Genomic DNA, 119,620 nt, shown 5'->3' on the forward strand with positions numbered 1-119,620 from the left:
GCTTCATTGGACATGCAATTTGGCACGGGCTGCCTCATTGGCAATGAGCCTCTTAAATCATCTATGATGGGATAGAAGAGAATGTGTGTGGAACAGGATGTGTGTGTGCAGGTTGGTGCCAGTGTTGCATTGGAAGTTACTTCCTGTATTGTCACTGGGTCCAAATCCTCGAGCTCCCCACTGGAAATATGTTGGTGTCACGGGTTTATAACCTAAAGCATGTAGCAGTGTGTACAGACACAAGGGACTCAGCCAAAGCTGTGGTGGTTTATTCCAGGGCTCCCCAATCTTGTGTCAGGAAATAACTGCATTAGACTTCACCACTGCACTGTTTCTCTGCTTCAGGGTGGTCTCAGCATGGCACAGAGACCACATCAGACACTATTTGGTCTTCTCCTGCACATTCCCATCCTACAAGTGGGTAGATGCCAGCCAACAACTACACAGCTCCAGCAATGAGCTTGTGTCGGATGGCAGGGATTCAGAAGGTTGACAGCACCCAAATGCAGTTGGACGGGGGATATGTTGGCTAGAGCAAGCATGGATGGATCAAGGCCGCGGCGATAAACCTCACCATCTCCCAGAGCTGTGTTGCCAAGGGACACAAAGCACAAACCACTGTGCTGAAATTATGAAGAAGATATATTTTCATTCACAGCTTGTGGTTGTTGCTGGCAAGCCCAAGGTTGCTTACCATGTGCTGGTGATGGTGAGCTGCCTTGTCGAACATCTACAGTCCTTCTGGTGAAGGTGCATCACATTGCAGTTGCATAGATGTATATAAACATACAGCATTGAAACAAGCCTTTCAGCCCAACTTGTCCACGCCGACCAACATGCTCCATCTACACTAGTCCCACCTGTCTGCATTTGCCCCATGTCCCTCTAAACCTATTCTATCAGTTGCCTGATAACAGCTGGGAAGAAACTGTCCCAGAATCTGAAGATGTGTTGTTTTCACACTTCAATACCTTTTGCTCGATGGATGTATGTACACATCCAAGAATATAGCACAATGACTGAGATAATAATTATTCAACAATTAAAAAAACTGCAGAAAGTGGAAATTAAAAAAAAAAAAATTAAAATGCTTGCGAAAGTCAGCAGTTCAGGATACACCTGTGGAGAAAGGAGCAGAATTAACATTTCAGATCAATTGCCCTTCATCTGAAAAGCATTGGTTGAAGGGCTATTGATCTATAACATTACCTCTGTTTCTCTCATCTTAGGTCTTGCCTCCTCTGAGATCCTCACCATTACAGAAATAGACAATTCAATGCACTTCACTGGATAATAAGAAAAATCCATGAGACCAGACACCATCCTGGCTATAGTGATGAAGACATGTATTTAGAACTAGTTACATTTCTAGCCAAGCTGTTTCAATGTCGTTACAATATTAGTCTCTACCTGACAAGGTGAGAGATACCTCGGGTATGACTGTTCGCAGAGAGCAGGATCATTCAATGTGACTAATTACAGCCCAGTCTGTCGCACCTTCTCACCAATAACCTGTGTGCACACGATCTCCTCACAGCCCTCATCTAAACAGGGGACCAAACTGTCTGACTTCCAAGGTTGGGGTTAGAGCGCAGCATCACACCAGCTGTGGCATAAAGAAGTCAACATGCATCAGGAGATGACACTCCAATGGTTGGAGTCATTCACGCACAAACGATGATGGTCGTGGCTGTTTGACGCCAGTCATCCCAGCCTCAGCACATCCTGCAGGAGATCCTCGGGCCAGTGTTCTGGATCCATCATGGTGGTGGTGGAGGGAGATATGATAGTGGCATTTTAAGAGGCTTTTAGATAGATGTGTGCATGTGCAGTGAATGGAGGCTCAATGATCATGTGTAGGCAATGGAGATTAGTTTGGCATCATGTTCAGCATGGATATTGTGGGCCGAAAGCATGTGTTGTACTGTTCTCTGTTCTAGGTTCTCAGAACAGCTGGAAGCTGGGTGTCCTGTGGCGAGGGTATCACCTTTGGACACCATGAGAGGCATGTCAAGAATGTGATGGAACACTTTCCATTTGCCTGGATGAGTACAGCTTCAACAACTCTCAAAAAGCTCAACAGTATCTAGGACAAGGCAGCACATTGGATTGGCACCACATAAAGCAACACTGACCATTCATTCCCCTCCACCACCGGTGAACCATGGTAACATCTTCCAAAACTCACAACCTCTTGCTTTCCTCGTCCGATTTTTGGAACTCTTTGGCCTACGGTTGGGTGGGAGCAGCTTCACCAGAAATACCAAAAACCTGGCTCACCACAAAATTCTCAATGGGCATTTGGGGATAGGCAATAAATAGCGGCCTTGCCAGATGCTGAAAATGAATGAGTGATGATCGATATTTCCTGCAGACGCCTGTTCTGCTGTGTCTGGGATCGCTACTGATAGACCTGGTGGATAGGAGCTTGTGCAGAATTGCAATGAGCAATTTTGTTTATTTATAGAAATGAATCCATGCCCAAAGTGTTGTTTTAGAAACCAGCAGGGGGAGGCCAACTTTCCATAATCTGAATAGGAAGTAATTAACTAGTGATTTTATCCTGCACAAATATTGTTGCAGGTTTCTTAATGCTGCTTTCAGTAGCTCTCTCATTGGGGTTTAAGCGGACCCTATGGTGATTTCCTCGAAGGTTTCAACATATGTTATCTGTTCCCCGTGGTGTGTTGTGGTATTTTTTCCCCTGACCTCTGCAAGGTCAATAAAGTCAAGCCTTTCTACTCTCAAAGTGTGAAATATCCAACTTATCACAAAGGGTTGCACAGTAGCACAGATAGTAGAGCCACTGTCAAACAGTTCCGGAGACCTGTGTTCAATGCCGACTTATGGTCCAGTCTGTGTGTAGTTTGCACGTACTCCCTGTGACTGCCTTGGGTTCTCCCCTCCCCGGGTGTTCTGGTTTCCTTCCCACATCCCAATGACATGTGGTTTGGTACGTTAATTGGCCCAGTGTGTAGGTGAGTGATAGAATTTGGGGGGGGAGGGGGGGGGGGGGGGGAGGGGGGGGGGGGAGGGGGTGTTTGATTGGAGAGAATGTGGGAAGAATACAAAAATGTGTCATTAGTGTAAATGGGTGATGCATGGCTGGCATGAGGTCAGTGGGCCAAAGGGTCAGTTTCTGAGCTGTATTTCCCTATCTCTATGGTTTGTAGGCATTATATGACAGATATTATTATTCACTTCCAGGCTACATAAACCATTTTCATGTTTAATTTAATCATATAAACGGGCTCTCAATTTAAATCATCCATTGATATTATTGATATTTATGGCTAATCCGAACTTGGCCTTATGAATTTCCCTCTTTCTCCCCACACTCCTTGGTACACTTTTAGTTTTAATATCTGTCATTTTAGTTTTGTTTAGAGATGCAGATTAGAAACACGCACACACACCAACTGCCGCCAACTATTGATTGCCCCTTCACACCAGTTCTATGTTATCCCATTTTTTCAGCCACTCCCTTCACACCAGGAACATTTTACACAAGCCAATTACCCTACAAACCCGCACGGATTTGGGATGTGAGAGGAAACCGGAGAAACCGAAGGAAACCCACGTGGTCACAGGTAGAACATGCAAACTCAACACAGACAGCACCCAAGGTCAGGATTGAACCTGGGTCGCTGGCTGTGAGGTAGCAGTGCATGCGCCACTGTGCAGCTCTAATCAGTAGTGACCCTCTACCTTAAATATATTGAATGACTCCACCTCCATATTGCTCTGGGGCAAATAATTCCCAAGTGCCATGAGCCATCAAGGGAAGAAATTTATCTTAATCTCCATCTAAAATGGGCAATTCATTACTGTGAAACTCTGACCTCAAGTCTGGATACCCCGACAACAGTCACTCGACATGTGCTTATGTCATATGTATGATGATGTAATTATGTAGATATTCACATGACCGATTTAGATATATGTTGATTTGGAACCACAGAGTCATACAGCACGGAAACAAGCCCTTCATTCCACCGACTCTGCAGGCACCCATTTACACCAATCCTACAGGAATCTTATTTTATTCATCTTAGATGGTGGAAAATGATCTCATTATGCTCCAAGATGGCGCCCAAGTCAGGTGATTCTTTGTGTGCTGGTCACAGAAGTGGATCTGCAATCATGCACTACAATCGCACCCCTCTTTTAAATCTCTATTCCAACAGCAGATCTGTACATTGTGGACGGATCGATTGTGATCATGTATTGTCTTTCTGCTAACTGGTTAGCATGCAACAAAAGCTTTATGCTGTACCTTGGTATACATGACAATAAACTAAACTAAACTAAACTAAACTAAACTAAACTAAATTAAAATTTTCCATCATCCTCTCTAGATCTGCTGCTCAACCACCCGAGGGGTAATTTACAATGGTCAATTAACCTACGAACCTGCACGTCTTTGGGATGTGGAAGGGAGCAAAACCTTTGTGGTCACAGCGAGAACATGCAAACTCCACACCGACAGCATCAGCGGTCTTACATGAACCCACTTCAGTGAAAGATGGAAAAATGTCATTGGTTTTCTGCCAAAAAAACATGGAGTCTCTGATTTAATCACATTACACATGTCCAGGGCTGAGGTGTGAACTCAGGCAGTGCCATTATGCATTGGTGGAAAACTTTGCCAAACACATGAGGTCTTCTACATCTTCACCATACTTGGCCTGTATACAAAACTCCGGGCAATGGCTGCATGCTGACAACACCATTATGTTCTGCGTGCAATCATAGAGTGATACAGCATGGAAACAGGACCTTCATCTCAACTTGCCCACATTGACCAACGTGCCCCAGCTACACTAGTCCCACCTACCCGTGTTTGACCCATATCTCTCCAAACCTATCCTATCCAAGTACCCATCCAAATGTTTCTTAAACATTGCACTAGTACCTGCCTCAACTACCTCCTCCAGCAGCTCATTCCATACACCCACTATCCTTTGTGTGAAAAAGTTGACCCTTAGGTTCCGATTAAATCTTTCCCCCCACTCTCACCTTAAACCAATGTCTTCTGGTTCTCGATTCCCCTATATCCATTCAAAGTCTACCTTCCCTGAGCACTGGGGGATAATTACCCTTTGTCCACACTTCCTTGATCGGGGGCTAACTCCGACAGGTTGTAGAATACTTGCAGGTCTGCATTTCAGCACAGTTATCCAATCTGCTCCAGCCTCTGACGGTATGTTTGTAGACTCATTTCGGGAGCCTGCCTCGATTTGCCTCCTGAGCAATTTCTGCAGCTGTGACTGGAAAATCATCAAGCACAAGCTGTAATGGAAGAACCGTGCCTTCAGCGCCCACATGGGAATTTTCAGGTGCAGTCTGAGCACTAAGCACATTTGCCTAATCAATTTCTGGTCTCCACAGACAATCCTTGCCTAATAACAATGTTAGTTCTGTGCAGGCAGCCCCTACGATAGGGAATTCTCATTGCTGGCAGTTATAATGCACCATACAATTTATCACTTCAAAGCTTCACCTCAATCGGTCTTCAGTCTGACTGCGCTCTGTGCCAAAGGATAAATAACCAAATTTCATGTCACAGTTACCCCTTTCCCATGATGGAAAAAACGGCCATTTTGAGCCAGTTTGAGTGGAGCCCACGGCCTTTCCCCTGACACTTCCCACAGTATTCCTCGTGGGAGTGATGGCGGACCACAGACATCTCCCACCCCCCCCCCCCCCCCCCCCCCCCCATTCCCAGGCAACTTGTTGCCTGGAGCTATTCGGATGTTTTCTTGAAAGGATGAGTAAGGTGTGAAAGGTCTGTATGGAGTCTGCAGGAGGTGGTTGTCAAGGTGGAATAGTTGACTGATTGTGAGAGAGAGAGAGAGAGAGAGAGAGAGAGAGAGAGAGAGAGAGAGAGAGAGAGAGAGAGAGAGAGAGAGTGGACATGTGTGGGAGACTGAGTGTGTGTGTGTGTAAAGGATATGTGTGATTGTATGCATGAGTAAGTGTGCATATGAGTGTAAGTGTGCGTATATATGACAGTGTGTGAGAGTGCATGCAAGTGAATATGAGTGTGCACATGAGTGTGTGAGCACGTTTGTTAGATAGTGTGTGTAATGGTGTGTGTGAGCAAGGGTGTGTGTAAAAGTGCATGTTTGTGAAAATGTGTGCGTATCTGTGTATGAGCATGTGATATGTGAGAGAGTGCATGCATGTGAATACGTGTGTGAGCGCAAGTGTATGAGCATGTGAGCATGTGTGTGTGTGTGAGCCGGGGGTTAGGAGGGAGAGATAGATCAGCCATGATTGAATGGCGGAGTAGACTTGATGGGCCAAATGGCCTAATTCTACTCCTAACCCTTATGACCTTATGTGTGTGTGCATGAGCATGTGAACGTGTATGTGAGGACCTGTGTGTGTGTGAGAGAGTGTATGTGTGTGAGAGCACATGTGCGCTCGTGTATGTGTGCGCGTATGTATATGTGGTTATGTATATCCGAGTCCCTGTGAGTGAGGGTGTAAGAGTGGTGAGTGTGTGAGCATGAGGGGCAGGTGTGGTGACTGCTGGGTCAAGGTTGTGGGAGGGTGATGGTTACAGGCACCCACTGACAGTGTGGTAGGCGCTAGTACAGCAATAGCAACAGAAGGTACGATGGATGCATGAGGGTGACCTCTCACACAATGCAGCTGCATCTGTAGCATCGCTTGAGTTCTATGACTGTGAGAGAAGTCCCTGACACCAAAGAAAGCCTTGTATTCGCCACAACTTCACAATTCCCTGGCATAGCTGAATATCCTGGAGCCATCCATTCTGACTGTGGTACAGAGGGCAAGCTTGTGAAGCTGTGAAGTCTTTGCCAAGTTCTGCAGGTGTCTTTTTTGACATTTTATAAAGATAAAGGTTTAGAGAGAGAGAGAGAGGAGAGAGAGTGAGACAGAGAGAGAGAGAGAGAGAGAGAGAGGGAAAGAGAGGGAGAGAGAGAGAGAGAGAGAGAGAGAGAGAGAGAGAGAGAGAGAGAGAGAGAGAGAGAGAGAGGGACGGAGGGAGGGAGGGAGAGTGAGAGAGAGAGAGAGAGAGAGAGAGAGAGAGAGAGAGAGAGAGAGAGAGAGAGAGAGAGAGAGAGAGAGAGAGAGAGAGAGAGAGAGAGAGAGAGAGAGAGAGAGAGAGAGAGGTCAAAGATGCATTATGTTAGCATCATCTCTCTGCCTTCATGAAAGGAGCAGATTATTTAACAATCAGGTTAAAAGTCCAACGAGATGTTATGGGCAGTATTAAAAACAAAGAAACATAGAAAATAGGTGCAGGAGTAGGCCATTGGGCCCTTCGAGCCATCACCACCATTCAATATGATCATGGCCGATCATCCAAAATCAGTTCCTGCTTTCTCCCCATACCCCTTGATTTTATTAGTCCTAAGAGCTATATCCAACTCTTTCTTGAATACATGTAATAGATAGAGAAGAGAGTGGAAATATTAGACACAAGGAACTGCAGATGCTGGTATACAAAAAAAGACCCAAAGCACTGGAGGTGTCAGGCAGCATCCCTGGAGAACATGGAGAGGTAACGCTTCGGGTTGGGACCCTTCCTGCAACATCACCTATCCATGTTCTCCAGAGATGCTACCTGCCCTGTTGAGTTACTCCAGAACTTTGCATCTTTTTAAAATGGAAATATTAGCCCTACCAGGAGCAGGAAAATCACGTGGTGCAGAAGGAACGTCGCTTGGTAGTATCTCTCCCAAGAGATTGAGTCTCCTGTTCTACTCATGGTCTCTGCAAGTGGTGGGCTTGGCAAGAAACACTACTCCCAAACAGTCTGATCCAGGGTGCAGGCCTGGATTATATGCTCAGACTCAATCCCTGAAGGAATGGGAGAAGGAAAATCTCCTTGCAATACCACCGAGGCTGAACAAATCACTTCACAACGTTTTGGACATGAAAAATAAATCTACGTGGGTACATGTAATTATTCCTTGTACATGATTCGTTGTTGATCATTTATAATTATTAGACTTTATTAACAGCCTGTGTTTTTATTATTAATGTGAATGTTGAAGATCATTTGTTTATTGATGTGCATTTGTTCAATTCAATTAAATTACTCTCAGTCTGAAATGTAGGCTAAACAGCGACACATGTAGCATTTTGATTTATAAGGAGAGGTTGGGCATACTTTGATTGTTTGCTGTGGGACGTTGGAGACCATAGCGAGAGAAGTTGTGAGAGGCATAAATAGGGTGGACAGTCAGAACCCTTTTCCCAGGGTGGAAAAGTCAAATGCCAAAGGTCACAGCCTTAAGGTGAGGGGTGGAGAAGAAAGTTTAAAGGAGACGTGCAAGGCATTTTTTTTACACACAGAGCGGTTGGCAGAAATGATGGTGGAAGCAGATACTATAGTGACATTTATGGGGCATTTAGACAGGCACACAAACACGCAGTGAGTGGAGGGAGGGAATCCTCTGTCACAGAAGGCAGTGGAGGCCAATTCATTGGATGTTTTCAAGAGAGAGTTAGATTTAGCTCTTAGGGCTAAAGGAATCAAGGGATATGGGGAAAAAGCAGGAACGGGGGAACTGATTTTAGATCAGCCATGATCATAGCTGGCTCGAAGGGCCAAATGGCCTACTCCTGCATCTATTTTTCTTTTTTTGCTCTGTTTTCTATGTATCATCTGCAGGAAGATGGGATTAGTTTCATGTGGTATCGTGGTCGGCACACAGATGGTGGGCTGAAGAGCCTGCTCCTATGTTGTACTGTTCCATGATCTATGTTCTTAACCATTTGATCTATCGGCTATGCGCTGAGAAATGTGACACATCTAGAAACTCCTAACGGACTATAATATTCCATTACAGAGTACTTTCACGGCTTAAGTGCATCCACGTTCAAACATGTAGGTAAAAAAATGTAATTATGTTCCTCTCAGGCAAAATGTATGTGTTCTTAAGGTAGTTATTACATCTAGGCCAATTGAATCTGGGAATTGAGCCTAAGGGTACAATAAAGAGAATTAGCACACCATTACAATGTTAACATAACTAGGGGATTCATGTGTTAAATACAGTTTTAATATGTCTATTAACTCAGCAGGCAGCTCTGTCAAGCCACAGGAGTTAGAATAAAATACTGCCCTTCTCACCTGTCATGTTGCTAGTACATTGTTGTAATGCTGTTCAGATACAGTCCATAAGCTTTATGGGCTGGTTATACAACAGCATTCATCTGGAAGAGCAGCAGCACCAACACTGCATCAATGAAAACTTGCTATCGTGATTCAGGTACGAAACTCCTTCAAGGCCGATCCTTTGCATTCTTATACCCGGATAGTCTTGTCATAAGGTCATGTGATAGGAGCAGAATTAGGCCATTCGGCCCATCAAGTTTACTCCACCATTCAATCATGGCTGATCTATCTCTCCCTCCTAACCCATTCTCCTACCTTCTCCCCAATAGCCTCTGACATCTGTACTAATCAAGAATCTATCTATCTCTGCCTTAAAAATATCCACTGACTTGGCCTCCACAGTCTTCTGTGGCAAAGAATTCCACAGATTCACCACCTTGTCTGCTGGGACCGTACATTGGATCATCGGGGTCTTGTGATTTTCCAGCTGCTGAATTGTGGCAACTATTTACTGGTGTGTGCTCCAGGCCAGGATGCACGTTCAGAAAAGAAACATTCCGGGGAATAGGTAGCATGAGATACATTTACTTCACAAAGGAGTCTCGTATGTCAGTTGCAGTATACTTATAGCCACATGCAAAGGCAACGCCCCAAATAAATACATTTTCCATTTGTAAGTCAATGGTTGACATTGAAATTACATCACAAATCAATGTTGGTGTTATAGTCACTGCTCTGAAAACTTTTTTTTTTTAAATTACCAAAATAATATCACTTTATCGAGTCAGACACAACAACCTGGAGTAACTCAATGGGTCAGGCAGCATCTCTGGAGAACAGGAATAGGTGCCGTTTTGGGTCGAGGCCCTTCATTAGACCGATGAAGGATCTCGACCCGAGGCGTCACCAATTCCTTTTCTCCAGAGACGCTGCATGCCCTGCTGAGTTACTCTAGCTTTTTGGGTCTATCTTCGGTGTAAACCAGCATCTGCAGTTCCTTCTTACACATGTCATCGGGTCACTTGAAAACTTCTTTTGCATCATTGATTTGTGAACAAGGTTCGCTGGTTTATGAGAAAAATCACTTTAATGGAATAATTTATATAGTCGCAGGCACAAAATGCAGTGAAGTTGTTAAGCAATATCAATATCATTTGGGTTCCATAAATGGGTGGCATGGTGGCGCAGCTGGTAGAGCCACAGCCTTACAGTGCCAGAGACCCAGGTTCGATCCTGACCTCAAGTGCTGTCTATGTGGAGTTTGCACATTCTCCCTGTGACCGCGTGGGTTTCCTCCGGGCGCTCCAGTTTCCACCCACATCCCAAAGATGTGCGGGGTTGTAGGTTAATTGGCCCAGTTGTGCAAGGAGAGGATGGGAAACATAGAACTAGTGTGAAAAGGTGATCGATGGTCGGTGTGGGCTCGGTGGGCCAAAAGGCCTGTTTCCATGCTCTTTCTCTAAACTAAACTAACCGAAGCCTCAAGCACATAGTAATAAATTCAGTCAATGTATCAGTCTGAAGAAGGGTCTTGACCAGAAAGGTCACCCATTCCTTCTCTCCCGAGATGCTGCCTGACCTGCTGAGTTACTCCAGCATTTTGTGAATAAATCGATTTGTACCAGCATCTGCAGTTATTTTCTTATATATATATTTTTTAATGGATTGGAGACCAGTTTCTGTTCAAAGTTGTCGACCCAGTAGTGCAGGTGGAGTCAGATAGGCTATTGTATGTAAGTTAAGGAGATCTGACAGCGGAGGTGATTCCTTGCATTTTATTGTAAAAGGATTGGAAAGGCTCGGCCAACTCTATTGATCTCATTGAAGCGTGCAGCATTCTTACTGGGCTTGAATAAAACACAAAGTGCTGGAGTAACTACGCAGGTGAGGCAACATCTGTGGAGGGAATGAATAGATGACGTTTCAGGTTGGAACCCTTCTTCAAACTCACCTTTCTTGCCTGAAGAAGGGACCTGATCCAAAAGATTACCTATCCACTCCCTCCATAGATGTTGCCTGACCTGCTGAGCTCCTCCAGCACTTTGTATTTTACTCAAGATTCCAGCATTTGCAGTTCCTTGTATCTCCATTCTAATTCCACGAGTAGTAGTTCTACTCAATAACCAAAGTCTGTAGTCTCTTTTTTGCTCTGGTTTATTTTCACCCACATGTTTAGACTGTAATGTTGTATCCTTATTGTTTTGATGTGCTTATGCTTTATTCTTAATTGTTAACTGTATGTTTGTATTGTCATTTGTGAATGGAGCACCAAGGCACGCACATTCCTTGTTTATGCACATACTTGGCCAATAAACTTATTCATTCATTCATTTGTTCATTCATTCATTCATTCATTCATTCATTCATTCATTCATTCATTCATTCATTGTCTTTGACAGCAGAGATCCAGGCAGAATGTTTTCCCTCTTTGGGGTGTTTAGAGTCAGTGTTAACAGTCTAGAAATAAGGGGTTGGCCATTGCAAATGGAAGCGAGAACTACGGAGTGCTGGAGTAACTCAGCAGGTCAGGCAGCGTGGGGAAGAGAGTGGAAGTTTTGTTGCCTCCATCACAGTGAGGGGGTGTTTGGAGTCACTGTGATGGACGTTTGTGTTGGGGTCATGTGTCTTGTGTTCTTTTTTTTGTGTGACTGCTATGTAGTTTCGTTCGGTACCTTGGTACCGAATGACAAATAAAGCTCTGTTGAACTGTTGCTGTTGAACTGTTTCTTCACTCAGATAGTAGAGAATCTTAGGAATTCTCTATCCAAGAGAGCTGTGGCATTCAGTCATTGAGTATTTTCAAGATAGCGACAGAAGATTTTTAGAAGTGGAAGGAAATGAGGATCAGGTAGTTTTGTACAGGAAAGTGGTGTTGAGGTGCATTGGCCACCATCATTGAATGGTGAAATGGGCACGGAGGGTTTTATGTCCGGTGTTCTTACACAGAATATGAATGAAATATCCTCATAGAGTCGTAGAGCACAGAAACAGACCTTTTTGCACAACTCGTCCATGCCAATCAAGATGCCCCATCTAAGCTTATCCCATTTGCCTGCATTTGGACCATGTCCTATCCAATACAATACAATACAATACAATATATCTTTATTGTCATTGTACCCAGGGGTACAACGAGATTGGGAATGCGCCTCCCATACGATGCAATAATTTAAGTAATTTAGACAACAGCAACCCAATGAAACAATTGTAACAGTTTTAGTTTTAGACAGGGATACTTGTCTGAGTCCTGTTCTTGTCTGAGTCCTGTCCTATCCATGTTCTTGTCCGAGTCTCTTTTAAATGCTGTTATAGTACCAACCTCAACTACCTCCCCAGGCAACTTGTTTCATACACCTACCACATGCTAAGTGGCAAAATTGCCCTATTAGATCTTGCCACCCTCAACTTAAACCTATGTCCCCTAGTTCTGATTCCCCGACTCTGGGTAAAAGACTGTGCATTTAATCAATCTACCCCCTTCATGATCTTATGCACCTTTACAAGATCACCCCATCAGTCTCCTGTGCTCCAAGGAGTAATATTCTAGCCGGCCCAAACTCTCCCTATGGCTCAGTCCCCCAATTGCTGGCAGCATCAATGTAAACCTTCTTGGCAGTCTCTCCAGCTTAATGACATCCTTCCTATAGCAGGGTGACCAAAACTAAACACAGTACTCCAAATGTGGCCTCGGCAACTACTTAAACAACTGTAACATAATGTCCCAACATATGTATTCAGTACTCTGACTGATGAAGGCTAATGTACCAAAAGCCTTCTTTACCACCCTATCTACCTGGGCACCACCTGCACTCCGAGATCCCTCTGCGCTAAACCATCCCAAAGCCTGCACCATTCGCTGTGAAGGTCCTGCCATGGTTTGATTTCTCAAAATGCAATGCCTTGCACTTATCTGAAGTTCCTCTTTTTCATTTTAGCGAAACCATGCTAGCTTCCCAAAGGGTCAGTAAGAAAATAGGTTTCAACTATCGAGACCTGAGCCTCCTGTTATTATGTTAAATGGCTGCAGTAGTGAGACATTTTAGTTTAGTTTCATTTAGTTTATTATTGTCACATGTACTGAGGTACAATGAAATGCTTTTGTTTGCCTGGTATTCAGTCAAAGAAAAGAATACAATCAAGCTGTCCATAAAAGGTACAACATTTAGTGCGATATTTCAAGGATCTCCAATGAGCTATATGGGAGGTCAGGACTGGTCTCTAGCTGATGAGAGGACCGTTCAGTTGCCTGATAACAGCGGGGAAGAAACTGTTCCTGAATCTGGAGGTCCGTGTTTTCAAACTTCTGCACCACTTGCCCGATGAGAGCGGAAGGAGATGGAGTGACAGGGGTGAGTCTACCATGTCTCCTAGGTGTTCAAAACATATATTTCTACTGGTCTGGCTGGGAAGTGAGCTTATGGGGGACATCAGGTGGAAGTATCACAAGGCTTGACTGCAATCTTCTCCACTGCCACACAGCCACACTGGATCCACACTGGATCACAACTTATGTACAATGATTCATGAAAGTCCAAACCATGGATCTACACCTTCAAATGAACAGGAAAGGAAAAAAAAGCAGAGAAAAATGAAAAGAAAAGCTGAGGGCCCCTCTTCCCAATTAGGGAGTCCTGTTTCTAACCATCGAAGGTTGCTTCATTGAAGAACAAACCCCAAATGCTGAGATAATTAAATATTAAAAATGGTTGTTGTCTTTAAAAATATTGGTAAAATGTCCACATTGTTCAGATCTTAACTGCCAATGTGTACAAACTGTCTCAACAAATGGTCAGTTCATAATTTTGGTGGTCTGTGAACAAAGTATTATCTTGTGTATAACAGCAAACATTATCAAACTAGAGAGCTACTTTACTAATGCAATAAGCCAACATCAAATGAAAAGTGAAGCTATCAGTTCACAATTAACGTTACTTTTTTCATCTCATCTTATTCTTCCAACTCAGTTTTCCAACTTCATGCTCACATCCACTCTGAAAAGTTTTGTTTCTTTTCATCTTATTTTTAGTATTTATTTCCCCCGGTTAACGTTCAAGTTAAAATAAAAAGCAGCTGCCAATCAGCCAAGTAACTTTTAAAATAGCACAAGTTTCCATTGAGGAAAGCACGTTATTATGGCCTTGCAGTCAGACCCAGTGAGAATAAGCGTTGCTTTCTACTGGGAAGCTTGTGCTCTGCCATGTGTACAGTGTGTAAATAAAATTCTGCAGTGGGCTTGTAAAGCAACTGTAAATGTCCATGGGACATGTGGACAGAGAGGGAAAAAAAATAGGTGCAGGAGGAGGCCACTCGGCCCTTCGAGCCAGCACCGCCATTCAATATGATCATGGCTGATCATCTAAAATCAGTACCCCCGTTCCGGCTTTTCCCCCCATATCCCTTGATTCCTTTAGCCCTAAGAGCTAAATCTAAAGGGCCTGTCCCAGTTACGCGATTTTTAAGGCGACTGCCGGCGACTGTCAAAGTCATAGCAGATCGCCAAAATTTTCTTTTACCCTACGACAATGACCACGACAATGCCGAGTCAGGTCGATACAAGTTACTTTTTTTGTGAAACTAGCACCTGGCTAAGAGATTACATCGTCTTCGGAAACATCGCAAAATTCCCACGCTTACCTGACCGTCAAACTGTCGCCTCCAATCTACCTGTCAAATGTCCTGACGGTAAATAAATTGGTTAAACAAAACTATCTACTGCTATCTTCAAATGCCTTTTCTTAATTTAATATTACGCGCTTCTAAATGCATCTGCGACAAGCTGGCAAACCTGGGGACAGCATGCGTCAGCGCCCACAATAAGCTACGATACCTGGCGACAAGCCAGCTGTCGCCGAGAAATTTAAATCTGGATTTTTTTCCGCTATGCGCTGAGATCCGCTACGATTCATTGAAGACTCCTCACGATCATGCCCGCGACACCCCGGCGAACGTTCGGCGACAGCCTAGTCGCCGGCAGTCGTCTTAAAATCGCTTAAGTGGGACAGGCCCTTAACTCTCTCTTGAAAACATCGTAAATTGACCTCCACTGCCTTTTGTGGCAGAGAATTCCACTGATTCACAACTCTCTGGGTGAAGAATTTTTTCCTCATCTCAATCCTAAATGGCCTATCCCTTATTCTTAAACTGTGACCCCTGGTTCTGGACTCCCCCAACATCGGGAACATTTTTCCTGCATCTAGCCTGTCCAATCCTTTAAGAATTTTATATGTTTCTATAAGATCCCCTCTCATCCTTTCCAGTGAATACAAGCCCAGTCGACCCATTCTTTCATCTAGGAACATCGTTCAGTGACATAGCTGTTCTTGGTTATACTAGAACTTATTACAGCTGCCGTCACACCCATCTTGGCTTGGCAGCAAGGTTGGGAAGTTAAACTCCATGCCATTTTTAGTTAAATGGATAGATTAAAGTCAGCCTGGCAACAGCAGGTCTCCAAAATGCTTGCCACAGCCCATTAAAAGTACAGAGATAAACATTTTTAGCTTTAACAAACAGCTTTAACATGTTTAATAAAATGAAACTCTGATGTGTCTGTAAGCTCACTTAACGTTGAACAGATCAGGGACAGTTTACTAGACTGATACCTGGATTTGGGCCGAGTGTCTTTTGAGGAAAGGTTGGACAGGCTAGGATTGTATCCACTTAGAAGAGTGAGAGGAGGCTGGTTTGAAATAAATAAGATCCTGAAGGGTATTGACAGGGTGGATATGGAGAGGATGCTTCCTCTTGAAGGAGAACAGAGATCAAGAGTTGACAGATTAAAAATAAGGTACCAGCCATTTAAGACAGTGGTGAGGTTGTGGGTTCTTTGAAAACTCCTCCAAGGACAGAGGAAGCAACATTTTTGAATAATTTAAGAAGAGGAAGGCATATTCTTGATAAGCAAGGTCTGGAGATAAGCAAGGAATGAGTGTATCAATTGAGCTTACATTGAGATAAGCCATGAACGTATTGACTAGCAGAGCCAGCATTAGGAATCAAGTAGTCAGCTCATGCTGATGATTTGTATCTTGCACGTGTGATTGTGCATTCAGAGATTTCAGCATTTTTCACGCCACTGACGTCAGGAAACTTGGTGTATTCTTCTCTGCTTTCACTCTCCCTAATTTTGGAAATAATGGGATCACATTTAGGGAGGCATGGTGGTGCAGCAGGAGAGTTGCTGCCTTACAGTGCCAGAGACCTGGGTTCCATCCTGACTATGGGTGATGTCTGTACGGAGTTTGCACGTTCTCCCTTTGACCACGTGGGTTTTCTCCGGGTGCTCCGGTTTCCTCCCACACTCCAAAGACATACAGGTTTGTAGGTTAATTGGCTTCTGTAAATTGTTCCTAGTGTGTAGGATGCAACTACTGTGAGCAGGTGATCGCTGATCGGCACAGACCAGTTTCCATGGTGTATCTCTAAACTAAACCATACTAAAATTTCCTGCCTTCTATCTGTGGGTACCATTCTAGAACCTGTGGGATTTTAGAAGAGAACACCTATTTTCTCCATGCTCATGTCCTTCAAAACCTCGGATATTGGCCATCAGATCCTGGCGATTTATCATCTTTCAGCCTTATCACCTTCTCCGAGACTAATTTGATTTGTTTATGTTCATTTCTCTGAACTTATTCATTCCATATCTATATTACTGCACTTTTTGGGGGAGTTTCTGGGTCTCCCATGAAGACAATCACAAAATATTGTTTTACACTTCTTTTACATTTTTCACTAATTTTATAGTTTAGTTTCGTTTATTGTCACGTGAAAAGCTTTTGCTGCCTGCTAACCAGTCAACGGAAAGACAATACATGATTACAATCGGGCCATCCACATTTTGCAGATACAGGATAAAGGGAATAACGTTTGGGGCAAGATAAAGTCCAGCAAAGTCCGATTAAAGATAGTCCGAGGGTCTCAGTAATGAATCGGCACTGTTGTTTTCAAACAATCAACTTGAACTTCAAACAATTCAACTCTTTTTCATCTTTTCCATAACTCTCAAATTATTTTATCTTCCAAGTATTTATGCAATTTCCAATCTGAAAATTGAATCTGTATCCACCACCTTATCAGGCAGTACTTTGTAAATGTTTTGTAGATACAAAAACAAACTGCTGATGAGGTCTCTCTTCTTTTGACCTTAATTTGATGTTCACTGATCATTATCCCCTTCTTCTTTCGTATGTCAACTACAACAATCAAAAGTGGCAATTGGTGCTTCAGAGTACCATAGTTGATGCTTTGCTGCAGATTTTGTCAGTTCCGTAGAACTACCCAGGGTGGACGACGAGGACATAAAGCAGCTCCCACCCCACCATCCCCTCATTCCTTAGATATGTTAAGCAAAGAGAAACAATCTAAACCATGATTTTAAAATCTCTTTGCCTATACTTCAGACATTCCCACTACAGTTTCCCCAGACTGTCCTGTTACGTAACTGTGGTTCCTCATCCCTGCATCCATTCCAATAACTTTATTTGACGTCCTCATCAGAACCTTCACATCCTCGCTCAAGTATGGCTCTCAGACCGCATATAATATTCCTCATTCAGTTCCGCAGGAGTCAGCGCCTCAGTTTATAATGTCCAGACCACGCATGTTTTCTTCAACTGCTTTAACCTTCTATGTAGAAGATACACACAAAGTGCTGGAGTCACTCAGCGGGTCAGGCAGCATCTCTGGAGGAAAGGGATGGGTGACGTTTCGAGTTAGAACTCTTCTTCAGACTGAAGTAGATGGTGGGGAAGGGGAAAACTGGAGGTGGGAAAAGGCCAGATATTAACCTTCTATGTGTTCGGGGCGGGGGATGTGGAGAGTTATTATTCTTGATAATTGTAACTGTGGATTACGTTGAAGTAAGCTTTTACTTTTCCAGCAGCTGTGTAACTAGTTTTTTTCTATATATTTGTGTCTATTAGAAAGGCATAGTTTGGAGTTAGAAGAAAAGAGATGAAGTTTATTATTGTGATTTATAAGTTAGAAGCATTTTGTTTTGCTGGACCATTATTTCAGATTCAATGCCTGTGGCCAGAGCCATCAAGGTTCTGGTGACCACTGGGCATGTCTTGTCAATAGCCACTGCCCACCCACTAGTCCACAAGCCTGGCTCCAACACCTCTCCTGCCAGCATACAAATGGATAGACTGAAGGAAAGCATCGAGAACTGACAAAAGCAAACCCAGAACAATAAATAAATGTATTACACATCTCACTTCCATCTGCATCCAATAGATTACAAAAAAGAATAAACCTTGTTGGGTTTTGCCATCTGTTGCGTATTACTTCATCCAACCCCCCCCCCCACCAACTCTTAGAAAGTGGTTTGTCTGTCGTACAGAAGCAGGGCTTATGTTGAGACATTGAGTGAGTAGCTAGCCAGCATCAGTTCCCATGATAGGAATGCCTAAAACTGGAGGGCATTGGTTTATGGTGGAAGGGACATGGTTTAAAGGGGATCTGAGGGGTAATCATTTCAAACAAACGCTTTTGTGAGCCAGCAGTATCTGGACCGAGCTGCCAGTGGAGGTGCAGGATGCAGGAACAGGGACAACATTTAAAGGGTATCTGGACAGGTACCTGGATGAGCAAGAAATATAGAGAGGTGTGGAACTAATGAAAGTGATTGGGATTAGTATAGATAGGCATGATAGTCAGCGTAGGCATGGTGGGCCAAGGAACTTGTTTCTAAGAGAGAGTTTCAAGAGAGAGTTAGATTTAGCTCTTAGGGCTAAGGGAATCAAGAGATATGGGGAAAAAGCCAGAATGGGATACTGATTTTGGATGATCAGCCATGATCATATTGAATGGCGGTGCTGGCTCGAAGGGCCGAATGGCCTACTCCTGCACCTATTGTCGATTGTCTATTGTCTATTGTCTATTGAATGGCGGTGCTGGCTCGAAGGACCAAATGGCCTACTCCTGCATCTATTTTCTAACATGTTTGCACATATTTCTAAGCTTTACAATATGACCCTGGAATGCAAGGACTAATCAGCAGGTAGAATATAGAAATGAGGAACTGCAGATGCTGGCTTATCAAGAAAAGACACAAAATGCTGAAATAACTCAGTGGGTCAGAGTGGAGCAAAAAATGGCAAGTGATAGGTGGATTCAAGTGAGGAGCGGTGATCGGCAGATAATGTTGGCTTGGAGCCCCCTGCTGCTGGGAGGACTGAAATGAAAGCCCAGACCTCAACCAATCTGGAATGGAAAGTCAATGCCACTGGCATATGGAGCCTTGATGGACGGGAGCATTCCTCTTAGGGTGGCAAAGGCAGTGAGTGTGGCACGCAGTGGTGGGTGGTCCAGTGGGATAGAAGCACTGGGCATGGAGAGCGGACAGACCTCTCGAGGGGGCGGACATCGAGCGGATGGAGGTGGAGATGCAGGTGTAGTGAAGTAAGGTCAATGAGAGTGAACCACAGCGAGGGGGAGGGTGGAGAGGCCTCAAGTTTCACGAGGAGGCCTTATATTAACCAGATAGTTGTTCCACAATAAGCCGTGTGTGTGAATGATGTGACATTAAATTTTGATATTGACACCATTGAGTATATAGCCCCGACCTCCAGCTGTTGTTAATATTTTCCTCCTCAACTTGTCAGTCCGACAACCGCAAATTGTGCACATTAAAAAATCCCTTTTGTCCAATACTTCCAAGGTCAGAGCAGCACAGTATAACAGATGCTATGATAAGAGTTAACATTATGTTAGGGCTTCACTGACATTCATTAAGAGCTGCTCGGTTGAATTATAGCTTTGTGACTCCTACACAGTGCCTGTGTGTATACATGCCATTTTAATGTATTATAAAGTCAAACAGTTTTTCCTCTGCCACCCTTTAATACTATCATTAGCTCAATGGGAAGCACATGTGGCACTCTGTTGCAAGAACACACCATAAGTTATCCATCAGGCATCAAGTTAGCGCGGCCCTGTGAGCCTGTAGATGTTTGCACACGACACTCTTTCCTGATTTTTTTTGAAGGGAGGGCTTAAAAAGTGTGTGGTGTCATGGCAGAGTAACGCACAGAGTGACAGTGTGTTTCAGTTAATTGGAAGTAGTAATCAGTCATAGACATAGACAGTAGACAATAGGTGCAGGAGGAGGCCATTTGGCCCTTCCAGCCATTCGCTGTGACCATGGCTGATCATCCACAATCAGTACCCCATTCCTGCCTTCTCCCCATACCCCTTGATTCCGCTCGCCCCAAGAGCTCTGTCTAACTCTCTTTTGAATGCATCTAGTGAATTGGCCTACACTGCCTTCTGAGGCAGAGAATTCCACAAATTCACAACTCTCAGTTTTAAATGGCCTCTCCTTTATTGTTAGACTGTGGCCCCTGGTTCTGGACTCCCCCAACATTGGGAACATTTTTTCTGCATCTAGCTTGTCCAGTCCTTTTATAATTTTATATGTATTCTACAAGATCCCCTCTCATCCTTCTAAATTCCAGTGAATACAAGCCCAGTCTTTCTAAACTTTCCACATATGACATCGCACATGTGCTGATGGCTGGAACTGAGGAGACTATTGACATAAGATGAATGTGGAGGCCACCTAGCAGCCTCTCCCTTTGACAGGGCCGGTGACTTGCATTCCTGTGGCCTGTTGCTCTGTGTGATCTTTTCTAGCACTTCCCAGTGCTCTGCTGAGCCTGATACTATGGAGACATTCCGATCGCGCTGGACCCGACTCCCTGTCATAATCATTAATAATCAGTCGCACGGGGCTTCCGAGACTCCTGCCGCCCCTTCATGTCTTTCCATAACCACATTAAAAGAAAGGAAACATTTTTATAATTTGCTGCCGAGCCATTGGAAGTAAATGTGTTTCCAACGAGCTAAATAAGGGAGTAGTTAAAACCAACGTTTTCTTTCCCCCTCTGTGCTCCATCTTTTTAAGCATTCGACAATCTTTGCTTCAGATATAATTCGTAAGGAAAATCCACCTTCCCGCGAGGGGGGGGTTTACAACGCAATTTCATTGCTTGCTTTTGTACAAGTCATTGAATAACCAAAATAAAGCAAAGTGCTGGATATGCTCAACAAGGCAGGCAGCAAACACGAAGAAACATGGTTTCATTGACTTAGGAACAGTTATAATCCAAGTTTTGTCACAGTCCAGAATAGGAGATGCAATATTCTGCAGCATTTTTTTTTTTTAATTGTCAAAAAATGTTTTCAGTTATTTAAAAACAATATTTACAATGCCATAAAACAAAACAGAACCCACCACCAGAATACAATACAAACAAATATACCAAATGAAACTATTATACAACTATATTACAATCCCTATCCAGGATGCATCCAATCCCCCGCGGTGCCCAACGGTCCCGGAAATCCCCCAGGGTACCTGTGGACAGCGCATAGTCCCTCTCCAGCACCACCCGGGCGCGGACGTAACCCCGGGAAAGGGGCAGGCAGCTGGCTCGGGCAGAGCCCTCTTCCACCTGGTGCCGTGACTCGTGGATGGACAGCTTGGCCAGGTCCAGGAGCAACCCAAGCAGGATATCTTTGGCCCTACCCTCTCCCCTCTCCCCTACGCACAGGGTGTCCAAAGATGAGGATGGTGGGTGAGATGTGCAGCCAAAAGGCAAGGAGCAGCCCTTTTAGATATTGAAACAGGGGCTGCAACCTCACACACTCCATGTACACTCTTCTATTCTGCAACATGGAGGGCTTGAAGAATATGGAGTTGCTGTGAGGATGAATAGATAGACAATAGGTGCAGGAGTAGGCCATTCGGCCCTTCGAGCCAGCACCGCCATTCAATGTGATCATGGCTGATCATTCTCAATCAGTACCCCGTTCCTGCTTTCTCCCCATACCCCCTGACTCCGCTATCCTTAAGAGCTCTATCTAGCTCTCTCTTGAATGTATTCAGAGAATTGGCCTCCACTGCCCTCTGAGGCAGAGAATTCCACAGATTCACAACTCTCTGACTAAAAAAGTTTTTCCTCATCTCTGTTCTAAATGGCCTACCCCTTATTCTTAAACTGTGGCCCCCGGTTCTGGACTCCCCCAACATTGGGAACATGTTTCCTGCCTCTAACATGTCCAACCCCTTAATAATCTTATACGTTTCGATAAGATCCCCTCTCATCCTTCTAAATTCCAGTGTATATAAACCTAGTCGCTCCAGTCTTTCAATATATGACAGTCCCGCCATTCCGGGAATTAACCTAGTAAACCTACGCTGCACGCCCTCAATAGCAAGAATATCCTTCCTCAAATTTGGAGACCAAAACTGCACACAGTACTCCAGGTGCGGTCTCATTAGGGCCCTGTACAACTGCAGAAGGACCTCTTTGCTCCTATACTCAACTCCTCTTGTTATGAAGGCCAACATTCCATTGGCTTTCTTCACTGCCTGCTGTACCTGCATGCTTCCTTTCAGTGACTGATGCACTAAGACACCCAGATCACGTTGTACGTCCCCTTTTCCTAACTTGACACCATTCAAATAATAATCTGCCTTCCTATTCTTACCACCAAAGTGGATAACCTCACACTTATCCACATTAAACTGCATCTGCCATGCATCCGCCCACTCACACAACCTGTCCAAGTCACACTGCAACCTCGTAGCATCTTCCTCACAGTTCACACTGCCACCTAGCTTTGTATCATCGGCAAATTTGCTAATGGTACTTTTAATCCCTTCATCCAAGTCATTGATGTATATTGTAAATAGCTGCGGTCCCAACACCGAGCCTTGCGGTACCCCACTAGTCACTGCCTGCCATTCTGAAAGGGACCCATTTATCCCCACTCTTTGCTTTCTGTCTGTCAACCAACTTTCTATCCATGTCAGTACCCTACCTCCAATACCATGTGCTCTAATTTTGCCCACCAATCTCCTATGTGGGACCTTGTCGAAGGCTTTCTGAAAGTCGAGGTACACCACATCCACCGGCTCTCCCCCGTCAATTTTCCTAGTTACATCCTCAAACAATTCCAGTAGATTAGTCAAGCACGATTTCCCCTTCGTAAATCCATGCTGACTCGGAACGATCCTGTTACTGCGATCCAAATGCTCCGCAATTTCGTCTTTTATAATTGACTCCAGCATCTTCCCCACCACTGATGTCAGACTAACTGGTCTATAATTTCCCGTTTTCTCTCTCCCTCCTTTCTTGAAAAGTGGGATAACATTAGCTACCCTCCAATCCACAGGAACTGACCCGGAATCTATAGAACATTGGAAAATAATGGAGGGATTGTGAAGAAAGAGAAAATATTTATTGTCAAAATATTGCTTAACCAGTCTTGGCATGATTTACCACTTGTAAACCAGAGCAATATAAGTGCATTTTATTTTTGTTTTGCTAATTATTACTTCCCACTCTTTCTCATTCCTCAGAAATCCCTTTGTTCAATGATGTTATGATCGTCAGATTAATACTAGTGTTCTCTTGTCAGCACACTCCTCCACTCAATGACGAGAAGCAGTGGTGACAAAGGAAGTCTCATTCCCTGTGAATGTCCTATCCATCTGGAAGAACCTACCATAGGAAATGAGCAAAGGAAAATACCAACAACATGGGTTTTGGAGATGCTTCATGTAAAGAAGCCAATACAGGTATCTTCCATCCTTAATATGATGATCAGGATGAGGACTCTCATGGACAAGGGTTTTGGAAGCCCCAGGATGCTGGGTGAATGGGATGGTGCAGGTGGTTTGTGTTTGGATGAGTGGCAATGTTTCGGATGACTTGGAGTCTGTGGAAACTGGAAGATGAAGGGTTGAGAGCCTGAGGAGACTCAACTCTTGAGAGACCAATAGCATTTAATTTAGTTTAGTTTAAAGATTCAGCGTGGAAACGGAACCATTGGCCCACCGAGTCTGTGCAGATCAACGAAGCCCCGTACACCAGTTCTATCCTACACGGGACGATTTAGGGAAGCCAATTAACCTACAAACCTACATGTCTTGAACCCGGGTCTCTGACGCTGTAAGTCAACAACTCTACCGCTGTGCCACTGTGCTGCCCCCGGGCATGGACAAATGTTTTAGGAATCAGTGAGCTGAGCTGGAGTGAAAGGAGGTTGCCGTGATGATGAGGTAGATGGTAGAAGCTCATTTCGTTGTGCAAGAAGATATCAGCCTATGCACGATCTGTTTCAGCCTCTGATGCTGGGGGGGGGGGGGAGCTGGAGTTGGTGAGTACATGAACAAGACTAAAAACCATTCCTTTGGTTTTGGTTTCCAAATGGACAGCTGAAGGAAATGTCGAGCTCATCTGTGCTACAGTCTAGAGGTGGTTCGGGGGAGTGAGGAAGGTGGTGGAAGTGTGGAACTGAGTGAAAGTGATGTTATGTTTGCAGATGGTACAAGACAGTAGAAGATACAGGATGCCTGTAGCAGCGGGAGACTGAGTGATGTGAGCTGCAAGCGCGGGAGAGGATAATGCTATGGATCAATACAACACTGAATGAGGCCTTTTGGCCCATTCATGCCAGTGCTGCTCAATTCATGGAACTATCTAATCAGCAGTACTTTGCCTGCCAATTAAACTTCAATTACATATTCAGGCTTGAGCTAATGTAGGGTTGGGGAGTGTGTGATGGGAGAAATATGTTATGGGAATAAGCTGGCATTGTCTTTGTGTGACCACAGTGCATCTGTGTTGCAGCAAACCTTACGGAGCAGTGTCTTATTCTGCCCCAGCAGGGTACCTTCACATTGCTGAGTGAAAGGAACTTCCAACCAACCTCTTCACTTGTACTCTCGAAGCTACATCAAGATCCGTCTGACCTGCTTGCAATTTTAGCGTTGGCCACAATCAAACTGATTGGATCCACATTAGAAAAAAAACAATGTTCCCTGGCATTGACCCATGGACATGCAATTCAGAGTGAACAGCCTAGCTTGACTCGAATGACTAGCAGATTTGATAATGCAAGTCGGGTATATGTCAGATAGCCAGGTTTTTACGATCTTACTCACTTGTTAAAAAGCAAGATGTTGGCAACCTTCAATTGGCAACAAAAAGAGATGAATCCCTCCTTCATAATGTACTAATGGACCAGGCCACAGACTCCTGGCTGGTCTTCTTGCTACCCGGTTATAACCAGAGACTGGCAGAGCTCCCATTAAGTGGCATTTTGCCATGTCTTTACAATGGCTCCACTGGCAGCCTGTCAACACCTCTTCAAAAAACAGATCAGGATTGGCAGCAATTAATTAACAGGCATTCCAGCGGGCGACTTGATGTAGAGGTGGGGTCTCCACAGACGCAAAGCCACCTATTCCTTGGACAGGAACTGGATTCCTCCAATAAGTCCCTTCTGCACCCTCTCCAAGGTTTTGTTATACCACCAAAGGGTGGTGCCAAGAATTGGATGGAATATTCCTCTTGAATCTCATTTGTGTCTCAGTTGTTTCCTACAACTTCCTTTTTCTTGCACTTTATTTTTTTGCAATAATAAAACCAAGAATACTATTTGATTTGCTTTCATCAGTAAGATGCAACTGAATTCCAATGGTGTGGTGCATAAAACGGAAGGGTCTCCACCCGAAACCTCACCCATTCCTTTTCTCCAGAGATGTTGCCTGTCCCGCTGAGTTACTACAACAATTTGTGTCTATCTTCGGTTTAAACCAGCATCTGCAGTTCCTTCCTACATAAAACGGAGGACAGTTTTCTATCACATCTATCACAAAGTCCACTGGTCTTAAAGAAACCTGTGTATTGTGCAATTTTTACAGTCACCAACAACCTGAAAAAGAGGCAAACAGTCTGAATATCCTTGTAGGAACAATGAACTGCAGATTCTGTTTTGCAAAAAAAGATACAAGGTGCTGGAGTAACTCATCGTGTCAGGCAGCATTCCTGGAGAATGTGCATATGTGATATTTCAAGTCAGGATCCTGCTTCAGATTGAAGAAGGGTTTTGTCCCAAAATCTTACCTACCCATGTTCTTCAGGGATGCTGCCTGACCCGCTGAGTTACTCCAGCATTTTATGTCTTTTTCTGAGCATCCCTGTGTTTTCCTTGCATAACAGGCGATTGTTCGTGAACAAGGTCTGAACAGGCTTTAGACAATAGACAATAGGTGCAGGAGTAGGCCATTCGGCCCTTCAAGCCAGCATCGCCATTCAATGTATAAGAAAATAACCGCAGATGCTGGTACAAATCGAAGATATTTATTCACAAAATGCTGGAGTAACTCAGCAGGTCAGGCAGCATCTCAGGAGCGAAGGAATGGGTGACGTTTCGGGTCGAGACCCTTCTTCAGTCTGAAGAAGGGTCTCGCCCTGAAACGTCACCCATTCCTTCTCTCCTGAGATGCTGCCTGACCTGCTGAGTTACTCCAGCATTTTGTGAATAAATACCCTCGCCATTCAATGTGATCATGGCTGACCATCCACAATCAGTACCCTGTTCCTGCCCTCTCCCCATACCCCCTGACTCATTTGACAGCAGAGTCTTTTATTGTAAGAAGTTTCTTAACAGATTTTACAGCAGAACATGGAATAAGATGTGGCATGAAAAATCTGCTACAGATTGCTGTCAGTCCAGTCCATCTTCAAGTCTATGATTTAATCAAAATTAATGCAGAGGGAAATACAGCTCAATACAGCTCGCAGAAACTATTATATTCTTGCCCTGTCCTGTGCAGTTATGAAAGATTGACCTTATGTACAGGTGGGAATACTTTGCAAGAAAAACAGGTGTGCTTAGGAACTAGAAACCACTCTGTGTGGCATCACAATCCCTTGATAAACCACATGGTTGCAACATTTCTTTGTGGTCATATTTGGCTCTACAACAAACAAGTTATCTTGCAGCTGTGAAAATTGTGACCCCCACAATGTCATTCAAAGTAAAAACCCAAGGAAAATAAAAAAAATCCTTTGAAAGTAAAAACATTAATCATACTGCTTTTGTTTGTACAGTGAGGTATACAAGTCCTTCCTTTAATGTAGCAACCTTTTCATTTAATCAAATTAAAGATTGGCTTTATTTCCAGGAAGTACCAAGTTTGAGGCTTAAGTTGTTTTTTATTGATTCATTGGTGTTAAACTTGCTTTCCACCTCTCTTGCTTTGCCATTTTTGTCTTCCCTTTAAGGTAAAAATGATGTCCCATCTCCAAGTGGGAACAGCTCCTGTGCCACAGAATTATAATCTCTTATCAATAGTCAGAGCTTTTTGGTGGCTTTGGGCTACCTCAGCCTCTTACAGTTTGTAGATCACTGTGCTCAAGAGGAACTAAGACATTTGTAACATACTACAGTAGTTGCACGTGGACAGAAACAAAGACAGGTTTTCAATCAAACTGTTGACAGTGTGGGTCTTTATTTTACAAAAGTACACTGCACATACCCGCACACCTATTCACAAGAATGATAAGATAATGAATATCTCACATGACACAAAACACTCCATTTGGTACTCAGTTGTTAATGGCACAGTTACCATTATATACACTACAACAGTGGAGGAAGATTTAGGGTCACAGTATCACTCCAAAGACCTGTGTTTGATCCTGGCAGCGGGCAATGTCCATGTGGAATTTGCACATTCTCCCAGTGTCTTCCTGTTTCTCTTGGATGCTCCGGTTTCCCCCAATATGCCAAAGGTTTGGCTACTGTAAGTTGCCCCTCAGAGTGGCTAATGGCGCCAAAGAGGTAAAAGGGAGTTGATAGGAATCTATGAGAGAGCAGACATTTGCAGGTGTAAAGGGAGATAAGGAAGAAGTGATTGGGATAATGGAATTGTATCCCCAAGCGATGGTATGTATCTGATCTCCCAAGGGCACGACACATTATGCAGTAGCTATAAGTGCCATAGTCAAGAATTTCATTCCCTCAAATGCACTTTATTCATTACGCGTACAACTGGGACAGGTAATTATCTTCATGCATTCTGCGAAACAATTCAATGCATTCACTTACGATGAGTCAACGCCGCTCACATTTCCACCTTAAACACTACATTCATGCAGCCTTTGAGAGGTTGTTACACAGTGTCCAGTGACAGCAGCATCCAGACTCTGATGCCTCCCCACAGAGTCTTTGCGGTGGCACACCGAGTTTCAGGCATCCTCCAGCACGCATCCCTGCACCATAAAGTGCTCTCGGCAATATATGCCGATGTTCATCTCCTTCCACTGGAAGACCAACAAATTTCTGGGAAAAAAAAAGTCTTTGATTAGTTTAGTTTAGAGATACAGCGTGGAAACAGGCCCTTCGGCCCATCGAGTCCGCACCGACCAGCGATCCCCGCACATTAGCGCAATCCTACACACACTCGGGACAATTTTACATTTTTTACATTCATACCAAGCCAATTAGCCTACACATCTTTGGAATGTGGGAGGAAATCGAAGGTCTCTGTGAAAACCCACGCAGGTCACAGGGGGAACATACAAACTCCGTACAGACAAGCACCCATAGTCAGGATCGAACCAGGCTCTCTGGCGCTGCAAGGCAATAGCTCTACTGCTGCGCCATCGCGTTTTGCCAAACCACTGTTAGACCTCGCATGAATTATTGCATTCAGTTTTTTGTTACCACGCTTAAAGAATGTAATAGATGTTTATGACCTTGGAGAGGATAGAAAGTAAGATCTGGTCCCAGAATGCAAGATCTGGAGAAGCTAGAGACTTGTGATTGTTCTCCGAGAATGAGTATATTTTAAAGCCACAAATTGTTCCAATGTGGACAACACTAACCTGAAAGGGTAGTGGAAGCAAGTTCAGCTTGCAGTCATGTACAAATCTGAAAATAATTAAATATTTGCTATTTATCATCTTTTATAATTTTTTGTTGCATTCTCCCAGAGTTAAAGGTTCAAGATTTATGTATTAAAACATCTTGAATCAATTGTGCTTCAACAACTGTTTTCTCCAAACAATGGCAGCAGAAGCAGATTCAGTAGTAACTTTGAAAAGAGAATTGGGTAAACACTTAAAATGGAAGTGTTTGCAGGAAAATGGTGAAAAGACAGTGAATTGGAACTACAGTAATGGGACAGTTCTTTCAAAGGGCCAGCATCAGCACAATGGGCCGAATGAGCTCTTTGTGTTGCATCATTCTATGAGAAAGAGGGAGCAGAGAATACGAAAAGATGGACAGGGCAAAAGAGAAGTGAAAACAATTTCTGCAAGGAAGCCTTTTCAAAGTAGAGAGAGGTGACTGTAGTTGGCAGTAACGTTTTCATTGAGATTGATCTAACTGCAAATTGGAGTGAATATGACTGTCAGTACCTTTTTCCCAGGGTGGAAATGTCAAACACTAGAGGGCATAGCTTTAAGGTGATAGAGGCAAAGTTTAAAGGAGATGTATGAGGTAAGTCTTTTTACACAGAGAATAGTGGGTGTCTGGAACTCACTGCCAGGGAGGTACAATGGTGTAGGGAGACACAATAGTGGAATTTAAGATGCTTTAAATAGGCACATGGATATGCAGCAAATGGAGGAATACGTATCATGTGCAAGCAGAGGAGATTAGTTTAAGGTGATATCATAGGAAGGAACTGCAAATGCTGGTTTAAACCAAATGTAAACATAAAATGCTGGAGTAACTCAGCAGGACAGGCAGCATCTCTGGATAGTAGGAATGGGTGATATTTCGGGTCGAGACCCTTCTTCAGACATGTTGGCTAAAGGACCTATTCAATCAGTCTGGAGAAGGGTCCCGACCTGAAACGTCACCTATCCTTTTTCTCCAGAGATGCTGCCTGACCTGACCCACTGAGTTACTGCACATATTGTGATTCTCCTAGTGATTGAGACGCAGGCAAGTTACTAATTGCTGCCAATGGGTTGTATTCATGCTCAGCGAGCCTGCGGCTGATCGTTGGTAGTCACGCGAACAGAGGTCTGATATTGTCAATGGTTAGTACTGGTTAAAGGCAGACTGGGTCTCTTTAAATGGTTAAGGCATTAAAGCTGTAAGAAGTGGGTTGTCGATGGCATCTGTTGGAGCACTTGCTGAATGTGGCCGATGCTACGGCCTGCAAAGTGGCACTTCCTCTGAATGCCCTCTAGAGGGGGTAGAATGCGCCGCAGTCCATGAAGATGACCGAGTTCACATGAAGACCACTTGAGGTGACATGCGTGTAGTCAACAGCGCCTTGCACCATGCGGTCCAAGCAAACTTCAGTGATTACAGGTAGTATGACCATCTGGCCTCTTCGCCTCTACGTTTCCAGGCCAGATGAGGAGTCCTGACCCAAAATGTCAACTGTCCATTTCCCACCATGGCTGCTGCCTGATTGTATGCATTTCAGAATAGTTCCCTCCAGTTTCTATCACCTTTCCTAATACTTCCCACCAAAATGCAACACTTCATGGTTATTAGCATTAACTTTCATCTCTAATCTTGCTGCCCATTCATTTATAGGTTTTGGGACTGAGTGCAGGGAAAGTGCAATCATTGCACCCTTGTTCAAATTGTTTCACTGAAGCTGCTGCCAAAATAATGTCCCTGAAGATTATGTTTCTCACCCACATCTCCATTCCTTCTTCTGGCATCAGCCAAATTTCCTTCTTCCCATTATTCTCAATTCTCAGAGGCAAACCTTATGGGCTGTCCCTGCCTGCGGGCTATAAACTGCAGCACCAGCCTTCAACTCACCAGAAAAAACCTTAATCCCACTCACACTCCTTTGAGACTAGTTTTGGCTGAGCATAAAAGAGCTCAGAGCGCAGGTACAAATATATGCAACACCTGGAGCATGTAATTAATCACTACACGGAAGTAATTTGTGATGTTTTTGAATGGTTCTTGTGGAGGGCTTTTCATTCGTTTAATGTGTGTTCAGCTTTGTGAGATTTAGAGGTTTGACTGTGATAACCAAGAATAATATCGCTGCCACAAATGAAAAGCTCAACTAGTGTGCTCCTACATCTGTGGATTGTTAGTCCATGCGTCCAAACCCCATGAACAAGATGGAGCTGGCAAGGAGACCACTGGATGCCTTGTGCAGAACCTCCTTTGCCAGCAAGAGGATGTTGGCTAGTACTTGAATAAAATGCTATGTAGAGTCACAGAGCGCGGCAGCTTGGAAATAGGCCCTTCGGCCCACCGAGCACATGCCGATCATGAACCGCCCTTTCACACAATTCTTACAATAATCCCATATTTTTGTTCTCACCACCTTCCCATCAACTTCCTCAGATTCTGCCTCTCACCTACATACTCGGGGGTAACTCACAGTGACCGATTATCCTAAAAACTGGCAAGTCTTTGGGATGTGGCAGGAAACTGGAGCATCTGGGCAATTTCATGCGGCCTCAGGGGGAACGTGTAAACTCTAGATTCAAGGTCACGATTGAATATCTCCTGTGTCGTGAGGCAGCAGCTCTATTGGTGTGCCACCATGCTGCGCAATTTTTCACCACTATCCTGTCTTACTAACTTGATTGAATTTTTTGAGGAGGTGATGAAGGAGATTGATGAACGCAGGGCAGTGGGGATTGTGCACATGGATTTTATAAGGCTTTTGATAAGGTCCTTCATGGTAGGCAGATCCAGAAAATTAAGATGTAGGAGATTCACGATAACTTGGTCGTATGCATTCAGAACTGGTTTATTCATTAAAGCCAGAGTTTTGTGGTGGATGGTAGATATTCTGGCTGGAGGGCTGTGACCAGTGAAGTTCTGTAGGGATCTGTGCTGGGATCTCTGCTGTTTGTGATATATATGAATGACCTGGATATAAATATAGATTGGTTGGTGAGTAAGCTTGCTGACAACACACAAAATTGGAGGAGTTGCAGACAATGAGAAATGCTGTCAGAAGCTGTAGCGGGATATAGATCATCTGCAGAAATGGGTGGAGAAGTAGCAGATGGATTTTAACCCGAGCAGTGTGAGGTGTTGCACTTTGAGAGGTTGAATATAAGGGGAAAGTATACAGTAAATGCCAAGACCCTTAATATCCTGTGCAGAGGGAGTCCAAGTTCATTGCTCATTGAAGGTGGCAGCATGAGTAGATAGGGTGGTAAAGAAGACGTATGATATGCTTGCCTTCATTGTAGGAACATTGAATATAAGAATCAGGCATCATGGTGCAGCTCTATAGCATTTTGGTTAGGCTACATTGGGAGTATTGCATGCAGTTCTGGTCACCCCATTACAGGAAAGACGTGGAGGTTTTGAAGAGGATGCAGAGGAGGTTTTGAAGAGGATGCAGAGGAGGTTTACCAGAATGCTACCTGGATTTGATCGTTTCAGCTACAGGGAGAGACTGGATAGATTTGGATTGTTTTCTCTGGAACTTTGGAATTTTGAGGGGAGACTTAGTGTCATAGAGTGATGCAGTGTGGAAACAGGCCCTTCGGCCCAACTTGCCCACACTGGCCAACATATCCCACCCACACTGGCTCCACCCATCGCGTTTGGTCCAGTTCCCTCCAAACCTGTCCTACCCATGTACCTGTCTAACTGTTTCTTAAATGTTGGGAAAGTCCCTGCCTCAACTATCTCCTCTGGCAGCTCCTAGATCCCTCTGATCTACAACACTCCCCAGAGCCCTATCATTCACTGCATTGGTCCTGACTTGATATAAGTATATTAAATTATGAGAGGCATAGATAGGGTAGACAGTCAGAACCTTTTTTCCCCAGGGTGGAAATGTCAAATGCTAGAGACCATAGCTGTAAGGTGAGAGGCAAAGGTTTAATGGAGAAGTGCGGGACAGGTGTTTTACACAGAGAATAGCGGAGGCCTGGAAAGCACTGCCAGGAGTGGTGTTGAAGGCAGAGACGATAGTGGCATTTAAGAGGCTTTTAGATAGGCCCATGGAAGTGCTGGGAATAGAGGGATATGGATTGTGTACAAGCAGATGAGATTGGTTTAATTTGGGATTATGTTCAGCACAAACATTGTATGCCAAAAGGCCCATTCCTGTGCTGTACTAGGTTCTATGTTCTAGGTTCAATCCTGTATCCACTTAAAATTCCAGTATTCCAGGATAATATTCCAAAGTTAAATGTTATCTCATGACTTATATTTGGAACACCAGATGAGTTATTTATTAATAATGTACTTACTGCAACCTTTGCATCAGGAATTTGTCATTTGGATGGCACTATCAGAATTCTGCCCTTCATTAGTTCCCTCTTGAGCAGAGGGCAGCCTATATTCCGCTGCGATTGTGCAAGTAGAAAGTTCTACACCCTTGAAGCATATTGCAAGTTACCCAATCGATTTCTGGGGACCACAACATCTTCCTTCCTTAACATCCACAGCATCGTCTGAAGAAGGGTTCCAACCCGAAAAGTCACCCATTCTTTTTCTCCATAGATGCTGCCTGACCCACTGAGTTACTCCAGCACGCTGTGTCTCTCTTCAGTATCAACCAGCATCTGCAGTTCATTCCTTAACAATTGTTTGATTTTCCTGATGAATCAGTAAAATAATGAACAGAAGCAGGAATAGACCACTCGGCCTTTCAAGCCTGCTCCACCAAATCATAACTGATCTCCTGCCTCAGGTTCATCTTGCTGTACTCTACTCGTATCCCTTGATTCCTTTAAAGGCCAGAAATCTATTGATCTCCACTTTGATTCAACATAACAGTCGAGCCTCCCCAGGGTAGGGGATTCCTAAGATTCATTGCCGTCTAGAACTCCAAAGATCCACTGTCTTCTGGAATTCTAGAACTCCAAATATCCACCATTTTCTATGCTAGCAAAGATCCACCGCCCTCTGGAATTAGCAAAGGTTGCAATTAGATCCCCCCTCATTCTACCAAACTCTAGAGAATGCAGACCGAGCAGGACACAGAAACTCTATTATTCGTGAACCCTTCTTGTGAATTTTCTCTGCACTCACTCAATGAAAAGTATGCATTTCTTTAGCGTAGGATTTGAAAAATGGTGTACAAACACCAGGCCTATATATAATTGCACCAAGACTTCTTTATTTCTGTACTCAAGCCTTCTTGTAATAAAGACCAATATACCCTTTGCCTTCCAGATTACTAGCTTCATCTGCATGTTGACCTTTAACCTACAAGGATTCACTTGTCTCTCTGAAGATCAACACTACCCAATCCATCACCATTTAAAAAATGCTCTTGCTTTTTTGTTTGGTGCACCAAAGTAGTTCTATTGACATTTTTCCACATTATGCTGCCTCTGCCCAGTTCTAGCATGCTCACGGACTTTGTTTCCATCCCCATGAATCTCCTTTATACCCTTCTTCCTACATACAATCCCTCCTGGGATTGTGCCATCAGATTCCTTGGCTGCTTCCTTAAGCATCGTCCTTAATGGGTTCCATTTGTGACTGCAGTCTGTCAATGTGATAACCATTTAGGTGCCAGCCATGTGCCTGTCATGAATTGTATGCAGTTGTTCAGCGTAAGCACATCAAGGGAGGGCAGACTTTCCATAATCACTTTCATTTGTTGATGATTGGATTACTTTCAGGCCATGCATTACCATAGAACATAAAGACCAACACAGGAACAGGCCAATATGTTTGTGCCAAACGTGATGCCAAGCTAAACTACCCTCATCTGCCTGCAGAAGATCCATATACCACCATTCCCTGCACATCCATGTGCCCATCTGAAAACCTCTTAAATGCCACTATTGTATCTGCCAGTGTGTTCCAGGCATTCATCATCCTCCATGTAAAAAAATAGTGCCCTGCACATTTATTTGAAACTTTGCCCTCTCATTTAAAAATATGCCTTCCAGTCTTTGCCATTTATACCCTGGGGAAAAAGGTTCTATCGATGCCTCTCATAATTTGATATACTTCGGTCAGGTCTCCCCTCGGCCTCCAACACTCCAGAGAAATGTTGCTTTGTTGCAGCATTGATTTTGCTTAGTGTTATAATTTTTTTGTACCATATCTACATCACATAAGCAATATGCTGTTCTGCCACTCTTTCTTTGTGACTGGTGAGTCATTTGTCAGAATTATATGCTGTATGTTACCGGGAAATGAAACGCCAATCTTCTGTTGAAATTGTGAAGAATAACAACAGTCACCTGATATTATGTAGAAGGTCATGTTAGAATTCTTGGATTTCAATATAATTTGTGATGAAAACTTGCCTCTCAACAGTTTATTAATAAAATATCCTGGCATTTCCTCACTGAGGTGGAGTAACATGACACGAAGATTATTGTAAATTTGCTTCCACATCACATTGTTTAATGGGTCTTTGTCAACCAGTAGATTTATTAATGGATTATAAATGTTAATTTACACCCATGGCTAAATGTATTGACAAATATGATGAATAACTAAGGCACATTTAAAACGATCAGAATGATTGTTTAGACAGAAAAAGCTGGAGTAACTCATCGGGACAGGCAGCATCTCTGGAGAGAAGGAATGGATGACGTTTCGGGTCGAGACCCTTCTCCAGACTGAAAGTCACAGGAAAGGGACATGAGAGTTATAGACAATGATGTAGACATATTTATATATATATATATATATATATATATATATATAGAACAATGAATGAAAGATGTGCAAAAAAGTAACGATGATAAAGGAAACAGGCCATTGTTAGCTGCTTATTGGGTGAAAATGAGAAGCTGGTGTGACTTGGGAGGGGTGTAGAGAGAGGGAATTCAGATTTGTGCCATGATGAGCAATTGATTCTCCTGCTGCTTACCTTGTATAATGGACACAGTTGTCTCCTGTCATGCATTCAGCCGTTAGTGAAATGTTATAGTCACTGCAGGTTTTGCTTCTACATACTAAGCAGTTTAGAGTCATAGAGCATGGAAACGGGCCCTTAGCACAACTCGCCCACATTGATCAAGGTGACCAGGCAAGTTAATCCCATTTTCCACCTTTTGTCACATAACCCTGTAAACCTTTCCCATTCATGTACCTGACCAGGTAAATATTGTATTGCACCTGCCTCAACCACTTCATCTGGCAGCTCATTCCATACACCCGCCACCCCCTGTGTGAAAAAGTTGATGGATGAAAGGAAGGACCAATCACTTTAATAGGATTAGAAAGGTGCCTTCACTCAAATGGTATTATATTATAAACCAGCGGGAGATAGAGGATCAGGTATGTAGACAGATTATGGAAGGATGCAAGGACCACAGGGCTGTTGGAGTGGGTGACTTTAACATCCCCAATATTGACTGTGCTTACTCAGAGCAAGAGGATTAGACAGGGCAGAATTTGTTTTCAAGAAGGTTTCCTTAAACAGTATCTGGATAGTCCAACTCGTGGAAGGACTATACTGGAGCTTGTATTGGGGATATGAGCCAGGCCAGATGACTGGTGTTAAGGTTGAAGAGCAGTTTGGAGATAGTGACCACAACTCTAGAAGTTTGAATAGGGATAGGTCTGGGGAGGGTTGTCAGAAGATGCGTAGGAAGGAACTGTTTATACGGAAGATAGGCACAAAGTGCTGGAATAACTCAGTTTTTCTCCAGAGATGCTGCCTGGCCCGCTGAGTTACTCCAGCACTATCTTCGGTTGTTGGAAGATGCTGTGGGATATAGACCAGCTGCAGAAAAGGGTGGTAAATGGAGTTTAATGTAAGGGGAAGGTATACAGCTAATGGCAAGACCCTCAACAGCATTGATGTGCAGAGGGATTTTGGAGTCCAAATTCATAACTCACTGAAGGTGGCAGCACAAGTAGATAGGGTGGTAAAGAAGGCATATGGAATGCTTGCTTTTATTGCTCGGAGTATTGAATATATGAGTCAGGGGGTCATGGTGCTTTGGTTAGGCTGCATTTAAAATATTGCGTGCAGTTCTAGTCGCCCCATTACGGGAGGATGTGGAGGCTTGGAGAGGTGCAGTGGAGTTTACCAGAATGCTGCTTGGATTAGGGGGTTTCAGCTACAAGAAGTTGGATAAACTTGGATTGTTTCCGCTAGAATGTCGGAGATTGAGGGAGAAGTATGTAAAATGATATGAGGCATAGGTAAGGTAGACATAACCTTTTTCCCCAGGGTGGAAACGTCCAACACTAGAGGGCATAGCTATAGGGTGAGAGGGGGAAAGTTTAATAGAGATGTGCAGGGCAGGTTTTTTACACAGAGTGGTGGGGGCGTGGAATGCATTGCCAAGGGTGGTGGTGGGGGCGTGGAATGCATTGCCAAGGGTGGTGGTGGGGGCGTGGAATACATTGCCAAGGGTGGTGGTGGGGGCGTGGAATGCATTGCCAAGGGTGGTGGTGGGGGCATGGAATACATTGCCAAGGGTGGTGGTGGGGGCGTGGAATACATTGCCAAGGGTGGTGGTGGGGGCATGGAATACATTGCCAAGGGTGGTGGTGGGGGCGTGGAATGCATTGCCAAGGGTGGTGGTGGGGGCATGGAATACATTGCCAAGGGTGGTGGTGGGGGCATGGAATACATTTCCAAGGGTGGTGGTGGGGGCGTGGAATACATTGCCAAGGGTGGTGGTGGGGGCGTGGAATACATTGGCAAGGGTGGTGGTGGGGGCGTGGAATACATTGCCAAGGGTAGTGGTGGGGGCGTGGAATGCATTGCCAAGGGTGGTGGTGGGGGCAAGTACAATAGTGGTGTTTAAGAGGCTTTTAGATTACATGCAAGTGTAAGGAAATGAGGGATATGGCACAAACAATTCCTGTGCTGTACTGTTCTATGTTTTATGTTCTATAAGAGTGAACGTTTTTAGTCACCAACATTGGCAAAGCTCAGTAAGTTTCAACCCGAAGAATTATATGGAATGTAGGCAGATCATGCCGTCCCAATGATGTGAGATCGCATTTTGCATGAAGCTGCTTCATAATGACATTAATTCCTTCAAGCCACTGCTTTTGCTGTATTCTTCCTCACAATGCATCAATTCTCCCTCCACATACATCAATGCTACCACTTGGCTGCAAATTCAAAGTCATCACTGCAATCTGCTTAAACACCTCATCATTTGTGATTTTATCTCTTATATTTGTGCACCCTAGTTCAAGACTTTTCCATAAGCAGAAACAATTACTCCACATCTAAATTTAAAAACCAACAGTTAATTTCCTCTTAATTCTCTGTTTTGCACAAAGGAGCCCCAGTCTGCTTAATCTTTCCTGAATGTAACAGCCTTGTAAATCTTTACTGTGTTTCATTCAGGCAATGTGTGATTAAAAGATCAGAACTGTTAAAAGTACACTGTGCACATTTTTAGCTAGGAATCTATATTAATTTCTAGTTGAACCCCCATTTTTAGTTGAGTTTAGAAATCCAACATGGAAACAACTTACTTGGCCCACCGAGTCCATGCCGATCATCTATCACCTATTCACAATAGTTCTATGTTATCTCATTTTCTCATCTACTCCCTACACATTTGGGGCAATTTTACAGAGGCCAATTAAGCTACCAGCTTGCATGCCTTTGGGATGTGGGAGGAAACCGGAGCACCCAGAGGAGACCCACGCCATCACAGGGAAAATGTGCAAACTCCACATAAACAGCACCTGAGGTCAGGATTGAACCCAGGTCTGTGGCACTGTGAGGTAGCAGTTCTACCAGTTTTTGCACTCTTTTCCATCAGATACAGCATGGAAACTGGCCCTTCGGCCCACCGAGTCCCTGCTGACCATCGATTGACCGTTCATACTAGTTCTATGTTTTCTCACCTTCGTATGCATGCCCCCCACATTACACACTATTCATGGAAGAGTTTACAGTTCCTATGTGGCCTCAGCAGGCACTTCACAACCCATAAGATCAGAGCAGAAGAGATCACCCTTAATCTGAAGGAACTGCGTAAGAAGAAGAAGACAAAAAGCAAAACAAATTATGGTGGCACGGTGGCGCAGCGGTAGAGTTGCTGCCTTACAGCGCGTGCAGCGCCGGAGACCCGGGATCTATCCTGAGTATGGGTACTTGTCTGTACGGAATTTGTACATTCTCCCATGACCGTGTGGGTTTTCTCCGATATCTTTGGTTTCCTCCCGCACTCCAAAGGCGTACAGGTATGCAGGCTAATCGGCTTGGTGTAAGTGTAAGTTGTCCCTAGTGTATGTGGGATAGTGTTAATGTGTGGGGATCGCTGGTCGGCACGGACTCGGTGGGCCAAAGGGCCTGGTTCCGTGCTCTACCTCTAAAATTAAACTAAAACTAAAGTCACAAATCAAATCTTAAAGTTGCCTTAATCAATCATGAATGAGTCTGAAGAATGGTTCCGACTCGAAATGTCACCTATTCCTTTTCTCCAGAGATGCTGCCTGAGTTGCTCCAGCACTTTGTGTCTATCTTAAATCATTATAGTATTTTTTCCACTTTAATGGTGTTAAACTCAAATTGCGGCTGCCCAGGAGATGTGGAATATCTTTTAAAGCTGGGGGCACGTGCAAAAAAAATGAGTGGGTGAGAGAGAGGGGCAATGAGGGTGAGAGAGAGGGCTGGTAGTGGCACATGGATCCCCAGTCTCATGGAGTGAGTCGCTGTGACCGAGTGTGTCCCCAGCCCCCTGAACCAGAAGCAGCTTCTGGCCCCCGATCCTGATCCATGCCCATTCACAGAGGACTGATCTTCACAGAGTCTCCCTCTGTGCTGCAACGGCCCTATGATTCTAATTGGACATTGCCATGCTCTTGCCTCGTGTGATCACTGAAGGGCAGAAGCAGCAAATAAAAATACAGTGAAATGGCTCTGATTCCCGGAAATCTCAAACTGATCTGAAGCCATTAGCCAACGCTAGAATTCAATCCTTTACGACGTTATGATTAATAGGAAGAATGTCCTTTGCAGCCTGTAAACGAAGTGCAAGTTTTCAACCTGTAACATCTGTGAACGTAATTTAGAGGATGTTTCTTTCATTTTCTTTACTTCTTGACCTTCTCGGTCCCTCTTGCATAACATTTCATTTCCTGACCACAAGGACTGCAGGAAGCCTTGCCTCCTGGCAACAAACGCTCGGACAGCCTGCCAAGAAGTATGTGTGAGAGGTGTGGATTGATGCCCTACGCAGACCTCCGTCTTGAAGCTCTGCTTCCAATTGCTCCCTCCCTTGGCAGCTTGGCTTTGATCACCAGCTCTGCAGGTGGGGGAAACATAACTGGTAAGATTTTGCCACATCACCCCACGCTGCAGAGAGAACATGACTTCATCACCTTTGAGCACTGATGAATCCTGGCTTATATGCTATCTTTGAAGAAAACTGTCTATAATAATATCACGTTTTCTTCTTGAAAGAAGCACTGACCTTCTTTGTTGAAATCTGGATGAATTAACTGAATTCCAAAGTCTGGTTCTTTATTCAAACCGTACTCGTTGTTACTCGCGGTAGTTTTACAACCTAAAGGTTTTCTCATGAAAGATGAATGCTACCCAGAGGATAGCATTGGAAAATGCTGAAAGGGGGATAGTGGTGATGAGTATTCCTGCAGATTACACTGTGCTGAGACACCCACCTCTGCTCTTTCACTGAAGAAGAACGAAATATTAACATTTTCGGAATCTTAAGTCTGTATTCGTCCTAACTGTTGTTAAATTCTATTTAACAAAACAGTGCCTCACAGGAACAGATTCTTCAGCCCATGATGTCTGTGTCGAGCATGATGCCAATTTAAACTAATCCCATCTGCCTGCACAGGGTCTGCAACCTTCCATTCCAGTCTGTCTAAATTCCTCTTAAATTTGCTATTGTATCTGCTTCCACCACCTCCCGTGCAGTGCGTTCCAGGCAACTACCACCCTCTGTGTAAAAATGTGCCTCCGAAATCTCATTTCAACTCTCCCCCTCTCACCTTAAAGCTATGGCATCTATTATTTGACCTTTCCACTTTGAATGACTCAGACTGACGATTCACCCTGTCTTATGCCTCTCATAATTTCAAAAATGATAAATATTTTATTTAATTTCTTCCTTGATCAGAGTGAATGAAGAAGGTTAAGGACATCTTATCGAAACGTATAAGATTAATAAGGGGTTGGACACGTTAGAGGCAGGAAACATGTTCCCAATGTTGGGGGAGTCCAGAACCAGGGGCCACAGTTTAAGAATAAGGGGTAGGCCATTTAGAACAGAGATGAGGAAAAACGTTTTTAGTCAGAGAGTTGTGAATCTGTGGAATTCTCTGCCTCAGAGGGCAGTGGAGGCCAATTCTCTGAATACATTCAAGAGAGAGCTAGATAGAGCTCTTAAGGATAGCGGAGTCAGGGGGTATGGGGAGAAAGCAGGAACGGGGTACTGAATGAGAATGATCAGCCATGATCACATTGAATGGCAGTGCTGGCTCGAAGGGCCGAATGGCCTACTCCTGCACCTATTGTCTATTGTCTATTGTCTATTGACATAAAATATATTGTACAATAGAGTAGGATTACTGAATTTGCATCTGAACCTACAAATCTGCAGATTAGAACAGAGATTAGAGAAAGTTGCTGCGGTGAATATCGCTGGCTGCATAGAGGTTGCTCTGGTCTTGAGGTAAAACTACAGGTAATCTCAGACTTTGTGTGTGTTGCCGATCATGCGAGATCGGGATCAAGTGACTGTTGGCACCACATCTCACTGACACTCTGATACTATATCAAAACAAACCTGTAAGGTTTGAGATTCTATGCTTCCATATAACAGGCAACGCAGAATGATAAGTAATTAGATAATTTGGATATGGGGAGTAAGCAGAAATGGGGTACTGATTTTGGATGATCAGCCATGAACATATTGAACGGCGGTGCTGGCTCGAAGGGTCGAATGGCCTACTCTTGCACCTGTTTTCTATGTTTCTATAATTTGATTTTTTTGCCAAATTATCTTATTTTCTGTTCATAGTTTATTGAACTATTTCTAGTGTTTTTGTGTTTTTAATTAACTAAATGAGATGTTACTTCACTTGTTCACTCACGTCCTCTTTTTAAATATCTCAGGTTAAGGAGGAATCCCAAAAGCTCCATGGCATTGAACACAACGCATTGGAGTAACTCAAGGAATCAGCCAGCATTTTGGGGGACATGGACAGGCAACCTTTTATGGGTTGGGACCATTCTTCAGACCCTTCAACCCCATGGCATTGTGGACTCTGAGCACAGATTGGGTAGATTGTAGGAAAGGAGAGGTCGAGGGTGTTGTTTAGGATAAGGGGGCAAGCGTTTTAAAGGGGATCTGAGGAGGTATCTTTTCACCTAGAGAGTGGTTGAAATCTGGATCATGCTGCTGAGGGGGAAGTTAAAAAATCATACGTGTCTGGATGAGCACTTGAATGACCAAGACAAAGAGGACTACAGATCAAGTGCTGGCCTGCCGGTTGCTAAGCATTTTAACTCCCCTTTCCATTGCCATACTGACCAAAAAAGCTGCAACATGACAGCCTGTCTCTTAGACACAATGTCCCAATCGGTGAAAACAAGTATACCATACACCTTCCTTCCCATTCCATCTACCTGTGTTGCCACTTTCAGCGAGCGATAGACTTGAACTCCCAAATCCCTCTGTACATCAATCCTGTGCTTCCTCTGCTCCAGCTATTTGGTTAGCTTGTTCAAGGGGATAGCATGAGCTGATGGGCTGAATAGAACTCCTCTGTGAATCTATAAATGGCTTCGTTTAAATTTTCACCAAAGTACACAAAGTGCTGAGGTAGTAACTCAGCATCTCTGGAGAACACGGATAAATGGCATGTTGGGTCGGGGACCTTCCTTCCATCCATTCTTCTTCATTGAGATTTCCTTTTGATATCATGGTCCTACTGATTTATGTTGCCTCCTCTGGGCAAGTGCAGTCTATCAATGCACCAGGTTGTTGACATTATCCATGCTGGTATACTGGAGGCCAAGCCCAGCCAATGGGAATCTAGTGCACTTGCAGGAAGCTCAGCTAATGGGAAGATAATCTTCTCAAGTGCATCAACACAAGTGAATCAAAATGATTTAAACTCTAATGATTGGTGATGTATCACATTAGGCATGGAATTATAGAAACATGAAAAGGCAAATAGATAATAGACAATAGACAATAAGTGCAGGAGTAGGCCATTCGGCCCTTCGAGCCAGCACCACCATTCAATGTGATCATGGCTGATCATTCTCAATCAGTACCCCTGATAGATAGAGTACCCCAAATAGATAGAGGTTGATGTTGTCAACCTGGAAGGATGCAGAAAAAAGTTATGCGGATGTTGCCAGGACTAGAGGTGCTGAGTTACAGGGAGAGGTTGGGCAGACTTGGACTTCATTCCTTGGAGCATGGGAGGATGAAGGGTGATCTTCCAGAGGTATATAAGATCATGAGAGGAACAGATAGGGTGAATACACAGCCTTTTACCCAGAGTAGGGGAATCGTACTATTACAACTTTTAAGAAACATTTAGGCAGGTGCATGGATAGGATTGATTTAGAGGGATATGGGCCAAATGCAGGCAGTGGGATTAGTGTAGAAGTTAGTCAGTGTGGGCAAGTTGGGCCAAAGGGCCTGTTTCCATGCTGTATGACTCTATGACTCTAGGGATGGGGACTAGGTCACAAAGGAGAAATGTCAACTTTGAAGTAAGTGGATGGGACTGTATTAACTGGGTTGAAATAAGTGGGTAGAATTGTATTAACAGCCTCTGATGGTCATAGCATTCACAAACATTCTGGAATTACATTTTTCCCTGCTGGAAAATTCCATCATTGCATAGTAATCCCATCTATGGCCCAGATATATTCTGGTACAGCAACCTTCATAAAAACCCAGATGTTTAGTTTAGATATATGATGAACTTGCAAGCCTTGTTCGATTACCAGTTAACTTGGGGGGGGTTTTCCCTCTAGAATTTGTTATGTTTAAAAACCAGCTCATTTTTATTTAGTTTGCCAGGTAAAACGACAATGTGCTCAAATTATTTTCTGAATTGTCAAAACATTTAAAATATCTCAGATGAAACATTACCCAGTCGGACGGCAAATTCAGGGCTACTTGGTTCAATTTAAAATTTTGCAAACCTGACAACAGTTTAGTGTATTTAGGGATACAGCATGGAAACAAGCCCTTCGGCCCACCAAGTCTACCACCACGTTCACATTAGTTCTATGTTATCTCATTTTCTCATCCACTCCCTACAAACCAGGGACAATATACAGAAGCCAATTAACCTACAAACCCGCATATCTTTCGATTTGGGGGGAGGAAACCAGAGCACCCGGAAGAAACCCATACGGTCATGGGGAGAACGTGCAAACTCCACACAGACAACAACCGAGGTCAGGATCGAACTCGTGTCTTTGGCGCTGTGAGTCTGCAGCTCCATCAGTTACGTCACTGTGCCGCCACAGGTTGGTGAGGATTTGGTTAAAAAGCCCTGGAAGTCAGTAGTAAAACTTTGGTAGCAGAACAGAGCAAGAATGGAACAAGAATTAATCCCTATTGCATCTGAAGCCCCTCGCAAGTAATGGAGACTGGAAATCTGCAGGAACAATGATTGCCTTGAAAGATCCGAGTACAGGTTAATAGCTGTTTTCATAAATGCTGTTAACATTTGTAAAAATAACAAGAATACCTTGTGCAACAATGCACCTATTAAGAACCAGAAAATGGGGTCAAATGAGGTATTCGGTGAAAAATAAAAATTAACCCTGTTGCTACCAATGAGACTGAAAGCTTACTTTAATCAGAACGATATACTTGCCACTTCATTTGGATTCCATCCACGCTCACTCTTTCAAAGGGATAATATTCAGCTTTGATGCCGCTGAGCATCACAAGGTAGATGTGATTGGACACTAAAAGCAGGTGGATTCAACAGATCCCACGGACCCATTTCGAGAACCAATTGTGTCAATTCAAACACAAAGAATTGCAGATGCTCTATTACAAAAAAAGACACAAAGTGCTCAAGTAACTCCGCGGGTTAGGAGGCATCTCTGGAGGAAATGCAGAGGCGATATTTCAGATCGAGACCCTTCTTCAGACTGATAATAGTAGAATGGGGGGAGGAAAATGGTATTGGAGGAAAGTGGGGGGAGGAAGGTGGGGGGGAAAGTTGAGGAAAAGAGGTGGGGCCAGACAAGGCTTGGCAAATAACAGGTAGATATGGATGAGGAGGAGTTTTGATGAGCAGATGGATGGACAAAGGCCAGAGATGCAAAGAAGACAAAAGACTGTAAGAAGAGTGAAAGGTGAAGCCAGAGGAAGGGATAAAGATGGAAGAGGCCAGGGGGGAGAGAAGGAATGGATAATGTTTTGGGTCGAGGCCCTTCTTCAGACTACACTCTTCACTCTCCAGAGATGCTGCCTGTCCCGCTGAGTTACTCCAGCATTTTGTGTCTATCTTCGGTGTAAACCAGCATCTGCAGTTCCTTCCTGCACAGTCCCGGTTCCCAGCTCTTTCACTGTCGAGCTCCCTTTCCAAGTATCGAAATTACCGTTGAATCCGCTTCCACCACTTTCCAAATCACAGTTCAATGTGTAAAAACAATCTCCCCATTTCTCAAAGGGATGTTTCATTGCTTATTTTAAATCCGATCTTCCTGTCAGGCGGAACAGTTTGCTCTCAACTTTGCTACCAAAAGCCTTTGTAAATTTGAACATCTCTTCTAAATTTCCTCTGAATGCTCCCTGTTCCAAGTGGAACAATCCCAGCTTCTGTAGTCACTAAACTGCTTGATCGTGACCTCATTCAAGTAAATCTTTTCTTCCCCTATTTTTCCGACCAGCAGCAGTACCTAGAGATATGATGTCAGCCTATTAAGATGCACTGCATGATCTACTGCATGCAAAAAAGTCAGGGCAGCAAATTAAAATGAAAACACTCTCCACACTGGAAATCTGAAATTAAAAACCTAGACAATACTGGAAACATTCAGCATATCAGATAGCATCTCATAGACACATGTTGTACAGCATGAAAATAGAATCTTTTGCCCAACTTGTCCATGCAGCCAAGATGCCTATCGACACTCATTGCATTTTCCTGCATATTTCTCATATCCCTCAAAATTGTTCCTATCCATGTCCATATTCAAATGTCTTTTAAATCTTGTTATCATACCTACTTTTCCCATTTGTTCTGTTAGCTCGTTCCTTATACCCATCGCCCATTGTGTGAGGTTGCCCCTCGAGTCCCTTTTAAATCTTTCCACTGTCACGTTAAATCTATACCTTCTCATGTTTTATTCCCATTTTCCGGAAAAAATATTGTGTGCTTCAATATATCTATGCCCCTAATGCTTTTATTCACCTCTAGATGGTGAATTTTACATGGACTATATATAGACTGTCCATATATATTATATTGACACCCATTCCTGTGTCTCCGATGCTCTGGGGAATGAAGTCCTAGCCTGCCCAATCTCTCCCTATAATTCAGGCCCTCACGTCCTGGCAACATTCTTGTAAATCATCTTTGCACTCTTTGCAGCATAAGAACATCTTTCCTACAGCAGGGTAACAAGAACAATACATTGTACATCAAATACAATCTCACCAACATCCTTTACAACTGCAATGCAACGTCCCAACTTTTATACTGAGTACCCTGTCTGATGAAGGCCTGTAGGCCAAACACCCTCTTCATCTGTATGTCTATCAGTAATGCTGCTTTCACGGTGTATGTTCTAAGTCCCTTTATTCTCCAACGCTCCACATGGTTCTTTTGTTCACTGTGCAAGTCCTTCTCTGAATTGACATCCCAAAGAGCTACAGAGGTATCACAAAATGCTGGAGTAACGGAACAGGTCAGGCAGCATCTCAGGAGAGAAGGAATGGGTGACGTTTCGGGTCGAGACCCTTCTTCAGACTGTCTTCAGTCTGAAGAAGGGTCTCGACCCGAAACATCACCCATTCCTTCTCTCCTGAGATGCTGCCTGACCTGCTGAGTTACTCCAGCATTTTGTGATACCTTCGACGATTTGTACCAGCATCTGCAGTTATTTTCCTACACTCCCAAAGAGCTACACCTCACTCTTATCTGAATTAAACGTCACGTGCCATTCTTCGGCCCGCTTACCTGGCTGATCAAGAGTCAACTGTAATTTCTGACAACCTACTTCTCTGTCTATGATACCATCTATGTTAGTGTCATCTGCATCAATGACTTTCTGTCTCTTCACGATGTCAGAAGGGAACATGTCTGGATTGAGGTGTTGGCAGACTGGGCTGCTGGAGGCCCTGCAGCAGCCTGAGGCTGGATTGGATCAGGTGTTGCTCCAAGTGGGGAATGGATGTGGCCTGCAGCAGCATGGAGCAGTGGAGGACATCGACACGTCGCCTGGCCAGGACAATGCCTGCAACTCCAACACAGTGCCATTGCATGGACAATGGGCCTTTACGGCCAAGTTAAGACTTTAACATTTTTAACAACTCTGAACCTGAAAGGTACAAGAAGACGCTGGACTCTCACACACTGCCACAGTGTAAATTACTATTTTACCCACTTGTCCTTAAGTATGACTAGACCAAGTGGACCTGTTGGGCCCAAACCTCTCCAGCATTGGTGCAGCACCCTCTCCTCCCCACCTCCCCTCTCCCCCCTCCCCCCTCCCCTCTCCCCCCTCCCCCCTCCCCTCCCTCCTCCCCTCCCTCCCTCCCCGTCCCCTCCCCCTCCCTCCTCCCCCTCCCCTCCCCTCCCCTCCCCTCCTCCCCTCCCCCTCCTCCCCTCCCCCTCCCTTCCCCCTCCCTCCTCCCCTCCCCTCCCCCTCTCTCCTCCCCTCCCCTCCCCCTCTCTCCTCCCCTCCCCCTCTTCCTCATCCCCTTCCCCTCCCCCTCTCCCCACACTCCATCCTCCTCAACCCCCCTTATCCGCCCTCCTCCCCCCACTCCCTCCCTAAGAGACAGATTTAACTTTAAAATGTGAATAACTTTAAATATATATCACCAATTTCAATTAAACCTCTTCCATTAGCACCAAAGAGACAGCAGTGAGTACGGTGAGCCTAAAATTGTTGTGCTATCGTGTACCATTTTGGATGTAGTTCAGGAACAAACAAACAAACAAACGAGAGTTTTAGTATATAGATTGTGCTTCATGTATTGTAAGATTGTTACTGAACTGTATGCAAACAAAGAGTTTTACTGTACTTAGGTACATGTGATAATAGGGTTCCATTGAAAGTACCATTGAACTGCTTGCTGATAGTTGTATAATGTTCAGTTCTGTTTACAACTCCTGGCTTACAAAAATCCCCTTGTCCACCTGTTAGAAAAGCTCATCAGGCCACAAGGTTGACAAGTAAGAGTCACACCACATTTGGCACAGTATTACCTTTTCCCATCAGAGTGAGTTCAACCAATGATCCATGACAGTTAATTGCAATTCCCTAGCCAAGTTCTCCATCATTGACAATCTGGAAGTCATCGGACACTTAATGGAGCCAATGATGTAAATACTGTGGTATCGGGCAGTGACTAATTTATTACCTTCCCCCTAAAACATCTACAAGTGGGTGATAAAAAAGATTGGTTTGCAACTCCAAAAATTATCAACAAGCTCAGCGCCATGTAAAAACGAATAATATATAACTATGTAATAACTCCACAGCCTCCAACCTTATCATTCCCCAGCCCTGCACTGCCTGCTTCTCCCTAAAATAAAAGCAATCAGTCTAAAGAAGGATCCGTCCCAAAACGTCACCCATCCATTTTCTCCAGAAATGTTCCCTGACCCGCTGAGTTATTCCAGCACTTTGTGTCTATCTGAAGCTCAACACTACCTTGTGTGCAAAAAAAAGGCACAAAGTTCTGCAGTAACTCAACAGGTCAGCATCTCTGGAGAATATGAATAGTTCCCACTGCTCTCCCGCAGATGGGAGTTCTGTGAGACCACCCACCCCCCCTCACTGCTCCCCCTCTATGATTCCTCCTGCTGTCGAGCATCATCAGATCCTTGTTTCTACATTTTGACTGCTCCACTGCGAAATCTCGTCAAGGTATGCCTACTTTGAAGAAGGTCTCCTCCTCTCAAAGAAGAAGGTACAGGAATCTGAAAACTGTGACTTCTAGGTTCAAGAACAGCTTCTTCACAGCAACAATCAGGCTCTTGAACACCAAACAACAATGACATTCTATGGACTGTGTCTTTAGTTGCATTGTGCACTTAGGTTTTTTTGCACTATTATGGATAGTTAATAGTAAGGTGATTAAATTATATATATTATTATGTATTTATCTGCGTGTTATTGTACTTAAGCTGCAACAAGTAAGTATTTCATTGTTCCGTTGCCGGTATATTGGCAATTAAACTCACTTGATTGTCTTGATTTAATGATGCGATTTTCTATAATGCGGGGTTTCTCAGGAACGCAACTATCGCGTCTGTACCAGGGCCGATGCACTGAAAAAGAGGCAGGTTTTGCGCTGGACTCTCTGGGCCGCTGGATTGAGCAAATATTTAAATGCAATATTTAAATGCAATGGGATGTGCAGAGAATGCATAGATACCTTGCTGCTAGACGGCCCCGGGGGAAAGATGACAGTGCTCCCGGCTGCTGTTGGCGTCCACTGTTATTGCCGCACTACATCCAGACTGGGCGGCACTCTCTGTGTTCATTCAGCACCTGGGCCAGTGTGCAGGCAGACACTCGCTCCTGCAAGCGGACAGACAGATCATCGTCCCGTCAACGCGCCGTTGTCCGGCTCGGGGCGACATTTTACCCCTCCCCCCCCCCTTTTTGCATGAGTCAGTCGCATTAACGGAGGAGAAGGGGCGTGAAGCCGGGCGACCCCCCCGGTCCATGGGCAACCTACCCGCCTCCGTCAAGGAATGTCTGAGCGCCGGCCTGGACATAGACTGGATCTCCACCGGGGACCACTTGTCATTAGGACAGCAGGTAGATTGCTCTGGCCTTTGCCTGCCTCGGTTACACTGCAGCTCCGGTTAACCATCTCTTCTCCTGCAACTAATTCTTGATCGCAGCAATAGTATCTCAGACCGAAACTTCATCTAGTGATCCACCCACACGGTGTGTGATTGTGTGTGTGTGTGTGGTGGGATGGTAGTGATGGTGGAAGGGTGGGTGTTAGAGCTAGATACTAGATGAAGAAGGGTCTGAAGAAGGGTCTCGACCCGAAACGTCACCCATTCCTTCTCTCCCGAGATGCTGCCTGACCTGCTGAGTTACTCCAGCATTTTGTGAATAAATACCTTCGATTCGTACCAGCATCTGCAGTTATTTTCTTATAGATACTAGACGAACTACATTTGTCATCAGAGCTATTTTCTTGCTGCAAGGTGGATGGACCATTTTATATTGGGAACATATTGATGTTTTTTTCAAGCAGGAAGTGGTGACTCACCATAGATTCATGAGGATGGGATTATAGAAGGAAAACTAAACACGTAAGGGACCATTTGAAGCATTGGTACAATTTCCACAGGAACCAAACTGACCAAGAAGGTTGGGTTGGTTATTTTTGTTTTGTTTTGAAATACAAATGGTTGTAAATAATTACTTCTGTTTTCAGGTTAAAACAGTAACAAGGGTTTCAGGCTTGGTCATTCGGATTAATACCTGGATACTCACAGAAGGAAGATAATTGTGGTGATTAAGGTCATTATTCTGGCTGGAGGTCTAATGGCCAGTGGGCTCTACAGGGATCAGTGCTGGGACCTCTGTTGTTGGCGATGTATATTAATGACGGGCATGTAGATAGGTTAGTTGTTAAGTTTGCAGATGACAGCAAGGTTACGAGTTGCGGACAGAGAGGAAGGCTGTCAATAAAATGTCAAAATATATAATGAAATGTAATCAACTAGAGAAATGGGCAGAGTAATGGCAAGATGGAGTGTTATCCAAGCAAGTGTGAGGTGCTGCACTTTGGGAGGTTGAATGTAAGGGAAAGATAAATGGTTAATGGCAAGACCCTTATCTGTAGACGGATCTTGGGGTCCAAGTTAGGTTAGGTCCAAAACTCCCTGAAAGTAGCAACACAAATAGATAATAATAATAATAATAATGCATTACATTTATATAGCGCTTTTCAAACACTCAAAGACGCTTTACAGGGATTACTAGAACATAGAGAAGAAAATAAATAGATAAATAAGTAAACAAACAGAAAAAGGAGACAGAAGGTGAGGTGACGGTCAGTGGTTGAAGGCAGTGCTGAACAGGTGAGAGTTCAGTGATGTTTTGAATGTGGTGAGTGAGGAGGAGTCTCTGACGGTTTGGGGTAGTGAGTTCCAGAGGGTGGGAGCAGCGATGGAGAAAGCCCTGTCCCCCCAGGATCTGAGTTTGGTCCGGATGGGGGGGGACAGGAGGTTGGCAGTAGCAGAGCGGAGGGTGCAGGTGGGTGTGTGCCTGTGGAGGAGGTCAGTCAGGTAGGATGGGGCCAGGTTATGGAGGGCTTTGTAGGTCATGAGGAGGATTTTGTACTGGATTCTCTGGGGGATGGGGAGCCAGTGGAGCTTGTAAAGGACGGGGGTGATATGGTCACGGATCGGGGAGTGGGTGAGTAGACGGGCAGCGGAGTTTTGAATGTATTGAAGTTTACTGATGATTTTTGAGGGTGAGCCATGGAGGAGGCTGTTGCAGTAGTCCAGACGGGAGGTGATGAAGGCGTGGATGAGGGTTTCTGCAGCTGTGGAGGGGAGGGATGGACGGAGACGGGCGATGTTTTTGAGGTGGAAGAAGGCTGTAGTGGGCTGTAGTAAAGAGTGGTAAAGAAACCATATGGTATGCCTGTTTTCATCGATCAGGGCATTGAGTGCAAGTGTCTGGATGTTGTGATGCATCTGTACGAGACTTGGGTTAGGCCATATTTGGAGTATTGTATCCCATTACAGGAATGAAGTTAAGGAATTGTGGCGGGTAGGCCATTTCGAACTGAGATGAGGAAAAACTTTTTCAGTCAGAGAGTTGTGAATCTGTGGAATTCTCTGCCTCAGAAGGCAGTGGAGGCCAATTCTCTGAATGCATTCAAGAGAGAGCTAGATAGAGCTCTTAAGGATAGCGGAGTCAGGGGGTATGGGGAGAAGGCAGGAACGGGGTACTGATTGAGAATGATCAGCCATGATCACATTGAATGGTGGTGCTGGCTCGAAGGGCCGAATGGCCTCCTCCTGCACCTATTGTCTATTTATACCGTAGCCAGTCAGAACCTTTATCCCAGGGTGGAAATGTCAAAGACTCAAGGGCATAACTTTAAGATAAGAGGGTTAAGGTTTAAAGGTGACATGCAGGCAAGTTTTTTTACACAGGGAATGGTGGGTGGGTGGTATAGGCTGCCAGGAGACATCTATGATAGTGGCATTGAAGAGGTTTTTGAATAGGCATTTGGATTTGCAGGGAATGGAGGGATATAGATCATATGCAGGCAGAGGAGATTAATTTATCTGGCTTCATGTTTGGCATTGACTTGTGGGCCAAAGGGCCTGTTCTTGTGCTGTGCTGTTCTATGTATGTTCTAAGTATACAGTCGCTTTGTGAGGCGAAAGCAAAGTATTTCTACATAATTACAATCTTAATTGCATTTTCATTCATAGCATTAGCACCCATGCAATTGACATTACCTTCTGTCTTGAGATAATAGAACTATATTTACAATGTGTTCCAGTGGATGTCCCAGGAAAGTTGGCCCTCAATCTTTGCTCATTCACTGTAGTCCAGAAAGGTCTGAACTTTGCTTTATCCTATGTTTCCTTTAGCATCTTTTGTTTTTAAATTCCAGAACAATGTTGCACCAGCCCTTCCCCAATTTGTAAAAATTGTAGAAGTTGGACCAAGGGATGGCCTACAAAATGAAAAGGTATGTATAATTCTTCAAAATTATTGATTGCTTTGAGTTTGATCTTGGTCAACTGGCTGAGTCTGTATCAAGTTGTCTATGTGAGTTTGTATTTTATATGTCTTTACCTTCACAGTAATAATGGTGTCCTTTCAATACTGAATTTTTCTAAGATTGTCTTTGGGATGGTGAGTATTGCAGATCTGAGTACGGTAAATGGAGTGAAGATGCAGATCGAGCTAACTAACTGACTTGTGCATCAACTTCAAGCAGTTGAATGGGTCTCCCATGTTGGTTTGACCCTTCAGGTCCTTGTTAGATCAGGACTGCTTGACTGTTTTTCCAAACTAATTGGATTGGTTTTCCTTCACGGATATGACAATTGATTACATTGGAAGATTGACGATCGAAACAGGCCCATCGGCCCACTGAGTCCGTACTGACCATCCGATCGCCCATTTACAAGAGTTCTATGTTATCCCATTTTCCCTTCCATTCCCTACTCACTGGGGGTGATTTACAGAGGCCAATTAACCTACAAACCCGCACGTCATTGGGATGTGGTAGGAAACCGGAGCAGCTGGAGGAAACCCACGCGGTCACAGAGAGAACATGCAAACCCCATGCAAACAGCACCAGAGGTCAGGATTGAATCCAGGTCTCTGATGCTGTGAGGCAGCGGCTCTACCAGCTGCTCCACTATGCCACCCCTGCCTGGAATGTATCCATTTTGTAGGATTTTGGCAATAATATTACCCAGCCTCATTTGGTTATGGGAAGTGGTGTTCAGCCACCTTTCTTCGACCACTCCAGTCCTTCTGGAATAGTTGGGCAGATATGTCCAAGGGTTCAGACCAAGCTGCATCAGATGATGGAATATCTCAACTTTTGCCCGCAGAATGAGACCTGATAGAAGTATATAAAATCGTGAGCGGTGTAGATAAGGTAGACAGTCGAAGGCATAGCTTTAAGGTGAGTGGGACAAAGTTTAAAGGAGATGTGCAGGACAAGTGTTTTTTACACAGATAGTGGTGGGAGCCTGGTGCGTGTTACCAGGGCCAATGGTCTGGGCAGATACGATATTGGAGTTTAAGAGGGTTTTAGATAGGCACTTGGATATGCAGCGAATGGAGGGATATGGATCATGCAGATGAGATTAGTTTAACTGGTCATCATGTTTGACACAGACATTATGGGCTGAAGGGCCTGTTCCAGTACTGTACTCTTCTGTGTTCTATGTTCTAAGATCTGATGATGGCAGTGCAGTGCAAACACATAAAAGATTTATCAGAAAAGGAAAAAATAAACTTCAGGGCAAATTTCTGTTTGCAATCGGGAATTAGGTTAATTACGTAAATAACTTGGTCGAGTTCCTGGTAGAAAATCAGCAGACTGATTATCTCAACTGTGTCCCGTATTTTGTGCCTATTTTACATTAAAATAAGAAAAATGTTTAAAATCAGATTTTTGATGTCCGAATGGATATGGCATGCTATGATGATGATGTGGCGCCTTCACGCCCACGTTGGCTTGGCATACAGCCTGTCTCCACTGGCGACTTGCCAGCAGCCTCATGAGAAGGTCCAGCCACAAGAGCTCAATAACAACTCCAAGGTCAGATGCACTAATTGGCCTTATCTACACACTGGTTATGATTGGTGAGAATGTATATAAAACCAACGTGGGCGTGAAGGCGCCTCAATGAGACTCCGTGACCAAGAGGCTCTTGGTTTGAGGTACTTGGGTTGTTCTCGGGTGTGACCGGGGGCGATGCCTCATTGTCTCTGACAGAGTAACTGTGATAACTATGAACCTGCGGGCAAAAGTTGAGATATTCCATCATCTGATGCAGCTTGGTCTGAACCCTTGGACATATCTGCCCAACTATTCCAGAAGGACTGGAGTGGTCGAAGAAAGGTGGCTGAACACCACTTCCCATAACCAAATGAGGCTGGGTAATATTATTGCCAAAATCCTACAAAATGGATACATTCCAGGCAGGGGTGGCATAGTGGAGCAGCTGGTAGAGCCGCTGCCTCACAGCATCAGAGACCTGGATTCAATCCTGACCTCTGGTGCTGTTTGCATGGGGTTTGCATGTTCTCTCTGTGACCGCGTGGGTTTCCTCCAGCTGCTCCGGTTTCCTACCACATCCCAATGACGTGCGGGTTTGTAGGTTAATTGGCCTCTGTAAATCACCCCCAGTGAGTAGGGAATGGAAGGGAAAATGGGATAACATAGAACTCTTGTAAATGGGCGATCGGATGGTCAGTACGGACTCAGTGGGCCGATGGGCCTGTTTCGATCGTCAATCTTCCAATGTAATCAATTGTCATATCCGTGAAGGAAAACCAATCCAATTAGTTTGGAAAAACAGTCAAGCAGTCCTGATCTAATAATCTCTGGTGTGTTATTGTACAGTGTCAAGATCCCAATGGGATGTGGTATCCCTTTACCACTATTTCCATTTGATACGATCTTCTTTTGCTGCCTCCCCAATGATCAATGACCCACTATTTGTGAAATTCATAGCTGACGAACATTTGATGAGTCTCGATATTTTACAATAAGTGTATGAATTGTTTTCAGGTGATTGTACCAATGGAAATGAAAATTAAATTGATCAACCTTCTGTCAGAGACGGGATTACCGGTTATTGAAGCCACCAGCTTTGTATCTTCAAAATGGGTGCCCCAGGTATGTTGAAATATAAATCTGGCTGTGGGATAACTGTATAATGCTTTGCAAGAAAAGGTTTATACATGTTGTTACATTTTCCTCAGTTGGGAGTAGATTTGAGTCAGAAATAATTTTGCTGGAACGAAAGTTGAAATTGACTTAGTTCAACGATTTAAGAACAAACACTAAGCTAACAAACACTAAATGGAAATAGAACTCTTTCTATTCAAGTACAGCTTTATCAATGGAGAAATAAACTGATAAATGTATTAAAAAATGTAATGCCTTCTGTGTAGCTCTCAGAATTGTCTGCTATCTGGGTGTTCCCAAAACCCACACCCAGATTAAATCTAACACAGTGATTCCAGAATAAGGCTGCATTACTTTTGTGCAAATAGTGCATCGATTCCTCAGAATCTAAGGGTGGCTCAACTGAATATTGGCTAAACGTTGCGCTAAATGATGAGTCAGCAGCCTAATGGATTTTATAATTGGGAGAAATATAAAACGTATCTCCGACTTGTCACGTATTTTATGTTCACATAAAATATTGCCATTACCCTCTTGTAATGTAGGACCACAAGAGATCAGCCTATGCTGCATTTAGCCTGCTTACTTGCGTCATAAATTCAAAACAAGTTGCTCAAATTAGCATCAAATAAATTTGCACCCAGTGCACACCCTAACAGTAGCACATTAACGTGGGAGGTATTCGTATGTACACTGAAATGTCAAGTGACTCTGACCCATTTGTCTGTGGCTTTCTTCATGAGGCCTCAATGCAAAGCTCATCAATAGTACTTTATCTTCTATCTGGACATGTTACAGTCTTCTGGGTAGGAAAAAACTGCAGATGCTGGTTTAAATCGAAGGTAGACACATAATGCTGGAGTAACTCAGTGGGTCAGGCAGCATCTCAGGAGAGAAGGAATGGGTGATGTTTCGGGTTGAGACCCGAAACATCACCCATTCCTTCTCTCCCGAGATGCTGCCTGACCCACTGAGTTACTCCAGCATTATGTGTCTACCATCGATTTAAACCAGCATCTTCAGATTGAAGAAGGGTCTCGACCCGAAACGTCACCCATTCCTTCTCTCCCGAGATGCTGCCTGACCCGCTGAGTTATTCCAGCATTTTGTGTCTACCTTACAGTCTTCTGGATTCAATTTCAAATTCAATATCTTCAGGTAGCTTGCTGTTGTCTCCAAGTTTGAAACTATTCCTTTGTCCGGGAGTCCTAAGGGTAGCACAGTGGCTCAGCTGGGAAGAGCCACTGCCATGCTGTGCTAGCATCCAGGGTTCAACCCTGACCTCTGATGCCATCTATGTGGAGTTTGCATGTTCACTCTGTGATCGCATGGGTTTCCTCCAGGTTCTCCACATTCCAAAGACAGGCGGTTTGGTAGTTTAGCTGGCCATTGTAAATTGTTCCTGATATGTAGGTAAGTGTTACAATCTGGGGGAGTTGAGAGGAATATGGGGAAAATAAGTTTGTAGGTTAATTGACCTTTGTAAATTCCACGTAGTGTGTTAGAATGAATGTGAAAGTGGGAAGATATAGAACTATGGCCGGCGTGGATTTGGTTGGCCGAAGGGCCTGTTTCCATGCGCATCTTTCAATCAATTTAATACCTTACAGGGAAATTTTGTGGGGGATGGGCCCTTCTATGAACTGGTATAGACTCAGTGGGCTAAAATACTGCTTTAGGGAAAGACAACAGGGAGATGTTTATTCTAATACAGGAGTGTTGGACACGCAATGCTGGGGTAACTCGGCTGGTCAGGCACTATTCTGCAGAACAGGCCAATTCTCTGGATGCTTTCAAGAGAGAGCTAGATAGAGCTCTTAAAGATAGTGGAGTCGGGGGGTATGGGGAGAAGGCAGGAATGGGGTATTGATTGTGAATGGTCAGCCATGATCACATTGAATGGTGGAGCTGGCTCGAAGGGCCCAATGGCCTAACCCTGCACCTATTGTCTATTGAACATGCATAAGTGACATTTTGGATCGAGACCCCTCTCTGACAGAACTGTTGGTTGGTGTCAGAGCTAGAAACAGACAGAGAGGTGCCAGGGAGTGGGGATCCATTTAATAAACATCCCACACCTCTACTCCTGTTAGCTGGCAAGGAAGGAAATGGAATTAAGTGCAGTGGAGTGCAATGGCCTCCCTAACGCATTGGCCATCATCAAACTGTGATACCCGGCTTATATTAGCAGCTGCGATGGACGAGGAGTCCAGGTGTGTGGCAGGAGCTTGGCTTGGTGTCGGGAACACTAACAGTCAGGAACGTGGGTGGGTTTGTGGCAAGAAATGGGGTCCCAGGGTCCTTGTATATTTCCCACACGCTTCAAAACTGACTGAGTCCACTGGAAAATTTATTATACTATAGTGCAACGTTAAAAAGAGTAAAATAAAAGGCTGTTTGAGCATTAATGGGAGTGACATCCAATAGTTTGGAGAAACTGCCAGTTCAGCACTACCCAAGTGCTCTGGGTGCTGTGTTATCAGAGTGTTACTGTCGCCTTTATTACACCAACATGTACAAGCTCTGCAGAAAATAAAACTTAATTACAAATTAAATCCGTGGGACAATGAAGGACCTTATATTCAGGAGAGCTTCCTGTAGGTTTATAAAGTGTACGTCATTTAATGAAGACCATTTTACTCATCAATCTACCTCAGAGTCGTTTTTATATTTCTCACTCAGTTCTACCAAACTCTTTTTCCTTGCCATAATGTTTACATTTTACTGTATTTATAAATTGTACATGAAAAGGGAAATTGCATGTGAACTGATCTGTGATTTATTTTAGCCTGTGGCTTAAAAAGAAACATATTGGTGCTCACAAAAACATTTCACACGTTTTGAAAGGATTCTGAATCATCTGTTTCAGTTCACATCAAGTGTATAAGATTTCAACACCATTCAATTTTTCTTATTTATTATTTTCTAAATATTTAAGTGATTTTCTTTTTCTCGTCAGTTTGGAATCCTCGCATTGCACATAAAGGCAGACGCGTATTTTCCTCAATGAGAGGCAATGCCCTCGATACTTGCCAATGCATTTGTTTTAACATTTAACTATAAGGAAAGTTTAATGAAAATACATTTGACCTCCACACCTCATCTTAGTAATATGAGTTTAATTGCATTTAAAATCTCAAAACGTGTTAGGTTAGCAAGTTGGTGTACTTAATTATTAAGTAACAATGTCAAAATCCTACACACAAGAGTTTCGCTCCTGCACAGAAAATCCACACCAAATAATTTACTAATCATTGACTTAATTGGCTGACATATCTACAGTTCAAGAATTTAACAGTGAAGATGTGCATTAAGTACCAGCCAGCAACAAGAGGAGATCGCATGATGGAATGATCAACTTAGACTTTTTTTTTTATGACAGGCAATCGAAGCCAATAGAAAAATCTCCAATGAGCTGTGTTTCACTGCGATTAAAACCAGATGGGCTTTGTAATGGGAACTTTGGGGGGGTGGGGCGGGTGGGGAGGTGATGGCGGTTATTCACACTTAACATCGCTACCCTGTTATTGACACTGAACACGACTCCCTTGTGTGTTTAGCAGGTTGATAAAAGACTTGTAAAGAGGAAAAAGCATTATAAAGAGGAAATATACCGAGAGAGCCTACAAATAGTAAGCGCTGTGTGGATAGTGTTGATGAATAGACTATGTGAGTGCACCATATGTTTTTGTAGTGATAAAGATGTGCGTTTTTCAAGAATGGGGATGAGAGATGATTTTGCATCTTGGAAGCAAAGAGACAAATTAAAGAGCAGTGATGAAGTAGTTCAACTAAAGTCTTTAATTTAAAAATAGATGAGAAGAAATCCGAGAATTAATATTTGTAAGGTGATGAATATCTGGAATCTGTCAACATCTGGAACAATATATATATTTTTAAGCAACAAGATGACAAGCTACTTTAAATTAATTGCTGAGCCAAAGTCCGTTCACAGTGTAAAGGGGATTTTAGCTGATGGTCACTATAGACAATAGCCAATAGGTGCAGGTGTAGGCCATTCGGCCCTTCGAGCCAGCACCGCCATTCAATGTGATCATGGCTGATCATTCTCAATCAGTACCCCGTTCCTGCCTTCTCCCCATACCCCCTGACTCCGCTATCCTTAAGAGCTCTAGCTCTATAAAGTGACTGGGATGGGGTATTGTGGAGGACAGGAGTCAGTGCAGCTGACTCCTAGATCCAGGAAGCCAGGTTTGATCCTGACCTTTGCAGCTGTCTCTGTGGAGTTTGCATGTTCTTCCTGTTACTGGGTTTCCTCCCACATCTCATAGATAGCAGAGAATTAAAAATGCAAGTTGCAAGCCAAGTGAAAGTCAACAGGTTGCATGGTTACAGGGGAGTGGGTCAAGAGTCGAGAGTCAAAAGTGTTTAATTGTCATATGTACAGAAATGGAACAATGATATTCTTATTTGCAGCAGCTTAACAGGTATGTAAACACAATAGTCAATAGGTAAAATAATAAAGCAAAAATAGTTCAATAAACTGGAGGGATTGATCCATTGGGAGCTTGCAGAGACTAGATTGGCCAAATAGCCTCCTCCTTTGTCATAACATGCACGTGGGGTAACATTCATGTTTGAAAGTCGGAGAGTACACTGAACAAGAGCTTTTAAGCAAGATGTTGTTGACTTTGGAAGCTGGGTAGAAATTGATCACTGTGGCTAGACAGAATTATTAAGTGATAAAACTGCTGTGAAAAATGGCAGGTATTCAAACAATCCTTGGCAGAGTTCTCAACGTACATAGTCTTCAAGGACAAGAGTACTCTTATGTAACTAATCAACCTTGTCAATAAAAATAGGTCGTGGACAATTAAAGTTTTATATAAGAAGATGTAAAGAACAGAAAGGGATATTGAAATCAATTTAACTCATTCATAGAAATATTCTGCAGGTCTTCTAATGGTGGAAGTGAATGAAATGAGAAATATAAAGCCAGTCAATGACATAAATAAAGACAAAGAGAGTGATCAAGGACACTTTAATAACTTTAAAATAAACAGACAAGATGAATTTGATTTATTTTAAGATACTAGTTTAGTTTATTAGTTTAGTTTGTTGTCACATATACAGTGAAAAGCTTTTGTTGCGTGCTACCCAGTCAGTGGAAAGATAATACATGATGGACACTGGTAAGTCTTCACTAAAATTTTAAGACAGTTGATCAGAAATTGGATCCATGTGCATTTGTTTATATGTGTACAATTTTACAATTGGGGAATTGAACCGAACACTTAGAATAAAGAAGATAAAACAGTACCGTGCAGGAACAGGCCCTTCAGCCCACTATGCCCAATTTTAAATAATCCCATCTGCCTACCCATGACCCCTATATTGCTTCCCTGTTCATGTGTCTGTCTACATAACTCTTGTCAATGAGAAGAATTTGAGCAGGTCACATTTAATGCACTATAACTTTACTGAATCCAACTTCAAGACCAATGGAGGACCCAGCATGGGGGGGGGGGGGGGGGGGAGGGGAAAGGACATTGGGGAGAGAGGGAGAACAAAGGACAATGAGGACCCGGCGTGGAGGAACCGCTGTGGGGAGAGAAAAACAGGAGGTGCCGCCGTGCTTTGTAACTTTGCCAGCGCCGTAGGTGGTTGCTGTTTGTACACATTGGGTATATAGCAAAGAATTTCACGTGCTTTGTCACATGTGACAATAAAGTATTCCATTCCATTCAACATATTTGTATCACTAAATATTTGCATCATTTGCCCACTTGCTTTTGTCAGCTGGCAGATCACACAGAAGTCATGCAAGGAATAAAGAAGTGTCCACAAGTATCTTATCCTGTATTGACACCAAATCTCCATGGATTTCAGGCTGCTGTAAGTACATTTTATGTTGATCCGAATGTGACACTACTATTTCCCCAAGCAGAGTAGAAAATAACGAGGGAATATAGACTTAACTGGAAGCTGATGAGAAGGGAGTTGATGAAAGTTAATTTTGGTTCAATAAGAGTGGCACGTCCAGTAGAACTGCTGCCTCACAGCACCAGAAACTGGATTCGACTCTGGCCTCGGGTGCTGTCTGTTTGGAGTTTGCATGCCCTCCCTGTGACTGCATGCGTTTCCTCTGGGTCCTCTGGTTTCCTGTCCTTTGTAAATTACCCCTAGAGTGTACAGGAAGTGTATGTGAAAGTGGGATAGCAGGGTCGGCGTGGGCTTAGTGGGCCAAAGAGCCTGTTTCCATGCTTTCACTGAAGTACTGGAGTGCTTAGAATGCACCAGAAATCTGGAGAAGACAGAATGCCCCATCTCATTTAAAGCCGTAAGCTTTGAAGAGCCATAACCGACAAGACTGAGCCAAGAGCTTGGAAGTGGGATTAAACTAATTTTCATAGAGTCCATTTATAGCTGGCAGAGACACAGGGGTGAAGGACCACCTTCTACAATGTGAATTCCAGCGTTCTGTTCCAGAAGTTGGTTTTGAATGTCAATGTTGGAGAAAAGGGTGGCACAGTGGGCCATGGTAGAGTTGCTGCCTTACAGCACCAGAGACCTGGGTTTGATTCTGACTACAGGAGATGTCAGTACGGAGTTTGTACATTCTCCCTGTCACAGCGTGGGTTTTCCCTGGGTGCTCTGGGTTCCTCCCACAATCCCAAGGTCTGCAGGTTTGTAGGTTAATTGGCTTCTGTAAAATTGTTCGTAGTGCTAGTGCATGGGGTTGGCATGGACTCGGTGGGCCGAAGGGCCTGTTTCCACGCTGTATCTCTTATGTCTAAAGTCTAAAGTAAAGTGTAATTTAATGTGTGAAACAATGGCAAATAATTTAATTTCAGATGGAAGCCGGGGCAAAAGAAGTGGCAATTTTCGGAGCAGCCTCTGAAACCTTCAGTAGGAGGAACACGAATTGTTCCATTGAAGAGAGCATGCAGCGATTTGAACAGGTGATCAGAGCCGCAAAGCAAGGCTGCATTCCTGTACGAGGGTAGGCACCTTATCTTTAGCATTTACTGTGTATAATAGTCATGGAGTCATTCAGCAAGAAGTTCATAAGTTCTGGGAGCAGAATTAAGCCATTCAGCCCATCAAGTCTATCTACGTCCATCAATCATTCAGCCCATCAAGTCTAGCAATCATGGCTGATCTATCTTTCCCCTCTCAGCATTCTCCTGCCTTCTCCCCATAGCCCCTGACACCCTTACCAATCAAGAATCTGTCAATCTCCGCCTTAAAAATATCCATTGACCGGACTTCCACCGCCGTCTGTGGCAATGAATTCCACAGATTCTCCAAAGTTACCCCTTTGTCCCACCATGTCCGTGCCAACCATCATATATACACTGATCCCATGTACCAGCACTTAGTCCACAGCCTTGTTGGTCCAAGTGCTTATCTATGTTATTTTTAAATGTTGTGAGAGTTCCTGCCTCCACCACATTCTCAGGCAGCGCATTCCAGATTGCAACCACCCCCCTGGGTGAGCAAATTCTTCCTCAGAACCTTTCTAAATGTCTTACTTTGTACCTTAATGCCACTCCCTCCAATCTTAGACATGGCTCACGACCATGAGGAGGGGTTTATCACCATCTTCCCCATCTGTGGCTCTCATAATGTTGCACCCTTCTATCAGGTAGCTCCTCAGTGCCTTCACCCTCAGGTAAACAAACCCAGCCTTTCCAGCCGCAGCTCATAGCGGAAATATTCCAGCCCAGGTCACGTACTGGTGAATCTCTGTAGCTGATCGACATCCTGCTGTATCCTTTGTCAACTTCTTCACTGTCTGCAACTCTACCAATTTTTCTGTTGTCTGCAAACTTAATGACCAGCCCGTCTAAACATTTATATATATATACCACAAACAACGGAGGTCCCGGCACTGGTCTCTCACGCACTTCCAGGTGGAATGGCACCCTTCCTTCCACGACTACTTCCTGCTTTTTCTGGGTAAGGCAGTTCTGAATCCAAGCTACCATGTCACCACGGAGCCCATGCATCTTAAAATTTTGGATCAATTTACCGCGAGAGATCTGATTAAATACCTTAGTAAGGTCCACGTTGACACCCACTGTCTTACCCGATTCCATCACCCTTGTACTTCGTGTGTAGGCTTTGGTAGAATACGGGGGGGAAAGGTTTGGCAGAATGAGTGGTAACCTTATTTAAAATATAAGGTCCTAAGGGGGCTTCACATGGGGGCTTGCTGAGAGTTACAAACAAGAGGACATTGCCACAAAATAAGGGTGCACTCGTTTAAAATGGAGGTGCATGGAAAGTTATTTTCCCAAACGTTAGTGAGTCTCTGGGATTCTGGATGGTGGAGGCTAAAACGTTGGATATGTTTAAGGTAGAGGTATATAAATATTTGTACGTCAGGCATTAGGGTCGGGGATTGTTTAGTTTATTGTCACGTGTTACCGAGGTACAGTGAAAAGCTTTTGTTGCGTGCTAACCAGTCCGCAGAAAGACAATACATGATTACAATCGACTATATGCAGTGTATAGATACATGATAAGGTATAACGTTTAGTGCAAGGTAAAGCCAGCAAAGTCCGATCAAGGATAGTCCGAGGGTTACCAAAGAGGTGGATAGTAGTTCAGCACTGCTCTCTGGTTGTGGTAGGACGATTCAGTTGCCTGATAACAGCTGTCCCTGAATCTGGAGGTGTGCATTTTCATACTATTGAAGGCTATGGGAGGTGCGCGTTTTCATAGATATTGTTGGCTATGAGGAACTGGCACAGAAGAGGTGGAAAGGCCAGCATAGATCAGCCATGGTCCTATTGAATGGTGGGGAAGGCTTGAGGGGCCTGGTGGTATACTCCTGCTCCTGTTTCCATGCGTTCTTGTGTAATTGGGACCGCGTTGTGGGGACCAATCAGTTATTTAAGGCCAGAGGTTGATTTGAGGAGTTGGGGGCATTACTGAAAGTACACTCTAAAAACGTTATACCTTCCTGACCTTGTCACACTCTTCATTAGTCCCGATAATTTGAATGGCTTGAACTTAACCCTCGCTACTGGTTGCATTGTGGGAACTGGTTTAAATATTTCAATGAAGAGTTACACCTCTCCATCATGAGATGTTTGCTTCCTGCACACCCTACTTCCAATCAATCCCCAACTTTTATGCCATAACCACCGTCAAATATTCCCCCTTCATTATTGTGCGTCTTTGAGGGAGTTTAACATTGAATCCGAGGTTTGTATCACAACAGTTGTATCACAACAGAATCCCAGGTTTGTATCACAACCTGAGCAAATTCACAAGATTTCTATTCTCTCCACATCCAATTGATTGAAGAATATTTATTCACAAAATGCTGGAGTAACTCAGCAGGTCAGGCAGCATCTCTGGAGAGAAGGAATGGGTGACGTTTCGGGTCGAGACCCTTCTTCAGACTATGAGGAAGAAGTTCTTGTACTACTGATTGAAGAATATGTTTACTTGAGGTTCCCGCCTCCTTTTGCCTTTTGTTGTTTATAATTTTGGGATACAGCTTGGAAACAGGCCCACCAAGTCCACGTCAACCATTGATTCACAGTGGTTCTAGGTTATTCCACTTTCTCATTCACTGCACATGAGAGATAATTTCACAGTGACCAATTAACCTACAAATCTGTGGAATTCTCTGCCTCAGAGGGCAGTGGAGGCCAATTATCTGAATACATTCAAGAGAGAGCTAGATAGAGCTCTTAAGGATAGCGGAGTCAGGGGGTATGGGGAGAAGGCAGGAATGGGGTACCGATTGAGAATGATCAGCCATGATCACATTGAATGGCGGTGCTGGCTCGAAGGGCCGAATGGCCTCCTCCTGCACCTATTGTCTATTGTCTAAACCTGCATGTGGGATGTGGGAGGAAACCGAATTACCTGGAGGAAACTCAAGTTGTCACAGGGAGAAAGTGCAAGCTCCGCACACACAGCACCCAGCGTCAGGATTGAACCCGGGACTCTGGCGCTGTGGGGCAGTATCTCTACCGCTGCGCCACTGTGCCGCCCTCAGCGTTACACATTACAAATGAAAACTTTTATGCCTGCATCATCTCTTTGGTAAACACATCTAATTATTTCCACAACTTTTTTCCCCAAGCTGTCTAATTGGCTTCCCTTCAGGTATTTAGGTAATTGGTTCCGTTCCCACCGTTCTTTCAGGCAGTGAATTTTAAGTCACGACAATTCATTGCATAAAGATATGTTTCCATGTTTTCCTCTAGTTCTTTTGCTAATCCCCATTATTGTTTCTTCTCTGGTTATCAGTTCTTCTGCCATCTCCTTATTTACTCTATCAAAGCCATTCATGATTTTGATTAGTTTCCTCAAATTTCCCCTAACTCCCCTGTGCAGTTTTATCAGGTAGCTACTTGCAACGTCTTGACGATTCTCAATGCAAAGGGAATGAGGTTTGGAAGGAGTAACAGACCCTGTTGTCTGGATCCCATTACCTTTATAGTAGACATCCTTTTGGAAAAAATAATTAGTTATTGTTGCTAGCACTGGTTGTGACTTCCCTCCCCCTCCCCTATATTCCTTCATCTGGCTTCACAATTTGCAGCTCTTCAATCCTTTTCTCTCGCACCATTTGTTTTCAGCTCAGACCTTTGTCCAACCATCTGCCTATCAATACTCCCCCTCGCCTGTGTTCATCTATTACATGCCTTGCTTTGCCTTGCCCCTCCTCTCATCTAGCTTTCTTCCGCCCTCCCACAATCTGGCTGATGGTGGCACAGTGGGGTAGCGGTAGAGTTGTTGCCTCGCTGAGCCAGCGACCCAGGTTCGATCCTGACCTCGGTTGCTACCTGTATAGAAGTTTGTACATTCTCCTTGTGACCACATGGGTTTTCTCTGGGTGCCCCTGTTTCCTCTTACACTATAAAGACGTGCAGGTCTGTAGGTTAATCGGCTTTTATAAATTGTCCCTTGTGCGCAGGATGGAACTAGTGTATGGGGTAATCTTTGGTCGGCGTGGACTAGGTTGACCAAACGGCCTGTTTCCAAGATGTATCTCTAAACTAAACTAAGAAAAAACTAAAGTTCCTGACCAAAAACATCACCCATTCATGTTTTCCAGGGATGCTGCTTCACCCGCTGAGTGACTCCAGTATTTTGTGTCTTTTTCTATGCTTGTGATTACACTTTGTCAAGTTGGAAAATATTCTGGGCAGAAGTTATCACTCAATAAACACCACATAGACAGATTACCAGGTTATTTGTCATATTGCTGTTTTTAGGCACCCAGGCTGGTTAATGTATTTCCTATTTTCCAACTGTAACTACACTTCAGTGGTAATTCATTATCTAAAACAAATGTTTTGGCTGTCATGAGTCCATGAAAGATGCCACAGAATGGCAAGCCTTTCTTTGTCCTCGTACTTGAACTCGGACTAAATCCTTAGTATATCTTGGCACAGAGAACCATAAGACTTAATCTTACTTTACACACTGTACACAAGAGATGCATTGTCCATTAAAATTCTAGATCCTGCATACATAAGCATTTATGAATTTCTTTTTAAAGACGTACAGAACCCTAGAATTTTAGAATGTTCTTTGCAGCATAATAATCAATGCAGCAAAAATAACAGATATATAGATGTCATTTGTTGTACGCTGCATGACCTCACTCTTACCTATTGACTTTGGTTAGAGTTCAGTAAAGTAAGGAGATATCTAACAGCATACACCAAAACTAACTTTCTTACCATGTTATTTTTCTTCGTAACATTATTTTTGCTGCTCCTTTTTGTAATAACTGTGGCAACAAGTAGCCTTATTGACACTTATCAATATTGACAACAATACATAATAAATAATAATAATAATATATTCCTTTATTTGTTCCACACCGGGGAAATTTACAGTGTTACACAAAACTAATACACAAAACTAATACACAAGAATAGTGAGAGAAATAACTTAACTAACTACTAAAAAAGAGAAAAAATGCTCACCTGTGAGCAGGGGCTGCTGCAACAGCTGCTGCACAGGGAGGCACCATCTTGAAATTATGACATCAAATCCAAATTATATAGAGTAACATTCAGATGAGCTTTAAAAAAAAGTTTTGTCCATGACTGGAATGAACCGTAAAGAGAAAAGGTTGGTTATAGTATACAATTTTCCCAAGTCCCGGTAATGTTCACAGCCTATTATTATGAGAAATGGATACACAGTAAATAGACATGTAGAAATATAAAATGTTTACATCAGATGAGAAATGAAAATATGCTGTGCAGTTTGCAAGTAGTTAACTTCAGGTAGTGCATAGTTCTCTCTTTGCTTTTAAACTCAGCATAACCAATGGCAACATCCCCATTTCTATATCAATGAACCTAAAGAGATTTTTAATGTAAAAAGGCAGAGTTGGATTGTTTCCTGTACATTGCACATTCAGCTGCGCTGTGAGTAGTGCTCAACTTCTTGAGCTAAAATGGAAAGTTTTCTAAAAGCTCAAAGCTGCGGGCTGTAACAGCCATTTCAGGCTTTAAACAGGGTGGATTCATTTTGTCATACAAGTCCAGAATGTGATTGTGGTAGAATTGGCATGTAAATTAAATCTTTGAAATTCTTTCTCAGAACAAAAATCAGAAATGCAGGAAAATCTGGTTAACATTTTGAAGCCAGGTCTGGTAAAGTGACAAGTAATATTGGTGCTACACAAATTCCAGGTGTCACTAACCAGAGGAATCAAACTATCTTGCCATTGCCATCACCCAAAGCCCACTCCGCCATCAAACTGATAATGATCAGTGATGGTGCAAGGGTAGTTGGTGGTTGAGTGGTCACAATTGACCGTTTCACGCAAAGGGTGGTGGGTGTATGGAACAAGCTATCAGAGGAGGTAGTTGAGGCTGGGACTATCCCAACGGTTAAGAAACAGTTAGACAAGTACATGGATAGGACAGGTTTGGAGGGATATGGACCAAACGCGGGCAGGTGAGACTAGTGTAGCTGGGACATGTTGGCCAGTGTGGGCAAGTTGGGCCGAAGGGCCTGCTTTCACACTGTATCACTCTATGACTCTACAACATACACTTTATTGAACTAACTGCTTAAATACGGTCTCCACAGCCAGGTCAGTGATGGTCTTCCCGATCCTCCAAAGTTTTTCTGTTATCTATCAGGTCGCATCAGCAGCCTGATGGAGCTCCAACCAGGACAAAGCAGTCCACTTGATTAGTAGTCCATCACCACCCTGAGGTTTCATTCCCTCCACCCCTGAGGCATTGTGCCATCATTAGGTGCAACTTGCCAAGGCTACCTCAACAGCATCAGCAGGACCCTCTATCTTCCTGAGACACAAACTGACATGATCATCACCATCTACACATTCCCCTGCACATGGAAATGTATGGCTGATCCTTCAGTATTGTTGGGTCATAAGTCCTGCAACATCCTGACCCATAAAACTGTGCTTAAAGGAAGCAGCTTACCACCATCTTGATTTGGTCTCGGTTTAGGAATTTATTGCCACAGACAGCAATGAATATTGTTAAGGCGGAGATCGACTGATTCTTGCTTAGTATGGGTGTCAGGGGTTATTGGAAGTAGACAGGAGAATGGAGTTGAGAGGGAGAGATAAATCAGCCATGATTGAATGGTGGAATAAACTTGATGGGCCAAATAGCCTAATTCTGCCCTGATAACCTAAGAACATGAACCTATGTGCCAAAGTAAAGTTGAAAGATTTTTTTTGCATGCTGTTCGAACAGATCAGATATACCGTATATAGGTACAATCACTTCAGACTCATGTACAACAGACAGAGCTCTCATCTGCTGCTGAGTGCTGGCCCTGTATCCCCGACAGGTTTAAGAAACCCTGGATTACAATGGTTTCCATTGTTGAAAGTTCACCATAGCATCGCTCTAACAGAGAGCTTCACATCTGACAACCTGTCTCTCTCAAAGGGAAGACTTCTGCACAGTGTGTGCCAGTACGGCACCCCTCCCACAACCCCCCCACCCACACGCGCATGCACTTGCAACAAAACCCCTGTAAAAGTCAGCCCTCATTGACCACCCTTGCAAAGGAGTTGGCACTTTGCCCACTGATACCTGTACAACCAGACCCTAAAAAGCACTCGTGCATCAGATGAAGATCAGAGGAATTTGGAGTAATCTAAGGGAATTTACTGGGCTGCATACTCAACATATTAAAGGGCAAAAGAAGATGGACAACATCTGTGTGTAGCTGCTCTGATTTCTTGGCCAAATAATTGTTGAATACTTCCAGCTATGATCTGTACATGCGGTTACCCAACTTTGTCCTATCTGGCTGGATTTTATCTACAATTAGTACCCTGTTAAAAATGTACAGTTTGTTAATATGTGGTCAATGTTTATGATAAGTCTCTCTGGAAATATCGTATCAGGCCTGTGTGAGACAATTTGTAATCTGACAGGAAGTATTTAAACAAATGCTTGTGCTAATAAAAGTATTTAAATAAACACTATGGCCCAGTACCAGGAAAACATTAAATAAACAAATCTAGGCTTGACCTTTAAGAAGTGCACATATTTCTGAAAATTATATTTGTTATTTATAAAAATAAATAGCTTATTTATCTTTTAATTTTGAAACCTTGTGAATGGATACTTATGATCCGAAGAAGGTCTGAAGAAGGGTCTCGACCCAAAATGTCACCTATTTCTTCTCTCCGGAGATGCTGCCTGATCCGCTGAGTTAGACCAGCTTTTTGTGTCTATCTTTGGTTTAAACCAGCCTATATGATCTCCTCTCCTTGATCATCGTTACTGGCTTTGATCTGTTCTTTTGCGTGCTTTTTATTCATTTGTTCTATGTACCTTTTTATTTCTCTCGTTTCCCCCCTCCTCTTGGCTCTCAGTCCGAAGAAGGGTCTCGAACTGAAATGTCATCTACCTTTTTCTCCAGAGATGCTGCCTGACCCGCGGTGTTACTCCAGCTTCTTGTGTCTATATGATCTTTGGATCTTTTATATCTTTGAGCTGACCATAAATGAGGTGGTCAAAGTATAATATGACATTGAGCTTTATGTGCAGTTAAAGGTTGTTCACTTTTTTATTCAGTTACGTGAGAGGATTACAGCTATTTGTAATTATGATTTAATACCAGTCTTAACTGTATTCATAAAGAATAGGAGTAGAATTAAGCCATCGGCCCATCAAGTCTACTCCGCCATTCAATCATGACTGATCTATCTCTCCCTCCCAACCTTCTACCCATAACCTCTGACACCTGTACTGATCAAGAATCTATCTCTGCCTTAAAAATATTCACTGACTTGGCCTCCACAGCCTTCTGTGGCACAGATTCACCACCCTCTGACTAAAGAGTATTGACTTTTTAAATAATGCATTTATATTTGGAGTGTGGCCAGGCTAACATTTATTGCCCAATGCTAGTTGCCCTTTGAAGGAGGTGAATGCCTTCCTGGATCACTGCAGTCCTGCAGATGAAGATCCTCCCAAGGCACTGATGGATCTGGAGCCCCGGATTTACACCCAGAGGCAAGGGAGGAATGATGGTGTGTTACCAAGTCCGGATGGTATACAACTTGGAAAAATAAACTGATATTGCGTGTTTCCACGTGCCTGCCATCTTGGTCCTTGTATGCATCGCGGACCTGGCTGGGGGGCTGCTTTTGTCCTGGCCAGGGACAGTAAATGTAAGGGCAAGGAACTGCAGATGCAAAAAGACACAAATGCTGGAGTAACTCAGCAGGTCAGGCAGCATCCCTAGAGACCATGGACAGGTGACGTTTCATGTCAAAACCCTTCTTCAGACTAATTACAGGGGAGGGGGGAAAGAAAGTTGGAAAAGAGGAGGAAAAGTGGGAATAAAATGTAATACATTTTGTCAATGGTGCACACTGCAATCTTGTGGATGATTAGTGCGAATACATTGTATTGTATACTACAAGATAATGGTATTGGCAAAACCTTATAGAGACCAATCCCAACATGATTTTGGAAATACTTTTCTTTCAGATAGCTTTGTTTATTATTGTCACGTGTTCAGTGAAAAGCTTTTTCTTGTGTGCCATCCAGTCAAAGAAAATACTATACATGATACAATCAAGCCATCCACGGAGTACAGATAAAAAATTTAAGTGTTAAACTTGAGTTTTGGCCTTCTGTAGCTACGAAGTTGATTTGATCTATGATATATATCAACTTCTAAATGTTATGCGATGGTAGACTCCATCTACTGAATAACACTGTATGGTATACAGTTGTTATTTTTCACTGGTGAATAGTTTTGTTGAGTGACTTTAGGGCTGTAAACAACTTATAAACTAGCTGCGAGAAAATGCTCGCAATGGAATTCCATACACAGAAGCGTCACGGACATTGCTGGCTCACCAGATGATCAGCGTTGCAGAACAAAGTAAACAGTTTTATTTTGTTGGAATAAAAGGTAAATGGAAAGAAAGATTTTCTTTCAAAAGGTCAGCTTTCAGAAATAATTATTGGAAGAACAGAGGCCCTGTAAATGTGTTACACCCTGGCAATTGGGAGAGGATTGTGGCTTTAATAAACAAAACAACTGGTTTTCTTGCAGCAAAATTACAATTTCCACAGTTAGATTTGAGATCCGTTGCAAACTAAAAATCAAATTGCTAATTTGCCAACTCCTGACTTGCTGAGCATTTCCCATATTTTGTATTTTTTATTAAGTTTGGGTTTCTTTGACAAGAAGCCAAATATTTTCCCACTTTGAAACTTCCTTCCTTTCTTTAATTTCCCCTTGCTCACATAATTGACAGGACAGCAGAGAGCTACATGTGCTGCCAGTGTTCCCAAAACACAATATTAATAACTTTATTCTTGCTTATTTGTAAAATTGTAAATCTCAGTCTGATTGCCGCCCATTTAAAAGTATTCAGAAAATCTCATTAAACTTTAAAAGTGTAATCATCAAAATAGTAAAAAGCTCCTCCTTAGTTGCTTTACTGAGTAGATGGCTTTGCCATATCAGTAGTCAGACTAAAACATTGGGTGTCTAAATTGCAGCAACCAGCATACTTAATTTGCCATTAGATCATTGTTAATACTTAGCTCAAAAACTTTGCATAATGTCAAGTGACAAAGCGTAAAGCAAACAGAAAATTAAGAAAATATTTCCATAAACAATAGAATTTAAACAGTTCCTTGCTATTAGTTCTAAAAAGCACAACTCTTATGATTTGAATACTGACCCCCATCTGGATTGCTCAGAAGAAAAAGTAATTACATATCCAGAAAATAATTTTAAATTTGATTAAAGCAGATGTATGGGAGTTTAGTTACACTTTAAAATTGGATTTCAGGGATCCAGAGAATAAATCTAACATTAGATTAATTATGGAGGATTTAAGTTGAATGTTTGAATATATCATGCTTGGTTCCACAACCATCCTTTATACAGGATGACACAGAAAATGCAAGAAAAAAAATCAGCAAGTCAGGCAACATTTCAAAGCCAGGTTTCCCACGAGTGCTCCAGTTTCCTCATGTTCCAAGCGCTAGTTGGTTAATTGGCCACTGTAAATTATCCCTAGTATGTAGTGAGTACTTGAATTTGGTGAGAGTTGGATAGAATATGGGAAGAAATCAAAAAGTGGGATTAATATAGGATTAGTGTAAATGGGTGGTTGATGATCGATTACTAGTTAAACGCCCTGTTTTCATGCAAGACAATTGTATGATTCTAATTTCAATCTAGACTTATAATAGACTCATGCAGCTTAGGAACAGGCCCTTCGGCCCAACCTGCCCACACCAACCAACATATCCCATCTACACTAGTCCTACCTGCATGTGTTTGGCCCATATCCCTCTAAACCTGTGCTATCCATGCATCTGTCTAAATATTTCTTAACAATTGCAATAGTACCTGCCTTAACTACCTCGTTCCATACACCCACCATCCTTTGTGTGAAAAGGTTACCCCTCGGGTTGCTATTAAATCTTTCAGCCCTCACCTTAAACCTGTGTCCTCTGGTTCTCGATTCCCCTACTCTGGGCAAGAGACTGTGCATCTACCCGATCTATTCCTCTCATGACTTTGCACACTGATTTTATTTTATTTATAAAATGAATCTTTTTGTTTCTGATTTCAGTTAGCAAACCAAACATTTACTTTTGCTTAAACCACAGGTACGTGTCTTGTGCAATAGCGTGCCCGTATGAAGGAACCATTCCACCAGCCAAGGTTGCAGAGGTAAGCTGTGCAATCAGTGTGAGACTGGTGATGGTGTTCGTGTAATCTTCACTCTGATAAATTAAAATTACAGAGATGGAAACAATTTGGGGGCAAAAAATAAAAGCATTTGTCCTTTTCATTGGAAGAACTTTGTTTTAGTTTGCCGGCTGTTAATGATGTCTGCCGTGAGAATTCAAAGGATGTTTAAAATTGTTCCAGTTAATTTGTGCATTGACATGTGTGTAATGAGGTATTCAGAAGGGCCAATTGTTGTTTAAGTGTAACAATGTGGTGTCCAATAACTGCATTTTTCTTCTCCAATGACCTCAGAGTGTTACAGCTTTCCTTTCAATCAGCATAGAGTCACAGAGAAAGATGGTCCAGAAACAGATCTGTTGGTCCCCTGAATCCACATCGACAATCAGCCACTCATTTTTACCAGAATTCTCCTCTAACCAATTTAATACTCCTCACATTATGAATAATATCCTCCAGATTCTACCCCTCGCCTACAAACTAGGGATGATTTACAGCAGCCAATTAACCTGTCAATGAGCACGTCTTTTGGGATGTGGGAGGAAGCCAGAACATCTCAGAGGAAATCCATGCGGACACTGGGAGAATGTGCAAACTCCACACAGACTGCATTGGAGATCAGGGATTTGCCCTGGGTCTCTGGAACAGTGAGGCAGCTGCTCTAACCTCTGCACCACTATGCCACACATTACAGTCTCTTGTGATTGTCTGGATCAAGGGCACCCAAATGTCACCATTTAATTCAATACTTGATGGCTTTCATAGAGGTATACAGCATGGAAACAGGCCCTTTGGCCCAACTTGCCCACACCGGCCAACATGTCCCAGCTACACTAGTCCCACCTGCCTGCGCTTGGTCCATATCCCTCCAAACCTGTCCTATCCATGTACCTGTCTAACTGTTTCTTAAACGTTGCGATAGTCCCTGCCTCAATCACCTCCTCTGTGAGGTCATTCCATACACCCACCATCCTTTGTGTGTAAAATTAACCCCTCAAATTCCTATTAAATCTTTTCCCCTTCACCTTAAACCTATGTCCTCTGGTCCACGATTCATCGACTGTGGGCAAGAGACTCTGTGCATCTGCCCGATCTTTTCCTCTCTGATTTTATACAGCTCTAGTCACTTTTCTTGGATCTTTTTTTAAATTTTGGTACGCGGAGTGAAATATGATGTCCTAACTCATTCCTATGTTTTTGTAGGTGGCACAAAGAATGTACAACATGGGTTGCTATGAAATCTCACTGGGAGACACAACAGGAGTTGGGACTCCGGGGGACATGAAGGAAATGCTTCAAGCAGTGCTGAAGGAAATTCCCAAAAATGCACTGGCAGTTCATTGCCATGACACATATGGGCAAGCTCTGGCCAATGTCTACGTAGCTCTCCAGGTAGGTCCAAGTTTAGCTGAATAGGCAGGTAGGCTAAACCAGGGCAGTGAGAGGTTGACCAGGGAGATGCGGAGGGAATGGTCTCTGCGGAAAGCAGAAAAGGGTGGAAATGGGAAGGTTGCCCTTGTTTTCCCTCTCTCTCCATCCCCTCCCCCTTCCCAGTTCTACCACCAGTCTCACTGTCTCCGACTACATTCTATCTCTGTCCGGCCCACTCCCCTGATATCTGTCTGAAGAAGGGTCTCGACCCGAAACGTCACCCATTCCTTCTCTCCAGAGATGCTGCCGGCCCCGCTGAGTTACTCCAGCATTTTGTCTACCTTCGATTTATACCAGGGCAGGACTTGCACAGTAAACGGCAAGGCCCTGAACTGCATTGTACAACAGAGATCTAGGGGTACAAATGTACATGAAGTGGCAGCACGGGTGGCATGCCTTCATGAAACAGGTCACTGATTTGCAATGTCATGTAACTGCTGCACAAGGCGTTGGTAAGACCACTTGTTGAGTACTGTGTACAGTTCTGGTCACCGAGCTTGCCAGAAAGCACCATTAAATTGGAAAGAGCGCAGTAAAAATTAACAAGATAGTTACTGGGACTGGAGGGCACAGTGTCTTTCCCAGGGAGTCTAAGACTGGAGGGCATAGATTTTGGGCTAAAAGGAAGAATTACTAAAAGGAACCTATGGGACAGGTTTTTCATGGTGGTGGATATATGGAATGGACTGCCAGAGGAAGTGGTAAAGGCAGGTGCATTTACAACATTTAAAATACAATAGACAATAGACAATAGGTGCAGGAGGAGGCCATTCCGCCCTTCGAGCCAGCACCGCCATTTAATGTGACCATGGCTGATCATTCTCGATCAGTACCCCGTCCCTGCCTTCTCCCCATACCCCCTGACTCCACTATCCTTAAGAGCTCTATCTAGCTCTCTCTTGAATGCATTCAGAAAATTGGCCTCCACTGCCTTCTGAGGCAGAGAATTCCACAGATTCACAACTCTCTGACTGAAAAAGTTTTTCCTCACCTCAGTTCTAAATGGCCTACCCCTTATTCTTAAACTGTGGCCCCTTGTTCTGGACTCCCCCAACATTGGGAACATGTTTCCTGCCTCTAACGTGTCCAACCCCTTAATAATCTTATACGTTTCAATAAGATCTCCTCTCATCCTTCTAAATTCCAGTGTATACAAGCCTAGTCGCTCCAGTCTTTCAACATATGACAGTCCCGCCATACATTTTACCAGGTGTATGGAGAGGACCGGATCAGAGGGATGGGGATTAAATGGAAGCAGATGGGACTAGCTCAGGTAGGCACCTTGGTTAGCATTTACAAATTGGGCTGAAGAGCCTGTTTTCATGCGGTATAACTATAACTCTAGGGCAATATAGTGTATAGTGACGATGTTGCATGCTGTTTGCAATGCTTAGCACCTATAGTTTTTATTAGTTTTAGTTTTAGAGATACAGTGCGGAACTAGGCCCTTTGCCCCATCGAATCCGGGCTGACCAGCGATCCCTGCACACTAACGCTATCCTACATACTAGGGACAATTTACAATTATACCAAGCCAATTAATCTACAAACCTGTGGGTCTTTGGAAGACGGAGGAAACCGGAGCACCCAGAGAAAACCCTCGCAGGTCACGGCGAGAATGTATGAATTCTGAACAGACAGCACCCATAGTCAGGATCGAACCCTGGTTTTGGTGCTGTAAGGCAGCAACTCTACCACTGCTCCACAGTGTCACCCTGCAGATAGCTAATGCCCATCAGTGTTGTCAGACTGCAATTTGTCACTCAATTCAAGCAGCTTGTCCTGGTATAAATCAAGGAAAGATGGAGCGAGTGGATATCAGTTTTCTCAGTACAGATCTGGAACTTTGGTATAGGAAGTGAAGAAGTGTTTGTCCTCAGGGCAGGAGACCTTCCACAGCCCCACCCCACCCCCATTTCTGCAGGGGGGTAGGGGGCAGGGGGATGGGAAGACAAAGGATGTCAGTGCCAGGGGTATTGGAACAACTTTGTTGTTGGAATAGTACTCATCAGTGTAACCAGAGTTCCTGAGGTCTGCGTAGTTCCACCAGTTGCTGCCTCATTTATTCAAAAACTACCATCATCATTATCCTGCAAACTTCCCATCACACTCCATGAAATCTCCCCACCTCACACACTTATTATTACACTTACACTTATTATCTCACCCTTATTATTACACCTTGCCATCACAACAGAAGGTTGTTCAACTGCAAATGAAGCAGAAAGCTTGGAGTTCTGAAGAAGGGTCTCGACCCGAAACATCACCTGTTCCTTCTCTCCAGAGATGCTGCCTGTCCCGCTGAGTTACTCCAGCATTTTGTGTCTATCTTCGGTGTAAACCAGCATCTGCAGTTGCTTCCTGCACGGAAAGCTTGATATTCCTTTTGTTCCATCGGTGTGACTCTTCCTCTCAACGTGTACATGAAAGATCTATGTTAAAGGAGTGGGGACGACTTCATCTGCAAAGAGCAGCCCTGGTAATCCCCCCCCCCCCCCCCCCTCCCATATCTCCCTAAGAGTGAAACAGTACTTTTCAGGGTAGTCATCATAAGTGAACGGAGTGGACAAAGCTTCATCTACTCGGTGCATGTGAACGTGTTCAAGTTCAGGGTAAGATAGACGCTCAAGGGCTTGCGCTTCGTTCATCTGTCAAATGTTGAACTGCGTAATGGGTTAGTGCCAGACGGACGGGAGGAAAGGGATCTGTTCATTATCTGACACAAAGCCACGATAACAGGATACCAGAGAAAGGGATTTTGCTTGAACTGAACGCCACCCGAGCCCTCTGGGCAGATTGACAATGTTTTGTGGTGCAGCGGTATAAATGACAGCGAGAGAGCTCCACTGTTCAATGTACTGATGGCTGCGATGTAGCGATGTAGCGATGTAGCGATGTAGCGACGTCGCTCTCCCCTCTTCCGCACCCATCTCTAGCAACCTGTCCCTCCGGCACCTGGTATTGTCTGACAGTGGGAGCTAGATGCACAAAGGTGCCAGTCAGTCAATAACCCCCCCCAGCCCTCCCCTTGCAATGCCGCTTCTGTAGACTGTTGCAGGACGCGGTAACTTCATTAGTTATACCGCAATAATAGAACAAAAATATTACATTACGCCGCACAAAGTGAACGGAATAATCATAACCCCTGACGTTGTTCCTGCTTCATTCTCCAATGGTGTGAATGTCATTACTGCTCTGAACAGTCTCAGAAAAAAACCCCTCTATCAATTGAATGAGGAAGGACTGGGGGCTAAATACCAATGTAAAAATAAAACTCCAATCCTCACTCCCACAGCAGAAGTTTGAAAGCAAAATGATAATTTCTGCACATCCGGACGAATTAACTCCCTAATTGTTCTCAAGAGATGGTGTCATTGGCAAGGCAGCGTCTAAGTGCCCTGGAGCTGTGTGGCTTGCTGGACTATTTTGGCAGACAATTACCAGTCAGCCACACAAGCTTGGATTCACTTGTAGGGGGGAGCGTGGGAGGTCAGGAAGATTTACTTCTCAAAAAGACACAAATTAACCATAATTTAAAATCGCCATCTGGCAGTTTCCTGAGCTCTATTGTCATGCCAATGTTTTTTAAAATAATTCTCCAATTATTTAATTGGCTGGTGTTAAATACCCCAGAGCGGGATTTGAACTCGTCACCTGATGATTTGGCCCAGATCGCGTGGGTATCAGTCTTGCAATGTAACCCTTATGTAACCTTGGTAGCACTATCAAAGGGTAGCAGGACCGCAGAGCTACGGGAAAGATTTAATGTGTAGGAAGGAACTGCAGATGCTGGTTTACACCAAAGATAGACATGGAATGCTGGAGTAACCCAGCGGGTCAGGCAGCATCCCTGGAGAAAAGGTGATGTTTCGGGTTGAGACCCTTCTTCATGCTGAGAGTCAGGGAAGAGGTCAGGGAAGAGAATGTGGAAGGGTAAGGTGGGAAAATGACAGATTTAATTCATTGCTCGGGTTTTAGCTCATGTTGGGACTGATATTGGGTGGAGGGAGGAGGAGGAGGGTGGTTGGGGAAGTGTTAGCAGGCGTGGGGCATGGTGGGGAAGGGTTGTGTGGTGGTGGTAAGGGGTGGTGGGGAAGGGTTGTACAGTAGTGGTGGGGGAGTGGGGGATGGGGAAGGTTTGTGTGGTGGTAGTGGTGGGCAATGGGGGATGGGGAAGGTTTGTGTGGTGGTAGTGGTGGGCAATGGGGGATGGGGAAGGTTTGTGTGGTGGTAGTGGTGGGCAATGGGGGATGGGGAAGGTTTGTGTGGTGGTAGTGGTGGGCAATGGGGAATGGGGAAGGTTTGTGTGGTGGTAGTGGTGGGCAATGGGGGATGGGGAAGGTTTGTGTAGTGGTGGGAGGGTGATGGTGGAGGAATGATGGTGTGGCTGTGGCTCATTGGTAACTGAACAAACCTGCATCACATTATTGGCCTAATACTACAGAGTATGCAGTTACTGCTGGCATTGGGGATTATCAGAACCTATCTTTTAACGAGTTTTTGTTTAGGAGAATATAAATAATAAAATGCCATTTTCTCAGATGTACTGAAGATTCTCAATATTTGACAATTTCAATATGTTCTTTTGAGAGGAATACCTAGAAAACCAAAAGGATGGCTGGTGCAGCTGGCAGATCCGCTGATCACAGCGCCAGAGACCCAGGTTCAATCCTGACCTTGGGTACAGTCTGTGTGGAATAATAAAAAATAGATGATATGATTTTATTATCTCCTGTTAATAATAAGATCATATAATCTACAAGACATTTAAAGCTACTGTGGTCCTTGCTGTAAGATGGGTGATGCAAAATGAAATGCAGCTAAATAATCCTGTACGAAAGAGCTTGCATTATGGAATGTTTTGAAATGGAAAATAACCATTTGCTGATTTATTAACCAATTTTTTTAGCACGATGTCTATGCTTCTTCCAATGGCCACAGTGTAGAGATGGTTGTTTAGTTTTTCATTCTACCTGTAAAGTCTGTAAACCTTACGATGCCCACAATCTGATTTGGGAATATGAGTGCGGGTTTTGGCATCAAAAAGTTCTGACGAAGTTAGAACAGCAGCTGCTTTCATCATTAAAAGCTTTTCAAAGCATGTCATGGTGATGGTGAAGGTTGTAATTAGCTTACGTTACATCTTTCCATAAATGCCTCCTGAGATACGCTCTGTACCCCAGAGTCTCCCTTGTCCCTCTGCCAATCTCAGAAATCTAACATATCCGATCTACCATCGTTTCCCGAAATGTCTGATTGTTTTTATCAGGAAGTTTTTATTACGAAGATTTGTCTGAAATCTATAATCAAGATAAGTGGGCTTCCACCTGAAAGGTTAGCCCAGGTTTCTCTTCCCACAGATGCTGCCTGATCTGCTGAGTATTCCCGTCATTTTCTATAGTTTTATTTCAGGCTTCAGGCATTTGCAGTTTTTATTTGTAATTTTTGATTTTCCTCCATGCATGAAGTCAGGCACACGACTGACTTGCCATCTGATGATCTCAGATGGGTCTCTAGGATCAGTGCTTGGGGAGATTGCCTTCTCTGTCCAACAGGGGGGAAGGGTGAAGGGGAGGCATAAGATGAGGTAGACAGTTTTCCCAGGATGGGAAAATCAAATACTAAAAAGCATTGCTTTAAGGTGGTAGGGGCAAAGTTTAAAGGAGATGTGGGGGGCAAGTTTTTTTATCTAGAGGGTGGTGAGTATCTGAAACATGCTGCCGGAGAGTGGTGGTTGAAGCAGATATAACAGTGGCATCTAAGAGACTTTTGGATAGGCACATGGTTATACAGGGAATGGAAGGATATGGATTATGTGCAGGCAGAAAAAGAATTGGTCTTGGCAACTTGTTTGGGACAGACCTTGTGGGTCATAGGGCCTGTTCTTATGATAAGGTCATAAGTGATAGAAGCAGAATTCGGCCATTCAGCCCATCAAGTCCACTCTGCCAATCAATCATGGCTGATCTATATCTCCCTCCAAACACCATTCCCCTTGTCCCTTTACCGCCCCCCTTGACTCCATCCAAGGACCCCGACAGTCTTTCCAGGTGAGGTTAACTTGCACGTCCTCCAACCTCATCTACTGCATTCACTGTTCCAGGTGTCAACTTCTGTACATCGGTGAGACCAAGCGCAGGCTCGGAGATTGTTTCGCTGAACACCTCCGCTCAGTCCGCCTTAACCTACCTGATCTCCCGGTTGCTCAGCACTTTAACTCTCCCTCCCATTCCCAATCTGACCTTTCTGTCCTGGGCCTCTTCCATTGTCAGAGTGAGGCGCTGCGCAAATTGGAGGAACAGCACCTCATATTTCGCTTGGGTAGCTTACACCCCAACAGTATGAACACTGACTTCTCTAACTTCAAATAGCCCCTGCTTTCCCTCTCTCTCTCCATCCTCTCCCCTTCACAGTTCTCCCACCAGTCTTACTGTCTCCGACTACATTCTATCTCTGTCCAACACATTCTCCTGACATCAGTCTGAAGAAGGGTCTCGACCCAAAACGTCACCCATTCCTTCTCTCCAGAGATGCTGCCCGTCCCGCTGAGTTACTCCCGCATTTTGTGTCGACCTTGGGCCTATTACCTGCCAGGCTTTGTTCTGCCCATCCTCTCTTCCAGCTTTATTCCCCTTCCCTCCCACAGTTAGTCTGAAGAACAGTCCCAACGTGAAACATCACCTATCTATGTTCTCCAGAGATGCTGCCTGTCCCACTGAGTTACTCCAGCAATTTGTGTCTTGTCTTGTAAACCAGCATCTGCAGCTCCTTGTTTCTACAATTGACTGTTGAACTGCAAAATCCCCTCAAGGTATGCCTACTTTAAAAAAGTAATCCTTCTTCAGAACCCTGCCCTCAAACAGTTCCTTGTTTCTACTATGGTGATGTTAGATTTTCCAGACTATTGAATGTGCTTTAAAACTCCGAACACACTTCTAATTAGCAGTCTGAAGAAGGGTTCTGACCTGAAACGTCACCTATTTATTTTCTCCAGAGTTGCTACCTGACCCGCCGAGTTGCTGTAGCACTTTGTGTTTATCTTCGGTATAAACCAGCATCTGCTGCTCCTTCCTACACACTTCTAATTCACTTTATTGAATGTTAAACAGCAATATAATAGATTTTCCAGTGAGGCTGGTAGGTTTAAAGGGATTGTGCGATCTGGGGCCCCAGTGAGTTGAAAGGGAACACAGGAAACGTCACCTGGTGGGCCGGATGCTGAAACATTGGGATTTCCGAATAGTCGGAGTTACATTCAAATAAGGAGTCGGCACTACCAATGAACAGAATGTAGATCTGTGACGACTGTACTTAGGTGGACTATTTAATTAAAGAGCAAGTCTGTAAAATCATATTTAAAGGCAGTAAGATTATATTGCCTGTGTGGGGTGCTATTTTGGAATATGTTGAAGTGAATGATGTGGAAAATGAACTGTACCACCCATACACAGCGAGTTAAGCAGAATCACAACTGTTCATCATTAACTGCAAGGCACAATTATAGCAATCCAGTGTGGAAAATATAATATAGTGTATGTATTTATATGAAAAGATTCAGCATAATGGTGCCTGCCGTTTGAGTTGAAGAATAACACGAACTATAAATCAGCCTAAGTTTTGAGCAGCCACTTGGCAATTAAGGTACTTACTATGGTAGCTATTTAAAATGTTATATTTTATTTTATTAATCCAACCGCAATGTCCACTGAAGTTCATTCATTTCACTTTGGAATTTGTGGAAAAATAAATAATAGTAAGAATGGAGTCATTGAAACTAGTTTGGAGAACCATCCACTGAATTGGCCAACCGCTGTCAATTAGCGTTTGAACCTTGCAGTGGTGGGTTGAGTTTCCACTACACAAATTATGCCTCGTACAATATCCTATGCTGATGTTAGTGAAAGCAGGGAGCGGAAGCACGGAGCACAAACCAGACCCGGCGCTTTTTTGTTGCCAGTGCAAACAACAGTTAAAAGCCCAGAGTGAGAGGAATCACGAGATACAGCCCATAGGTCTACAGTTCAACTAAGTCAGCAGTTTTGACCATTGCTGGCAAAAATGAGCTGTAGAGCGAGGATATCCAGCAATGACTGGCCTGTATACTTTAACACTGGTGGTTGATAAAACAAACATAAAGACGAGGTCATGTGAAGGGGACTGCCTTCATTTCATTTCACTCTGGAATCTGTGACATCTGGCCAAGTAAAAGAACTTGGAAAACATCTCCAGCAGTCTCGTGGCAATAAACTGGACATGTGGTAAACATAGTGATGGGTAGCTTGTTTAATCTTTGAAAATCCCAGGGAAAGATATCCGCTTGGGTTGATAATGTTTACTGTGAAAATTTACATCTCAATGTAAATAATCCACTGAGGAAGATATAAATTAATTATTTACATTTATTTTTAGCATGGTTTGCAATTGGACAATAAGTTCACTGCCATTTTAATCCTGCTGCTTTGTAGACTGGGTTCCGCTTTTACGACAGGTATGTATTTTATAACTGGGTTCTTAGCAGTTCCTCAATTACTGATTGCCGTGCCTGTTGAGAAATAAGATGATTATTTATAAAAATAATAAAAATAATAAAAATAATAAAAATAATAAAAATAAAGGCATCTTCTCTGGCAATCAGGTAGTAAATATAATATTACTAAAAGCAGTTAGAGTATTTTGCCCTAGTCTGACATGTTTGTAAGCATGTGGAAAGTTGCACTATATGAAACATACTGCCCAGGGAAGAAATACTCTAACTGCTTTTAATATTATTGCACTTACTACATGTTTGCTGGTGATAAATGCCTTCATTTAAAAATTTACAAAAATAATATTGGGATTATGATATAAGAGCCTTAGTTTATTTAAACAAATAGCAAAGCACTGAGGAAAAAAATAAAGAGGCCTGGATATCCTTAGAACTACCTCCACGAATAATTTCTGCCATGTTTATTATTCAAATCGTGGAATAAGACCTGGGGTTAAAAAAAAAGGAAGCTTATTAGAACATTTTGCATGATGAGCATTAGAAGTGAGTAAATGACTGTTTAAAGTTTGCTGGCCAGTTTTGCCTGCCCAAAGGCAGTCACGATCAAACATTTCAGAAAAATGCAGAAGCTGAAAATTTAAAATAATAGCTGAAAATGCTGGACATATTTGGCAGATCAGGCCAGATCTGTGGCAGGAGAAACAGAGCTAACATTTCCTGTGGAAGACCCTTTGTCAGAACCTGGAAGGAGATAAAAGAAACTTGTTAAGCTGTAGAGAGGGAGATATGTCTCTAAGAGGATACAAACATAGTGACGGTGGGGATGAGTCGTGGACAAGGTCTTCTGGTCAACGAGTCAACAGGAGCAGTTAGAGAGTCAGAATATGCAGGAGTTGCAAAATGCAGATCAGGAGCACAGAAAACAAGTTACCTGAAGCTGCAGGATTCAGCACTAAGTTTAGAAGGCTGTAACATGCTCAGACAGAGGATGAGGTTGTTCTTCAAGCTTGGGTCGGGTCTTATTGCAACAGTGCTGGAGACTACAGACGGTTAGGTTAGCGTGGGATGGGGTGGAGTCTCAAATAGCAGTCTTGTGCACATGTACCACCTAATGATTGGTATCTACATCATTTCCGTTTTTCCATTAAGCATGTCCATACCAAGAAAATAATTTTTCGGGTGCGATTTTTGTAGTTCTTGTCAGTTTACTCGTATACATTATTTTTGGTTTGGATCATGCATTTCCATTGCTTGTCAATTGAAGTTGTGCACATTGATGAAATCACTCGTGATGGCTAAAATTGGGAACAAAGTGTGAGCTGGTTAAAAGAATAGACTTTTTTGTCAGCTTTTATTGCATCGCAATGTTTTTAAGTGCTTTACAACTAATGAAGAACTTTTTAAAGGAGCTGTGGCTGCAATCAGAACTGCTAATTTTCTTCAGTGAAATAAACCACAAATTATAGCATTTTGACCAACTAATGTAACTTTAATGGGAATTGCAATGAATGAATTTCAGGTGCAAAAAAAACACAATTTGCTGGAGTAACTCTACGAGTCAGTCAGTATCTCTAGAGAACATGGATAGGCGATGTTTCAGGCTAGGACCCTTTTTCAGAGTCTGAAGAAGTACCCTGACCCGTAATGTCATCTATCCATGTTCTCCAAGATACTGCCTGAACCATTGGGTTACAAAGAAGAGTCCCGGCCTGAAACATCACCTATCCATGTCCTCCAGAGATTTGTGCATTTTGCTCAAGTTCTAGCATTAGTTCTTTGTGTCTAATGAAATTGTGGAGGTTGGAGATGACCAACAGAAGGGATGGATGGGTTATCAAACAAAAACTGGGGATGTTGGGAATTATCCAAGATTCTCAGCAAGTCAGGCAGTATCTGTGGAGGGAGAAATGGAGTGAACATTTCAGGTCCAGGATGGAACAGGGTATCAGGGTACATGAAACAAAGATAGGAGAAGGAAGCCAAAGAAGCATGATGATATTGAATGGGAATGCAGGCTTGGGGAGCTGAATGGTCTGATCCTATTCCTGCAGGAGCTGCTGTTTGCACCTCCAGTTTCTGGTAGCAGCACCTCCCCTTCTACTTTGGGACTGGATACAGACGTGGGAAAGGAGTGGCGATGGAATGGGGTGCAGTGGGAGCTGCCTTTAGACTTTTGAGATATCGCACGGAAACAGGCCCTTCAGCCCACCGCTTCCGGGTCAACCAGCAATCACCCCGTACACTAACCTACACACACTAGGGACAATCTTACAATTTACCGGCCAATTAACCTACAGACCTGCATGTCTTTGAAATGCAGGAGGAAATCGGAGCACTCGGAGAAAACTCGCGTGGTCACAGGGAGAAACTCCGTACAGACAGCACCTGTAGTCGGGATCGAACCCAGGTCTCTGTCACAGTATGGCAGGAATTCTACCATTGCGCCACTGTGCTAATGATGTAGGACAATGTGAACATTGCATGCGTGCTTGGGTTGGCTATGCTTTGGTTGGGCAAGAGGCTTCATCTTCACATGGGAACTTACAATGCAACATGACCTGCCCTTACTGCTGCTATGTGTTGGGGTGACCATGTCATCACAATGCATGGACTGCTATATACCTCATAAGTTCATAAATGATAGGAGCAGAATTAGGGCCTTCGGCCCATCAAGTCTACTCTGCCATGCAATCATGCCTGACCTATCGAAAAGATCTTATCGAAACGTATAAGATTATTAGATCTTATCGAAACGTATAAGATTGTTAAGGGGTTGGACACGTTAGAGGCAGGAAACATGTTCCCAATGTTGGGGGAGTCCAGAACAAGGGGCCACAGTTTAAGAATAAGGGGTAGGCCATTTAGAACTGAGATGAGGAAAAACTTTTTCAGTCAGAGTTGTGAATCTGTGGAATTCTCTGCCTCAGAAGGCAGTGGAGGCCAATTCTCTGAATGCATTCAAGAGAGAGCTAGATAGAGCTCTTAAGGATAGCGGAGTCAGGGGGTATGGGGAGAAGGCAGGAACGGGGTACTGATTGAGAATGATCAGCCATGATCACATTGAATGGCGGTGCTAGCTCGAAGGGCCGAATGGCCTCCTCCTGCACCTATTGTCTATTGTCTATCTCTCCCTCCTAATCCAATTCTCCTGTCTTCCCCCCCATAACCCCTGACATCCATGCTAATCAAGAATCTATCTCTGCCTTAAAAATATCCATTGACTTGGCCTCCACAGCCTTCTGTGGCAATGAATTTCACAGATTCACCATCCAATGTCATTAGCAGATCGTTGTCATTTTATTTTCTGCTCTCAGATGATTTTGGAACTGGATTGTTGATGGTTTTCGAATCACAGCATGGAAATAGGCCCTTCCCTCCATCATGTCCACACTAACCATCGATCGCCTGTTATTACACCATTCTGACACTGACCTCATCTTCTTCTCCCCACATTCCTATCATCGCCTTCCAGTTTCTGTCACTCATCTGCACACAAGTTGTGGTGGCCAATTAACACACGACAGAGGGAACACATGCAGTCACCATGAGAAGGTGCAAACTCCACACAGACAATCAACTGGTGGTTAGGGTTGAACCCAGGACACTGGAGCCATGAGGCAGCAGCTCTACTAGCTGCACCATTGTGCCCCACTGAATGACCCTGGGTTGGCCCTGGGTCACTCAGTGGAGGTGCTAATTAAACAACTACCAAGTCCCCCTTAATTTATAACTAACATCACACCAAACCCATCAGCAAGGCACTTTTTCTCTGCTTATGGTATGAATTGTTCGTGGAAATCCCCTGAACAAAATAATCATTCCCCCACTTCATCCAACCATCCTGGCCTGCTGTCAACATCTGGCATCAATCAACATTCATAGAATGCCTGTAGCTTATGACTTCCCTTTCCAAATTTGAGCAAATCCATTAAAAAAAATAAAAGCAAACAATAGCTTCTGAAACCTTTCAGAAGACAAACAGTCAAAAAAAAATTAAAACATGGCAAAACATTAAAACGTGCTTCATAAAATGAAAAAAAACTTTTTGAAAGAGCATTGGGCTGTGTAGAAGGTGTGCCACTGGTAGAGTTGCTGCCTCACAGTTCCAGAGACCTCGGTTTGATTTTGATCTCTGGTGCTGTCTGTGTGGAGTTTGCATGTTTTCCCTGGGAACGCATGGGTTTCCCCTGGTTTCCTCTCATCCCAAAGTAGTGTGGGTTGGTAGGTTAATTGGCTGCGATAAATTGGCCCTGATGTGCAGGTCGGTGAGTGGTAGAATCTGGGGAAGGGGTGTGGGGGTGATGATGAGAATGTGGGGAGATTAAAAATGGGGTTAATGTCAGATTAGTGTAAAGGGGTGGGTTGGTGGTCAGGTGGACTCAGTGGGCTGAAGGGCCTCTCTTGGCTGTGTGTCTCGAAAACTCAACTTAAAGTGGAGTAGATTTATTATTGAAAGATCAGGGCATTGATGGCTATGGGGAACTGGCAGAGGTGAGGAGTCGAGGCCCATAGCAGATCAGCAATGGTCATATTGAATGGCGGAGCAGACTTGAGGAGCAACAAAATGAATACACCACCTTGCAAACTACCCACCTGACCCCTGCAGAGTCACCTCCTCCCATTTGTGGAACAGCCTGTTTTTCCCAATTTCATTAGTCACATCGCTACTAAAAACTGGAGTGGGTGGAGTTTTTTTCTCGAAAGTGAGAGAGGGCCTATTTAGGTTAAGAAGGGAAACGCCATCCTGAATGATGTTGGACATCTTGCTTATGTATCTGGCATCATCCAGGGCAAGCGGTAAGTGTTCCATTACCTTCTTGAACCTGTTCCTTGGAGATGAAGGGAAGGCTTTGGAAAGGCAGTGGCAAAGGTGAAGAATCACTTGACAGAGTTTATCCAGCCTCTGACCACTTGCAGCCACAGTAGTTAGGTGGCTGGATTTGTTAAGTTTTTTGGTCAATGGTGATTTACCCACTCGCTCTCACTCTGTGTGTGTCCATAATGTTACATCATCCCCCACAGATCTTAGACAATAGACAATAGACAATAGGCAATAGGTGCAGGAGTAGGCCATTCAGACCTTCGAGCCAGCACCGCCATTCAATGCGATCATGGCTGATCACTCTCAATCAGTACCCCGTTCCTGCCTTCTCCCCATACCCCCTCACTCCGCTATCCTTAAGAGCTCTATCCAGCTCTCTCTTGAAAGCATCCAACGAACTGGCCTCCACTGCCTTCTGAGGCAGAGAATTCCACACCTTCACCACTCTCTGACTGAAAAAGTTCTTCCTCATCTCCGTTCTAAATGGCCTACCCCTTATTCTTAAACTGTGGCCCCTTGTTCTGGACTCCCCCAACATTGGGAACATGTTTCCTGCCTCTAATGTGTCCAATCCCCTAATTATCTTATATGTTTCAATAAGATCCCCCCTCATCCTTCTAAATTCCAGTGTATACTTGATGCAGAAGAAACATGCAATAGATGCTGGAAGTCAGTAATACAAACAGACGCTGCTGGAAAGGCTCAGCCAAGTAGTTATCCGACTCCTGTTCATATTCAGTGCATTTTAAACCATGTTTTGCTTTTCATAGTGGAGGAAGTTTTAAACATTCTCCCACTTCCTGACATATGCAGGTTTTTAAGGATCATGTCATGATATTTAGCCGCAGCGAAGCTTCAGTAAATATTTCAGTGAATGGATTTATGGTGACTTTTCTTCCATCGTTTAGAAATGTAAAAACAAGGTAATCTTATTTACTACTTTTTAAACTGCGGGCAAATAATTAATGATTTCTCTCTTCTGTAACTGCACACTGATTCAATATTTTAATTTTATCAAGAATAGATACAAAGTGCTGGAGTAACTCAGCGGGTCAGGCAGCATCTCTGGAGAACATAGATTTGGGTCGAGACCTTTCTTCAGACCCTCTTTTTAATTTTATCAGTTGACTATGGGGAATATATTTGTAATCACTTTGGCACGGGATACAGGTCCTGATGCCACAGGGATGCAGTCTTCAGCATGGATATGTAGGAACCAGAGCAGCATTTGTTCCTGATGGGCCAGACTGCTAGGTCTATGAATATGTGATGTACATGTAGTTTTGCTGTAACAATTGTTTCCATGTCAAGGATTGAACACAACGCGATTGATGAATGAGGGAACATTATTTCTAACTTGCAGGTCAGATTAGGAATTGATGGGGAATTGGTGAACTGCTTAAGAGTTTGCTTTGGCAATTAACAAGCAGGGAAAAAAAGCTGCCTTGGAAAAAAAACAATCCAGGGAAAAAACTGTTTCCATGTAACCCTGCAGTAATCAGACACCATTGTTTCTTAAGAATACATTTGCTACTGTAATCACAAGTGGCTATGGAAATTGACAAACAATATTTTTTATTGACACTTGTGCAATTATACTATATGTAAAAATTGTGATATACAGCCTTTCGTATTTTTAGCTTGCAGTAACAAAAATAAACTTGTAGCTATTAAAAATAACTTTATTTGTGGAAATTCCATGGGGCAATAACATTTTTACTGTGAGTCTGGAACTGTCTAGCCCCAAATCCACTTTCCCCATTGACACCATTGTTTCTATAAAGTGATTTTCTGTAACACGAGGCTTCTTAGGAATATCATTAACGCATTATTGCAAAATTACCTATACTATGATCTGCAAGAAGAGTCACTGGTTGACTTAGAAGGTGGGAGTTAATGGGAGAAATAGGTGTGCCCGGAATTCCCAACCCACTCCTTCCAGCCATTTCCCCCACTATCTCCCACCCTTCCATTCACCCTGCTCCTCTTCCCCCCACCTCTGCCCCCCCCCCCTCCATACACATCACCCATCTCCGAATCCTTCATTTTGCTTTTATCCCCCTCTTAGAAAAGAGGTGCGGACGGGACAGGCTTAGTGAGTGGTAGGTGTGATTGTGATTTGGGTGGAGTCAGTGACAAAGGGTAGTGAATTGAAGAAGACAAATGGGTGCCAGATAAGGGGAGAGGACGGGTGAAATGTAAAGCCAGGGGGAGGGATAAAGTGAAATGGGCGTGGGGTGGGATAAAGAGCAGAATAATGGGAGAAATGGGTGTACACTGAGTGGGGAAAGGGGGCCAGAGGAAAGAAAGTGAAGGAAGGGGTATGTTACTTAAAATTGGAAAAGTTAATGTTCGTACTGTTCGGTTGTAAGCTACCCAAGCAGAATATGAGATGCTGTTCCTCTAGTTTGTCTATGGCCTCACTCTGACTATGGATAATGCCCAGGACAGAAAGGAATGGGAAGGGAGGTAAAATTATTAGAAATCAGGAGATCCAGCAGGCATTGGTGGATAAGCGAAACCATTGCCGAGTCTACGCTTGGTCTTCCTGATGTAAAAGAGAGCACAGTGGAGATCACATTGGTAGCACGGAATGCAGTAGATGAAGTGTGAAGGGGTGCATGTGAACCTCTGTCTCACCTGGAAAGGCTGCTGGCATCAATGGATGGAGATGAGGGAGTGGGTGCAGGGCCGGGGTATTGCATCTCCTGTAGTTGCAGGGGAAAGTATCTGGGGAGGGTATAGTTGGAGTAGGAAGGGATGAGTGAACCAATGAGTTGCGGAGGTGCTGGTCTCTGCTAATAGTGGAAAGGGGTGGGGATGGGAAGATGTGAGTGGTGGTGGGATCATGTTGATGGTGGCATAAATGTCCAAGGTTGATGTGTTGGATGTGAAGGGTGGTGATTTGAGAGGTGAGGAACAGTGGCATTTCTATCCTTGTTCCATCAGAGGGGAAGGGGAGTAAGAGCAGAAATGCAGAACATAGAGGAGACTTAGGTGAGTGATCCATCCACAACAGCAGGAGGGAAAATACGTTTACTGACGAAAGAGGACATCTCAGATGTCCTAGAGTGGAAAGCCCCATCTTGGGAACAGACGCGGCGGAGATATTGAAAATAAGGGATGGCGTCCTTGCAAGAGACAGGGTGGGAGGAGGTGTGATCAGGATAACTGTGAGATTGAACCAGGGACTAGGGTTGGAGGAGAATGTTAAGTATAAGAAAACATTGGCAGATGGTGTATTTTCTTTGGAACAGAGGAGGCTGTGAGAATTTATAATTGAGAACTAAGGAGATTAACATTATGAGTGGACTATTCAGCATGGAAAAGACATTGACTGAGGAAAAATTATAAACCCAGACTGAGTCTGAAGAAGGGTCCCAACCCAAAATGGCATCTGTTCATTTCCCTCTGCAGATGTTGCCTGACCCATCGAGCTCCCCCAGCACTTTATGTTTTGCTACAAATAGTCTCAGTGTTTTTTTTGTCGGCTGATGTGAAGACGACAATCTTAAAGACCATCAGCATTGCAAATGTCTTGTTTCTCACCTAACGTAGTAGCATGCCATTTCCCCATGCCGCCAGACTCCATATTTATGTAAATGAGACTGCATCCTGTTGTACGGCACAGTAGTGCAGCAGTAGAGTTGTTGCCTTACAGCGCTTGCAGCGCCAAAGACCCTGGTTCAATCCCGAGGTATGGATGCTGTCTGTACGTGTTTGTACGTTCTCCCCGTGACCGTGTGTTTTTTTTTGAGATCTTCAGTTTCCTCCCACACTCCAAAAACAAAACAGGTTGGTCGATTAATTGGATTGGTATAATTGTAAATTATCCCGAGTGTGTGTAGGATAGTGTTAATGTCGGGGGGATCACTGATCGGCGCGGACTCAGTGGGCCAAAGGGCCTGTTTCCACGCAGTATCTCTAAACTAAAAAAACAAATAACTACTCTTTATCCTTCCTTTGTGCACTGTGGACGGCTTGATTGTATTCATTCATAGTCTTTTCTCTGACTGGACAGCATGCAAATAATAGCTTTTCGCCGTACCTCGGTCCACTTGCCAATAATAAACTAAACTAAACCTCTTTTTTCGTGGACCAAACTTACTAACCGTGAGTGAACGCCCCATTCAGTCATTGCCCAATACGCTACATTCCCTTTCTGCACAGTCCCTCCCACCGCTGTCACTCACAAATCTCCACCAGCACCCTCCCTATCTCCAGGAAAGCTCAGGGTGGAAAATCCATACTAGTTTCTCTCTCAGTTTCAACCCACACTGTACCCTAGTTGCAGCGGCAAAAATGAAACAGCACGAAAAATAAGATCTTGAAAACAACTTGGAGAAAGTGTCAGGTGAATTTCGTCTCAAGAAAGAAGACATGAGTTTCCCCATCAGAAGTGCTGCCTTACATTATATTCAAAATGGATCCTTAAATAGCCAGAATGATTAATACTGCCCTGCAAGTGCATTTGGACAGGTACATGGATATATTTGGCAGTGCAAGGATCCAAAAGGCTCATATGTGCCAAATGTTGGAAAATGGGATAGCATAAATGGGGAATTTTGGTTGGTATGGAAGAGTTGGGTCAAAGGGCCGATTTTCATGCTGTATGGTTGTAACTGATGACTGTAACTGGTTGTGGGAGCCATTCATTGATGGTCACTGTTACTTTTCTGGACATTGATTTCTTTAGTCATTTGAAGGTTTGTTGATGACTTTTGAACATTGCATTTCTTTGCCGAAGAGATACAGAACATTATTTCATGCAATGGGAAAATCGGCTAGAACACATGGGGCATGTTGGACTCGGCAATATCTGACGGCTCTGGGGCAGTACTCACAGGGATGAGGGGGGGGGGCCACTATGAAACGTACTGAATAGTGAAAGGTCTGGTTAGAGTGGATGTGGAGAGGATATTTCCACTAGTGGGAGAGTCGAGGACCAGAGGGCAAAGGAGGTGGTGGTGAGAATAAAAGAACATATCTTTAGAAAGGTGATGAGGAGAAATGTCTTTTGTCGGAGGGTGGTGAATCTATGGAATTCATTGCACAGACAGCTGTGGAGGCGGACATTGAGTATTTTTAAAGCAGAGATTGACAGGTTCTTCAAAGGTTATGGGGAGAAGGCAGGAGAATGCGGTTGAGAGGGATAAATAGATCAGCCATGATTGAATGGCAGAGTAGACTCGATGGGCTAGATGTCCTAATTGTGCTCCTCTGATTTATGCAAAAAATACAGGAAATAAAAATAGAAATGCTATAGACTTGACCTCTCTGGAGGTAGTATTCTATGCCTTACTGCCAATGTTTGTGATGGGTATTGACACAGCAGGATAAAGCAGATTAATGCGTGCCTGGCAAAAAGGTGCCAGAGGACAGGCTTGAAATCCTTGGATCATTGGAGCCAGTTTGGGTTAAGGGGAACCTTTACATGTTGGTCAGTCTGGCACCAATACTTTCATGGAAATATAAATAAATTCCGTGGGGGAAGGGGAGGAGGAGAAGCAGGGTGCACAGTAAGCTGGAAGAAACCTTGGGTGGCACAGTGTTGTAGCGGGTAGAGATACTGCCCCACAGTGCCAGAGACCCGGGTCAATCCTAACCTCGGGTGCTGTCTGTGTGGAGTTGACATGTTCTCCCTGTGGTCGTGTGGGCTTCCTCCAGGTGCCCCAGTTTTTCCTCACACATCCGAAAGACGTGTGGTTATTGTAGGTTAATTGGGCTCTGTAAATTGCTGCTAGTGTGTAAGGAGTGGATGAGAAAGAGAGATAACATTGAACTAGTGTGAACGGGTGAATGGTGGTCAGTGTGGACTCGGTGGGCTGAAGGCATTGTTTTCATGCCGTTTCTCAAATAAACGAAAAAAAATTGTTAAAGAAACACAAAAGGGCATTCGAATAAGTGACGCTCAGAAAATGTAGTTTAAAGATAGAACAACTGGATGGGTTAGGCCCACTCGGACATTCATTTGGCCACAAAGCCTTGTGCAAGATATCGTCTCACCTTTTGATTCTTTTCAGCTGCCATCTAAAATAGTCCGAAGGCAATGAGAGGAAAATCCTGCTTAAAAAAAATCGACGAAGAGTTAATATTGCTTTGGTTGTTTGATTAGGGTACATTTAACATTTGGTACAGAGTTGAGACAATTATGCCTACCTGATCCTCAAGTGTAACTTCTGTGTTAATTTTTTCTTAACGGTTAGTGAGATAGTTTTAACCTGTGAACATTTTAACCAGTGAATTAAATCTCGTAAGGGGGCTGCTTATACAGTATATGAGGCTGGTCTTGGAAGCTTGCAGTTAATTAACACTGCCATCTGCTGTTTTATTTCAGCAGCTGATATCCACCAAGAGAAAATGAAATTTCAAGCCTCCAGTTCATTTAGTTCTCATGCAATGTTTCTCAACTTAAAAGACAGACCAGTAATTCCAGTTTTGGTTCAATCTTTGGGTTTCGTTTTCAATAAAGGGCAAAGCTAACTCCTTTTACTTCACTAATTTTCAGGCTAGCTAAAGAGCAGACATTCAGATATCCATTGCTGCTCTTCACAAGGCATCCGGGACAAAGGACATAGAACATAGAACAGTACAGCACAAGAATAGGCCCTTCGGCCCACAATGTCAATGCAAAACTTGATGGCAAACTAAACTAATCTACTTTACCTGATGAGATTACATATATATGAGGCAACGCGGTGGCGTAGCGGTAGAGTTGCTGAATCTACAGCGCCAGGGACCCGGGTTCGATCCTGACTAAGGGAGCTTGTCTGTACGGAGTTTATACGTTCTCCCCATGACCTGCGTGGGTTTTCGCAGAGATCTTTGGTTTCCTCCCACACTCCAAAGACGTATAGGTTTGTAGGTTAATTGGCTTGGTGTGAATGTATAAATATAAAATTGTCTCGAGTGTGTGTAGGATAGTGTTAGTATGCAGGGATCGCTGGTCGGTGTGGTCTCGGTGGGCTGAAGAGCCTGTTTACATGCTGTATCTCTAAACTAAACTAAACTAAACTACTGTACATGCCCCTCTACTACTCTCTGCATCTAAAGGCAAGGCAAGGCAAGTTTATATAGCACATTTCAGCAACAAGGCAATTCAAAGTGCTTTACATAAAACATTAAAGAGCAGTTAAGAGCAATTAAAAACAGTCATTAAAGAGAATAGAAAATAAAAACAAGCTAAAATAGAATAAGATAGGTATAAAATACAAAATTAAAATAAAAACCTCTTAAACACTACCATTGTATCTGCCTCTGCCACCATCACTGGTTACGTGTTCCAGGCACCCACCACTCGGTCTACAAAAATACCTGCCCAGTACATCTCCTTTAAAATGTGCTCTTCTCATCGTAAAACTATGCCCTCTAGTCTTTGACACTTCCACCCTGGGAAAAGGGTTCTGGCATGCATGTGACCCAGAGTGGAATGGATTATAAGCATTTGAAAGTCGAATGGTGCCGCACCAGAAATTCAGCCAGCCAACAGTGGCTGCAGCTCCTTCTTACACTTTTGACAAGGTTTCCACATGAGGCAATCCGTGGGAAGACTTATTTGAGATATTTTCCCAGAAGATTAGATTGCGTTATTCTGAGGCACACCATCACTGGGTATTTCCAGAATGCCATGTTCTTACACTTCTGCCTCTTCTGCAAGAGTGTCATTTAAAGCGGTTCTTGACCTGGATCAGCCCCGTTGATTTTATTTGAACCTACCCACCGAAATGGTGCAGACGCATGTTCTTTATCCACCTGCATTGTCAAAATGGAGACAATGTAGGAGAGATATGGAGTGCTGTGGAGGCAGTTCTAGAGGCCCAACCAACAGTCATTAGGTAAAACAATATGTTGGCAATAACAATTTCTCTGAAATTTACTCTACCGATATAGTTTACAACATAGGGCACAATATGCTGGAGTAACTCAGGAGGGTGACAACATCTCTGGAGAAAATGGATAGGTGACGTTTTAAGTCAGGTCTGAAGAAGGGTCCCAATTTGAAACATTGGCAGTCTGAAGAAGGGTCCCGACCTGAAACATCAGCTATCCATATCCTCCAGAGATGCTGTCTGACATGCTGAGTTACTCCTGCAATTTGTGTCCTATTTTGTAAACCAGCATCCACTGTTCCTTGTTTCTACATATTTTACTATATGTTTGTACTCTATCCCTTTACACAGATGGGGATCAGTGTGGTGGATTGCTCTGTAGCTGGTCTTGGTGGCTGCCCTTACGCTGAAGGTGCTTCTGGCAATGTCTCCACAGAAGATGTGGTTTACATGCTGACTGGTTTGGGGATTCACACTGTAAGTTGATTCTCAGGTTACTCCTTCATCACTTCTTCTGAGAAGGTTTTAAAAGGGCAATTTTTGTCTTATAAATGCAGCCAGGAGAAATATTTGTAGAAATAAGAAAGGATTGCTGATCCATCACGAGGACAGCTAATTTGCTTGAGCAGAGTCCCAACAGACGAGAAGGATGCAAGAGTTGCAATGGGCAGTAATCACAAACCTGTTCAGAGTTTGGAAGTTGGATGCGATATTGCATTGAAAGATTCGGTATAGAAACAGGCTCTTTAGCCCACTGAGGCTACACTGACTACCAATCACCCCTTTACACTAGTTCTATGTTATCTCACTTTCTCACCACTCTCTACACACGATGGTCAATTTTACAGGGCCAATTAACCAACAAATCCACACGTCTTTGGGATGTGGGAGGAAATAGAGCACACGGGGGAACCCCATGTGGTCACAGTGAGAATGTGCAAACTCCATATAGACAGCACGCAGGGTCAGCATTGAACCTGGGTCTTTGACACTGTAAGGTCTCTAGCCACTGTCCAACTTTGCCTTTTTACACGCCAGTTTGTTGGGAGCTGTTGGACTACTCACATCACTGCATGCAAGGCTTTCTTTGCCATGGAGTGACTGTTTGAATGTCCAGCTGGGATGGGCAAAGGTCCTTTCAGGAGAGATTAATCAGACTGGGCTTTATTTCTCTGGAGTTTGGAAAATGAGAGGAGGTCCCTGTGGAACATCTTTGTGGGGTTGAGAGGGTAGGTGCAGAGGTGATGTTTCTCAGAATAAGGTGTCAGCCATTCAGGATTCCATTCCAGGGATGATGTGCAGGCTTTGGAGATGGTGCAGAGGAGGTTTACCAGAATGATGCCTGGATTAGAGGGTTTCAGCTGGAGAGAGTTGGATTGTTTTCTCTGGAACGTCAGAGGCTGAGGGGGAACTTGATAGAAGTATGTGAAAATTATATGATAGGGTAGCCAGTCTGGATCTTTTTCCCAGGGTGGAAATGTCCGACACTTGAGGGCGTAGCTACAAGGTGAGAGGGGGAAATTTTAATGGATATGTGTGTAGCAAGTTTTTTACACAAAGAGTAGTGGGGGCCTGGAATGCATTGCCAGGGTGGTGGTGGAGGCAGGTAAGATAGTGCCGTTTAAGAGACTTTTAAATAGGCACATGGACATACAAGGAATCGAGAGAAATGGATCATGTACAGGCAGATTAGATTGGCATCATGTTTGGCACAAACATTGTGGGCCAAAGGGCCCGTTCCTGTGCTGTATTGTTCTATGCCAGGGGTGGCCAAACCGCGGCTCACGAGCTACATGCGGCTCTTTGACCTTTAATATGCGGCTCGTGGAAATATGTTGGCTGAGCTCCTTTTTTCATCACAGTTAATATAAAAGGTAAATAAGAAAAAATTTCAAGCTTTATAATTATTTACTGGGTATGAATTGAGACCCCATTGGAATAAAACGTAAGTTTAATGTTCATGGTTAGTAAAAATATTTAAGTTCATGTCTTGCGGCTCTTTTGTTCATGTCTTGCGGCTCTCAAACATCTGAACTTTATCGTATGTGGCTGTTACATTAAGCAAGTTTGGCCACTCCTGTTCTATGCTCTATGTTACGATGGGAAGTGCATGGTGAATATTTGGCATGCTTAACCCAATGTGGTCCAAGGCTCGGTCCTTGTGACAAGAGATCAAAGTTTATTTGATAATAAGGGATCAAAGATTATAGGGTTAGAATGGGAAATGGGAGAAGTAAAAGATCAGCCACATTCTTATTGAATGGCAGAGCAGGTATGAAGGGCTGAATGGACTACTCTTGTTCTTTATTGTTATGTGATAATATAGTAGTTAGTGAGTGTATGCACAATTCCCGCCAAGAGTTTATCCAGTGCTTTATTTGTGAATGGTGCATGTGGACTGATAAATGGATACTGGCACCTTTTTGTCTACAAAAAAAGCACTGTTGTTATCCAGCATATGGGGTAATATACACTGATCAGCCAAAACATTAAAGCCCGATGAGCCAAAACATTATGACCACCTGTTCACTTGCTGCCTAATATATCCCACCCCTTGACAGGTGCCATTGTAACAAGATAACCAATGTTATTCACTTCACCTGTCAGTGGTCATAATGTTTTGGCTGATCAGTGTATCTACACATCACACCGAGCTCTTTCCTTACAAATAATAAGCCTTTGACAAACCTTGATGGGTTTATGCTGAGGCTTTGCAATCACCTAAAAATAAGAAGTTAAATGTCTCAGCTGAGACTACACGATAGCGCAGCGGTAGAGTTGTTTCCTTACAGCGCCAGAGACCCAGGTTCGATCCTGACTACAGGTGCTGTCTGTATGGAGTTTGTACGTTCTCCCTGTGACCACGTGGGTTTTCTCCGAGTGCTCTGGGCAGTCCACACTCCAAAGACGGACAGGTTTGTAGGTTAGTTGGCTTCGGTATACTTGTAAATTGTCCCTAGTGTGTAAGATAGTGATCAAACGGGGGAGATGAGTGCCTTCATTGCTTGGGTGCAATGGTTCAACGTTTGAATTTCTGAACATTAACAGATTAAAATGCAGATGGATACTATTATGTAAGAATTATAATTAGATAAACTTCCATTAAGTAAAATCAAATTTTCCTTAATATATTTTATGTTTTTATTGGAAATGTATAGCATTTGTTGCATCTACATTAAGGACATTAAATTACAGATGATTGTCATAGTTTTTCTCTTGACCATGTGCTTTCCTATATCAGGAAGCACTGTGAGTAATATTGTGATCTCTTTTACAAGCCACTTACTGAATAACTAGCATCAAATGCTAAATTAGGTGCATCACTGAAAAGTTGTACGTGGACCCCGTAACAAAATACTTCACAGATAGTGCTTGCAAAGTTGCCATCAGCATTGTGCTGTGATGAGCTTATGTCTTGCTGTTACTGAGAGACTTCCGGTTTGATTTGGGTTGCTTGAACATGGTTATACATGCTCCTTACCCACTTTGGATTTGCAGGTTGACTTTCCAGTTTCCAGGATCCTCGCTCACCACAAGTCACACAACCCATTCCCAGTTGTACAAGACTGGGGTTAGGCCACACTTGGAATATTGTGCTCAGTCTTGGTCTTCCTACGAAAGGAAGGATACCATTAAGCTGGATAGAATGCAGAAAAGATTTATGAGGATGTCAAGTCCCAGGCAATAGCGAGGCAGGTTGAGAAGGAACGGAAAAAGGCATACGTCAGACGTACTTCACCAGCAGAGGCGCAGGCCCCAACTGGAGCTGGTTATCGTGACTTTTGAGACAGTCACACAGAGACTGTAACCATAAATGCAGCAGGTCTTTGTTCAGCTCAAGCAGACATGCAATGGAGCTCTGGTGAGAGAACCTGGTGCTGAAATCTCCTGAATTCAAAGTCGATGAACTGTTTATCCGCTTTCACCTCAAAAATAACACCATGTGATTAAATACATTTTCTACAGTTACAATTGCAAAGTTCAATATTTAGAGATAGACAAATGGTTGCAAACAGGCAGCACAGTAGCGCAGCAGTAGAGTTGCTGCCTTACAGCGCCAGAGACTCGGGTTTGATTCTGACTACGGGTGCTGTCTGTGCGGAGTTTATACGTTCACCCTGTGAACATGTGGGCTTTCTCCGGGTGCCTCCGCTTTCCTCCCACATTCCAAAGACGTGCAGGTTTGTCAGTTAATTGGCTTTTGTAAATTGTCCCTAGTGTGTAGGATAGAACTAGTTTACGGGTAATCAGGGACTTGGTGGGCTGAAGGGCCAGTTTCCATGCTGTATCTTTAAATTAAACTAAACTCAGCTAGAATTATATATTTACAACAGGTACACATCTGATCTGAAGGACCTGACAGGATACCTTTGTTGAGTGAAGATAGTTCACTTAAATTTTCAAAAAAACTTCTGAGGCCTTATATTACAGTATCGGGAGAGCTGACGGGGTAATAAATATGACTATAACCAGGCTTGAGGTTCTGAATGGCAAAATAACCAGTCTGGAAACTTACTGGATGTCTATCAGAATGCTGTACAATAACTTAGTCCAGGTTGTTTGATGCCAGGTTTGATATTGCTCTATTTTCTGGCCATTTGGCCAATGCACCCAAGAATGCCTTGTTGTCATGCCAATTTCTGAACCACATTTCCTTAGTTGTCTCCCACTATGAGCGGGTAACCTGCTCCTTTCATAGACAGTGATGTTTGTGTGGGCAGCCACCTTTGTAATTTCAGGACCAATTACAACTTGAAATTTGAAATTTGCATTTGAAACTAGTTTGAGGGCCGGTTCTTGTTTATATGAAATGTCCGCAACACTGTAACTCCTGATTATAGCTGCTTCTACTAAACATCGTTCACCACTCTATCATGGCATTGGAGAGATGTTTAAAAGGATGTTGCCATAGCTGGAAGAGTTTGTTTCTGGGGAGGAATTGTCTAGGTTGTTTTTTGTAGATCAGAGGAGACTGAGGAGAACTTGGAGTTGGAAGCTCTATCATGGAGCTGGTTAGCACATAATGCTTCATAACATACTGCTGTAGAAACTGGATCGTCTAAGTAACAATTGTTTGCTGAGTATGGACACATAGACTGCATGGCCTCCTTTTGTGCTCCTTTAATTCCGGGATTTCATTGCATTCTACCACATTACCTCATACATTTTAATGTTGCAATATCAATTTTGATATGTTATCTTATCAGTGCAGCCACAATGGGATTGGATTTGAATAGCTAATTGCATTCTGTCTGTTCCAAAGATTTTACAAACCCAGAAAAAAATAGAAAAACACAGATAAATTTAATTTTGCAATCCAATCAGAAATAAATGTGAAACGAAATAAGCTTCTGAGACCATTCTGAGTTGTACTGTCAATTTGTATTCAATATAGTAATGTCACAGGTGGTCAATAAGGATTTGGTCAATCCTTAGGACCAAGTAAGGTCAATGTAGGGTGGTCAATAAGGATTTGGCACATTCGCCTTTATTAATTAGAGTACCGAGTGTAGATGTTGGGATGTTATGCTACAGGTATACAAACACTGGTGAGGCTACATTTGGGGTATTGTGTTCAATTTGGGTCATCCTGCTATAGAAGCATGTCATTAAACTGGAAAGAATGCAGAGAACATTTACAAAGATGTTGCCAGGACTGGAGTACCTGAGCTATAGGGTGAGATTCCACTGGCTAGGAATTTGTTCCCAAGAGGCTGACATGTGTATAAAATCATGGGCTCCACAGCCAAATGGCATCACATTAACCATCTCCAAGGATTATCCTTGCTCACTGGAGCATTTAAACGACATTTAGACAGTACATGGTTAGGAAAAGTTTGGAGGGATATGGGCCAAACACGGGCAGATCGAATTTGTGTGGATGGGGCATCTTGGTCAGCATGGGCAAGATGGGGTGAAGGGCCTGTTTCTGTGCTGTGTGGCTATGACTCTATGATAATATAGGGATTATAAAACAGCTCCTTGAAAATGAACTGCTGCCATTAATTGGCATTGTTTTGCTTGGGGAAATTTTTCATTCTAAAATGGGGCTTCATGTGTTAACATAAAATTACAAGGGAGCGGGTCTTCTGACATGCGGTGCTCTTAAAGTAATTGGCAATGTAGAAGATTAGGGCGGCAGGGTGGCACAGCAGCAGAGTTGCTGCCTTACAGCGCCAGAGACCCAGGTTCGATCCTGACTACGGGTGCTGTCTATAAGGAGTTTGTACGTTCTCCCAATGAGCACGTGGGATTTCTTCGAGATTTTCAGTTTCCTCCCACACTCCAAAGACGTACAAAGACAAAGGTTAATTGGCTTGGTATAAATGTAAATATTGTCCCTAGTGTGAGGATAGTGTTTATGTGCGGGGATCACTGGTCGGCGCGGACTCGGTGGGCTGAAGGGCCATGTTTCCGCTCTGAATCTCTAAACTAACCCAAAACTAAACAGCTCTGTTTGTGAGTGACTCAGCAGCAACATCGGAAGCACAAAGGCAACCAGCAGTAAACTGACTGCAGATCAAAGCAGAAAAGGTACTTTCAGTTCATTGAGCTGCCCTCAGAGTTCAGAGGCAGAGAACTTGGTTTAACCCCCATTTCAATCAGTCACAAATGTCTTTCAACTCCTCTTAAATTAGCAGCCCTTGGAGAGCTCCTTCCAAGCACAGCAGCCTCACAGCAAGAGGGAGTTTGTATTTGCTCTCTCTTTCTGCAATGTTTACTGTTTCCATTGATGTGGTCCTTAAATGCAGCAACACTGGAACTGCCCCTGTCTCAGGGCAGTTTAACTGGATGTGACATCACGTTTCCAGTTCTGTTCTTTCTCTCTCCCTCTGTATTGTGACTGCAGGCTACCATTCTTTGGCAAATGCCGGTTTTGCAGATGATGGTGTGTGGACCTCAGAACACCTTTGATCAACCTGCTGCCTGGAATGTGAACATGTAGGGGCATACCGACAATGTCACCTCTGCCCTAAAAAATGACTCACCTTTGTTTGCCAGACTAGTCTCATAGTTGGAGCTCGCCACAAGCAGAGCAGAGAAAGACAAAAGCAAGTTATGTTCAGAGAAACAGTGGGGAAACAAGCCCTTTGGCCCACCGAGTCCACACTGACCAGCGATTTCCCCAATGGTTCTATCCTTGGAGGCATATCTGTACATCGTTGAAGCTCCTTCTTGATTAGTAAGGATGTCATGGGTTATGGATTGAAGGCAAGAGAATGGGGTTGAGAGGGAAAGATGGATCAGCCATGATTGAATGGTGGAATGGCCTAATTCTGCTCCTAGAAACTGAAATTTGAACTTATGAACATGAAATTTACCGAATAATGAAAGGCCTGAATAGAGTGGATGCGGAGAGGATGTTTCCACTAGTCAGAGAGTCTAGGACCAGAGGGAACAGCCTCAGAATAAAAGATGTACCTTTAGAAAGGAGTTGCTTCCAAGGCAACTGAAAATCTCTCAATGAGCTGAGTCCACACCTTTTGATTTGGCAGCCTGCACTACTTCCTGGCCCAGTGAGGATTTGTAGACAGCAAGGTGCGGATGTGCAGGGTAAGAAGGCAGAGGTCACTCTGTCTGTAAATCTGAGCTCACCTGTGGTTGTCCTTTCAATCCTTCCCTTTGTCTGCAAAGCAAAGAAATACTGTACCGATTCCCAAAGCCCAGTTCTGCGATTACAAAACATCATGGGAAAATAACTTTTTTTTGGTGAAGCAATAGTCTGACATCAGTGGTGGGGAAGATGCTGGAGTCAATTATAAAAGACGAAATTGCTGAGCATTTGGATAGCAGTAACAGGATCATTCCGAGTCAGCATGGATTTACGAAGAGGAAATCGTGCTTGACAAATCTACTGGAATTTTTTGAGGATGTAACTAGGAAAATTGACAGGGGAGAGTCAGTGGATGTGGTGTACCTCGACTTTCAGAAAGCCTTCGACAAGGTCCCACATAGGAGATTAGTGGGCAAAATTAGAGCACATGGTATTGGGGGTAGGGTACTGACATGGATAGAAAATTGGTTGACAGACAGAAAGCAAAGAGTGGGGATAAATGGGTCCCTTTCGGAATGGCAGGCAGTGACCAGTGGGGTAACGCAAGGTTCGGTGCTGGGACCCCAGCTATTTACGATATACATTAATGACTTAGATGAAGGGATTAAAAGTACCATTAGCAAATTTGCAGATGATACTAAGCTGGGGGGTAGTGTGAATTGTGAGGAAGATGCATTAAGGCTGCAGGGTGACTTGGACAGGTTGTGTGAGTGGGCGGATACATGGCAGATGCAGTTTAATGTAGATAAGTGTGAGGTTATTCACTTTGGAGGTAAGAATAGAAAGGCAGATTATTATCTGAATGGTGTCAAGTTAGGAAGAGGGGATGTTCAACGAGATCTGGGTGTCATAGTGCATCAGTCACTGAAAGGAAGCATACAGGTACAGCAGGCAGTGAAGAAAGCCAATGGAATGTTGGCCTTCATAACAAGAGGAGTTGAGTATAGGAGCAAAGAGGTCCTTCTACAGTTGTACCGGGCCCTGGAGAGACCGCACCTGGAGTACTGTGTGCAGTTTTGGTCTCCAAATTTGAGGAAGGATATTCTTGCTATTGAGGGCGTGCAGCGTAGGTTCACTAGGTTAATTCCCGGAATGGCGGGACTGTCGTATGTTGAAAGGCTGGAGCAATTAGGCTTGTATACACTGGAATTTAGAAGGATGAGGGGGGATCTTATTGAAACATATAAGATAATTAGGGGATTGGACACATTAGAGGCAGGAAACATGTTCCCAATGTTGGGGGAGTCCAGAACAAGGGGCCACAGTTTAAGAATAAGGGGTAGGCCATTTAGAACGGAGATGAGGATGAACTTTTTCAGTCAGAGAGTGGTGAAGGTGTGGAATTCTCTGCCTCAGAAGGCAGTGGAGGCCAGTTCGTTGGATGCTTTCAAGAGAGAGCTGGATAGAGCTCTTAAGGATAGCGGAGTGAGGGGGTATGGGGAGAAGGCAGGAACGGGGTACTGATTGAGAGTGATCAGCCATGATCGCATTGAATGGCGGTGCTGGCTCGAAGGTCTGAATGGCCTACTCCTGCACCTATTGCCTATTGTCTATTGTCTATTGTCAATATAAACTATTTCACAGAGGCTCTTATAACCAAATATACAAGGCTTTTACCTTTCACTCTTTGAAGTTAGAGAGGGAGAATGGGACAGATCTCTTGTGGGTGAGCCTCAAATGGAGTCCCGTGTTTGATGTTCTGATAAAACTACGTATCTTCCTTTTCCTTTATCTTTCTTTCCCGTTTAATATCTGCATTGATTTTTGCATCTATTTTCAAGTGCGTTTTAAAAAAAAAATGCAAATCATATATAGTTTGTTGCACTTCTTAAACATGATTTATTCGTTTATCTTGCTCCAGGGAGTAGATTTATGCAAGTTAATGGAAGCTGGTCACTTTATCTGTGAAGCACTCAATAGGAAGACCAACTCGAAAGTGGCTCAAGCTTGCTACAAGCCTTCACACTGAAATGGACTGAAGAGATTTCATGTTGCAAGTACTTAAGCCATAGTATTAAATGTTAATATTGAATTCAATATTGCACTGGAATCCTCCTAACAATGTAATGTGCCATGGTGCAATACATCATAGCGTTGCATTTTATGTGTGAATACTCAAGTGAAACATGGGTGACAGAACTAATCGTATTTGAGGCCAGCATTTGCCTTCTGCAATATAGCATAGTACTGATAGTTATGTCAAAAGTCAAGAGTGTTTCATTGTCATTGGGGCTGGAACAATGAAATTCTTACTAGTCAAATGGTTTCGGGATCAGAGGAACAAGACATTGGAGCAGAATCAAACAGTTGACGTCTTTGGATGAGAGGCCTCTGCTCACGAAGTTGGGTGGACCTCTGCCTAGTTACCTATGGAGTTGCAATCCAAGCATTTGGATGCGATGCAGCCCAGTCTGAGATCCATACCCGCACTTAAAGTAGAGATCATTTAATCACCCACTTGTGCGTGAGGTTGGCACAGAATCCTGCTCAAATTTCATGTGGATTTAATTATTTCTCCCGTGATAATTTAATTCTATCCTGTGGTTGTTTCTCTCCAGTTCTCTTCTAAAGAACCTGAAATAGAAATGTCACCGCTCATCACAGGTCTGGAACGAGTTGTACAATCTTGGCTGTTCTGTTAGGGTTCACTTGGGGTCATGGCAGATCAGGGCTGACAATCTTCAAAGCTCTCAGTAGGCAGCCAGTTTGTGTTTCAGATGTAAGAGAACCATGGACTTGGCTTAAACATTCCAGTTACTACCTGTGGTATCCTTCAATGTTGACAATATGATTCATGAGGCCACACTATCCAGATATTGGCTATTATTGAGTGAATGATCTAAAGTTTTACTGGACAAAACACAAAGTCCTGGAGGAACTCAGTGGGTCAGGCAGCAGGTTGACGACGTTTCAGATCAGGACCCTTCTTCAAATGTCCTGATCCAAAATGTCGTCTGTCTATTCCCTCCACAGCGAACCTGCTGAGTCCCTGCAGCACTTTGTGTTTTGTTCAACTCCAGCATCTACAGTCCATTGTTCATCTAAAGTTATGCTGTAGTATGCTGAGGGGACTTTGTATCCAATTTTTTTGACCACCAAGATGGCTAGATTCTGGTCACCACATTTATCATGAAGCAGAATGAAATGTCCATGCCGAGCACAATGCCAAGTTAAACACAGTCTCAGAATAAAAGGATGTACCTTTAGAATGGAGATGAGGAGCAATTTCTTCACGCAGAGGATGGCAAATCTTTGGAATTCCTTTACACATATGGCTGTGGAGGCTAAGTTATTGAGTATTTTTAACGCGGACATTGATAGGTTCTTGATTAGTAAAGGCATCAAGGGTTTACGGGGAGAAGGCAGGAAAATAGGGTTAAGAGGGAAAAGTAGATCAGCCATGATCGAATGGCAGAGCAGACTCGAAGGGCCGAATGGCCAAATTCTGCTCCAATGTCATAAGGTCTAAACTAATCTCCACTGCCTGCACATTATCAATATCCTTCCATTCCCTGTATATCCATGTGTTTATCAAAAAGCCTCTAAAATGCCAACACTGGATTTGCGTCCACCACTCTTGGACTTGGCCCCGAAAAGCCTTTGTATAGCAATGCTGTTTAGGGTTATGCCATTAATTGTATATTTTCCCCTTACATTCGATCTTTCAAAGTGCAACACCTCACACTTACTCACATTAAACTCCTTCTGCAATTACTCTGCCTATTTTCTGCAGCTGACCTATAACCCCCCCCCACCCCCCCCTATATTCTTTGACTGCCTTCCTCACAGTGCACGACCCAGCAATCTTGGTTTAATCTGCAAATTTACTAACCAACCCGTTTGCGTTTACCCCCAAGTCATTTATATATATATATATCACAAACAGCAGCAGTCCCAATGCAGGCCCATGTGTAACTGCACCGGTCACAGACCTCCAACCTGAATACTGTCCTTCCACCACAACCCTCGATTTTCTGTCAGTAAGCCAGCTCTGAATACGATCGACTAAGTCACAGTTTTTAATCCCGTGCATCTAAATCTTCTGGATCAGCCCACCATGGAGGACTTTATCAAATGGCTTATCTTTTAGATTGGCAAAAAGCAGTGATCCACGGTGCTTTCAGGATGGTCGTTGCTTTGTAACTGAAAAATATCAACAATTCCAAATTGAATTTATAGTTTAGTTTAGAGATACGGTGCGGAAACAGTCCCTTCGGCCCACCGAGTCCGCGCCGACCAGCGATCCCCGCACACTAACACTATCCTACACACATTAGGGACAATTTACACTATACCAAGCCAATTAACCTGCAAACCTGTACGTCTTTGGAGTGTGGGAGGAAACCGAAGATCTCGGAGAAAACCCGCACGGTCACAGGGAGAACGTACAAACTCCATACAGACAGTACCCATAGTCAGGATCGAACCTGGGTCTATGGCGCTGTAAGTCAGCAACACTACCGCTGCGCCATCGTGCCGGCCTTGTCATCTACCATCATGTTACTCTGAAGCCACTTACCTGTTTTCAAGGCAGATACTTAGCTGGTGTCAACATGGGGCTCTACATAGGTCTACTCTAACACATGTAGAGCCTCAACACCATGTTTATTGTTCCATGCACTTTTGCAGCCATTTTCTGATCACTGCAGTGAGACAGGGACCGGATCCCTATTTTGGAGTGTTACATTTGTAGTCTGAGGTTCATGTAAAATGCAATGTTAATGATATTATTGATCAACATCAGTGAAAATTGTTCTGTTCCCAATTGTCTGTAAGCAAGCATAAGAAGATCTGCCAAATACTTTGCCTAGGGTAGGAACCCTAAATGTGCCTACATGTGAACAATCTATCTTACTACTTCATTCTTGTTGTCGATCTGATTCAAAGCATTGCTCTAACGCCAATGTTGAGTGTTGAATGTCATGTCATTCCTTGATTAACTTTTCGTGGAAAATTTCCCAAGAGATTATATTATATTTAAGATTAAACCTGTAACTGTGTATCCATAGCCTTAAAATGTTGAACTTTCATCCATTTGACGTCAAAGCTTTCAACTTTAAAGATTTTTGCACTCGTGTGTAGTTCAGCAAAATTATTGTGGTTGTTTGCTGCATTAAAAATGTGATCCATTATATACTTTTTAATAAAGACCAACTTAATTCAGCAGAAACTCGGGTGATGATGGTTATTGATTAATTGAGGCAGTCCCCTGGTTTTCAACCTGAGAACTCAGAGGCTGATTATTCCATAAATCAGTAATGTCCATTTTCTACAGACACCCATATCGTATTGCTCTACATACACTATAATTCTTTAATTTCATTAAATAATTAGCCTAATACTAGCCATAGTTAATGAAATATATGCTGTATCCAGTTATTAATGAGAACCATAAAGCATAATAATTATTAATACTATCTTGAAAAATGGCTTAAAATGTAAGGGAAACTTGCGCAAAGGCAGATTTCTGTAAGTCAGATCATTCATAACTCAGGGTGCGCCTGCACCATGAATCGTGTTGCAGAATAGTGTAGACAGAAATATAGGTTAATCAAATGATTAAATCTATTGGGTAAAAAATGAGGTAAAATGTTAATATACAATTTTAAAATATCCATGGCAACAATTTTTTAATCCTCAAATATGGGAGTAGTAATAGTGGGCCATGTAAACATTTTGCAAATCACTCGAGTAGTTACACAGATAAAATAAATAATTTTATTTGGAAGGAAATGATATTGAGTGGCACAGCAGTGCAGCAGGTAGGATTGCTGCCTCACAGTGCCAGAGATCCAGGTTCAGTCCTGACCTTGGCTGCTGCCTGTGGAGAGATTGCATGTTCTCCCTGTGACTGCCTGGGTTTCCGCCCGGTGCTCTGGATTTCTCCCACATCCCAAAGGCGTGCGGGTCTTTGTGTTCATTTGCCGCTGTGAATTGCTCCTGGGGTGTTAATGACGGGAAAAATCTGTGGAGAGTGGATAGGATGTAGGGCGAGTAAGATTGGTGAAAATGGGTGATTGATGATCTGCATGGACGTGGTGGACTGAAGGATCTGTTTCCATGCTGCAGTTCACCATTACACCTAACATGATTTCTAACTGGTAAGTTGTGCCAGATAGACCTGATTTCATGGATAGAAGAAGGGAATTGGGTGCAGCACAGTGGCGCAGCAGTAGAGATGGTGCCTTACAGTGCCAGAGACCCAGGTTCGATCCGGACTACGGATGCTGTCTGTACAGAGTTTGTGACTGCCTGGGTTTTCTCCGTGTGCTCCGGTTTCCTCCCACACTCCAAAGACATGCGGGTTTGTAGGTTAATTGGCTTCTGTAATTGTAAAAATTGTCTCTAGTGCATAAGATAGTGCTAATGTGCAAGGGGATCGCTGGTCGGCGTGGACTCGGTGGGCCGAAGGACCTGCTTCTGCGCTGTATGGCTGAAGTAAAGTAAATTGATGAAGGTGCAGCAGCTCATGTTATTTTTCTAAGTGTTTATACGGCATTTATAGTTTATTAGCAGAGCTGGTTTGGTGTAACTGCCAGAACTGTGCTGCAAACAATTTAAGAGCCCAAGTTTCCACATTTGATCCAATGCAGCCAGAACCTGCAAATTGCAGTTGGGTTTGATATTGGTCAAGAATTTACATAAGACAATGCTTTCAGAAAGAATTATCAGATAACAATTTGGACAAAATCCATAAACTCCATCCCAGTGGGATTGTGGAAGAGCTTCCACCAAGTTCTCCAGCGACTGTAGAGCCACCCATTTTTCTCAATAAAAAGTTGACTCAATCCTTGGCCATTTCCACATTTGCAAACCTGCACCTTATTTACTTTGTAGACAGTGTAGATCTCCCTTACACTGTTTTCCCCCATAGCAATCAGATTTGTAAAAGTAATTGTGCAGTGCAGTGGTACTAAGGAGATTTGTGTCACTGAGTCTGCACAGTTTTAATCGCTGAAGAAACTCATGAAGCAGGAAAAGGGTGAAAATAAAATTAAATGTTCAGAAAGCAACAATTTAGAGCGGCATTATTGTATGACATATATGGAAAATTCATCTTTGGCCTGCTAATCAAAAGTGCATTTAACAAGAAAAAGGAGTTTAAAGAACATTGAAGAAAGAGTGGAGGTAAAGCACCGATGTAGTTTATAGTCGTAGCGTCAAACAATGTGTGAAGGAAGGTTGGTGAGTATCAAAAGCTCGGTCAAGTTCACTTCACAGTAATTATAATTGGCTTTGGGGGCACAGACTTTAATGGACATAACTTCAGAGGGAACAGGTTAATCCGATGAATTTTATATTCTTTATGTTGTATTTTTAATCAAACGCTAAAGATACAGAGAGGCTCTCTGGTGCTGTAAGACAGCAACTCTACCACTGCGCCACAGTGTCGCACAATTCTCATAAATGCATAAGTTTACAAGTCATAGGAGCAGAATTAGGCCATTCGGCCCATTAAGTCTACTCCGCCCTTCAATCATGGCTGATCTATATTTCCCTCAACCCCATTCTCCTGCCTACTCCCCATAACCTCTGACACTCTCCATGACAACCCCTGACAACCCCCATATCTCCAGGGCCAATTTGTTTTCCTCGGTGCAGAGGAGGCTGAGGGGACCTGATAGAGGTGTACCAAGTCATGAAGGACACAGTAGGATAGCAATAAGAAACATTTCCTCACAGCAGAGGTGTATAACACCAGAGGCCTTATGTTTAGGGTCAGGGGAAAGAAGCTGAGGAGGCATTTATGGAAGACATTCTTCACCCATGGGGTGGGTGGAGTCTGCAACACACTTAGTGGGCAGTGGAAACAGAGACTCCTTAGGAATTATCCAGACAAGCCAAGGCATAGGAAGCGATGGACCAAGTGCTGGAAAATGGGATGCGTAAAGATGGGTACTCAACAGTTGGCGTGGAAAAACTGGGCTGAAGGACCAGTTTTGGGCTGCATAGCTCCATGGCTGTTTGATTCATCACACTGGACAAAACTAAATTGCTCTGCTTGTGTTTATCCTTGTTTATTCGCTTCAGAATTAGTCATTTGTCCAGCCTGTTCTCTGCAAAGGTTAATTATCACAGAAATGACCATTTAATTTTGAAATCCATCCAAATTATCTTCAACATGTGGATCTTAAAATTTGTTTAGCTAATTTTGCAGTGCTGTTCTATTGTTTCTAATTAAAGGAAACACCTCTAATTAAAGGTGGCACGGTGGCGCTCGTCGAGTCACAGAGTCTTTTACTTTACATGAGACTTTAGAGGTACAGTGCGGAAACAGCCCAGCAAGTCCGCATCGACCAAGCCCCGCACCGACACCAGCACTATCCTACACACTAGGGACAATGTACAATTTACAGAAGCCAATTAACCTACAAACCAATATATCTTTGGAGTGTGGGAAGAAATCAGGGCACCGGGAGCAAACCCATGCGGTTGCAGGGAGAGCGTACAAACTGCGCACAGACAGCACCCGTAATCAGGATTGAATCGGGGTCTCTGGCGCTGTGAGGCAGAACTCTACTGCTACGCCATCGTGCAGCTTAACGTATCCACGCCGACAATGATGCCCATCTATGCGAGTCCCATTTGGCTGCTTGACCCATATCCCACTAAACCTATCCAAACCAGGTACCTATGTGGAGGCCTTTTAAATGTTGTTATAGTACCTGCCTCAGCCAATACATCATCAAAGTATTGACTGAAAACACTCAGCAGGAATACTGACCAATATTTCTGTCACCATCCCTTCCACTAAAAACGTGAAAGAAAATTACCTCAGGCACTGGAAGTCTGAAATAAAAAAACAGAAAATGCTGTAAACATCAATTGAGTCGGGCAGCATGAAAAGGGTCAAGAGACAAGAGTCAAGAGTGTTTTATTGTCATATGTCCCAGATAGAACAATTAAATTCTTACTTGCTGCAGCACAACAGAATATGTAAACATAGTGCATTGTAAACAATATGATAAACGAGATAGAAAGAAAAGTTCAATGTGTTGAAATACACACATATATACACATACTCACAAATACACATATATATATAGATTATATATATATATATATATACACACATAAAAAACAAACAATAACAGTGCAATAATAACAATAATAGTCTATGTAGTTCGGAGCTTATTTGAGGTTGGAGTGTTTAATAGCCTAATGGCTGTAGAGAAGAAGCTGTAGGGAACAACAGATGTAACATTTCAGATCCACGGCCTTTCTAGTTTTATGTCCATCAAGGATACAGGGTAATTAAAGTAGAATCATAGGATTACTGTGGCACTCGAGTTGACTATTCAGCCAGCTTATTCTTTGCCACCACCCTGCAGAGCAAACTATTCAGTCCCATTCCTGTCCCCTAATCTTTTCCTGTAGTTCTTGCAAGTTATTTTCCCCAAGTGGGTGTCACAGTGGTTGAGCAGCTGCCTCACAATGCCAGTGACACAGGTTCGATCCTGACCCCGGGTGTTGTCTGAGTGGAATTTGCACGTTCTCCCTGTGATCGCGTGGGTTTCCTTTGGGTGCTCCGGTTTCCTTCCATGTTCCAAAGACATGCAGGTTTGTAAGTAAATTGGTCTTCTATAAATTGCCCCTAATGTGTAGGGAGTGGATGAGAAAGTGGCTTAGCGTAGAACTGGCACAAACAGGTGATCGATTGTCACCGTGGACCCAGTAGGCTGAAGGCTGCATCACTTATCCATTGATTCAAATCTATGTCACTTGTTCTTTGAACTATTTGACTGATAGAAAGTTGTGTACCTGAAATTTGAATTCTCCTTCTTCTCAGATGCTGCTTGATCCGTTGAGTGTATCCAACATTTTCTGTTTTTATTCCGGATTTCCAACATGATGGTTGTGTGATGGCTGGCAGAGTACTAGATTGTCAGTAGTCAACATGATGCTCTTAGTACGACGCAGGGAGCAGTTGGAAAGAGAATCTGGCAGGAGAAGGCAGACACTGATAGCGGGGAAGCGGAGTGGTTCATTGGTCTGGAATGTTGATTGAAATTAGGAGAATGGGGTTGAGAGGGAAAGATAGATCAGCCATGATTGAATAGCAGAGTAGGCTCGATGGGCCGAACGGCCCAATTCTGCTCCGGTGACTCATGAACATGAACATGAAATGATGATAAAGAGATGCATCACCTTGGCTTTTGCCGAGAGTCAGGAGAAAGCACTTTAACAAACATTTCCGTGCAGTGCAGAGGTCTGGCCTTTGCTAAAGAGAGAAAGGTAACGGAACTATATAATTCGCTGTAAAATGATCAGTAATGATGCCAGCAAATTTTGTGTAGTCTTTATTGATCAATTAGAAAGAATAATAACAGATTTTTCAAATCATGCCCAATGCTATTTGACAACATGTTATGTTTGGGGCTGTATTTTTTTAATCAGTTACAACTGCAGAAGAGATAGAGTTCTTAAATTAAATTAATGGATACTTATAAAACACATGTATTGCATTAGATTCTTCGACTAGATAATAGTCTGTTGCTGGTGTGCCAAGATCACAGTCAACTTTGAAATGCAATATTCTCACATGGGAGTCAAAGAAATGCATGTAAATTCTTATTAAATAATTCAACCCACATGCACATTTTGGTACCAGTTAACAAACTAGCATAACTGCTTCATGCGTCCTGTTTTGTTGATGTATATATTTTAAAGAGGGAGGTTAAGCTAAAGACAGATTGAGAATCTCCACAGTGCAAGCACATTGTCCCTACTGATGAAATAGAATCTATCTCAGGGGAACTAACATGATTTTGAATGGCTGCTATCACTTTAAGACTGAAGATAGACACAAAATGTAACTCAGCGGGACAGGCAGCATCTCTGGAGAGAAAGAATGGGTGACGTTTCGAGTCAAGACCTTTCTTCAGACTTTAAGACTATTTTGGCATCATCTAATCCAAGAGCACCCTTCAAAAACGCTGGCAGCCCGAAACCCATGTCATTCTCATCATCTCGGCTGGTCATATTGTGGCAACATAAAGAGACAGCATTGATGGGGTGGGTTGAATATGAGAGGGCCATGGCATTCATCACTTGCAAACATATTGATTGCAGAGTTAAGTTAGCGATGGAGTGGATAACGAGCCAGCGGCCTGTGTGAGGGGGGTCCCGACTAATTCTTCAGGAATTTCACATCTGCATCCATTTGTTCCCAGGGTTGGAGTGGGATGCCTGTGCAATCAAACCCAGAGTCATCGATTGCTCGGGAATAACTTTCAGTTTGAAGACTTGTTAGTTCAAAGGCCCTGAGGCCCTGAGGCCCTGAGACCATCATCCTGGTCTCAGAGGCGACCAAAAACATCGTCTTGTTGGAACTGACAGTGCTGTGGGAGGACGGTCTGGAGGAGGTCCACGAGCGAAAGAAGACGAAGTACGAAGAGCTGGTCATAGACTGCCGTAAGCAGGGCTGGAAGGCAAGGTGTATGCCCATCGAGGTTGGCTGTAGAGGTTTTGCAGGGCAATCGCTCTACAGGGCCTTGAGTGCACTGGGCATCACCGGAATGGAGAGGAGAAGAGTCATCAAGAACACCACTGAGGCAGTGGAGACAGCCTCAAGATGGCTCTGGATCAGGAGAGGAGGTCCATGGGGAGGAGCGAATGCTACCTGAACACAAGTCGTGGTCTGATCAACCACGGCTGGGTCACCCGGGCGAGGGTGTCTGATGTTGAAAGACCCGAAACACCCAATGACCCCAGGTTACATCATTGATGATGTGTTCAGGAGCATCAAGAGATGTATTTATCAATCAGTCGTTCATAATGTCCTGGACTCTCATTGCAGCGAGCATTTCTAAAATAACCATTACACCTGCTGTCTTTCCTTGGTATACCAGCATCCGCAGTTCCTTGTTTCTATGTTTTATACATTCATGTGGATATCAGATCTATGATTAAGTTTGCAGATGACATGAAAATTAGTGGTGTTGACAATGAGGAGGCATGAACCCATAATTGTAGTTAATAAAGCCTTTGGATCGTTATCCAGGTGTAAGGCTTCTGTTATTATACGGTCACCACAACATGGTGTCAGAAGTGGGATAACGTGGTCGTTTGATCATGTAGATTAGTGTAATGGTGTCACTCATGTTATGCGTCATTCTTTTGTAGTTACGCCCCTTTAGCTTTTGAGTGACACCATTATACTAATCTACAATAATCATTTGATTCAAAACATGTGCAAAGTTTTTACAAGCAACCACAGTCAAGGTGTTTTTTTCCCCCATTCCCCAGATTACAATAACTTAGTCATGGGGGAGCTTCTTCCATACCTGGGAACAATGATTTATCCAAAATTAAACGACAAATTACATGACGTCAGAATAGGATAGGTTTAGAGGGATATGGGCCAAATGCAGGCAGGTGGGACTCGTGTAGCTGGGACATGTTGATCGGTGTGGGCAAGTTGGGCCGGTGCCCGTTTCCCCGCTGTATGACACTATGACTCTCTATGAAGAAGCAAGATGAAGCAATTAGTTATCAACTCCAGAAAGCACGGCGTGCCCCATTCAGCATCAATGCAGATGAAGTGGGCATGTTTGACAGATTCAAGCTCTTGTGGTCATTAATATTACCAACGATCTTTTGTGGATCAACCCACATTGAAGAGGTATCCAAGAAGGCATACCAAAACTCTACTTCCTTCGGACACTGAGAAAATTCAGCATGTATCCAATGACTCTCACAAACATCTACATATGAACTATAGAAAGTCTACTGTCAGGTTGTATCAGAGTGTGCAGAAAGAAATGCAGATGCTAGTTTACACCGGAGATAGACACAAAATGCTGGAGTAACCCAGCGGGACAGGCAGCATTTCTGGAGGAAAGGAATAGGTGACTTTTCAGGTTGGGTATCAAGCAGGGTCTCGACCTGAAACATCATCTATTCCTTTTCTCCAGACATGGGCAGAACAGGGAGGGGGAGGAGATCTGGAATTAACAACCCATCTCACTGCTTAAATCACATTGCAAAATTGTCAATGCGATAAGAAAATAGTATCTTAAAGGAAGGAAATTTCTGGTTAAGCTTAATCAGGTAATTGAAGTAATATTAGAGTTGAGGAGCAGGTAAATGCTGATAAAAAAGAATTTTCTTGGGACAGCAATGGGACATTTTACCCCCTCTTTCCCCCCTTATTTTCTCTCTCTCCCCTGTTCTCCACCTGGACTTGCATCTACCTTTCCCCTTCCCTTCCATCTACATTCCTCCCTCTAGCTTCACAATTCATAACTCTTCAATCTTTTTGTCTCACACCTTCTGCCTTTTCATCTCTGGCATTTGTCTAACCACTTGCTCATCAACCCCCCCCCCCTCACCTGTATCTGCCTATTACCTGCCGGTCTTTGCCCTGCCCCTCCTCTCTTCCAACTTTCTTTTCTTCCCTCCCCCAAACAGTCAGAAGCAGGGAATGTCACCTATCCATGTTCCCCAGAGAAGCAGCCTGACCTGCTGGTTTACTCCAGCACTTTGTGTCCTTTTCTGAGCCATCATTGTTATTGTTGATCTTGTTTTTCATGGACCAAACAAAGAATTTTATTTTTAATGGAATGGGAAAATGCAAGGAATGTATCATGCTAAAACATCTGTTATGAGAAACAAGAGGAAAAAGAAAGCCTGGGTAAAATTTGAGACTGAAGAAAGTGTACTGACCCATAACGTCACCTATCCATGCCCTCCTGAGATGCTGCCTGACTTGCTGAGTTACTCCAACACATTGTGTTGTACGCCAGATTTTAGCATCTGCAGTTCCCGATGTCCAAAATGGGAAGCTGACACCTTTTACCGACACCATTGATAAGTTTCCACAAGGCATGCTGAGTTTGAAGAATGTTTCCTCCACTATCCAACGGAAGTCCTGTCTCTCACTGCTCCCACTCTGTGATTTTTTTGTTGTAAATTAGCATCTGCAGTTCCTCGTTTCTACGAGGATGCCTCAGAGGCTGCATGCCCTATGATTATGTCAAGGCCATACGCTTGATTGTATGTCCATAGGTGGGGTGGTTGTAACTTCGGGAGGAACTGTGGTACAGAGTCAGAGGCAAAAAGATTACAAGCTGTGCTTCAGGCTATAAGTAAAAAAAGGTATGATATGTACGCATAAGCTCATTAAAGAAAACAACCAAGCTCCCTCCCTCCCTCTCACGGGTTTTCAAGAGGTGTAGGAGCCACACTCCTCCTGAGAGAGGCAGGAGGGTTTTGTGTTGTTCATTCCAGGTACATCCAGGTACAAGTGTTCTTTAAACCGTGGAAGCAGCGGACATTATTTGCTGGTTATGTCTAAAACTTAATAAACATAGAAATTAAAAATATAACATAAAAATATGTAACGTTTTTAAGTGGAACATTTGCCAGATGATTGGCAACCACTGTTGGCAGTGAAATTGAATTCATGAATGGAATTCCAAGTTGCTGGCTGCAGATTATGGAAAACTTCTTGAATATGTTCCCACACTTTTGTGCGTTGATTTCCAAAGACACCAGAGCATTCAATGGGATCCCACCCATTTTCAGTTTAACTGGAGAACAAACCTAGTGCTTATCTTTGAGGCACGAAACTGCAGATGCCCCAACAAACAAGTCTCTGGAGGAACTCAGCAGGTTGGACGACATCTGTGGGAGGAAATGGACAGTCGATGTTTCAGGTTGCCTTCAGCAGAACTGCTGTTTTCACACAGATGATAGTAAGTGTATGGAATGAGCTGCCAATTTAAAGGACATTTGGACAGGTACATGGATAAGAATAGGTGAGAGGGATATGGGTCCCATGCAGATAAATGGGATGAGGTTAGATGGCCATCTTGGTCAACATGGATGGCCATTTTGGTCAACAAGTTCATACTTTTCTTAGTTCATAAATCATAGGAGTAGAATTAGGCCACTTGGCCCATTGATACAAATGTGGCATCGAGTTGGGCCAAAGAGCCTGTTTCCACACTGTTTGACTCTATGACTTACCTTGGGTGGTACTCCAGGTAGAAACGTGTGGAGGGAAGCTGGATGCGGGAAGTGGGGAAGGGTAAAATAAACCCTGACTATATAACACTTGAAAAATCCTTGGCTAAGCTGACTGTCAAAGACGTCAACATTTTCAATCAGCTTCCGACACTCGGCCACATTCAAAGCATGTTTTACAAATGAGTACGTTATTCCATTTAGTAAGACTGAACAATAAAAATAAAGATAAAAGGACAATGAACGCAATTAAGACACCTGCATAAATCCCTAAAACTATTCCTCACAGTCATCTTCTTTGGAAATTAACGGAGAAGAATGTTGGCGTGCTGTCAGGAAAATGTGCCATGCAAATCCTGAAAGTTTCTCCAGAGTAACTTTGGAGTTAACAGTTCTCTCACCAAGGATGCCTCCGGAGCAGCTGACTATATCCAGCATGTTCTGTTCTTATTGAAAATCAAAGCTATTATTGTAATAAAGCAATGGTCTTTGAATCTTATACAGTTATTATCACTGATGAACAACCCTGGTTCAATGGTCAATGGTCAATGGCACTTTATATGTGACATGCACTGAAGTACCGTGAAATTAATTTGTGTACACAGTTCAGTACAAATTTCGCTATAGATAAGCACTTAGATACATCTTAGATAAGCATCACAGGTACAGTACAAGTGCACAGCAGTACTGCTGGTGACTCCTACGTGTATTTGAGTTAACAGTTTGGAGCGATTAGGTGTTAATGGACTAGTTTTCAGCAGGCCGAGTTCTATTGTTTATGACTGAGATATCAAAGGCAGGCCAATCCCTTGGGCACCACCCATTCCTTCTCTCCAGAGATGCTGCCTGTCCCACTGCGTTACTCCAGCATTTTGTGTCTATCTTCCGTTTAAACCAGCATCTGCAGTCCCTTCCTATATGATCCCTTGGGTATCCTTGAACCTAAATTTTGTGAGGAAGTCACC

The 119,620-nt window shown here is 43.5% G+C and overlaps 1 protein-coding gene and 1 long non-coding RNA gene across 5 annotated transcripts; one reads left to right on the plus strand and one right to left on the minus strand.

Moving 5' to 3' along the window:
* Positions 1-27,408: 27,408 nt before the first annotated feature.
* Positions 27,409-49,872, minus strand: LOC144593505 (uncharacterized). Its single transcript, XR_013547260.1, has 3 exons — positions 49,696-49,872; positions 49,390-49,535; positions 27,409-28,246 (listed from the first exon to the last, which is right to left on the minus strand). It is a non-coding gene; the product is annotated as an uncharacterized LOC144593505 (long non-coding RNA).
* Positions 49,416-114,946, plus strand: hmgcll1 (3-hydroxymethyl-3-methylglutaryl-CoA lyase like 1). Of its 4 annotated transcripts, XM_078399173.1 has the most exons (10): positions 49,416-49,778; positions 52,618-52,695; positions 55,264-55,371; positions 58,944-59,015; positions 61,144-61,239; positions 62,199-62,347; positions 73,482-73,545; positions 74,767-74,955; positions 96,482-96,607; positions 105,547-108,834. In XM_078399173.1, exons 1-10 carry the CDS (start codon positions 49,683-49,685, stop codon positions 105,652-105,654), a joined length of 1,086 nt encoding a protein of 361 aa, XP_078255299.1. In that variant the 5' UTR covers positions 49,416-49,682; the 3' UTR covers positions 105,655-108,834. The 4 variants fall into 4 exon arrangements, with proteins under 4 accessions (XP_078255299.1, XP_078255302.1, XP_078255301.1 ...); XM_078399176.1 differs by lacking the exons at positions 96,482-96,607; positions 105,547-108,834 and adding an exon at positions 114,860-114,946; XM_078399175.1 differs by lacking the exon at positions 96,482-96,607.
* Positions 114,947-119,620: the final 4,674 nt, after the last annotated feature.

The sequence above is a fragment of the Rhinoraja longicauda genome, chromosome 5 (genome assembly GCF_053455715.1).
Source record: "Rhinoraja longicauda isolate Sanriku21f chromosome 5, sRhiLon1.1, whole genome shotgun sequence".
In the NCBI taxonomy this organism is placed as follows: domain Eukaryota; kingdom Metazoa; phylum Chordata; class Chondrichthyes; order Rajiformes; family Arhynchobatidae; genus Rhinoraja; species Rhinoraja longicauda.

Excerpts from the sequence above, each read along its gene's own strand:
- hmgcll1 (XM_078399173.1), top strand. The coding sequence starts at position 49,683 with ATGGGCAACCTACCCGCCTCCGTCAAGGAATGTCTGAGCGCCGGCCTG. Across the intron at positions 52,696-55,263 it reads ATGGCCTACAAAATGAAAAG|GTGATTGTACCAATGGAAAT; the intron begins GTATGTATAATT and ends AATTGTTTTCAG. Across the intron at positions 96,608-105,546 it reads CTGGTTTGGGGATTCACACT|GGAGTAGATTTATGCAAGTT; the intron begins GTAAGTTGATTC and ends ATCTTGCTCCAG.